General features: G+C 37.1%; 6 protein-coding genes, 1 long non-coding RNA gene and 2 pseudogenes across 9 annotated transcripts; 6 read left to right on the top strand and 3 right to left on the bottom strand.

Annotated features, from left to right (window-relative positions):
• Nucleotides 1-6,361: 6,361 nt before the first annotated feature.
• On the top strand, nucleotides 6,362-7,027 carry LOC149946600 (very long chain fatty acid elongase 6 pseudogene; annotated as a pseudogene).
• A 4,758-nt stretch (nucleotides 7,028-11,785) lies between these two features.
• Nucleotides 11,786-12,700, top strand: LOC149946599 (uncharacterized). The gene has a single exon (XM_090170828.1). The coding sequence runs from the start codon at nucleotides 11,786-11,788 to the stop codon at nucleotides 12,698-12,700; it is 915 nt and encodes a 304-aa protein (XP_090026954.1).
• Nucleotides 12,701-12,793: 93 nt separating this feature from the next.
• Nucleotides 12,794-15,045, top strand: LOC149946598 (uncharacterized). Its single transcript, XM_090170827.1, has 3 exons — nucleotides 12,794-12,902; nucleotides 12,963-13,585; nucleotides 13,633-15,045. Exons 1-3 carry the CDS (start codon nucleotides 12,794-12,796, stop codon nucleotides 15,043-15,045), a joined length of 2,145 nt encoding a protein of 714 aa, XP_090026953.1.
• A 5,050-nt stretch (nucleotides 15,046-20,095) lies between these two features.
• LOC149946597 (uncharacterized) lies at nucleotides 20,096-21,414 on the top strand. The gene is made up of 2 exons (XM_090170826.1): nucleotides 20,096-20,507; nucleotides 20,575-21,414. The coding sequence occupies exons 1-2, from the start codon at nucleotides 20,316-20,318 to the stop codon at nucleotides 21,412-21,414; spliced, it is 1,032 nt and encodes a 343-aa protein (XP_090026952.1). The 5' UTR covers nucleotides 20,096-20,315.
• A 10,716-nt stretch (nucleotides 21,415-32,130) lies between these two features.
• On the top strand, nucleotides 32,131-50,764 carry LOC149946596 (calcium-independent protein kinase C-like). The gene is made up of 9 exons (XM_090170596.1): nucleotides 32,131-32,658; nucleotides 36,353-36,407; nucleotides 36,484-36,616; nucleotides 36,679-36,710; nucleotides 45,458-45,540; nucleotides 45,796-45,952; nucleotides 46,727-46,851; nucleotides 48,008-48,083; nucleotides 49,642-50,764. Exons 1-9 carry the CDS (start codon nucleotides 32,335-32,337, stop codon nucleotides 49,734-49,736), a joined length of 1,080 nt encoding a protein of 359 aa, XP_090026722.1. The 5' UTR covers nucleotides 32,131-32,334; the 3' UTR covers nucleotides 49,737-50,764.
• An 8,750-nt stretch (nucleotides 50,765-59,514) lies between these two features.
• LOC149946595 (uncharacterized) lies at nucleotides 59,515-63,023 on the bottom strand. The gene is made up of 3 exons (XR_016480306.1): nucleotides 62,785-63,023; nucleotides 59,891-60,094; nucleotides 59,515-59,646 (listed from the first exon to the last, which is right to left on the bottom strand). It is a non-coding gene; the product is annotated as an uncharacterized LOC149946595 (long non-coding RNA).
• A 250-nt stretch (nucleotides 63,024-63,273) lies between these two features.
• LOC149946594 (sulfotransferase 1B1-like) lies at nucleotides 63,274-65,983 on the bottom strand. 2 transcript variants are annotated; one of them, XM_090171697.1, is made up of 3 exons: nucleotides 65,899-65,972; nucleotides 64,482-64,670; nucleotides 63,274-64,305 (listed from the first exon to the last, which is right to left on the bottom strand). In XM_090171697.1, exon 3 carries the CDS (start codon nucleotides 64,269-64,271, stop codon nucleotides 63,303-63,305), a length of 969 nt encoding a protein of 322 aa, XP_090027823.1. In that variant the 5' UTR covers nucleotides 64,272-64,305; nucleotides 64,482-64,670; nucleotides 65,899-65,972; the 3' UTR covers nucleotides 63,274-63,302. The 2 variants fall into 2 exon arrangements, with proteins under 2 accessions (XP_090027823.1, XP_090027824.1); XM_090171698.1 differs by lacking the exon at nucleotides 64,482-64,670 and having other exon boundaries at nucleotides 65,899-65,983.
• A 40,660-nt stretch (nucleotides 65,984-106,643) lies between these two features.
• Nucleotides 106,644-107,623, bottom strand: LOC149946593 (death-associated inhibitor of apoptosis 2-like). 2 transcript variants are annotated; one of them, XM_090173192.1, is made up of 2 exons: nucleotides 107,293-107,623; nucleotides 106,644-107,093 (listed from the first exon to the last, which is right to left on the bottom strand). In XM_090173192.1, the coding sequence occupies exon 2, from the start codon at nucleotides 107,084-107,086 to the stop codon at nucleotides 106,700-106,702; it is 387 nt and encodes a 128-aa protein (XP_090029318.1). In that variant the 5' UTR covers nucleotides 107,087-107,093; nucleotides 107,293-107,623; the 3' UTR covers nucleotides 106,644-106,699. The 2 variants fall into 2 exon arrangements, with proteins under 2 accessions (XP_090029318.1, XP_090029319.1); XM_090173193.1 differs by having other exon boundaries at nucleotides 106,644-107,088.
• A 12,971-nt stretch (nucleotides 107,624-120,594) lies between these two features.
• The window catches only part of LOC149946592 (uncharacterized), a 1,350-nt pseudogene continuing 48 nt past the window's right edge, over nucleotides 120,595-121,896 (top strand).

Raw genomic sequence — 121,896 nt, 5'->3', positions numbered from 1 at the left:
ACTGCCCGGGGCGCCGGTTTGAGAGGGGCGCCGAAATTGAGTTGTGAGCCTTTTTGGTTTACCAAGAATCGGATTTGTTTATAAAAATTTTAATGAAAGCATAACATAATTTGAAAAATCTTTAGCTAATTGGAAATACAAGCTGTTTTACCAACCAAATTGTCCAACATCGTCGATGAACGGTTTTTGCGACTATTTTTTTACAATAGTAAATAAACCATAAAATTACGGGGCATAGTTCTGACGGATAAAGCATTTTCCTGGTATTTTCATTATAAACCAGGGTATATAATATGAAGAAGAAAAAGTGGTTGGGCGATAGTACAAGAATAGAAGGGTGTCAGAATTTTTAGCCCGGTGTACCTAGCAACAGGGGCCATACCACCGGAAGCCTATCATCATAGTGCCCTACGCCAGAGTCCCCACACCCGGACAGGTGACAAATCCAGCGAGGGGCTAGCCAGTAAGAATTTGTCTGTACACCAATTACGTAATCAATAATGAGTACAGATGAGTACACATGATTACGATGAGTACAGACCGATTACGTTGAGTACAGAATGATTAGGATGAGAACATAATGATTACGACGAGTAAACAGGCAACCCAAATCTTTAAAATTGTAACAGATGAGTAATTAAGTACGGGGTAATTCCAATGAATACGCGTGATTACAGATGAGTACGAAAATTACAAATGATTACGGGATTACAAATGAGTTCAAAAGATTACCGAAGATTACAGTTAGGGTGAACACCGATTACGGGAAGTGGTTAGCCCCTCGGGTAGTAGTACCCTACTACTGATGGTTGCACCTTTGACGCAAACCACTCAACCCAGCAGAAGGTGCAGCAATGGGTGGACCAATCCTCACTTCGCACACAGCCGTGGGATTAAGAGTGGATGCTATAGCAACTCCAGCCGACACCCTACCTACGTAGGTAAAGAGTCATACCCTTTGAAGAGAGCTCCTAAAGGGGAACGACAGCGGTCCACATAAAACGGGCACAGCTGGCACCGGAGATCCCGGTGCGACTCCAAAAGGCCGAGAAACAGGAACAGAATTATCAAAATTATTTTAAGCACTAGAGGAAGGTTCAGCCTAATAATAAAAATATAATTCAATTATGTAATTGTTAAACGTTGAACGAAAAAGAGGCTTTTACTGTATTCTTCCCCCTTAATCTGTCGTGTGTCCGTGGTTAGCGTTAGTCACTTCTATTTTACGCGCACGCGCAGAAAGCCATTTATTAGTTTCAGTTAAATAGTTTTAGTTAGATAGATATTAATTAGAGACACGTTGAATTGAATTAAGATTATAAAAAAAGGAAATTAAGAGAAGCCGTTGAATCAGAAAAGAAAGCGACAGCTTAAAAAAAGTTCTTAAGTGTAGGCCTTAAAAAATCCCGCCAAATACTGTTTTAATTAAGTTGTTAAAGCAATAAAGCGTTCTATCAAATAGGCCCAAAACCGGCCAAACGTTTCATACAGACTATAGAGCTAGTTCATCAGGACTAACAAAGTTTGTTATTCTTTGGTTTAAGAGAATTTGGCTTATATCCTGTCTTTATATGAATATTTTAGAGACGTACCTTTAAGCATATGTAACATAATTGCTCAGTAGTATGCCACTGTACCTTTATTCCATTCAAAAATCTTCACTAACGGTTTGTTTCACCACGAACCAGTAAAAAGGTGGACTACGTTAGATTTTAACCTTTTTATTCATCCTAGTAATTTTGGGAATCACACTATTGGCTACTAACATATTTATTTAAGCCAATGGAAAACCTTTAAATTGAGAAGGAATTTTTTGCGTCGGAATTTTAGTCAGCCCAATGTAGCTTTATTGAAATTTATAAACTCGCTCGGTTTGTGCGGATGAAGTTAAATACTGAGTAGTTTAGAAAAATAAAAGGAAAATTACCAATACGGTTCGGTTCAGAGATCACTTTCCGAAAATGAAATAAGTAGTCGAAGTGGGATATTCCACCAGCGTTATTAAATCCCATTACTAAGCCTAGAAGAGTTAGGCCTAGGCTCAAAAGAATTTGCAAAGACTCCAACCTTGTAGATGCCCCGGAAAAGATCAACCTGAATTTCAACTATTTTTTCCAATAAACCTGCTTCTTTTATTTGACAATGCAAATTTATTTTAGAACGTGAGTCTCCGAGAACTTAATTAATTGGCAAAATAATTACATTAGCAGAACTTGACACTATATTTTAGCTCCCAAGCCTTGGTTGTTCAAACCGGTTTGTTTACTAAAATAATGGCCGTCGGTTTATCAGACGTAAAGCTATTTGGGCGACGGTATTATCGGCATTTGAGATTCGATGACGTCAAATATGACATAAAATATGATATCAAATATTACGAAGGGTATGTATGACGCAATATCTGTGAAACAAACCGTTAGTGAAGAAATAATGCTAGTGGCATACTTATGAGTAATTATGTTACATATGCTTTTAGGAGTGGTAGCCTGTAGGAGGGACCCTAGGTATTGAAGTACGTTTGGGGTTAAGAATATTTTCATGATCTAAGTTTCTTTTTAAACCCATGGATTTGAGACTAGTATTTTGCTTATTTACACAAAGTATTGAGAAAGTGATTAAAGGGATTATTTATTGTTATGAAAACGGTAAATTTATAACATGGACATGGTTATGTTTTTTACCGGGGGGGGGGGGGTAGTTTAATTTAGTCTCAAAATAAAAGGGGCGCCAAAAATCCCCCTTGCCCGGGTGTATAAAATTTCTTGAGCCGGCCCTGTTTAAACACTAACCCCGAGAGGCGCTTTCTAGAACTGTATATGGTTAATAAAGGACCTATGGGGTGCTGGGTTGAACTGTGGTGTGTTTGAAGAAGAGCCCTTGGACGTGATAGATAAAACCGTATGCGGTTTAAGCTGGAACCACCTTCGGCGCTAGATGGAACCGTGATTGGCGGTCAAATCGAACCCGAGGCGGCGTCAGGTAGAACCGTAGGGGTGTGAAGAGGGACCCCTGATGGCTCTTGATGAAACCATGAAGGGCTTAAAATTGAACCCCTGATGGTGTTAGGTGGAACCGTAAGCGGTTTAAGCTGGAGCCCCCTTCGGTGCTAGATGAAACCGTGATGGTGGTCAAATCGAACCAGAGGCCGCGTCAGGTAGAACTGTAGGGGTGTGAAGAGGGACCCCTGACGGCCCTTGATGAAACCATGAAGGGCTTAAAGTTGAACCCCTGATGGTGTTAGGTGGAACCGTAAGCGGTTTAAGCTGGAGCCCCCTTCGGTGCTAGATGAAACCGTGATGGTGGTCAAATCGAACCAGAGGCCGCGTCAGGTAGAACTGTAGGGGTGTGAAGAGGGACCCCTGACGGCCCTTGATGAAACCATGAAGGGCTTAAAGTTGAACCCCTGATGGTGTTAGGTGGAACCGTAAGCGGTTTAAGCTGGAACCCCCTTCAGCGCTAGATGGAACAGTGATGGCGGTCAAATCGAACCCGAGGCGGCGTCAGGTAAAACCCTTGATAGTGCTACATAAAACCTTTCAAATAGGTTCTAACTAGGCCAAAAAAGGGTTTGAAATAAGGGACATTTTTGTAAACCCTTTTTCCGACCTACATGGAACCTTTTTTTTCTTAGAGTGTAGGCACGCTTTCGCGACCAAACGGAACCTTCTTCACATTCGTTCTTCTAAATTCCAGTACTAGGCTCAGTTAGTTAATGTCATCCCTAGCAACCCTAAGGCCCTATACGCTCACATTGCACGCTCCATTAAGCCTAAAAAACCACTAATAGTGGTTGAGACCTCGGCTGGGACGGTCATCCGTAACCCGTCTGAAATTGTGGAGGCCCTGAACAGTTTCATCCAATCTGTTTTTTCAGTTGAGTCTCATCCTGAAGCGGTCCTGTTGGGAGACTTTTTCTCGTCTATTGACTACAATCCCTCCACGTATGAAGTTTCTTGCCCCACAGACTTTGGTCTTTCTTATGCCACTGTCAAGCGTTATCTTAATTCATTATCCATTAGTAAATCCCCAGGGCCGGATGATCTTCATCCCCGTCTTCTGAAAGAGGGCGCTGCCATTCTTGCATCCCCTCTGTTATCGATATTTACACTCTCTATTGCGTCGGGTCGGCTGCCGTCCATTTGGAAACAGGCAAATGTCCCTGCTATCAAAAAGTCCCCCAATTCCTGCTCGGTAGACAATTTTCGAGCTATTAGTTTGACCTGTCTCCCCAGTAAAGAGCTCGAAACACATGTTAGTGACACTCTTATTTCTTTCCTTTCACAACGGTCGTTCTTTTTTAATGACCAACATGGCTTTCTCCTCCGACGCTCCTGTTTCACGAATCTGCTCTCGACTATGGAGGCTGTCACGCGCTGTCTTGATAATGGGGACGCCGTTGACCTTATCTACTTAGACCTACGGAAAGCATTTGACACAGTCCCCCACTCCCTACTTATTCGCAAATTGGAGCTCTTAGAGGTTCCACCAATCATTGTTAACTGGATTGCTGATTTCCTAAGTAATAGGTCTCAGCGTGTTGTTCTTCATGGCGTCACCTCGTCCTGGTACTCGGTCACTAGTGGTGTTCCACAGGGATCTGTTTTGGGCCCCACACTTTTTGTCATTTTTGTCAATGATCTCCCCCTTGTGGTCAAGGAGTCGTTTTTGAAACTTTTTGCTGATGATAGCAAGGTCGGCCGTGGAATAACCTCTGTGTCTGATGCTCTTTTACTTCAATCAGATGTCAATGCATTAGATTATTGGGTGGGCTCGAACGGTATGAGTTTCAACTCCACCAAATCATTAGTTCTGCATTGTGGGAGTAACAACCCCCTCTTCCAGTATCGTCTTGGTGACAGACTAATCGAATCTCAAAATATCATTCGTGATTTGGGGGTGATGCTCTCGGGCAGAATGTTTAGGGACACTCACAGCAAAGCTGCTTCAGCCCGGGGAATTTATCTATTAAAGCAATCTTTATCTTTTTTTAGTGCTAAATCGTTTAAGATTTTGTATAGTGCTTATGTCCGTCCTTATCTCGACTATTGCTCGAGCATTTGGTCTCCTCACCTTGTTAAAGACGTTGATAGATTGGAACGGGTGCAGAGGAAAGCCACGAAACTTGTCCCGGGTTTGCGTACCCTCCCCTATCCGGTTTTCGGCTTACTATTAGTAACTAGCGAACTTATGAAATTGTCTCTTTTCGTTAGAAGCTATAAGCCCGGAACTCCTTATTTATAAAGTGTTGATCCTCGGGAGTAACGTGATCAGTGCATTTTCGAATGCATTTATTAACATCGTGGCATACTCGAACAACATCACGTTTTCTTTCAAAGCCATTTCGTACTCAACGTTGACCGAAATTAAAATCGAAGGATTTTTAACAACTCCCCAGTGTTCTTTGTGTTTCATTCTTTTCCTTACCTTTCTGTTTTTTTCACCTGCATGGTGTACAACTTCTTCATGCTCAATTTCAAAAAAGCATACTATCACATTGGAAAGAGTTTTCGACATTTTCAAGTATATTATTATCGCCAGAATTCAGATTGCCGTAAGAAAATATTGTGTCTTGTTTAGGGCTGCAGGACTCTTCGTAAGAGGAGACAGCGAAATTATTCTGTACAGGAGAATGTAGGTCTTCATAAAGTGATAGATCTGTCAACAAAAATAAGGTTCATATGCTTTGTTTCAACGATTTAAAACAACTATATTTAGTCACTACTGGTTTCACTAGTTCGATAAAAAAATAAATGTATTTACCTGCAGGCTCGTGAATGATAACATTTTGTAGAATATTAGAACTTTCCGTGCGTTCAGAATGACTATTAAAATAGTCGTGTTTGAGTGGACGACTACTTTCATTCTCTGGTATTTGTCAGACAGCTGGCACAGTGGCACCATCGGTGTTTTATTTTTTTAGTTCGGGATATTTATAAATGTTTTTTTTTAATTAATATGAAAAAATACTTTTAAAAAATATCAAAAAATAATTAATTTTATCGTTAATATTTTACTATAAAATTAAACGGAACTTACGATATTTTTTAAGTTACGTTTTTTTTATTCCGATCTAGCGATACGCGATCCTGAAACGAAATTTTGTAATTGTCGAGAAAGCGTAGTGACAACGAGTTAGCGACCAGTCTTAGGCTCCAAGAGTGTTCATCATAATATTATGGCCTGTTCCACGAATAACCAAACAATCCTAGTGAAATATGCTCCAAACGCATCGTCTTACGAAGGATATCCGTTCTATTCAAACGTATTTCCTTTCGAACGGAACCATGAGTTCGACAAAGTAAGGATATGGATGGAGAAAAACTGGACAGTCCCGCTGTATGTTGTGGTAGTATATCTCACCATGGTGTACTGTATGGCGATGTGCATGAGAAACAGACAACCAGTGGACGTTAAGAAGCACTTCTTTTTGTGGAACACCACTCTCACCGTCTTCAGTATCGGCGGCATGTGTCGAGGCTTACCGGAATTAGCGCACGTCCTTCGCCACTACGGCTTCGAATACTCAGTTTGCGGGAACAAGTTTAATTCGGTCACTGGCTTCTGGATTTCTGCCTTCGTTTTTTCTAAAGTCGCGGAACTGTTGGAAACGGTTTTCTTGATACTCCGCAAGAAACTCAACCAGATTCACGTGGTTCACCACGTTGCCACCTTGGTGGTCTCTTGGTCCTTCGTTATCGAGAAACCGAGTTTGGGAAGGTGGGTCGCCTCGATGAACTTTACCGTGCACGCGTTCATGTATGCCTACTTTTCGCTCAAAGCCTGTAAAATTCACGTTCCGAAATCCGCGTCCATCGTAATAACTTCTTTGCAGATATCTCAATTTGTCATAGGATTTGCGTCATCCTTGTACTGCGCTTACGTCAAAGTTGTTAGTGGACGGAAATGCGACACTTCGTCCAGGGTTGTGGTGTTGTCGGTATTAATTAATGCCTACTTCTTCTACATTTTCGGGCAATACTTTGTACGTAGATATATTAAGTCAAGCAATAAGCTAAAAAATAATTAATAGAATCCAATATCCTTAATATTTTATTTGTGTTTTTATGTATACAGTGTTCTTTTCTGATAAATACAAATTTTTATAACTTCGCAACAAATAAAAAAAAAATTGTGGAAAACGTTTAATTATTTTGAGCATAAAAAAATCAAGGTACACCTTAGGGTGGTCCTGACGTCTAACAATGAGAATAAAATTATGAAAGGTACCCTTTTTAATAAGTGAAAAATTTTTGGAAAATAAAATATTTAATATCTTTTAAAAAAGCGTGTGAATTGAAAATTTATTTCAAAACCTGGATTGAAAATAATTGCGTTGTTTTATAAACACTGCTTAAATTAATCTTAAAAATTTCTAAAAACTTACACCTGATTGTCGAAATATAATTTATAGGCATACTACAAAGAATTAAGTAAATGAAAGAATGGACAAGGTAAATAATACATGATTTAGAATGTGAATACGTAACAGCCAGGATTTAAAATAATTTTAATTATTTTAATTCTGAGATGATTTATTCATATTTTTTAAAACTTAGTTTGTACATATATTACTTACCCTACGAGAACAACTGTAATAAAGAGATAAATCTTAAATTTATATCAAATAAAAACTATAAAAAAGGCCCAGATGACCTTACTGATTATAATTGTGTTTGTTATTATATAATTACACCAGTCAGTTTTCTTTTAAATTTTATTTTAATTAAAATAAACTTAAAACATACACAAACTTCAAAATTACTTCTTATGTTTTAAAATAGGCGCTTAAATAAAAAATACTTCAAGGAAATCCCCCAGAAGTAGTATATTCGAGAGCCAGGACGTTCAAGTGCTGTTTATTTAGTGCTTGTTGAAATAATGGAAACTTTTCACCTGTAAGCAAAACGTCGTGTTTTTGCTAAGCCTTATTATGTCGAAAAAATCTACCTGGTTAAAAGGGAACACTTTTTGCACACCGTATAGGTGCAAAGTTTCCATTATTTTAACAAGCACTGTATAAGCAGTGTCTTGCAGGTCCTGGATCTCTGAAATATTAGTTCTTGGCCATTTCCTTGAACAGGTGGCCACCTGAATTAATGTCTTTAAAAGTCGCTTGATGACTTAGGCCTAAGGTGGTGCCAAGGGTATTAGCCCAGCTGATTATTATTATTATTATTATTTTTATAAAATATTTTATAGAATTTTTTTTGAAGGTTTAACATTGTTATACAGTTAGCTTACCATTTACGTGTTAAACATTTTTCCAACCAAAAACCACTTAACAGAAACAGGTCTGGTTATTTCCAAAAGAGTTTTTATGACTTTCCTAGGTAGCGCAAAATTGTAAATTTATTTTCCTTCAGTTAATTCAGATGGTAATTTTTTGAAATAGTCTTCAACAATAACATTTTTCTAGACAATAAGTTTATTGCATTCTTTAATGAAAACCAGTTAAAGGTAATAATATAATACCTTTTAGCGAGCCAAAGCTAAAAAACTACATACTTTATCCTCCAGACTGCAGACTCAAGTTTATTTTCCCTGTCATAGGCCTTTATTAAAAGGTGGGTAAAAATGTCGACCTTCCCAGCAAAATTGGAATTTATATGAAAGACCAATAAGAAACTGCTATTTCGTGACACGACGTCTGAAACCCAGGCTATTTTAAACCGAAAACGGGAAAACTACGCGAGACAGGAAATTCCTTTTCATATAAATTAAAATTTTGCTGCGAGGATCGACATTTATACCCAATTTTTAATAAAGACCTATAGTTTCAAATTTATGGTTTAACTGAATTAGTTTAACAATCTTTAACGTAAAAATTACATTATATAAACTTGTTTACGCTTCTGTATATTTTTTCTGCTTAATCTTACGCATTGCTATTTTCATGGAAAATATTTTAGTCTGGCTTATTTGCGGTCTTTTGTTTATTTGAGGTGAAACAAAATGGAGGTGATTATGCGGTAATGGTCCAATTGCGCAGTTCTCATTTGCGCAGTTCCCATTAGCGCGTGTTTCAGTTTCGCAGTTACCCATTTCCGCAGTTTTCCATTTGTGCGTTTTTCATTTGCGCATTTTTTATTAGCGCAGTTTTCCACTTGCGCAGATATTTTCCATTTGCGCGCTTTTCCGTTTGCGTGGTTTTTTCATTTGCGCATTTCCCATTAGCGCATATGCATCTGTGCGGTTTTCCATTTGCGCGTTTTCCACTTGGGCAGATATTTTCCATTTGCGCGGTTCCTAATGACTTAAATAATATATATTAAGCCTTTTTTCCTTGAGAAAAGGTATTTCGTGTCTGTTTTTCTTGTCATAACTTTGTATAGCATCCAGCTGAGCTGCTAGTGTATGTTTTATGTTCGGTCGTGTTGCAAGTACCAATAATTTCATGGTTTTTCTACGATTAAATATTGTTTGTTGAACTATTCTCTAGGGTATACAGCGTGTTTTTTATTGCGTGAAAAAGTGAATTTTTTCAAAAACTATGTTTTCTAGAAAGTTGAAATTTGTACTGTAAATTATACGTGCCGGGGGGACACGTTCTACCAAAATTGCATCTAAATCGAAAAATATTTTCACGTTTTTTGAAAATTTAAATTTTAACCGCTAGGTGCTATAAGAAAATTGTCAATGATAAAATTGTAGAGCGTCACCAAAAACGTACAAATAGCGTTAATGCGAAAAAATAGACGTATTTTTCACTGAAAAAATACGACTTGAAAAAGTGACAAGTTGATCAAGCTAAAATAACTTTTTTTGAATTTAATTGGGAGATCAGTGTAACTATATGAAAGTCAGAAATTTGTTAATCTGGTGTTTCATGCAATAAACACCGCTGAAAAATCGAGGAGACAATGGCGAAGAAGGACATTTTATTTATCTACTTACAAACAAAATGTATAGGTACGTTTCGAAAATACCACCTTCGGCTGCGATGCAGGCTTGGGCGCGAACAATCATATTGTCGAAGGTGGTTTGTGTCATGTCCGGGGTTACTTCCCAGCAAGCGCGTACACTTCGTTGACGCAGCTCTTCAAGGGTCTCAACCGGAGTGGCATACACCTTGTCCTTGACGAAGCCCCAAAGAAAGAAATCCAACGGAGTCAGATTGGGTGACCTTGCTGGCCAGTGTACGGAACCGTATCTCCCTATCCATCCTCGATTTTTCAGCGGTGTTTATTGCATTAAACACCAGATTAACAAATTTCTGACTTTCATAAAGTTACACTACTCTCCCAATGGAATTCAAAAAACTTTATTTTAGCTTGCCCAACTTGCCACTTTTTCAAGTCGTATTTTGTCAGTGAAAAAGACGTCTATTTTTTTTCGCACCAACGCTATTTGTACGTTTTCCGTGACGCTCTACAATTTAATCATTGGCAATTTTCTTATAGCACCTATAGCGGTTAAAATTTTAATTTTCAAAAAACGTGAAAATATTTTTCGATTTAGATACAATTTTGGTAGAACGTGTCCCCGGCACGTATAATGTACAGTACAAATTTCTAGAAAACATAGTTTTTGAAATAAATCACTCTTTCGAGCAAAAAAAAACACCCTGTATATGTTTAGTCGAACATCTAATCGTAGTTTCTCGGCCTTCCGGCTAAGATGAAAATGTAATATCTGTTACGCTGTGAATAAGTTTCTCGTTTCGAAGGAATAAATGCAGTTTGTAACAGTTGCATTAGACCTAATTCAGCTGTATTTTGTAGAGGTTAAGCTTACGTTTAGATGGAAAATGCAGTCTAAGCTGGACCAGGGATAAAAATGAGCGCCTAGTTAACTGGGAACATAGTAGAATATTTAAGTATTATAGAGAAGGTAAAAAAACCGACCCTCAAAGAAGCTAAAGTTATCCGAAAATAAGTAATACCGAACTGAAAATTAGTAAATTCGTCGTAATCTGGTTTTATTTCTAATTCAAAAATTCCTTTTTGTTGCTTGTTATTTATGGGGACCAACTAATTTCACAATTCTGTCACCAGGTTAAGCAAAAACTAGGAATAATTAGCGCTAGTCACGTTAGAAAGCAGACAAACTTTTTTCGATTTAAAATATACTCCCTTTTCACGATACGTTAGTTTAATAATAAGTTGGATAATACTTGGTTCGTTATGGCTAGGTCCTGTCCTCTAGGTCGCGTTGCAGACGGCCCATCGTTATAGCAAGAATGGGGCTAGGGTGGCGCCGCGCGCCCCTAGCGCCGTCAGCCGCCAATACATGTTAAATATTTAACAATTATTTCAAAGAAAAGAATAATATATTAATCTACTAAATTTGAAGGCATTGTATAAGCCATGTAAAAAGAAAATAAAACTACTCTCTTTGTAGCGCGTGCGAGAGTATACCACAAAAATGTAAAAATATAAAAAGTTGTCGCGAGCTAATTATAGTTTTTTATAAAGAGGATCGTTAGGCTTGAGTTTTTAATATAAAATCGAATTAAAGGAGTTGACAAAGGAAAGTTGTATGTTTTTTTCAGTCTATATTTTAGCTCTCCCAATTAATTGAAAGTTAATTTTCCTCACTGTTTTGGTGCCGAAACCCGGGAGACTATTTCCGTTGTTATTAAAATGGTCAACTCCTTCGTGCTTGTGTAATTCAACGCCTTGAAAATGGCTGATGACTTGAGAAAATTCGTGAGAAAGAGAGGGGCGCTAAGAGCTTCCGCAACTATCATATTTAGGTCCTTGGATGAAGAACTAGGAAGAAATGAGAAGGACTACGATAATTCGTCGATTTGAAGAGCAAAGTGACAAGGGTACTATCACGCAATATGAGAGTTCACCCTCCTGCAAATCCTGATCTGAACTTCGTCAATGCTGTAAATCCGGCCGCGATAATCATGGAACCCATCGTAAAGCTTCCACGTTTGGAGATTAAAAAATTCAACGGCGATATAGCAGAGTGGCAAAATTTCTGGGCGCAATTTAACAGCGCTATTCACACTAACGCTCAACTACATGCCACCGAGAAATTCAACTATTTGAAGAGCTATATCCGGATTAGCATAAGAAACTACGAGCCCGCTATCCAAATACTTCAAAACAGGTTCGTAAGAAAAGAACTAATAATTAACGCGCACATGAACCGTTTATTGAGTATGGAACCGGTTACAAGATCGAGTGATATCTGTGCTCTTCGAGCACTCTACGACTCCTGCGCTATTGAAGTCAGAAGTCTTCAGTCCCAAGGCATTGTCGCGGACAGTTACGGATCCCTGTTATGTCCAGTGTTGTTGAAATCGTTACCACAAGATATAGCGTTGCTTTTTAGCAGAGAGCAAGACCCCGAAGCCGAATGGAAAGTTGACGAGTTACTGAGATTTTTAAATAAAGAAATTTCCAGTCGAGAACGAGCATTTGCGGTACAACGAATTGAACCCAATCGATCACACCCGGAAAATTCTACACAAGTTGGGAAACCGTCTCGTTCAACTGGAAATACGCGTCAGAATATCTATCAAAACCGAAGACCCGTTAAACCCACCGCCGCTTCTTTTAGTGCTAACGTCGTGAAGCAGTGCGTCTTTTGCGAAGAGCTCTCGCATAATTTCTACGAGTGCACGAAAAATACCGTTGAAGAACGAAAGGGTATCGCTCTGAAGAAGAAGCTGTGCTTCATATGTCTGAGGGGAAATCACAGAGCTCACGAGTGCCGTTCGAAGTTTAATAAATGTACCAAATGTTGACGCCGACATCATGTAATTTTGTGTGATAAACGGCCTGAAGACACTGCGACTAAAGTTAAAGAATTTAAAACTCAAAACAGTCACGTAGCGGCAATGACGTTGTTTCCTAATACAACGCCTAAAGAAGTAGTACTCCTTCAAACAGCGAGAGCATTAGTGAGTAATCAAGAAGGGAATGTTGAAACGGTTCGTTGTTTGTTGGGTAGCGGGAGCCACTTGTCTTATATAAAATAAGACGTGTCGAGAAGATTAAACCTTGAAGTTTTGAGTGAAGAACCACTGAACATAATCACATTCGGAAATACTGAGTCAGTCAGAGGTTTCAGAAAAAGAGTGCGTTTGGAATTAAGAAATGTTAAAAATCCCAGTCAAGTTGTAACTATTGAGGCGTATGAAACCCCAAAGCTGTGTGGGGCGGTCTTTGCATTACCCGATACAAATGTAATGAGCGAGATACAGAAACGAGGTCTAGTGCTTTCCGATGGGCTAAATACTGAAAACGATGGTCGACCAAATACCTCTGTGGACGTTTTAATTGGATCGGACGTCTATTGGAAAGTAGCGCCTGGAAAAGTTGAAAGGTTGGGCAACGCTCTCGTCGCTCTTAACACCGTTTTGGGATGGACCTCACAAGGACCAACGTCAGTTAACGTTGCTACCGTCGGAAGAAATCCTGTGGCTTGTTTGAGAATTGCAGCTGAAGAAGAGGACATTTCCAGACAAATACGTGCTTTCTGGGAACTAGATTCTATTGGAATTAATCAGATATCGGACAACGAAACGACAACACAAAATAAGGTTTTGCAAGAGTTCGAAAACACTATTGAGTGCGAAAACGGTCGATACCTTGTGTCTCTTCCTTGGAAGAAGAATAAAGAGCAATTGGCGACAACTACGAAGTGGCTAAAAAACGAACTATCAACCTAATACAGAAGCTGAAACCTAATGTAGAGCTGTTAACCGAGTATCATGATATAATAACGGAACAAATAAAATTGGGCATAGTAGAAGAAGTTTTACAAACAGAGGAAGCAAGCAACGAAAATGTAGTTTGTTATTACGTACCACATAGAGCAGTCATCCGAGAAGCTAGTCAAACTACGAAAGTGCGCATAGTTTTCGACGCTTCGTCTCACGCGAAAGGAGAACTGTCCCTGAATGACTGTCTCGAGACTGGACCGAGTTTGATTCCAGAGTTGTTTGACGTACTAATAAGATTTAGAGGTCACAAAATTGCCATTAGTGCCGACGTGGAACGCGCTTTTCACCAAATTTCACTAAAAGAAAACGACAGGAACGCTGTCAGATTTTTGTGGGTACAAGATCTAAAAGACCCCTTTAGAGAACCATTGAAGGTCTACCGTCTAGCGCGAGTTCCGTTTGGGGTAACAACAAGCCCATTCTTGCTATCAGCTACCATAAAATACCAAGCGAAGAAATACACAGAAGAATATCCAAGAGCAAGTGAAGTATTATTGAATGATTTATATGTCGATGATATGCTTTTTGGTGCTTTAGATACGGACGAAGCTAGAAAACTAGCATCTGAAACTTCAAAAATAATGGAAGAAGCTGGAAATCCTGGAATGAAACTACATAAGTGGCGTTGTAACGCAAAAGGGGTGATCAATATCGATGAAACTTCTGAAAAGCAAATGAGCACTAGTCTCCCAAGTTCTGCACCCGCTAAAGTTCTTGGACTTGCCTGGAATGAATACGAAGATGTAATGAGATTTGAACTAGGCACGCTATTTCAGTTTATAGCTAACCGAAGAAATACGAAAAGATGGGTATTGAAATCAGTGGCGAGACTTTTCGATCCATTAGGAATATTGGCCCCATTTTCTATTCGAGCGAAGATATTGTTTCAAGAGATATGGAACCTTGGCTTAACATGGGACGATGAACATTCACCAGAGTTGGCTACTCGATTTGATACATGGTGCTATGACTTAAGAGAATTACAAGAATTATGTTTCGCGAGGTATTACTGGAAAGACGCTACCGAAGATTTAGAAACCGATCTGGAAATTCACTGTTTTGTCGACGCCAGTGAAAGAGCGTACGTGGCAGTGGTGTACTTACGATCAAAATATGTTACGGGAAGATATTTAACGGCTCTAGTATGCTCGAAAACTCGAGTAGCACCCATCAAAAAACTAACTCTTCCGAAGTTAGAGTTAATGGGCGCGATACTCGGTGCAAGACTCGTGAAGCGAGTGGTCAATGCTATGTCGGTTGAAATACGTAAGGTTCAATTTTGGACGGATTCAACGGTGGCTCTACATTGGATAAGAGGCCAGGCAGACAAATGGAAACCGTTTGTCGAAAATAGAGTGAGATAAATGCAAGAACTTTCTGATCCGGTCTTGTGGGGACACTGCCCTGATCATTTAAATCCCGCTGACTTACCTACCCGGGGTAAGACTCTTTCTGAGTTATCAACTTGCGATCTTTGGTGGAAAGGACCAGAATTTTTTATGTCAGAAGTAACAACCGAATCCTATATCGATAAAGTTAAAAAAGAGAACGTAGAAAACGAGCTAAGACAATCTTATAGAGCCAATCAAGTTGCAGTTTTGACTGTGAAAGGAGCGACGGAGCCAATACTGAAATTGAACAATTACAGCTCTTTGAGTAAAGTTTATCGAATTACCGCGTTGGTTATGAGATTTATTAAGATACTGCGAAGCAAACAAAAAATTAAGGAACCGTTAACTGCCGAAGAAATAGCACAGGCTGAGTTATATTGGATATTAAATGCGCAAAGAGAATCATATGGAAAAGAAATCGATCATCTCAAATCCGGAAAACCGATACCTCGCGTCTCGAAAATCCTCGCATTACACCCCGTGTTTGATCAGAATGGTGTTCTTTGCGTAGGTAGTCGCTTATTTGGACAACATTTCACAGACCGTGAGAAGAATCCATGGATTTTAGATCCCAAACATTATTTAACGTTTGATGCATGCCGGAGTTAATGAAACGATGACCGAACTAAGGGAAAGCTTCTGGGTACCAAGAGCTCGTCAACTAGTGAAATCGGTTATTCATAGATGTACAAGGTGCAAAAGATTCAACGCGAAACCAGCCACGGCTATAAGCGCACCGTTACCAGCAGCGAGAACTAAACCGGCGCCGCCGTTTGACGTCACCGGTGTGGATTTTTGTGGAATTTTATACGTAAAATCTGGAAGCAAGTGCTACATCGCACTTTTTACTCGCGCAGTGACTCGTGCAGTTCATTTGGAGTTGGTATCGGACCTGACAACCGAAACGTTTTTACTAGCGTTCAGAAGATTTATATCGAGACGTGGAATACCAAGTTTGATCTATAGTGACAACGCTAAGACATTTAAAAGGGCCGAAGAAGAGTTAAAACAGTTGTGGAATAAGATCAAATGGCAATACATAGCCGACAAAGCGCCATGGTGGGGTGGTTTTTACGAGAGAATGGTGCGAAGTGTCAAAGTATCACTACGGAAAGTGCTTAAACTTTCGAGATTAAGCTACGAAGAATTAGAGACGATCTTGACGGAGACCGAGGCGATTATAAATTCACGTCCTTTAACCTATTTATCCGAAGAAGCTACGGAGCTGGCACCTTTGACGCCCGCCCATTTTTAATAGGTCAAAGGCTAACCGTGTTACCATGTGGACCGCTACCAACTACCAAAGCTAAAACATCCTCGAGGGATCAATTAACTCGTCGCCTAAGATATCGTGAAACATTAATTGACCATCTATCGAAACGTTGGCGTAAGAACTATTTATTAGAGCTGAGATCCATCCATCATCGCGATAATACAAAAACGTCGGAAACGCTAAAAGTAGGAGACGTGGTTTTGGTCGAAGAAGCGAAACTTCCCCGTTTAATTTGGAAGATGGCCGTAGTTGATGAAGTAAAGCCAGGACGAGATGATATCGTAAGATTTATTGTGTTGCGACTTCCGAGTGGAACGAAGATAACGAGGCCCATTCAACGTTTGTATAAACTTGAATGTTAAAATTTGCTTGAACTATATTCAAGGGTGGGGTGAAGTGTTAAATATTTAACAAGTATTTCAAAGAGAGAATAATATATTAATCTACTAAATTTGAAGGCATTGTATAAGCCGTGTAAAAAGAAAATAAAACTCCTCTCTTTGTAGCGCGTGCGAGAGTATACCACAAAAATGTAAAAATATAAAAAGTTGTCGCGAGCTAATTATTGTTTTTTAAAAAGAGGATCGTTAGGCTTGAGTTTTTAATATAAAATCGAATTAAAGGAGTTGACAAAGGAAAGTTGTATGTTTTTTTCAGTCTATATTTTAGCTCTCCCAATTAATTTAAAGTTAATTTTCCTCAATACATAGCGTATGATTCTTAAGATTATTTCACATTTCCAGCGTAGTACAGGCTATAGTTGCGGTTGAGCTAAGGTTATGTTTAGTGGCCGCCGCAAGCTTAGGCTAGAGTAACCCACTCGCATAGAGGTGAAGGCTATCAGCGAAACTTGTTAACATTTTTTTGTACGCAACGTCTTGTTTTCGAGTTGGTCTAAAGATAATGTACAATATCTGATTAAAAAAGTAAGTTCATACTCTAATTAATGTAAAAACAACAGCATCGCTCTTCGGACTATATTTATTCACACCTCGAAAACAAGTTGGCTCGTTAGGATTTTTGTTTCAAGCTCTTTCATAGGGCCTTCCACTCTATGTGAGTAGGTTACTCTATGGGTAAGAATAAGATGACTGCCGCAGGCCTAAACTAGGAAGATACCATTATTTCATCTTAGTCGAACGGCCGGGAAGCTACGATTCACTGTTCGACTGTAAATTTATTCCCAAGATAGTTATTCGACGAACGATATTTCACCTGAGGAAAACATTAAAATCATTGGTATTTACAGCGCTACAGGATCTTAATCGTACGCTTCAACCCTTCAAGGAAAAATTGCTTAATCATGAGAAGCCGCGCATATGGAAACCCGCGCTAATGGGGAAAAACTGCGCTAATGGTAATCTGCGCAACTGGTGAACTGCGCAAATGAAAAACTGCGGAAACGGAAAACTGCGCAAATGAGAAACTGTGGAAACGGAAAACTGCGCAAATGAGAAAACAGCGAACATGGGGTAAAACTGCGCTAATGGTAATCTGGGCAAACGGTGAACTGCGCAAATGAAAAACTGCGGAAACGCAAAAACTGCGTAAATAGGAAAAGCGCAAATGGGAACTGCGCATAGAAAAAAGAAGAGGAATAGCAACTTTATGTTTGACAAGGCTTAAAATGTATCCTGAGGTTACAAGGCTATAAAGGTTTGCGTGGGGTACTTCTGCTTAATAAATATTTAAATAAATATGCAGGGTGTTTCAAAAGGTTATGCAAAAATTTTAAGGAGTTGTAGGGGGTGAGTTGAGAAGTATGCCTGTTTTTCCCCTATTTTCCTACGATGAGTTAAAAGAGCGTTAGAGAGCTTCAAAGTGTGGCCTACTAGCCCGTGCAACAAGCGCAAAACCAAGCAGCAGGGAAATGCGAACATTAAGGTTTGGGTTCGTTTGATAGGTAAAAAATGACTAAGTAAGCCAATCGAGGTAACCAGCGTAAAAAAGTAAACTTAAACAGTATTTAAAGTCCCTGCTGCTTGGTTTTACGCTGGTTGCAGTCTACTTCCAGGGGCTAGTAGGCCACATTTTGAAGCTCTCTGGCGCGCTTTTAACTCATCGTATGAAAATGGGAAAAACAGGCATACTTCTCAACTCACCCCCCCCCCCCAACAACTTCTTAAAATTCTTGCATAACCTTTTGAAACACCCTGTATCAATTATTGTATTACAGTTTTCCTATAGGTTTTGTTTGGAAACAATATATATATTAGTGTGCAAACGATTCTGGATGATTGGTGGCAGGACCAAAAACTATTATATTTCTTTAAAGTTACTACGTCACAAATGCTATACAATTATAAAATAAAATATAATTTCGTTCACTTCAGCTTGTGATGTAAGAGGATTGAAAAAAAAATATTCGTAGGTAGGAAACCCAGTAAAATATTCTCCAGCATTTTCTCGAAACAGATGTTTTGTCTTTCCCTTTTCTAAGGAAGTGACGTCACGACCAATACTTATTATATCTTTTACCTATTGCTCAATTGACATAAACACGGCTATAAAGAAGTTTTAAGCTTCAAAGCTTTGTAGATTGCGGATTTACCATGACATGTTGGTTTTTCAGAAATTTTTCATGAAGTAACACACTATCATTTCACGGAAATATTATTTTAGAGATATTTGTTGCAATTTTATTTTAGCTTTCATTATTTACAAATTATTATATCGTACTCGTAACGGTTTTCAGCATACTCAAGCATTTTTTCATCGGTACTCGAGATACATTTATACCAATTAACTGATGAATACAAGGTCAGTGTTCGAATTTCATAACTGTAGTATGTGCAAAGGATGAAATAACTAAAATCAGGAAACTATAGTGGTATACACTTGGAATGTGTAAGGTTCCATTGGGACGGTGATACGAACTCACGTTGAGAAAAAGGCGGGGCTTAGCTACGTCAAGTGTAAGACGTAACACGACATTTAAAGAAAAGAAAAGAATGCGTCGTCATGGTAACAAATAGGCGATCTTCCCGCGCAAAAAAGGCTTATAAAACAATGGATTTAAAAACCTCAATTTGTTATCGTACTTAATATTTTGAAGTAATTGTAATGTTCTTCGCGAAAGAAGTGTAGTAAGACCTAATTTCAGGTATTTGTATGGTTATAAAAGAGATAATCAGGTAAGCTAATAAGATAATAACCGTGACTAGGCTTAATGACGAGTTTTCGTCGAATGAGGGTAGCGAGGCGCCAGAGTTTTTCTCGTGAGTTTTCCCGCTTTAAGACACGCCCGTTTCTACGAGCTTCATCACGGCCGTAAAAATCTTCCTTAGACATTCCAAGTGTATACCTATACAGGGTGTTACGGATAAGAGTACCGAAACTTTCTATATGCATTCTATGGGTCTCTATGAGTAAAAAAAGTCAAATAAACATTGGTCCTAAAGTGCTTCGTTTCAGAGATATGGGCTCCCAAAAAACTACCCCAAAAAGCCGGACACAGCCTTAAATCTGGCAAACAATATTCTCCCTGAACCAAATTGTTTTCATTAAACTATCAATCGTTTTTTATCTGTGAGGCGAGAAACTTTAATAACAAGTCGCAAAAGTTCATTAATGTCCTTTTAGAAGTAAAATGAGACAAAGCCATTTTAATTTTATTGACACGGTTCCAAATAAAATAAAAACATATTTTCGTTACGAACGATTTTAATTATCAAAATTAAAGATACAAATGTCCTAAGATTTCTAAAAGAATGCTTTTAAGTTTGTCTAATTCGTTCTGTGGTTAATATGGCACGTGCAAGAACGCTTATTGGGTTAGAAGTTCAAAGATTCAATCGTTCGTCTATTTGGTAAAACCAGTCGAAATATTATTTGTATCTCTCTCAACAACGTTTAAACTTTGTATTTTTAACTTTTTTTCAAAAAAATCAGTACAAAATATCTGGTTATTTGGGAAACTTATTTACTTTGTAACCATTTGGCACATTTTTCTATCGCTGAATACGCGGATATGCACTTGATGTACGGACGAGCCGAAGGAAGAGGAGATGTGGCCCGGAGGTTGTATCAAGAACACTACCCACTAAGAAGGGTACCGAATAGGCGAACATTTGAAGCTGTAGACCGGCGCCTACGAGAGAGCGGGCAACTTCAACCGTCTCGGGAGAGAGTGCAGAACATTCCACTTGACGTGGAAGAGAAGGTAACTACCTCGGTTTATAACTACTTTTTAGTTATGAATTTTTAAAATTTTTCTGTTAAAATGTTAGGTACTTACAATTTTCGATGATTATCCGGGAACAAGTACCCCCCAAAATGGAAGACAGTTAGGTGTCAATCATGTTATGGTCTGGAGAATTCTACGTGGTCACCGTTTTCACCCTTTCCATCTTCAAAAAGTCCAAGACTTGAACGACGCGGACTATCCTAGACGTACCAACTTCTGTCAGTGGTTTGGGGACAGAGTACTGAATGACCCACAGTTCGCGAGTATTATCCTAACAGCCGATGAGGCCAATTTTTCCCGGAACGGCATAGTCCATTTGCACAATAATCATCAATGGAGCCAAAATAACCCACATGGAACTATAGTCGCAATTCCCCAAGAGCGCTTTAGCCTCAACGTTTGGTGTGGCATTGTTGGAGACTATCTAGTTGGACCATATTTTCTTCCGCCTAGGTTAAATGGAGAGTCATACCTACGATTTCTTCAGGAATCGTTACCAGAGCTATTGGAAGACGTCCCGTTGGAAACTAGAGTGCGAATGTGGCTCTTGCACGATGGAGCGCCACCACATTTCAGCCGCGCAGTGCGAGATCACCTTGATGCAACATTTCCTTTAAGGTGGATAGGACGAGGAGGAACTATTTCGTGGCCGCCTCGATCTCCCGATTTAAACCCATGCGATTTTTTGCTTTGGGGATATCTGAAGGACCTTGTTTATAAAACTGATGTCCCTGACATTAATGACCTTCGTCAACGCATTATTGATGGACGTGAGACTATTCGGAACAAGCCTGAAATCTTCGAAAAGATTCGTCAATCATTTGTACGGCGGAGTCATTTTTGTATAGCAACCCAAGGTGGGTATTTTGAGAAGTTATTGTGATGTTTTACAATTTATTAAAAGACAATAATTATTTGTAACTTTTTGCGTATCACTTCCGAATAAATTTTAGCTGGCGTTATCATTTATCTAAACGAATTACGGATTATTTACACTTTTAGGTTTTAAGTTTATTCTACATAAACACCAATTCCCCCATACCACCTACAACAAGTACAAGTTTCAACAAGGCTGACTATCCTCGTAGAATTGACGTTTGTCAGTGCCCCAGCAAACCCAACCTCATCCCTCCGGCGTCCTATGGACAGTACGCCGGTATATTGCATTTGTCCCTATGATGTCCCGAAAACCGGATGGAGATAGAGATATTGACGTTACTCGGAGGTTAATAGACGAGCAAATGTCTGATTTTCTCAGAGTCAAAGTACGTCCCGAGGACAAGTACTAAGACGTCCGTCGGGTTTTTAGTGAACATCCCGAGGATGAGTGTACGTTAATCCTAAAGACGTTCGAGAGTATTTAGTATGCTTAAATATCAGCTTAATCGGGACGTATCCAGGACGTTCATTTGATGTCTTGTATTTCTCTTAGCCATCTATCTACAGACTCAAACGCCAGTCGATCTGACTCCAGTCTTTTAGGAATCTACTGCTGGTTGAATCTTTAAGCTTCTAACCCATTTTTCTTGAGCTAATCCGTGCAATAAGCGTTCCTAGACCAATGTACCATATTAGCTACAGAACGAATTAGACAATTTGAAAACCATTCCTTTAGAATTTTTATGACATTTGTATCCTTAAATTTAAAAATTAAAATCGTATCATTAAATTAAAATGGCTTTGTCTTCAAACTCATTTTACTTCTAAAAGGACGTTAATGAACTTTTGCCACTTGTTATTAAAGTTTCTCGCCTCACGGATAAAAAACAATTGATAGTTTAATGAAAACAATTTGGTTCAAGGAAGAATATTGTTTGCCAGATTTAAGGCTGTGTCTGGTTTTTTTGTTAGTTTTTTGGGAGCCCATATCTCTGAAACGAAGCACTTTAGGACCCATGTTTATTAGACATTTTTACTCATAGAAACCCATAGAATAAATATAGAAAGTTTCGGTACTCTTATCCGTAACACCCTGTATATTTTCCTGCTAAAATTAATTATGCCAATATATCAAGACTAAATTTGGTTGACGAAAAATTTCCTTAAATAAACAGCTAATCGACAACCAAAACTTCTTTCAAGTCTATTATAATCAAATAGAAACCCAGTGCTCTATTAAGTTCCTTTGTAGCCCTAGGCGCAATTTTATTATAAGACCCTTTATGTAAAAGTATTCTTTATTTTTTGTTTTATTTTTCTATGTAATTTTTGAGGCACCTCAAGAAGAAGTGGCCATAGGCGGGCACCTATTTGGTAATCAACTACTGATTAAAAGTGTCACTATGGTGGATTACCCAATAGGCGCGCACCTAGAGCCTCGTCGTGTCCTACGCCTTGTAACCCGGCCACCTGATTTAATGGCATTCAAAGCCGCTTGATGACTTAATTAGGCCTAAGGTGGTGCCTTGGGTATTAGCCTAGCCTAGCTAGCTGATTAGGTGCCTCCAAAATTAAATAGTAAAAATAAATAAAAAATTGATTTAGTGAGCTTTCTAACAAATTTGCATCTAGGCCTCGAAGAAGAAGAATCCTCCACTGGGTATATATTTAAATTTTGCGTCCTAAACGGAAGCGGCTTTTGTATTTCTGACCTTATAGTCAGGAGAAAGTTGTTAGCTTCCTTGCATTTCTTGGAAAAATTAGCCAAGATCGATTTTTTTTGTGGAATAGCCTAAAAACATACTATACTATCGAATTAGGCTCAAAATTTCTTACGTGTAATTCCATTATTTTTCGCAAATTGAATGAAGCGAAATTTTTTGTTTTTTTTGTATCTGAAATCATGTAAAGCTTAGAGTAGTTGGCTTATCTTCCCTAAGGAAATCTAAACGTTTATTATGCTACCACTAAGAAACGTACGTTCCACACAGTTTTAACAACCATGTAAAATATTTGAAATATTTTTAATCTCAAAATGTTTATACAAATAAGCAAATTTAGTATTTTCATGAAATATTTTTGGTTAATAAAGGTAATAACAAAACCAAAATTTTGCTAGTAAGCTTATAAAAAACAGGATTTTTAACCTAATAATTAAATATCGCTTTAATTGCGTCCACATACGTCATAAAACAAATATAATTAATTTAATCTTTAACCTTAATAATAGTTAATTATTCTATTTCATTAAAATAGTATAATTTTGAAGAAATGACGCTAATATTTGTATTCTACAACGGCAATAAAAATATTGACCAAATAGGTTTTGGAGGCTTACATTTTTGTCACAAAACACCTGCATTTACTAGAATTTACTGTTGCGAAATATGGGGTTAAACCCGTTCTATGTATACTGTCCGCGCAGAGCCGCAGACCACCGATTATTCGGATTTCCCGAACAATACCCCATCGCGTGCTTAAAGCAAAGATACTTGTGGGCTGGTCAATTCAAAGGTTTATCGTGGACTTTAAAGATTTAAACGTGAATTTTTAAAATTGCTAATTTAATCTTAATAATGAGGGAAACTAAAGTAAAAACGCGTAATCTTATAACAATATGTATAATCTGTAATGAGAAACGTCGAGATACATTTTTAAAAGCACCACCAAACTCACTGGCTTCCATTAAGAGTTTTTCATCGCGCTGGTATGGACTTGGGAAACGTTTGGATTAATTCAACCGAATTCAGGAACTCTTGGAAAGTAACTCCAATTTTTATCATCGAAAATGCTACAAATCGTTTTGCAACCAAAGGAACATTGTGAATTACGAAACTCTACAGGAAAATGTATTGAATACTTTAAGTTCCAAGAAAAGAGAAAGACCAAGATACAGAGATGAAATCAATCTTTCAGAAACAACGAGAGAAAAGAAAAGATGCAGAATTTCATATAACGAGAAGCTGTGCGTTTTTTGTCAAAAAGAAGATAGCACCGAAAGGTTTAAAGTCAGTACACCCGATATGGGTAAAAAATTTATTTTAATTAAGATGTACACCAAAAAAGAAGTGGCACGAGCCAGATTAGCTTACTTAGTGGAGGATAAAGACGCATTTGCCCAAAATATGCGCTATCACAGAGACTGCCTTCGCTGTGAAACTAAAAATTTTGAACTAGTCACTAAAGTGTCTGAGACTATATGTGGTATGCTTCTTGAAAGAGCTATATGTTATTTGGAAATAATTAATATTGTTAAACACTGCCTCACGCCCACTGACACTTGCCAAAGACCCGAAACAGACATGAGCATTTTGAATGACAAATACAAAACGTTATATTCACCGGGAGATACCTTTAAGAAACATTTAAAATCACTGCTGGAGAATAGTATCTCAGACATAGAATTTTTAAATCGAGGTCGAAAACCTCAAAATGTGTTTCGGACAAAAACCAGAGATTTGATTTTAAAAGAATATTTGGGAAATGAAAATATTACGGACGAGATGGAGTGCTTTTTGAAAACCGCTATTTCATGTAGACGCGAAATTTGTGAAATGGCGGAATGGAAATTCAAAGGATCCTTCAACGACTTTCAAAATCCTAAAAAACTTCAACAGCTCTTAGAATGGATAATCGTTGGGCCCCAAGATACTCTGACCGCTAAGAGAAACGACGAAGCCATTGTAGCCGCCAAAGTTTTAACTCAACGTGTGGTTTCTTGTTTTAAATCGAAACGGCAAGTTTCGTATCAAGGCAAGTTTGGCTTTCGTCAAAACCAGGAAACCCCATTAACAGTTCGAAACGCTTTAATGCTGTACCAAAGAAATCGATCAAAGCAAGATCTAGAAATATTTCACGACCTTAATCTTTCGGTTAACTAGAAGAAGGTGGAAAGAATTACAAAACAATGTAGCCGATTATCCTATCAAGGAGACGCTGACTGAAAACGGAATTAGGAAACTACTGCCACCTTTCGTTAAAGAAGGAGTTAGACCCTTTTTTGCCACAGATAACATAGACTTTGGCAGCGACGCTGGCTCTTTTTATGGTGCAGACTTGTTAATTGCACAAAAACGAAACGGAGAAGCACCAGTTTTGGGTAAAATGTGCAAATTTTCAAATGTTTTCGAAAGCTCAATTTCAATGCAAAACCTTATCAATATTAATTACTTACCCTGCAATAAACCTCTGAATCCAGAAGTACATTACTCAACATCTGTTTTCTTGGGAAACCTGACCGAATCTTCCGAAATTAGTTTTGCAACAGAAATGACGATAATGTGGTTACTACTTTCGTCAAAGTCAGAGATGTCAAGAATTCTGACAATGAATCTACACACTCTTTTCATGAAGGCCACGACCCGAGTGAACCTACAGATAGTTTAGCTAATAAATCTGAATTGGAGATTACAGCATCCATCAAAAAAATTCCTACATGGGCGGCATTTCAGTCATGAATAGTGAAAGCCGTAGAAGAAAGCGACGTCGGTATCGTAGCTCCGTTGTACAGTCGTAGTCCAACTGAATGGCCGGTTTTTAGAACCATTTTAGCTCACGCTGAAGAAATGAACAACACCATAACTGGAGGTGGATGTAGGCCAATAATTACCCTTGATGGTGATTTGTACGATCGCGTCGTAAAAATGAAAGACAATAAAAGACAACGGATATTTCGTCTAGGGTCGTTACATACAATTATGGCTTCTTTAAACTGTTTAGGAAAGTACATCGATGAAAGTGGTCTGGATGTGGCCTGGGAAGTGGCTGGATTGTATGGAGCAGCAACAGTTAGACAAATTTTAGGGGTCTTGAAGCACATGTTATCACACTTCTTGCCATTTATCCCCTATTTGTGGAACATACACTCTCTGATAACGACAAATATCATGCCTCAAGAGTACTTACTAAGCTACAAAGCCTTTTTGAAGATAATAGAGGGCCAATTTAATTTAAATCCGAAGTATTAGCAGCCAAAAACGCTTTAGACGGTAAAGACATTTTCAAAAAGCTACAAAGTCAACCCATTAAAGGTAACGGAGCTTTTCTTCAAAACTACATGAAACAAATGCTTAACTTACTTTCTTTCATCCATGCCACTCGCTACGCTAACTGGAGGCTTCATTTAGAAACCCTAGAAGAAATGTGCATATACTTTCATGCACACGATCAGCAAAATTATTGTCGATGGGCACCTTTATACATTGCTGACATGAAAGAGCTAGAAACTCAAGACCTTGAAACTTGGAACTTTTTAAACAATGGCACCTTTTTTATTACAAAAAATAAAGTTCCATTCACCGCGTTAGATCCAGACCACGTAATTGAGCAGGAGCGCAAGAAAATGAAGATTAGAGGTGGAGTTGTTGGGATAACAGGAAACGCGTTTGCTCTCCAGACGTATTTTGCAATTGCACCGATTTTAAGTTTAATGGTCGAAGATTTCAAGAAGCAAGCGGGCATTTGTAATAGAGAATCATTATCCCTTCACCATGAAAGCTTTGGTAGTAAAGGGTGTAGAATTGTTAAAGAAGCTACAAGTATAGCATCGGCAATTTCTAAAGAAGGCAACCCTTTTTTTGACGAAGATCTTCACAATTTGATGACATTTGCTGTACCGTCGTCAGGGTCGTCTTTACATATTGTGAGGCCCTGGCACTTTTTATTTTGGGGGCCCCCTATGGTGGCGTACGAATTGGGGGCACCAAAGTGGCGACGAGATAGCAAGTATGGGCTGTAGCCGAGTACTCTTCAAGGTAGGGTGGGGCGAGTAGAAAATTATCATTTATTTTTGGTATCATGTGGGAGTAATTGCCGCTCCCCCCATTCAATGAGCTATGCCCCGTTGCCCCTTCTTGGGTCTAGGTTTTCCCGAATTTATTTTCGATTAAATATCGGAGACTAGGCTAATACCGAAAAATGAACCGCGGCCCGTCCGCACCAACGTATTACTTGAACTGTCGTTCTTCGTTTTGGGGAAAACACTGCAGTATTTACTTCAAATGTGTCTTATATCACTTACGGAAAGCTCGTTCATTATCATTTATCAAACCGTTCTGTGTGACCGCCGGGCGAGCGAAGCGAGTGAGGTTTCTATATCATGGCACTCCCATAGAATGTCTGCTGGCGCCCATGTTGGCTATTTGTCAAAAACAAAATATTTCGGTTTTTAGAAATAATTTGTCAAATTTGATTTCGAAAATAACTGAAGTATTCGAACAAATACCGCCAGGTTTGAAAATTTTAAGTAAAGGGAACTTTTTATCATATACCAAATATCAACGTTTTAGCTTGAGTAAATTTCCATCGACTATGAAAGCGTGGTATTTAACAGATGGTAAATAACTTGATATAAAATGGGAAAAGTTGTTAAATAAAGGTAAATAACACTACAGCAACAAATGGGAAAAGATAGCGTTATGGGATAGCTTTAACTTCTTGGCCACATCAATCGTAGGATGATATTAAAACAATTCCTCAGTGACTTTCTCGCCTCCAACTTTCTAAACGTGCTACTAGCATTGCTGATATCATTTTCTTTTGCCTTTTCCATTGGCTTATGCTCTGGGTTACTAAATACCTAAAGGCATAAGTAACAAAATATTATATTTCCTATCACCCAATGCAAAATTTTTTATGATATTCTGTTTCGCCAATGACAACCTAAATCATTATGTTGCTAAAAACTGACACCGGTCTTAGAATTACTTAGTCTTTGTAAGTTCCAGGTAACAACGCGCGGGAAATCGTTGCTGTTAGCCATTTTCAACTTTTGATGAACGAGGCCAGACCCTTTGAAAATTAAAACACTTTCACAAGTATCAGAAGAAAATTAACTTCTGCAAATATAAATAACGCTTGCTTTGGGAAAATAATGATGTCTTATTGAATCGGAAGTGAAATATCAGAATTATGAACACTCGCTTCATTCTTTAAGGGAATATAACCTCTGGTATTTTGGTCGCCCTCCAACGGTTTCGCTGTTGGCCGCTTCCTCCTATGGCTTTCGAGGCATCGGAGCTGCTTAGTGGTTTACTTGAGAGTTAATCCTTAAAATTGTGGGGTCTTCCATACATATCGCGTTGCAGGTTATATTCCCTTTAGAGTACTTCTTTTTTAATTTGAAACTTAAATGCGTTTACGATAGTTACTATCGCCATCAAACTAACCTGGCATTTAGCGGCGAAGAGTTTAGGAAGGGAAGAGTCTCCCCGTCCAAAACTTTCGATTACACAATCACTGTCACAGATTTTCCTTCGCAGAAATCGTTCAGTGTCATACTTATTCGTACTATGTGATTTATGCTATAAATAATATGATGAGCTAAGGAAATTTCACACAAAACAAAGGCAAAGATACAGAAGCTTAAAGTTTTTTTGTTAGGATACAGTATATTTTCTTTTTGCTATAATTATTTCATACACATTCCTTAAAGAGGGAAACACTTCAAGATAATGCGTCATGAAACATTTTAGCGCCTTCTCTCAAACACTGCAAACGTTTCCGGGCTTACGGGCGAAATTTCATGGGAATGTCAAAGAATTTTGTAAATTTTACAAAATCAAATAGTAAAAATGTTTAAATAAAATACTCGGTTTTCTGAAATTCATTATTTACTATTTCAGAAAATTAATAACAAAACTTGGATCCGCCGCGCCGGTGGGAATAGTAAACCCGAAATTTAACGTCATAATTTAGTCGTATCAAATAGTGGCAATATCTTACCCGGACCTACTTCAAGCTGGTTTGACGTCAACTTCGCACTCTAAACATAGTCAACCTAAACATTTGGCTGTATCCGGAAAACTGTTGGTGAGAGACAAAGCCGGTATTAGGGCAAAGCGAACGAGGCAACCGCCTCGGGTCCCACGGTAAGCGCTACCTTCAGGGGACCTGAGACGATTCAATGATTCGAATTTGATTCCGGGTAAGCTTTTATGATTCGAATTCGATTCCAGATTCGAAGATTATTCTTTGGCTCCGAAAAAAAATAAGATTCTCGGTCAGATTCCTGTGATTTGATTTATGGGAATCAGGTGTATAGCCATTTTATGAATTTGCTCACCGAGCGAGCGAACCCTATTTGTTGAGGACATTTCCTCGGCAAATTTGTTATGGGGGGTAAGGAGCCCCGCAGCCCTAACGCCGGCCCTGGTGAGAGAAAACAATTTATCGAAGGTAGAAATCAGTTCCGACTAAATATGCCCGCCGATTTCAATAAAATGTCTCCGTTAAATAAAAAAAGTGGGGCCAAGATAAACCTTTCCTTCGCTTAGCCATTATTGCAAATATGAAATTTTAATGTTGAATGGTTTTGTTTTGAGCCTGAGGGGGCCCTTTTCGAACTCGGGGCCCTGGGCCCTGGCCCAACGGGCCCAATGGGAAAGACGGCACTGACCGTCGTTGGAAATTGCCAATAACGTTTTGAATAGAGATAATTTAGGAAAAGCAGCGTTTACCAAATTTGTACAAGAAAGACTTATTGACCGCTCCGTTGGTTTTTGGGATTCCCAAAAGCGAAACGAATATACGTTTTTCAAGGACTCTGGATCTCAAACTATCATTAAAATTAAAGGGAATCTAGAAAATCTTAAACAAGAAATAAGCTTAATCTCAAAGCTACTGGTTATTGCCAAAGCGCGACCAGATCTGGCTGCAAAAGATGCCATTGGCGAGTACCAGTTCCATGTATCACCACCTCCAAATTTTAATTCCGACGGAACTATGCACATGCTCACTAACAAGCACGAATTTACAACGGAATGCCTGAAACTGCCACTACCAGACGTTTCAAAATATCTTGACACACTAACAGAATGATCTGTCGTTATCATTGATGCCACGTGTGTTGTCCAGTCCTTCCAATGTTCCAACGACATTACCTCGGCACAGGAGCTATCGCATAAATTTGTGCAGAAAATTGACAGAATGACTTCGAGTTACAATGAAGTAAGGGTCTTATTTAATCAATATGTTGTAGGCTCTTTGAAAACTTCAACACGTGTTAAAAGAATTGGGAAAAATAAAGCCATACATTACCATGTAAATGACAACACGAAATTTCAGAACGTGAAACATTTTCTTCTTCATTCTGAAACAAAGTCTGAACTGACTACGTACCTTGCAAATAAATTATTGGAGTGTTTCAAAGATAGTGACCAGATCATAGTAGTTTCCCATCAAGGCATTTTTTCAGCAAATCGCCCATTGGATACCGAAGAGATGAGACACGGCCGGCACTCTTTGGAAGAAGCGGATCAGCAAATTATTCTTCATGCCCAAGACGTTGCCAGAAAAGGTCCCAAAGACACTCAACTTGATGTGTATTCTCTAGACACCGATGTTTTTAACTGGATTCTACACTAAAATACCTCCCAGTACACTAATGATCCAAAACAAGAACCGCTATAAAATTCAGGACTTTTATAACAGATTAGGACCAAAGAAATCGTCGGCTTTAATAGGATGGTACGGTTTTAAAGGTTCTGACAGCACTGGATGCTTTGTAAGCAAGGGCCTCAAATCAAATTTCAAAACTTTTATGGCATGTGATGAAAACATATTAGATGCTTTTACCCTCTTTGGAACCACAATAAATATGTGTGATAACATCTTGGTGCAAATGGAAAGATACGCCTGTCTTCTTTACAAAACGAACGCAGATTATTCCTTTGGCTCGTTGGAGTATGTTTGCCAAATCAGGGAAGGAAGGTAGGCAACTTCCTCCAACGTTGGCTACCTTGGTTCCTCACACCAAAATGGCTTATTTCCAATCTCAAATTATCAAGAAATCCGACAACCCTGTGCCAAATTATCCCAGCATAACGGAGTTTGGTTGGAATGAAGCTAAAGGTGTTTTTCACCCACAGCGATGTACTCTATCACCAGCACCAGAAGCCCTTTTAGCTCTACGGAAATGTACTTGTAAGAAGGCTTGTAAAAGCCGATGTGGTTGCTCCAAGAACAATTTTAGTTGTACGGATCTTAGTGCTTGTGACGAATCATGTCAAAATCGAAAAGATGATCGAGATATGGAAGGTGATAATTTTTTCAATTTGAACATTTTGTAATTCATATTTGTTAAAACTTAAAACTTAAAAATTATTTTTCGATTTATGGTATAAGTAAATATTTTTAAATACTGTATTAGTCGATGTATTTAAAACGATGTTTAATTAAGTTAAAAATCTAAACATTCAAAATTTTTGTTATTTTCTTTAATAATAAAATCTAAATAATGAAAATGATAATTTTCTAAATTTGTATAACAATTTTGGAATTTAAAATAAAATAATTAAATGGTTTTCATTCGGTTGTTTAAATAATGTGGAACATAGCTTTTAAGTACTTGTGTGGATATCTGTATAGAAGTTAAAGCAAGCGCTCTACGACACCCAAAATGTCAGCTACAAAAAGTAAATTATTTCCTAAATTCTTTTAGCGAAATATACTTAAATTATACTTAACAGTTTTTGAAGACCAGTCAAAATCGTTAGTTTAAGATGTTGTTAAGCTATTTCACCGAAAAAATAAAACTTGGCTAAATCTGCCAAGTAAAAAACAATTTTCTCCTGACTATTAGGCATATCGTAATTCCACGCCATCCCTCTTCGCTATATCGTTGCGCAATAATTTCGAGATCGCCGCCAGAGAAATTGGTCGAGGCGGGAGGCTGTTTGCCAGGGTAGGTGTAAAGGGGAGGGGGTAGGCCGACAGAAAATTCTTGCTCGCTCTTCAGAAACGCGGATACGGATAGAGATAGCGTGTTTATAAACGCGGATACGGCGATAAAACGAAAACATTTCATTAAAACGATTTCTACGAAGAACGGCATTTTTGAAAATCCGCCTGTTGATCGCCAGTTACTGACGGTGAATTATTGTCATTCGGTTTTCATTTCAAATCGTGACATCGGTGGAAGTACGCGATGCCGACGTTTACGGGAACGCTGAAAGTTAAAATTTGCGAAGCCATTAATCTTCTGGCGTCCGATGAGGAGACGACGCCCGCCCTAGTAGACGCGTACGCTGCAATTGACGTGGATGATATTCGCGTTGATCGTACGTCTACGAAACAAAACTCAGCCAAACCCGTGTGGAACGAACCTTTCACGGCTGAAGTTGCCCAAGGTCGCAATTTAAGATTCACCATCTTCGACGACGCTGGCGATTTCATTGCCAATTGCACCGTGTCCTTTGACGAACTCGCAAAGTTAGCCAAAGAATCTGGTGCCACGGATAATGACGTTTGGGTGAGATAAATTGTCCCCTGCTTTTTTTCCAGATAAAATGTTTAAAAGCCTAGTGTTTTGAGACGGCTATCTTTGGAACTATATGATTGCGAACAGCTGGAGAAGTGTTAGGCTTACGCAAGTAGCATTTGTTTGGACGAAGATACTCGAAACTTGGACTAATTAGGTATAGGTAGACAACATTACGTTTGCGTACTTAAAAAATGCCATACGTTACCAAAAAACACTGAAGGATTTTTTTAATTTATTTTGATTCGCTAATCACCATTCCCTTAAAACGCTCAAGGTCAAAACTCTACCAGAGACCTAATATCTAGACTCTACCGACGAAAAATGCACTTGCGAACAGGCTCGGAAATACGGAATTTTTAAGCGGTCTTTGAGACCACAGTCTTCATTATTTTTCTCGTGGTCCCATGTTTAAATGTTTATTTTTGTATTTATGGCTAGATTAATTATTGAATTGATTGTAGTTTTTTTCTGGGAATAGCTCGGGAAATAGTAAGTAGCTGCGTCTATCGATTAGGGCTAGAAACATGAATTTTTAAAGTGGTTTCATTTAAATTTTTTAGTAGTCCATGTTTTGGAATAAAGAAAGTGGTCCCAAGTAATTCGCGACCGAAAGCTATCGCTACGCCCCACAGTTGGACGAAACGGGGGAAAAAGTGGGCATTTGAGGAAAATTTTAAATCGATGAAAATTTTTTTCTTGGGTATTTTATGATGACTTTATATCGATAGCATACTGTAATACCTGAGATTTCGGTTTGCAAGTCATATTTTATTCTGTGGAGGCCATAGAACCTGTTAAAGTGACTAAACTCGTTAAAAAAACTTGTATATGTTTTGTCATCCTAACTAATTCTTTTATACAAAAACCATAAATTAAAATCAATTACTTCTAGGTTATCTATGTATATTTTTAGTCTCTGTTACTTGACGCATTGATCTAATATTTTCCAATTTCAAAAAAAAAAATTTGCTCTGTCTATGGACATCTAAAATCTTAGTTGCTCTTAAAAAGTGTAAAGATACGAATAATTCTTAGATTTAAAAAAATTATTAAATAATATTATACAAGTAGTCATATTTCTCGATTCTAGTAGTATTCTAGTTTATAAATATCAATAACCCATATCCACCCGGGTCCCTCTGTAGTACAAATAAAATTCTAAAGATAAAGCACTAAATCACAATGTCTGTCAGAAACATTATGAAAAACGTCCAAATACGATTTTCCTTTATCGCGTATCCTGCTTCACCCAACTATAGAAGATTTTGAACTCGATAGAGACTACAAGCGACATTTCTAGAGGCCAGCAAAATATGTAGAAAGATTCAGCGCGTGATTTAATATTTTATTTATCGAAAAACTTAAGCCTAACAACTTCCCTAAAAATAAAATATTTTTTGAAAAATAAGCTTTTAAAGTTCATAATGAATCTTTTCAAGACAAATAGAGATAGATTTATGTTTCTAAGGAGAGAGAACCGTTTGCCGTTGGATTCCAACCTCATAATGGAAGAAATCACAGAGCCATATGGATGACTTGACGGACAAACAAACGTGCGAACTTTAAACCAAGTTACGGGTTTTCTGTAGTAATTTGAAAAGTCGTTGGGTGGCATTATGATTAGATTCTTGGAAAAATCCAAGGAATGGTTAGATAGTGAGTACAACTGGCCAAATTTTATTATACCGGAAAATCTGAAAAGCGCAAGCAACTCAACCGAGAAAAGGAAAGAGTTTCGGGATTGTTCTCTACGCACAAAAAAGAGACGAACTGAAACGTTGAGAGAAGACCATTCAGTTGAAGAACTAACATTAGCAACGCAAATGAAGCTAAGAGCACAGGGTAATTCAAACATCACCAAAATTTTAGAATATTTGCTACATAACCCTTAAATGGGCGTTAGAGGTTCAGTTATTTTGCAATAATTCACACTTGAAGCCCTCTGAAATTTCGAAACAAAAAGCCTTGGCAATGTACATTGCAACAAATTTATCTAAAGCGCAGTACAACTTGATCAGGAAAACTGGTATACAAGAATGCAATAATATTTATCCCTCTTACTATAAAATCAAAAATGCAAAAGAAGAATGTTATCCGTCTAAAAGTAGTATTACTGTTACGGAACGAATTGCCAAAAAATAATTACAGGCTCTACTAGATCACACAATCTCGCGAATTTTACAAGTTGTTAAAGATGATAAGACTGTGGAATTGTCGAATGTAAACTTAAAACTATACTCTAAATGGGGTTGTGATGGGGCTTCTAGTCAATCTCAATATAAACAAGTGGAGTGCGCCATCTAATGAATCGAAACACTTATTGAATGAGCGGAAAAAAAAGATTCAAATGGACTTTAAAACCAAAATGGGATTGACTGTGGATGTTGTTAGACAAGGGTATGGTACATCTAACGCCGTTACACCACCTAGACTCGTTTCGGTCGCGAGTAGCTAAATAGGCCAAGCTTGAAATTCTTAACACCCAAATAACTAGTAAAACCATCCAGCAAGAGAAAACACTAGCTTAATGTTAATTTCCTTTGGCTCAATATTATCCCACTAACACCCCCCCTATACGGAATTTCACAATCGCACATTACAGCTGATTACAGGGTCAGTCATATCAAGAAAATAAATTGTTTGCCTCTGTTAAGTAATATATCGGCCTACAAACCCTCGTTACAACCCCTTAACCGTTTCAGGAAATTAACCCGTGTGCTGAACAAACTATCGGAAATTTTAGATCCGGTGTTACGACATCGTCAGCAACACAAGGCTAATTTTATCTCTTTGCGTTCACTGAATGAGTGAATAAGCCGTGTCCAAACTTCATATGCCTTTTGTAATCTTTTCAATTTATCAACCACTTCTCATCAGGCCAAGTTAATCAAACCGCTTTTTAAAAAATCCATACGTCATAAGCACTTTGATTAACGATTCAATTAATGATACAATTTTTCCAACAGAAAACTTCCTTCTGCAAAAACTGTTCAAATTTATTTAAAGATCCCAAGTTTGGAAACAGCTATTCCTTCGGAACGTTGGATCTTTAAATAACTTTTATTGCGAATTTAAACCGTTTTTTACGTTTCATTATTAACTATTATTGGCCTACTTAAGAAATATTTGATGAGTTAGGTAATACATCTATTTCCAAGAACTAATTTATGTTACAGATAACATTTATTCTTGTAAAACTCCATCTATTGAACGATATCGAAAGTAATGACAATTTTTACAAATACTTAATTTTCCTAATTTCAAACTTAAAGAGAATGTTAAATCTAAAAGAAGTACTTTTTATATTATTTATTGTTATTAATTATAATTACATTGTAATAAAATGAATGAATTGTAAGTAATATGATATATATTAATATTACAAAATGTAACGTATTTTTAAAAATAATATACTTATTATAATGAATTAATACATTTCGCGACCGAAACGAGTCTAGGTGGCGTAACGTCGTGAGCTTCTCCGAGGTAGCACCTATGATATGTTTCAAAATAGTAATTATTCCCTCGATTATTCCTTACTATAAATAAATAAATTATTGTTTATTTGCTAGTAAAGTCATTAGATGACTTGGGCCTAGGGTCGTGCCTAGCTGATTATTATTCATATTATTATTTTTATTATTGGCTTATTTGTTTTTAAATTTTACACCTTGGATTATAGATTGATCTCGAACCAATTGGAAAGATTCATGTAATCATTGAACTTCGTGCGCAAGGTACAGTGAAGTTTTTCTGCTTTATATCCATGTTCATTTACCAGCTTTATTCTGAAGAGCTGTCTACTTTTGGCAGAAAACGCAGACCCGAAGAACAACAGACGGCGAGATAGCACACGCCGAAAAGTTCACCAAATAAACGGCCACAAGTTCATAGCTACTCTCCTACGACAGCCAACATTTTGCTCCCATTGCAGAGGATTCATATGGTAAGGTAAACTCTTTTTTTTGCGACAAATTATGTTTAAAATCATGGTTTACTGGATTTTAGGGGCTTTGGAAAGCAAGGATACCAGTGCCAAGGTAAAGTCAATAATGTATTTATTTATACTTAGGAGTATTGATGACGATGAGCAAAGGTAGCATACCGCAATTAAAATATAAATTGCAGATTTGGGATGTTTAGAATGTAACCTCTTCATTTAATACAGTAGTTCATTAATTTGGAACTCGAAAATTCCTGCTGGCTTTCTATACATAGTTTTCACTAAAGGGGAAAGGCACGTTTTACCCCGCATTTCATCCCCTATTCCCTCCCCCATCTGCAACCTAGCAGATGAACTTTCACTCTAGGCTGGTTTTCTTATGGAAAGCTAATAATAATAATCAGCTAGGCTAATACCCAAGGCACCACCTTAGGCCGAAGTCATTAAGCGACTTTTAAAGCCATTAATTCAGGTGGCCAGCAGGGACCCCAGAGGTCCTATAATTCCTATAAAATCCTATATTTTCAAAAATGTCCTATATTTTTAGCAAAAACCCCCAAAAGTTCTATAAATTCCTATAATTTTTATATTTTGCCCATTTCAAATCCAGCCACTCACAAGTCAGTTAAATTGCTAGATTTAGCTATATTATAAATTCCTATACCAAGTCATTCTAGTTTGTACTTTTGTTATTGTTAACATGATTAGCTACTTGTATATTTTTGTGATAAAATGGTTAAATAGTTTCTTTTTTTTAAGTGAAAATCAAAGATTTATTTCTCTAAACATAGATTTTGTTTTTAAATGCATAAAGTTAGTAAATGAAATAGCATATATAGTCCTATAAAATCCTATAATTTTGTAAAAATAGTCCTATAAAGTTCTATATTTTTAGAAATATAATCCTATTTTTCCTGTAAATAAATTAACATTTCAGTGGGGGTCCTGCGGGGTTACTATGCGTAGGAGGGTGGTGGCAAACCCTTCAAGCCACACGAGCCAACAGCGCCCTACACTCACTATTACCGTTAACCTCAACAAGTTTTTATGGAAGGAAAAACCCAAGAGCTCTGGGGAAAACTCCTTTATCCAATGTGGAGAGAACTTGCAAACTCGTTAGGGTCAATAGTTTTTAAGTTTAATTTTATTATTAACGAAACAATGAAGTCGTGTTCGGTTCTCAAGTGTAAAAATCGGTTCGAACAAGGTTCGGGAGTATCATTTTATTCTTAAAGGAGAAGAAAGTCTTGGATGCAATCTTTACGCCAAAATAGATTATCAAATTCGACTCTCGAAATTCCAAAGTGGGATCGAATTTGTAGCCATAATTTTATATCAGGTAATAAAATTGTACTATTAACGATATTTAAATAAATAATTGAGGCGTTTTGCCTCGTTAAAGCAAACTTAAAATAATTTATTTTAGAAGGTTATTCATAACCCTTGGTGTGTTATAATTACAGGCAAACTTTATCCTTTGGAAGATGAATTTCACACTGATTGGGTTCCTTCCCTGAACTTAGGATACCAATCTGTACAAACTTTAACAACCGATCTATAGAGCGTGCCAAACGAAAGAGAGAATCCGATTGTAATAAATCTATTTCATCTTAAGCGGGAAATAAAAGTGCGTACTTGACGCTAGATGAAGATGATATAAAAGAATGACAGAGAACTTGCCGAAGCTATGGTTATAGGAAAAGGTGATAGAGAATTTGAGCAAGCTTCGGGTATGGAAAATGAAATTGAGAATGAAGTTTCAGTAATTAGAGAAGTAGCCTGTCAGTCAGACGCATCCAGTCAAACTGATTATGTACCAGTTCCGAAGATGTTGGATAATTCTAGCCAAACTAACACAGACAACCATCTTGCCACCTAGGAGCAGCAAACACAAGCAGAACGCATCTAACCTTAAAACGAGCGTTGTCAGACGTCCTATAATTATAGGAAAAATCTATAATTTAAACAGTGTACTATATAGGGCGTTTTTTCTGATTTTTCGATATTGATGACCTATAAATCCTATAATGTGAAAATCTCTTACTGTAAGCTTTAACCGTCGAAGAATTTCTCTGATCGCAAATGCGATGAATAAATGTGTTTTTATTATTTTTATTTTTTTATATAAAAGGTTTTATTTTACCATACGTCAATGGGTTTATTTGAAAGTTAAATTTTACCAAACATCAGTGGTATATCCGATGCAAAATTTAAATTTCCGCCAAATACAATGTGTCCTATAATTTGAACATTAAGTCTATAATTTTTAGTCCTTGGGCCTATAATTTGAATTTGGCTATCTGGCAACGCTGCTTAAAACACGCTAACGCAGTGTTGTGTACAAATTTCATTGGACGAGCCTTTACGATGAGCGTTTTACGGAAAAGGGAAAGACAATTTCCGAATATCCCCGTCCGACAGCAGCAGGCGCTAAAGCGTCTAACCAATGAAAAATGTACGCAAGAAAATGCACGACTTTGGACGGGTTGCGTTCTCCTTGTGTGGGCAGTGCTGTGTTTGTTGCTCCTAGTTGCCATCCTCCACCTGACCACAGTAGCAGTAAGTTTTCGGAACATTATTTTGAGACTTTCCGTTTACAAGGTTTATCAGTTTTTTGGCAATTCCAATGATGGCTGCATAGTTCGGGAATACAGGCGTGTAAGAATTCAGTCGCTTTACGTAACCGCTCTACAAAAGTCCACATTTGAGAATATTCTTTCTATTTGTACACGTCTCGTTGTCCATATGACAAAATCGGAGTATTGAGCTTCACATACGAACATTTGTAGTTAGTAATAGGCGCGATTTGTATCGAGTTTGAATTCACTTGTGACTTAGTTAAATTTCCATGGCGAATATTGTGTTTCAGCAAACTCTTGAATTGTTAGGTCACTTCCGGAACTTCTAATATTCCTGTGCCACAACCCCACAACATTAACAAGACAATAAAGGGTCTGGGGACGCTCCGATAAATGGGTAAGATGGATTAATAATAAATCCACATTGGCGGACAGTAAGATCTTCTTGTTGCTTTTGATTTTCTGCAATGAACGCAGCAACAGCCGCATCTTCATGTTTTTTACCCCAATCTATAGCTTTGGGGAAAAAGCTGATTGATCATTGATTTCGGCAGATTAGTGTGACAAACTGACTTAGCATTGGATGAACTGACTCTTCCAGCTTTCTGGGCGTACCAAATTTTACTCGCACCTTGTGCCCTGGTTAATAATTCAATATTGTCGGATTGGTTTTTTTTTGTGATTTTGATCTTTCAATGTTTCGCAAATCTTAAGGACTTCATTTAACGGCAAATCACTTGCTTCGTTTTGGCACATAATCCTTATTATAGGGGCTAATAAGTGATAAAATAACTGGCTTCGATTTTGACGTAGACAAACAGTTTAAATGTTCGGTAAATTCGTCATTTGTAACTTTCGGTACCATTTTTTTTTCTTCACTGGTTGTCGTAGTTTCAGGATCAACGAGTAAACGTTCTAAATTCTTCTTTCGTTGTTTAGCTGATGAAAAGTTTATCTCTCCAGCTCTTTTAAATGGTGCTTGTTTAAGATGGGGAACTAGCCATTCGTTTAACTTTTCAGTTGACGATTGATTTTTTAAATTCGTTACCCAGCATCAATTATAAACAAAATTTCCCCCACGTGAGATCATGACTCTCCGAACATCGCCGCTTTCTCTAGAAATAATACAGTTGCGTAAGTAATCATTGGCTGGCACGGCTTGCCACAACCCCCCTACGCATTGTAACCCGGCCACCTGAATTAAAGGCTTTAAAAGTCGCTCGATGACTTAGGCCGAAGGTGGTGCCTTGGGTATTAGCCTGGCTGATTATTATTATCATTGTTAGATTTTTAAGAAAGTTTTACCTGTTACAAAAATATTAATGCATTAGCACAAATGACACTATATGCTTTAGATTTTTATGGTACCGTACATTCCTTTCCCAAAACAAGTTTTAAATCATTCTCCAAATTCTTGACTAGAATACCACTTATATTCCCACTTGTCAGAAATGTGTGGGATTCCAGACTTTTATGGTTTTTCATTTCTTCTAACGTGACTGAGTTTGTTGTGTGTAAAATATACATTGTTATATCTGGGAACAGAACCCTTGGCCATTCCGAGGCATCACTTTTGAAATCGTCTATACTTTCCTCATAAGGGTCGAATCCCACAAATTTTCAGATCATTTTTTATAAATACACTTTGTTTCTCTGCTATCAAGCAGATAATCAAAATATAATTTGAAAAATTTCCTTCAAGTTTTCTCACTCATTTTAAATTTAATTAAAGTTTAGCCCTCGGCAACTCCATTAGAAAGCCGTCTTCGAGTGAAAGTTCGTCTGCTATGTTGCAACCAACAAGTACCCGGCAGTACTGTACGGGGGAGTGAAAACTATGTAATACATAGTTTTTACTACAGCATTTGAAAACAAAACAGAAGCTTAGATGCTGTTTCTATTTTCAATCTATTTCGTAATTTACAATACATGAATGACAAATTAGAAAACATTCTTTCAATTGAAGCTGAGCTGGCTGGACAATTTAAAATATGGCTAATTAATTTGGTGAATTCCTTGGGTATAGAACTCCTTTTTGAAACTGCCTCTCACCAAACATTTGGTCTCATATTTTGAATGACATTTGGGGAAAAATAGGAAGGAACAAATGGTTTACTCTTATAGCTTAATATGCAAGAAACTCATTTAAGCTGTTGATCCCACTTAGGGCCTCTTTCTTTTGATTATCATTTCATAGTTCACCATTATACTTGGGATGCATATAAGATAGGCTAATTTATCAGGGTTCATACAAACCTGGAGAACCTCGAAATATCAGTGAAACAGATTCTTTCCAAAAAAATCAGGGAGATATCAGGGAAATTTTAAATATTTTACCAAAACCTGGATAAATCAGGGAAATTCGTTTGAGTCTGGAAGCGCCTCAATAATTATATATAAATTTTTTTGATTAAATGAAAACATACGCTGCTTTAGCACCTGGAAATATCAGGGAAATTAATTTTCCAAATGTTGTATGAACCCTGTTTATGCTGCGGTTTGATTGCATTATTAAATCTCTACGGCACATCCTCTTTCCCATGGACAAGATTGTCATCTTGCCAAGAAGAAAAGGGCATGTATCAGCGATGGTTCCTTCATATCCTTGTAAATTGTCTAATGCTACTGCTACGGGTTTAAGCTGATTCAAAAGGTCTTTCAGTTACCTCTGCAAATTGAAATCTCCAATTTTTCTAACAACGGATGTAATTGAAAGAAAGGTTTTAGCGCTTAGTTGCTACACGATCTGCGTGTACTCTTCCCACAACTTAATGAGTGATTCGTAGAAACGGGCATCTTTGCTCCCCTGTGTTACTTCTTTTTTGATAGCCATTCCAAGAATCCATTCAGACTTCGCGATATTCAAGGGCTGCTCCTTCGAATTTCACGTCAGCCGTTACAATGCCGAATTTAATCCTTTAACAGGGCGAGGGAAAAGGTTCAGAGAGCGAGATGAGCAGCCACTATCATGAGACCCCCCAGAGGGGAAACTAAAAAGAGGGTTTTACCCTTTTTCGATGAAGAGGGCAGCGGGCTGATCCCTAGGCTTTTAGCAGGTTGAAGAAACCCATAGATTTCAAAGTGATGACCAAATTGAACACTTCTCACAATTATTTTTTAAATTTTACTTCAAAAATTAAAATAAAAAAATGAAGTGAAAAAAACCGTAGAAAAAATATTTTTGCTGCCCAGTTTTAAAGGCCTAGGTTTTCTTCTGCCTGTCACCCTGGATATTTACTTGCCCTCAACGCTCCCCTTGCATATACGCTTACCGCAGCACACCTTTTTGGAGAAGGTCCGGCGGCGAAATGCGCCTTTCGAACGCGTCGTTTTCTGCCTGCCAGTTGGTGCCCCGTGGAGATAAAAAAAAAGTCCGCGAGCTAGCCCCTTCTTTTGACCCCCATCTTTTGTCATCGGCCGCTATCGTGTAGATTAGGTAAATTCCCGGAAAATCAACCTTCTCGGGACGAAAAGATAATCCCAAAATTGGCTGAGCGCGTACCAACGCTCACTATATAGTTAAACGTCCAAGGCATTACCTTTACATTCAGGTGAGGGTCGTCCCTCCTTTGCGCGTAAAAAAGAGAACTAGATTTGGGCTATCGCTGTATTATTTCGGTTTTCTAAATATTTGAACTAAAACTAATCAGATGAAATACATAAATTAATAATAAACTTAAAAATATTTTCAATGTTTATCGAATCTATTCAAAACTATTCTTATATCCATTTAGGCGTTAGAAGCCATTATATTTCTCCAAATCTTATCAACATATTCAAATTTTTTATTCATCTACTTTCACACTGGCCGCGTGACTGTTCCAGTCTAAAACTGACAAATTGGTCCTCATCTAAGCGACTCTTGGCGAGAACACCGGCCCGTGACCTTCCCAACGAAAGGCATAATCGAGGGGTGGAAAACTCGAAAATCCCAAAAAGGGATTATCTCGCCTTCCACCTTCGTCTAGTTTATCAGAGAGGGTTTCTAAAAGCTGACCTACCGAGAGGGAGCTCTCAAGCAATATTTAATGAGTCCTAAATTTATTCACAGAATATTTACTTTATAACAACATTTGGTAAGCCGAATAATGCACCGATAAACTTAATTATCGCGTCAGTCCTTATTTCTAAAATATTATTCATCTGACAGTTAAATGGAAGCGTAGTTTCTAATTAAACTAATAAAATTTCAAAATTTTACTTGTCTATGCTATCCCATTTACGCCGAATCCGATTTTGAAAATTTCAAACCGTTTATTCTGTATACCAATATTCCATATCTTGGCTTTATTTATTCTTACAAATCTGGTTCTCTTTTTTACGCGCGAAGGAGGGACGACCCTCACCTGAATGTAAAGGTAACGCCTTGGACGTTTAACTATATAGTGAGCGTTGGTACGCGCTCAGCCAATTTTGGGATTATCTTTTCGTCCCGAGAAGTTTGATTTTCCGGGAATTTACCTAATCTACACGATAGCGGCCGATGACAAAAGATGGGGGTCAAAAGAAGGGGCTAACTCGCGGACTTTTTTTTTCTCTCCACGGGGCACCAATTGGCAGGCAGAAAACGACGCGTTCGAAAGGCGCATTTCGCCGCCGGACCTTCTCCAAAAAGGTGTGCTGCGGTAAGCGTATATGGAAGGGGAGCGTTGAGGGCAAGTAAATATCCAGGGTGACAGGCAGAAGAAAACCTAGGCCTTTAACCAGGAAAAAAATTGCCGACCCTGGGGTAGAGTGGTTAGCGCGGTCGCCTCGAGGCCTTTCGCAGCAAGAGCAAGTTCAAGTTCGTTTATTGTTTATCATTTGATTTTACATTGTTAGGAGTTGCAAGGGCCAAGTCAACAGTGACTTATAGCAGCCGGGTTCGATCCCAACTTGTGGCACTGGGTGAAAACTCAGAACTACTACTCATGCGTTGAGTTTGCAAGCTCTCTCCGCACTGGTTTAAGGGGTTTCCCCCGAGCTCTTCGGTTTCACCTTCCATAAAAACTGGTTGAGGTTAACTGTAATAGTGAGTGTAGGGAGCTGTTGGCTTGCGTGGCATGAAGGGCTTTCCACCACCCTCCTATGCACCCGGCCACCCGTTTAAAAGGCATTATAAGTCGCTAGATGACTTGGGCCAAAGGTGGTGCCTTGGGTATTAGTAGCTGGTTAGCTGATTATAATCAAACCATTCCGGTATGTCATTGGCTGCCTAAAACTGACGTCTTCCGACGCTATTGAAGCTCACACCGGTGACCAGTGGCGTAACTAGGAACTGCGCCCCCCCCGCGAAAAACGACTCGGAGCCCTTTTAAATAGCATCGAGTTTAATCATAAACGTTTGGGGGCCCCCTAGTTCTCGCCCCCCCCCCGGGATCTGCGCGGGTGCTATTTACGCCAATGCCGGTGACATATTTCCTTGTCAGGAGTAAATTCGACCATGATCGTCTCAACATGGTAATTCTCCTTAAAGGGGAACGGTCAAGCTTTAACCAGTTAGATAGCCCTATAGCCCGTTTAAAACTAAAATGTATGGCGAAAACCGCATAAAAAAATATTAAGTGGTTAATTTTTAATAAAATAAAGAAATTTCGGAAATTAAAAAGAGCGCGTGTCCGCAGCGATACCTGGACCTGGTGAGGAATCGGTGAGACAGAAAGACATCATAAAAGCGCGCGCTGCTGAAGGCGCTAAAAATTTGTTTTGCACGCGCGGCGCCTAAATTGCGCGATTTTAAAAGTTAGGATAGTTCGCAAATCGCTCACTAAGGTGCTGTGGCGCTGGCGAGACACCTTAAGATGGCGGCAAAAATTCAAACCTAAATACTTGGCTTTATTTTGCGTTTCAACTTTTTAGGCCAAAAACAATTTTTTCAAGACAAAATAAAGTACGTGTAAGCATATTGAACGTCTTGTTGATCTTTTGATATGCAAATAAGGCAATATTTGGAAAAGCTTGGCCGTTCCCCTTTAAGTATAGATAAAAACATTCTTGGTATAGTCCAGAAGCAAAAATGTATTTATTTGTACTAAGAATGAATTTGTTGGTACGATCCGCTGGCATCATGATCTAGTTTTCCCAGTCAGGAACCGGCGTGTGTTTAAAATTTTGGGAGCCATTGCGATACGTACAGGGCTGATTCCATTAGCTTTAACAGGAAGGAGCATACTGGCAAACCGTGAGTTGGATTGCTAAGAACGCTAAAAACAACGTCATTCTTGCCAGTGCTATAAGTTTCAGTTTTTCTGAATTTGTTTTTAATCCATCTTAATTTTATTTTCAGACTGCTCGTGCGTGGTTCACAAAAGGTGTCACGAGTTTGTCGTCACAAAATGCGCTCGCATGAAGGATGGTACTGAGCAGGAGGTACTTATTATCAAGCATGAATTAACATTAACTGAGAATATAAGTACCGCACCACGCTTATCAGTCCCATTGCTCGCCTTGTTGTTGGAGCCTATCGTCCGGAAATCACGAAAGCAGAGGCTATAATTGCGTCTGCATATTCTTAGCTAACGTTAATTCATTATTGTTTTATATTATTATACATACATGTATATTATAGTTTAATATGCTTATTATTATCAATATAAATGTGTTAATGTCTTTATTTATTCGCAGGTACCGCCTTATTGCGCTGTTTTGCCGCTGACAGCGGGCAGGTTCAACATCAATGTTCCGCATCGGTTGGAGGCTCACCACTACACGAGGCCTACTTTCTGCGACCATTGCGGTACTATGCTCTATGGTCTTTACCGCCAAGGTCTACAATGTGATGGTTCGTTACTTAACAAGTTTCGTCATATGTTTCCTAGGGAAGGAATTATTTTAAAGTGTCATTAAATCATATAAATCACGGTTTCATTGTTTAGTCAAGACTTAATCATTTCAATAGTTGTTTAATCATTTTGAAAGAACGGTTTAGTCCCACTTTAAGCCTTTCAATCGCGGCTTAAGTCTTTCAGTTACAGCTTAAGCCTTTCAGTTACAGCTTAAGCCTTTAGGTCGCAACTTAAGCGTTTCACTCGCGCTTTAAGCGTTTCTGTCCCTATTTTATCCTGCATAAATCGCAATAGGCCTTTCTATAAAGTAACATTGGCCTTCTGGTTTAGATGTATCGGGCGCGTCACTCGTGACGTAGAAGTTACGTTTCACTATGATAGCCAATAGACGCTAGCATAATCCATATTTATGTCTTATTCAACTTGTTAAAAAGTTCCACGCGCGTCTTGATATTTTAGCGTAAATGGGCTAGAGCTATTTCGCGCGTGCTCCCTGAAATGAAAAAAAAATGCGCGAGCCTTTTACGCTCAAATATTAAAGCGCGCGTGGAACATTTTAACAAGTTGAACAAGACATGAATTAAAATTCGACGAGTCGCCCTTCAAAACGTATTTCGCGACGAAGGCGATATATTAAAACATGTTCGGCAAGCGTAGGGACTTTATTGAAAGGTATATTAATATTTTTCAATGTTTTGAGATTGTCCATGCTGTCTCTTTACTCGATTTTTACAATTTTCCGTTAACCCGAATTCATTTTTTTTTTTCAGCGTGCAACATGAATGCGCACAAAAGATGCAAAAACAACGTCGCCAATAGCTGCGGCATTAATTCTAAGCAAATGGCGGAAATTCTCAGTGATATGACCGGAAATACACTTTCTGCCAGAAAAAAGGTAGTAATTTCTCTTGTAAATGATACAAAGTACGGCAAAATTTAACTACAGCGGCCTCATGTTTTTTTTTGTTGACGCGTAGATTACGAAGTTATTTTTTTTGGGCCGCTAGTGATAATTTTTTTAATTAACTTAATTTTAAAAAAGTAGTAATTTTTGGGGATTAGTAACGTTTTTCTGAAAAATAGTTGCGTCGTGTATCCGCCGACATCACATTTTTGGCGGTCCCCAGCCCCATTCTGATAATTCACGGTGGGTCATCTGGAATCGTACCTAGTGGAATCGTAATTTGTTAAATCGTATCAACTGAAATAGTAATAAAAATGAAAACACTGTTGAAGCATTTAATATACAGGAATTTACAAAAATTTAAAATTCCCCGTATTGGCGCCTGATGAACTTTAAAATTCCCCGTATTGGCGTCTGACGGCGCCGTGCACTCACTTCGCTCGAGTGCCGGGGGCGCGCGACGCCTTTCAACCCCATACTAAAAAAAAGCTATGGGCCATCTATAACGCGACTTAGAGGACAGTACCAAGCCTTACGCATCAAGTATATAATTTTAAATTATCTAATGAATAACCACAAAAAACGTTAAAAGGCCAAAAAAGTGCAAAATTTTAAATTAAATTAAAAACTGAAATAAGCGTTTGCGGCCAAAAAATACAAAACACCTAAAAAATTCCCAAAATTAACAAAACTTTTAATTTATTTTATAAACTACCGGAATATCACGTGGAAATTATTAGGACTGAAAAACACGTGGTGTCGGAAACCGAAACTGTGGTGTCGGCGAACACACGACGAAAATAAGTACAACAAAAAACGTGAAAATTACCAAAAATGAGCAATTGTTTTAATTAAATTAAAAATTAAATAAGTATTTGCGGCCAAAATAAAAAATACCCTCGCTATCTACGTGACAAGGTCTATCAGGCGCATGCAAAATAAATATAAAAAATCAATGAGGCCGCTGTAGTTAACTTCACCGGCCTGGTTGTTGTTTTGTGGGCCGCTGTAGTGCTTAAGGCGGAGCAGCGGGGTACAAATACATAGACTTATGTAGTTAACTTCACCCCAAAGGACTTGTTGGGTAGTCCTCCCTGGCTTGACCACTCTTTCTCTTTTTTAATATATTTTTTTATTAAAACTTCAGACTTCGTTTGGCGAATCTCCCAACAAAATTAGTCAGCCAGCATCTGCCACTGCACGCACAGATAACGACAATGCAGGCAAGTTGTTTTTGCGTTTCTTGAAGTCACTTTGGCCATGGACGAATTACTGAAGGACACTTCTCGGCCGCTTTTCATTTCCCGCTTACGTTACGTAGCAACTAGAGATGGGGTTAATTCGCGATTCTCTCAGAAGGGCGCGCTGACTTCGACTTCAGGAGCAAATAAAACGTCACGTGACCACCGAATCTCCACTTGTATTTGAAACAAGCCAGCGTGCGATTTTTATTAATTTAAATTAGGTTTGATTTAGGTTAATGTTTGGTAAAATTTATATTAAGGTTTGGTTTTGGTTATGGCTAATTTTATTTTAAGTTTCACTTTAGGCGAAGTTTCACTTTAGGCGAAGGTTCACTTTTAGGCGAAGGTTCACTTTTAGGCGAAGGTTCACTTTTAGGCGAAGGTTCACTTTTAGGCGAAGGTTCACTTTTAGGCGAAGGTTCACTTTTAGGCGAAGGTTCACTTTTAGGCGAAGGTTCACTTTTAGGCGAAGGTTCACTTTTAGGCGAAGGTTCACTTTTAGGCGAAGGTTCACTTTTAGGCGAAGGTTCACTTTTAGGCGAAGGTTCACTTTTAGGCGAAGGTTCACTTTTAGGCGAAGGTTCACTTTTAGGCGAAGGTTCACTTTTAGGCGAAGGTTCACTTTTAGGCGAAGGTTCACTTTTAGGCGAAGGTTCACTTTTAGGCGAAGGTTCACTTTTAGGCGAAGGTTCACTTTTAGGCGAAGGTTCACTTTTAGGCGAAGGTTCACTTTTAGGCGAAGGTTCACTTTTAGGCGAAGGTTCACTTTTAGGCGAAGTTTCACTTTTAGGCGAAGGTTCACTTTTAGGCGAAGGTTCACTTTTAGGCGAAGGTTCACTTTTAGGCGAAGGTTCACTTTTAGGCGAAGGTTAGGTTACTTTATGTATTCCAAGATCTTTCGTTTGAAAATTACTTTGGGTTGCTAGACAATTTTTGACCAATGAAAATTGTTAACCGTTGAAACGTTTAGTCACACTCTTTAAGGGATCTAACAATTTTATCTCTGTTTACATTCTATTCTCGTACGAGTCTAAAAGAAATTAGGTAGATGGATGGTAAGATTTTATTGAATTGGAATTATATATTTTAGTCATTTTCTAATTTTTTACATTATAAAAATATTTATCTTTTTGTTAAAAGTTGAAAGTTCTCTTAAGTTTTTTTTTTTTATAAGCGGAGGTTTTTGATGAATTGGTCTGGTGATTGTTGGTGGTTTACGAAACCTTATTTCAAAAGAGCGCGTAACTTTAATATTTTGAAAGTATGTTATTGTTTTGCGTATGTCGAACATTCCGTTCCAAAAATAATGAATTGAGTTAATTTATAATGATTATTTAAAATTTTCTGACATTAAACTCTGAAGTTTAAACTGTACAAAATTATATTTGTCTTTTTTAGGCATGTATTATTTATTTTGTATGTTTCGTTTATCGTGTTTAGAGACATCTGATAAAGGTTGTTGATGGTGGCATGTGATTGTTTTTACCGCTTCCTGTTTTAAATTTTATTTAACCAGAAGCTTAATTTTTAATATCAGGTCAATTGCCAGTTGAAACCACTGCTGATGAACTGGGACAGCTCTCTCTGTGCGTTTCTTCGGGAGGTACTGATTCTGGACTGAGACGTGACTGAACTGGAGAACTCGTGACCACGCTTACGTTTTAGAAGCCGAAAATTAATCAATTTTAAAGAGAAATTCAAAAAAATCTGTAAAAATGAAAGCAAAAGTTGGAAAAATCGACGTGGGTTTGACCAAAAACTGGATTTATACTTCGGGAGAATGACTATGTTGAAATAATTTTTAGCGTTGCTCTCAATCCCCCTCAGACTCTACCATTAAGCTCGTTTTTCCCAATAATAGTAAAATCAGTCATTGGTCAGTGGCGTAGCTAGTATTAGTCACACCCGGGGTGGATATCATGGTGTGCTAGTTTTTATTTTTTCACGGTCGGGTATCACCCCCAAATCACGCCCAAACGTGTGGCACCCGGGGCGGACCGCCACCACCGCCCCCCTTAGCTACGCCACTGCATTGGTTCCCTAAAGCTGATTTGTCTCGACGCCATTGAAGCACAACTCTGTGCTGGAGGGAATTAAGCCATGATGGCCCTGGATCGCCTTCCAATAGTCATGATCCTCCCCAAGTATAAATAAATACATTCTTGGTCTGACTAAAAATAATAATTTAGAGCAAATAGAGTAAATGATACACAACTACAATAGGCAACATTTATTCTATTCCTTCTAGATGTTTAAGTGTTTGTTACTACATTTGGCCATTGCCGAAATATAAGGCGTACATCTTTTATCTATAGGAAAAGGTTTGGGGGACGTTCTGTGACTTCACAGTGTCATTACTCAATAGTTAATTTTGAAAGTTTAAAATTTTTTAAGTTTATATTAACTCGAAATACTATGAATTAATATTTAACTACAAAATGGTCTAAAATTGATCTGATTAATGCTGTTGTTACAGTGTACGCAATGTAGGAATTTTGTATTCCATTTTTTGTTCCAGTGGTTCGTGTGTTGCTTTTGTATTTACTTCATTCTACACTTTAAATATTACCATTATGAAAACTTTAATTTTTATTTCGATACGAAATATAATTGTTAAAATGTATTAAACAAATAAACAATTAAAACGTAATGCCATATAATTAATTGGCCTTTTTTCGGTTTATTCTAACGATTTTCATTATAATTTCTATATTTTCCATTATTATATAATTTTGGATCCGTTTGACTTTTAAATTTCGATTCTTTTTATTACTTCTGTCCCATTGTGTGAAAGTTTAAGCTCTGTCAGTTAAATAGGGGGCGCTACATCCCCCCTTTCCGATTGTGGGCGTTGATTTACGCACTCTAATTGTTAGCGTTAGTCACTTCTATTTTACGCGCACGCGCAGAAAGCCATTTATTAGTTTCAGTTAAATAGTTTTAGTTAGATAGATATTAATTAGAGACACGTTGAATTGAATTAAGATTATAAAAAAAGGAAATTAAGAGAAGCCGTTGAAGCAGAAAAGAAAGCGACAACTTAAAAAAAGTTCTTAAGTGTAGGCCTTAAAAAATCCCGCCAAATACTGTTTTAATTAAGTTGTTAAAGCAATAAAGCGTTCTATCAAATAGGCCCAAAACCGGCCAAACGTTTCATACAGACTATAGAGCTAGTTCATCAGGACTAACAAAGTTTGTTATTCTTTGGTTTAAGAGAATTTGGCTTATATCCTGTCTTTATATGAATATTTTAGAGACGTAACATAATTGCTCAGTAGTATGCCACTGTACCTTTATTCCATTCAAAAATCTTCACTAACGGTTTGTTTCACCACGAACCAGTAAAAAGGTGGACTACGTTAGATTTTAACCTTTTTATTCATCCTAGTAATTTTGGGAGTCACACTATTGGATAGTAACATATTTATTTAAGCCAATGGAAAACCTCTAAATTGAGAAGGAATTTTTTGCGTCGGAATTTTAGTCAGCCCAATGTAGCTTTATTGAAATTTATAAACTCGCTCGGTTTGTGCGGATGAAGTTAAATACTGAGTAGTTTAGAAAAATAAAAGGAAAATTACCAATACGGTTCGGTTCAGAGATCACTTTCCGAAAATGAAATAAGTAGTCGAAGTGGGATATTCCACCAGCGTTATTAAATCCCATACCAAGCCTAGAAGAGTTAGGCCTAGGCTCAAAAGAATCTGCAAAGACTCCAATCTTGTAGATGCCCCGGAAAAGCTCAACCTGAATTTCAACTATTTTTTCCAATAAACCTGCTTCTTTTATTTGACAATGCAAATTTATTTTAGAACGTGAGTCTCCGAGAACTTAATTAATTGGCAAAATAATTACATTAGCAGAACTTGACACTATATTTTAGCTCCCAAGCCTTGGTTGTTCAAACCGGTTTGTTTACTAAAATAATGGCCGTCGGTTTATCAGACGTAAAGCTATTTGGGCGACGGTATTATCGGCATTTGAGATTCGATGACGTCAAATATGACATAAAATATGATATCAAATATTACGAAGGGTATGTATGACGCAATATCTGTGAAACAAACCGTTAGTGAAGAAATAATGCTAGTGGCATACTTATGAGTAATTATGTTACATATGCTTTTAGGAGTGGTAGCCTGTAGGAGGGACCCTAGGTATTGAAGTACGTTTGGGGTTAAGAATATTTTCATGATCTAAGTTTCTTTTTAAACCCATGGATTTGAGACTAGTATTTTGCTTATTTACACAAAGTATTGAGAAAGTGATTAAAGGGATTATTTATTGTTATGAAAACGGTAAATTTATAACATGGACATGGTTATGTTTTTTACCGGGGGGGGGGGGGGTAGTTTAATTTAGTCTCAAAATAAAAGGGGCGCCAAAAATCCCCCTTGCCCGGGTGTATAAAATTTCTTGAGCCGGCCCTGGTGGTGGAAATCTTGGTTGTTCAAAATGCATTTTGATTTTGAAAAAGTATTTTGCATTTTACATTTTGAGTTTCTAGGATACTAATTTGCATTTTGAGTTTCTATGAAACTATTTTGCATTTTGAGTTTCTAGGAAACTATTTTGCATTTCGTGGGTTTGATATGTGGAAAAACATTTTCAAAATGTTTTTACTCTGGTACCATCATCGTGGCTCTTGTAGAGAAACTTCGACCGCTATTTACTCCCAAGTAATCTTATAGGGTTTTCCCTTTGATTGCCCAAGATTCACTCCAAATCTGTCTCTGACGTCATAGATCTCGCTCGAATCGACTAGATAAAAACCGCAAATGTTTTTCGTCTGCTAGTAATTGGAATTTTCGCGTTGATCTAACGAAATCAGCCGATCGATTTCGGAGCACCCGAGAGCGCGAAATGGAACACCCGAAACTTGTTCGGAGCAGATCCGAGCACGCTAATAGATGGCGATACTCACTTACTCAGAAGCAGACGAACATTTGTACAGTGCCACCACATTATTTCCCACACTGGCTACGAGGATGGTTTTTAAATTTTTATTATTAATTACTAATTAATAATAAAAATTAATTACAAATTAACTGTACATCTGTAAAAACATTTTGCGTTTTAAAAACCATTTTCAAAATGCATTTCGTATTTTTATTTTGAGCTGCAAAAACCATTTTACATTATGCATTTAGAAAAAGCACTTTTCAAAATGAGTTTTGTATTTTGCATTTTGAGTTATGGAGAAAGTATATACACCTTTTTGGTTTTAATAACGCGCATGCGCTTACGGCCCAATGTTTCTTAGAAGCAGACGACGCCATCTCTCCGTATGTTAACCATGGATAACGAATGTTCAGTGAAACTTATAATAAAACGTTGAAAGTTTTATAACAAATTTAGGAATTAAATTTAAATGAAAAAAAGTGATTATATTACTGAATTTAAGAAAAAAAGAGCGAACACGAGAAAATATTACATGTAAGTGGTAACAGGTACGGTTTGCCGGACTTAGATCATGATGAAAATCTAGGCCTTGACGAAAACGTGGATGTTGCTCGGCCTTCTATTTCTACAGAAGTTGGAAAGCAGTAGCACATTAAACTATTTAGTATTTTGTTAAAATTTGAGGAAGCTCTACAATTTTTGTGTGGTGAGTTGATAGTGATATCGATTAATTTATTCCTGCTTTAATTCGTGACTAATTTTTCAATCTAAATAAATAAATTAATGGGCAGTTTCTTTACATCAAATCAAGATGTTACCCATCTATGAGATCCGTCAGTTACCTTGTGGTTATGGTACTTGACCCAGAGGCGTACTGTGGGTAAATGGTGACCGGTTCTAGACAAAACAAATTATAATTAGCTTTGATATTCTAAAGATAGGAGTGTTTTTGGCGCACGGTTCAAAATGTACTCCTGAACCCAGGCTGGTACGCCTCGGACTTGTCAATTTTTTTAGAACTATTTGTGGTGGGGCTCGCGATTTGGTTATTGGGTATAATTGTGTCTTATATTTTCTGTAACTTATTAGCAAGTTCTAAAATTTTTCTAATGGTTAATATATTTTTTGTATATTATAACATCAGAGTCATGCAGGTTCGCTACTCTTTTACATGGAAAGGTACACCGGAGTGGAAAAATAACTGATATGGTTTACTCTAACCACTTCATTAGGATTACTAAGGATTTAAGTTTGAAGAGATTGAAAATTCTAAACTCCTGTATCTTTATTTTTATAGGAAATTTAAAAATAATTTCAATGTGGTATAAAATTATACAGCTAATTAAAACAAAGTTCCTTTCTAAGCTCTTTTAGGTTTTTTTATACATTAATATTTGACTCAGATTAGAATTGTGAGATTTCTAACATTGATTTTGTGAAATGGAAATGTAAAATATATTCTATTTTTCTATGGTATATTGTTGACCTGAGTGTTAATATTAAACAACTCCTGTTGTAAGTTAGAAACCAACAAATCTAGAAATTTAAAAAACATTTTTAAAGAAAATTAGTTAATTACTTCGTAATATTTAAAAATGTTTAACTACATTGGTACTAATTTTAAATTTTAATTACTGATTTAATTTTTGGAATGAATCTGACTAATATAAGGCTCAGATTGGGCTCAACTGCCAATTGTAGACTCGGAATAAATTTAAGACTCGAATTGGACTTTCAGTCTCATCATGACAGTGATAAATTGATCCACAATAGAGTAATATCGCTCTGTAGCTTTGGGCTATGGCCGCCATTTTTAGGGCAATTTTTTATCTATAGGAAAAAGCATGGGTGATGTTTCCTCTTTCAGTGCTCTAATGCTCTCATAAAGTTCGGTTCTCAAATTCAGGTTGAATCATCTGTAGTCTGTCTGGGTTCCTTTATAACAAAACTTTAATCGAAAAGCCTCGGGTAATAGGTTAACTTCCGTAGGCACATTTCCATTCATTTCTGGATAAAATTTTCATGCAAATTATCTATTGGTGATATGGTTGTCTTTTTAATACTATCTTGTGGTGGTGTACGGTGGGACGAGTTTTCAACTTCTTTAGAATAGTTTTCCATATTATCTTCTATGGTTATATCTCTACAAGTGACATGTAATTATTATGAAAATTTAGTGATATACCAAATCTTTGCTGCTGAACCAATTCGTTCATTAAAACTTTATACTCTTCCTAGAAAGAAGGCATAATCGAATTATCTCTAGAAATTTAAGTTACTAAAAACTTAAAAAGGCTTAAGTTAAGGAACCAATTTCATTTAATATTTCGTAACTATCCAATTTCATATTTATTTATTCTTATCTAGCTGACTTTCTTCCCCACTAATTCACGTTTTGATTGGAGTATTATTATACTAGATGGTAAATTTAGCGTTGGAATCCAGTCCTGGGGCTCCGAAAATGTCTCCTACAAACCCTCAAACTCGGCGTTGGGCTCCAATTTTTTCTGTGTTTTTTTCTTGCCTAAAGGCGAGTTATCTTCTTTGGAAAGCGATTAAATATAATTAATTGAGCTCCATAAATACTTTTACAACCAAAGATACTGCATCAAACCATATTTAATTTAATAACTTGTGTTTCGAAGTTACCCCTGAATTTTTCCCATACAAAATAGCTGGCGCGATTTCAAATATGGCGTCTAAAAGAAACAAGAATATGTTTGGCGCATGCTCACGTCCCTTTTCCGCCCCATTTTCTGGCCAAAAAGGAGTATTGCATTTTACATTTTGCATTTTGAGTTACGGAGAAAGTATTTTGCATTATGCAAAAAAGAGCATTTTGAACAACCCTGGTGGCAAGCCAAGCGAGCCGACAGCTCCCTAGACTCACAATTACTGTTAAACTCAACAAGCTAGTGTTTATGGAAAAGGGTAACCGAAGAACTCTGGGAAACCCCTTTAACCATTGGGGAGACAACTTGATAAGAAGTCGTTCGCTGTTTTCATACGCCGAGATACTTTAACGTCTCCTTCACAGGGACGTCATTACCAGATTTTTCAGGAGGGGGCAGAACTTGAATGTCCAGGAGGGGGGGACAGGTTTTTTTTAAAGGGCAATACGCATCTAATTTAATATTTTTTGGATTTTTAATCGATATGTTTATTCCATTAATGCAAAAATAACATTCAGGCGAAAACATAAATACATGGAATTAAACAGGGCTTTATAAGGTAGTTACATGCAAATTTATTCGTTAACTTTCTTAGCCCGTATAATTTCACGGGGGGGGGGGGCTGATACCCCCTCTCGCCCCACCCCAAATGACGTAACTGCTTCTGCAAGCAACAGTTTATATTACACATTTATTTATTTATCCCACATATTGGTGCTTCATGGATTAACAAGAGTTCTTTTTAATACATGGGGGACTCCGGCCACCGGTCTACAATACTTTCTGTGGAGACTGGAAATAATTATTAGCTATTAGTAATAATAATTTGTGGGAAAATAACCCTCGGCACCATACTAGGCCCAATTAGTCATCTAGGGACTTTTATTACCGGGTTAAATTGCGTAAGAGGGTGGTGGAAAACCCTTCATGCCACGCGAGCCAACAGCTCCCTAAATTTACTATTACCGTTAACCTCTACAAATGTTTATGGAAAGGGGAAACCAGTGGATGTTGGAGGAATGAAAACCAGAGACCAAATGTGGCCAGAACTTTAAAAGGAGTAAAAAAGAGGTTTAGTAAAATTCAATGATTAACATAATTATATATATATGGCCACTAGGTGGTGTTCTAGGCTTAAGAGGTAGGTGGCTCTCACTCACTCTCTAACTTCAGCCCCAAAAACAGAGGCCTGTAAAACCTGTCTCGAAATATTTTTTTAACTGAAATAAACCTTTATGATGTTTCAATTTGCATAGTCTTTATTACTTAAACCAACTTCTACAATTGTCATTCACCAGTAGGAACTATACACGTATAAAGTCATCGGTAGCCCAGGCCCGTTTTTGGACTATGTCGTTAAATAAACTAGATCAGCGGTTCCCAAAAGGTGTTCCGCTGAACCCTAGGGTTCCGTGGAAGGATCACAGGGGTTCCGAGAATTCGCAGCGTGGCCATCTTTGTTTGTGTCAAGAGTCTTTTAAGATAAGTAAAAAAATTAGTTGGGGTTCCACCAGAATTATGTGGATAATTTAGGGTTCCATAGCAAAATAAATTTGGGAACCGCTGAACTAGATGGTGGACAGCGGATGGACTATGTTTAGGCCAGCCTTGGAAATAATGTTTTTTTAACTGGTCCTTATGACCAGTAACCCTCTAGCTTATGAATTATTAAACTAGTCTCATATAAAATATTCTAATGTCATTTTATAAGCATAAAAACATTAATTTTACACGCATTCAAAATAGTTAACTTTATTTTATGAGTATCACAAGAATAGTCACAATTTCACTCCCAGGACCAGACATTTCCTTTTAAGTTTTAATTAAAAAAAACAATAATTAATATTTATTAAAAAATTAACTAATAGTGACCTTATGGGTAGTAACATGGTTCTAAGAAAGACTTATTTAATTTGTCCATTCGCTAACGGGTTCGAGTAAATATTTTTATACTTAGATCTTTTGAACGTTTTATGTTTGGCCGTTGTATAAGTTCAACGGGGGGGGGGGGGGGGGGAAGTAAGGTTTCACTAAACTATTATAGTAAAACTTTAAAATGAAAATTTTTGTGTTCATTAGTTACTAATAAAATAATTTATACGGAAGTATGCTTAAGGATAATTAAAAATAAAACCCAGGATTCCATCACCAAAAGTTAGAAGGAACGAAGAAGAACGAAAATTCTGTTTTCTGCTCGATCCTCACAATAGAAGTAGATTCTATTTCTTAGCATTCAGTGCACGGTGAACGTACGCTGGCGTTAAGGAATCCCAGTCGGTTAGCCGATATTAAGCCCGGTGTAACTTAATTCCTTACCAAATAGACAGGTGAAACGAAATGAAATCCGACGACGTCACACTTGGAAAAGATTTTATACTCGGTACGACTTGTTGACTGTCATCCAGTGACGCATTTTTAGATGGGGAAAGCCGATATCGTGCCCCATTTTTTTTTAACGGGAATGTTTGGTTTTTCCAGTTTGAAAAGAGCCCGTTTGCGTAAATTGGAACAATAGCCCCGCCACCCCCTTTGTTCCCCTTTCTCGACCCCCCTTAAAGTACTTTTTATGGAGATTCGAATGGTGTGAAAATTATTCCCCGCAAAGCATTATTTAAAAAGTTAATTAAAAATTGCCCAAAGACTATACCTTGGCGGCTGAAGGCACTCGTGTTGGATGAGGTAGGACTGATGACGTGGACGATTCTTTAAATTCCTAGATTAATACTTGTTGGATAACGTAGGACTGATCACGAAAAAGAAAAAGGCTGAAATGCAAAACAGTACTAACTTTTAAGGGTTGGGAATTTTTCCCGTATTTCAACGCATTTTAGGCTTTTTTAACCATACTATGTCATATTATACGTCTTCTGTGTGATGTTGACTTATACAACGTCGAATGTATTCTAAGTATTGGCTCGAGCGCTGGGGGCGCGCGGCGCCTCCCCAACCCCATACTAAAAAAAGCTATGGGCCATCTATAACGCAACCTAGAGGACAGCACCAAGCCTGACGCATCAAGTATCGTCAACCCGATATTAATCCAACTAACCTAATAATATAAATAACCTAACCTATTTCCCCGCCAAAACCCCTAAAATGCGTTGAAATACGGCGAAAATACCTAAAGTAAGTTAGTAATGTTTTGCATGTCCACATTTTTCTTTTTCGTCATCAGCCCCACGTTATCCAAAACGCATTAAAATCTAGGAATTTAAAGAATCGTCCTAGGGAAAATTCACGGCAAAAGGCAAATGTTTAAAAACTCATATCTTTGTAAATATTTATTTCCGGCAAAAAATTATTTAACATTAAAATAATCCACATCTTGCCCTCTATCCAAAAAAATATATATATATATAAAAATATCGGGTGGGGGCAGCTATTCTACACTTTACCCAAAATTTCTGGCAAGTAACAATTTTATATTTATCATATCTTTCTAAATAATAAATTGCGGTTAAAACTTTTTGCATTATTGTAATCCTTGACAAATAATAAACCAAAAATCATAAACAAAACCAAAAAAAACAAAACCTATTTTTAAAAATAGCCAAAATATTTTGATTTACTGTAATCCTTGACAAATAATACATCTTAAAAAATAAACAAAAACCAATCGTACCTATTCTTTGTTAATAAAAATTCAAACATTTTGCTGAAATTTACAAATAACAACGATCTTCCCCGATAGTGTACATCCTGAAAATTTTACATTTCTAGGTAATAAAGTTTTTGAGCCAAATGTTTGGGCTCATCAAATTAAAACACCCTGAAAAATAATATTATCGATTGAAGAATTTAGGGGAAATAATCCCCTACCGCAAGTAGGCCGGAATTTTAGTAGATATACATGTAGTAGCACTTACTGCTTATTTCAATAGTGATCTATACCGTGGCGTAGAAGTCATCTACAAGACGAACTGAACAAACGATTTTGGCAACCGGGTGCCGGCCAGACCTTTTTCTTCCTATAATTAAAGATAAGGTAGTTGTTTAAATATCACAACAGAAGTCTATAATATGAATGAGTATGAAAGCCTAGCGAAATCGAGTAACTATTAAGTTCCGCCGTGGAACTATATTGGTACAGCGACCGAGTACAGTTTTTTAAACACTGAATCTTTGGTGACGGTCTATTCGTAGCGTACTCTTCTGTCGATCTGAAGAGTGCCGGGATTGGAACCCTTGCCAATTTGTCAGAATATCACTTACGCTGCGACCACAACGCGCTGCAGTAGATCTCGCCAATCCCCGAAAAAAGGGTACTGCCTTTACAAGTATTGCGTTGCTAAGCCGAGCTCCGGTAATAGTTTATGACGAAACTCTGCTATTCGTCATGTTAACTTGACGGGCTTAGCACTTTAGGATTTTTCATACTTTCCACCGAAGGGGTTTTGATCAACTTCTGATCACACTCTGTTCGGAGAAAAATAAAATTTGGTCTTAGTTTAAAAATAAATACTATCTATAATGAGATGAAATATTTTCAAGGTTACTTAAGGAGAGTATCGTAAACCTAACATAAAAGCAAAGTAATTTAATAATACTTAGTATGACACCGAATGATTTCGGTTAAAAATATTTATTATCATAGCGGTTGCGATGTATGAAGTTTCGGAAAGGGACAGTGGTGTTACGACAGTTGTTTGTCCCCTAGCAAGCGTTCGAATTGAAATGAATTAATCTTCAAGAACCCCCACCCCGCAGTCGCGTGGTCTGCTGTACCACTGCTACACCACTGAATTGGAAACTCGTCAAACCTTACTTTGAAAGAAGTGTAACGATATAGTTTTGTCAAAAGGTTTTGGTACGCTTAAACAAGTTACGCTAGTGTTTAAAAATTTGTAGCCGAAACTTCTAAGAGTGTAGGCTTAGTTTTGTGGTGTACAGCCTGCACCTCCTGGTTTTTGTGAGAACTCTGTAGAACTCCTTTCAGCATGTAACACTAGACATTTATCTGTTTTAGTTTAGAAAAACAACTAAACGTATAGAGGAAATTTGTAGGACTACATACAGAAGAAACTTTGTTTTTTAAAGCTTCCCCCTCCTACAAGTTTCTCGTACACGCTCACTGGCGATGGCTTCACTTATGTACTATTAAGATAAAATTTCCATAGCTTACTGAAATTGATTTATTTTAGTAGTCGTAAAATTGAACGGCAAAAATTAAAACGTCTAAAAACACATTACATTAAATTTTCGAGGTTACAGTTGAGACTTTCATCTAGGCAAATATTTTGTTTAATATTTTACTTTGCGTGTGCTCAAAACATTTTAAAGAAACCGACTTTGGAGAACTGACTCCCAATGGTAAACGTTATTTAAAGAAAAATGTGATTCCGTCCTAATTTCAGTGGAAATTTGCAAATGTTATATCAAATAGCGAAGATGATATTCTCAACCGACTTCCAATCCCACAAGAAGATAAACCTGTAGATCCCAGTGTAGCGAAAGACGTAGAAGATATTAACCCACAGAAACTTTAACTGTGGATGTTGCTAATGGTAAAGTAACAGAACTTGAAAATGACACCACAAATCATGAAAGTGAAGTGAGGATTGAAAACATTTTACCTAAAAATGAGATTTCTAATTTGAAAAGAAAAGTGAGTGAGCTAAAGTTAGCATATCACATTAAAAGCGTCAAAATTGCAACAAGCAGAGAAGCGTTTGGACGAAGAATTAGAAATAAGGAAGAAACTTGAAAGTTAAATCAAAAGGTTGACCCCCAGTATAGGAAATATAAAAACGGATGATGAATCTGTAGCGTTCTACACTGGACTGCACAGCTAGAAAAAAGGGTTTGATTATAAACCCCCAAGGTTCTTAAAAAAAATTCCACAAATTCAAACCGTCCAAAACCCTTTAACGGAAATTTTCAAACCCACAAGGCTTAAAAATGAGCACTTTTATGATTATAAATTGAACCATTAGAAACCCTTTAAATACTTCCTAGGGTTTGCAACAAAACCCCGTAAATACAGACAATCGACACAACACGGTTTATATTTAAACTCTTTTCAAACCCTTTAAACACTTCCTATGGTTTGTATTTATAGGTTAAATTAAAATTAATTAATTTAATTTACGACTTTATAACAAATTTTGGCGATTGCAACGGGTGCGTTTCGAACCCAAGCCCTCTAACACGACAGGCGGGCGTTTTACCACAGAACCACCGAAAGATGTATGGTTGCAGCGATGTTTAGAGAAACCATTTTGGGGAAAGTCCGCCTTCCTTTACGTTTTATGAAATTATTATACGGCTTGATATCAAATTTTGGCGTAGATGGCGTGAGATAGTTTAAAACATGCAGGGTTTGAAAAGGGTTTTAAAAAGTGATAAATTATTATTTTTTTCTATAGGTTCTTAAATTGGAATCCTAAGGGTTTCCCATTGACCTATAGGGGTTTCCTTTAAACATTTAAACCCTTTTCAAACCATGCAATTTGCCAAAACAAACCTTAAGGGTTTATAATTTTTTCCTAAACCTTTTTAAACCCAAAGCAAACCCTAATAAAACCCATGGAAACCCTTTTTTCTAACTGTGTGCCAAACTATAAGAGAGTAATACAATTGTACGAGTTTCATGATCCAGGGATTGATGGAAATAATATTATATATTGGAAAGCATCATCAAGTGCTAACAATACCAATGCATCTCCAGGGCTCCGCAGTTAAAAAATTAGCACAATTGATCAGTTCTTCATGGTGCTAATGAGATTGAGGCTTGGTCTTTTTGTCCATGATTTGGCCAATAGGTTTGGTATCTCAAGAGCTACAGTTAGCAACATATGTAAGAAGTGGTTAAACTAAGCCAAATAAGTATCTGGCCAACGCAGAAACAAGTTGATAACCATATGCCCGAAGAATTAATACCACATACCCTACAGCAGGCGTCATATTGGACGCAAATGAGATCAAGTGTGACGTACCAAGTTCGTTAGTTTTACAATCGGTTACATATTCCAATTACAAATCACGTAATACTTACAAAGCCCTAATTGGAATCAGTCCAAATGGATTTGTAACGCTTGTGTCAAACTTATACACTGGCCGATAAAGGGTTTTTAATAGATGATATGCTAAAGGGGAAAAATGTTCACCTGAATATTCCACTGTTCCTTTGGAACGAGACCAGTTTGAAAAGCATGAACTTGAAGAAACACAGAAAATTGCAGCTCTTCGTATATAATATTCTTATCTCGCCCATTCAGAGCTTACCAGGTGACCCTCGGTCGGTTCTCATTCCATAGAGTGTCTATAGGAGGTAAACGGCTTTTACAATCAATCTATCTCATTATATTAAATACTACTAAAAGTTGGTAATATAATAATAATTAAATAAAAGTATTATTTTATTATTAATTTAATATATTTTATAAATAAAATTCACGAATTCTGTAATTCAACATTTTTTAAATTTAAGTTTAACTGATTTGTAGATGGCGTAGTAAGATTGGAACACCCGCGAAAGGTGCAACGGGAAGCTCCGTCTGCTGATTTACTTTGGTACTACTAGTTCAAAATGCTTCCCCTTAAGCCTGGTTAATCCACCATTAACAAACTTTGTTTCACCAGATAACGAAATGACGTGATTAATAATTATAATTTTATTTATGTACTATATACAACCAATACTCTTCCAGAAAGTGTACATTTCGGTGCCTTTTAACTTCCGTTCGATTTTTTCATTCATTTTATTGTTTTGCTCTTCGGTAAAATGGCCTTTCCAGTCGCCGACAATGCCCTTTCGCACCAGTTGGAAATCGCCAAAAGACGTTTTTCTATCCTTTAAATACTTGATCATGAACTTCATTCCGCTGGGTAAGGGCAAACTATCGATGTCTACGCCCGGTTTGACAAATTGATCCATGCCTCCCGAAGAATCGTCGTTGATATTCTCCTTCATGTATTGGAAACTGGAATAGTGAACCAAGTCGGCCATCTTGTCCGGATCTTCCACCAGAGCTTGATATTTCGGACCCAGGAAGGTGCCTATTTGGGTGATGGCCGTCTTGATGTCTTTCTTCATGTTTTCGTAGTAGAGGAACAGGACGTTGGGGTCGTTTCTCCGTTCGTACCAGGAGAGAGTGTGGTCGAAGAAATCCCCGTAGTCGTTTCCGCCGTTGATGAACAAATCGAAGTAGACGTCGAAGGATCCTTCCGCAAAGTCGTACAAGTTCGTGCGAGAATGATGGAAGAAAGACACGCAACAGTCTTTCGGGTTTCGAACCACGAAGACGTATTTAGCCTCGGGTGACTTGGGTGCCAAGTGATAAGGGAGGTGAATCTTCGCGAGCCTCGGTTCCGATTGGATATCCAAGGCGTCCACGCCCGTCATCTCCAAATAGGGACACTTCATCAGGAAATCTCTGGGGTTGGCCAATGGTTGGCAGTCGTTGAATAGTAGCAATAAAATTTGTTGCGTCCACGTGGTCCCACACTTTGGAAATGTTGCCAGCAGTATGTCGCCCGGTTTTGGCTTGTGGTTAATGGTATCCCTCAAGGCCTGATCCGAGAAAGCGGCCAACAGATTAAATCCATCCACTAGTTTGTAATCCGGAACCAAAACGCCGTCTTTCAAAGGCATATTTACAGCTACTTAATAGATGGAAAACAAAGATCTGAAATATTTAATTTTTATTAGAATTCGTGTTCTATAAACATATTAATTTAAATGACGTTGTACTGGCAATTTAATTAGAACAGTGTTTTAAAACATTTTACTAAAAATGGTTTATCAAAATTTTAATTAAATTAATCTTGTACTGATATTTTAATTAGAGTGGTGTTTATTTACATTGGTGTTGTACAGGATTTCACCCGAAGTGGTGCTGTATCGATACGTTAATTTAAATGTTGTAAAATTGAAGTCTGTCGTAGATAGAAGCTGTCTTAGAAGTCAGTGACGGCGCCAGGAATTTTCGCGACGGTAGGCAAACCAAATAAATGGGCCCCCGACCCGGGACCCCCTTTTCTCAACGAAATTCTGCAATAAAATAAAGTAGTGATGTACATGACGAACAAAAAAGTTCTAACAACAGTAAAACGAGTCCAAATATAACAGAACTGGTTTTATTTACTAGGAGATACCTAAAAAAATTCTAAATACATTATCGACATTTGTTTCATTGTTATTTATAAATAATTTTATCCCTTGTCACAATTTTGAGACCCTTTCTAGATTAATTTGGGGTCCCTTGTAGGGTGATTTGGGGGCCCCTCAAAATTTTAAGGTAGGCAGTGGCCTACCTGGCCTACCCCCTAGCGCCGCCACTGTTAGAAGTTCTTCGTAGTGATGTGTCTATCAGCGTAGTTATATTATTATCTATTCCAGATAAATTTAATCTTTTCTATTCAGAGCTCTTTAGTGCCAACTTCAATTTGAAAAGCAACCATTCGATAAAAGTATAACATTTAAAAATTTGACAAAGCTCATTTCTCTATATATCAAGAAAACATTTAAAATGCAATAGTCTACCTCCTCTGATATCGCTAAGAATTCATGAACTTTTTTACTTTTTCTCAGTGGAATATTTTCTGAAGACGTCTGTGGGCCTGACACTACTCATTTGTTTGTATGATTTGAAACCATACTCTCTCCATTGGCCGAATTATTCTCAGATTCACGTGATTGTGATAAATACGGGTGAAAAATCGTTTACAATAGGTTTCAAATTGGAGAATAATTACCTTCACAAACGAATTAATTAATTTTACGTCCCGATTCAATAATTTAACGGTATTTTACCTTCACTAATCTAAGCGTTTCAGATTTCAATCAGAATTGGATGAGACTAGTAACAGCTCTCGGACAGTATTGGTTTATATGGACTCATTGGCGAAACAGATTATCATCAAGAAAAAATCATCGGGAGAACTTCCTATGTCATACTTAGGCTTTTTACGTTACTTACGCTACGACCAATAGAGCAATGGTAATGAGGTAGTTGCACCCGAAGTTATACACTATAACGCAATTTGTTCTAAGTCAAACTGTAATTTGATTAGATTACAATATAACTGCACCCTATTTTGCGTAATAAAGTACCCATTATTTTCAGAATAATTGCTAAATAACAAACTCTTCCACTAATTATGTAAAACTTATAAATATAATATGTTTACGGAAAATGAATACTTATTTGTTTCCCCTGAAACAAATATTTACAAAGCTTAAGATACCTAAAGAATGACTAAAAAACACGTTCGCTTACCTGAAATGTATTTAACAAACTACTTCTGAAATAATTCCGCCTTCAAGAAATGGGAAAAGTTTTCTCAAGGATATGTTCTATGCAATTATGTAGTGGTACTCTCTAATCTTCGGTTATATAAAAGGAAGAGAAGAATGCGTATATACATATAGTTTGTATTTTTACCAAGGTTGCTAAAGAAGAACAGGAAAAAATATAGGATTGATGGACGATCTAGGTCACACTATTCAAAAAGAGATATTACGGCCTACGATAAACTGAATAAATGAGCGCAAAATGTCTCGAAATAATTTTAGTAATAAATAGTTCGGAATTGTCATACAGCTTTGAAAATTGATACACACCTATTATACTTTTAGGTGCAGGTTACATATTTTCCTAAAATTCTATTTTTATAGATACTTAACCCATAAGTATCGAGATTGTGTACGTATTAGAGTACTTGAGGGGCTGTAAAATCCGATTCCAAGTACACTGTATCCAGCCAACCTTAGGTAAAAATTCGATTCTAAGTACACTGTATCCTGCCAACCTTTAGGTAAAAATTCGATTCTAAGTACACTGTATCCTGCCAACCTTTAGGTAAAAATCCGATTATAAGTACACTGTATCCTGCCAACCTTTAGGTAAAAATCCGATTATAAGTACACTGTATCCTGCCAACCTTTAGGTAAAAATCCGATTCTAAGTACACAGTATCCTGCCAACCTTTAGGTAAAAATCCGATTCTAAGTACACTGTATCCTGGCAACCTTTAGGTAAAAATCCGATTCTAAGTACTCTGTATCCTGGCAACCTTTAGGTAAAAATCCGATTCTAAGTACACTGTATCCTGCCAACCTTTAGGTAAAAATCCGATTCTAAGTACACTGTATACTACCAGCCTTTAAGTAAAAATCCGATTCTAAGTACACTGTATCCTGCCAACCTTAGGTAAAAAATTCGATTCTATGTACACTGTATCCTGCCAACCTTTAGGTAAAAATTCGATTCTAAGTACACTGTATCCTGCCAACCTTTAGGTAAAAATCCAATTATAAGTACACTGTATCCTGCCAACCTTTAGGTGAAAATCCGATTCTAAGTACACTGTATACTGCCAACCTATAGGTAAAAATCCGATTCTAAGTACACTGTATCCTGCCAACCTTTAGGTAAAAATTCGATTATAAGTACACTGTATCCTGCCAACCTTTAGGTAAAAATCCAATTATAAGTACACTGTATCCTGCCAACCTTTAGGTGAAAATCCGATTCTAAGTACACTGTATACTGCCAACCTATAGGTAAAAATCCGATTCTAAGTACACTGTATCCTGCCAACCTTTAGGTAAAAATTCGATTATAAGTACACTGTATCCTGCCAACCTTTAGGTAAAAATTCGATTATAATTACACTGTATCCTGCCAACCTTTAGGTAAAAATCCGATTCTAAGAACACTGTATCCTGCCAACCTTTAGGTAAAAATTCGATTCTAAGTAGACTGTATCATGCCAACCTTTAGGTAAAAATCCTATTCCAAGTACACTGTATCCTGCCAACCTTTAGGTAAAAATCCGATTCTAAGAACACTGTATCCTGCCAACCTTTAGGTAAAAATCCAATTCTAAGTACACTGTATCCTGCCAACCTTTAGGTAAAAATCCGATTCCAAGTACACTGTATCCTGCCAACCTTTAGGTAAAATACGATTGTAAGTACACTGTATCCTGCCAACCTTTAGGTAAAAATCCGATTCTAAGTACACTGTATCCTGCCAACCTTTAGGTAAAAAATCCGATTATAAGTACACTGTATCCTACCAACCTTGAGGTAAAAATATAGAAATTTGGTTGTGACTCCGGTTGTTACGAATTTTTTCGGATGATATTAACGCTGAATATTTCAATCCCAAAAATTCAAATACTTACAGAATCTAGATACCAATTGTTGAAATTTCTTAAAACAAGCCGGCTAAGCCTTAACATTAGTTCCACATTGGCATGGAAATATATTTAATGACCCAAATATTTGGTCCCTATTAGGCCAAATTTAACTTGTGATTGCAAATACATTTCGTTTCCTAACTATTAATGTATCATTTAAATTTTCGACTCAACAGCTTCAGAGATATCTAATACCCCAATTTATGGGCCCGCAAGTGCCCAAACGGTATCGCGATCGACAGAGATTTCTATACCCGATGTATCTACGCCTCGTTCATATTTGCCTTGAGAAATCAAGAGCCCAAACCTATGGGCCCCGATGGTCCAAACGGCTATCGCGATCTAGATAGCTTTTAATTTCCTATTTATGGATGCATCATTAACACTTCTCACTTTGAGACAGGACGGACGGATAGCGGAAGAAAATACTCATACCAATTTCATTCGAGATACTTGGTTTTGTAAGTGAGGTATGTAAACGCCTTGAAATTTAAATTATTTTTTACTCAAACCGAATGTTTTGTGATACCTGCTTTTGGATATAATGTAGCGAAACTCGAATGGCGCCCCATAAAATAAGAACTAACTTGCGAGCCATTTTTGCCAGGCTAATTATCGAAACTAACATACGCCGTTAAAATTATTGTAAGACCCAAAAATTAAAAAGTACGATAGCTACCGTACGTCCGACAACGCTGCAAAAGGTGCAACACCCTCTATAAAGAATAGCAACATTACTGTCGAGATTCTTCCCGCCAGCGCATTGAAAGAGACACAGAGATCAGAGGCGAACCAGCAGATACCAGATGGGATTCCAAAACGAAGTAAGCAATAGCTCTTTAGCGGTGGGCGGATAAGCGTTCTTTCTCGCAAGCAGAGAGGCCTTGGTTTGGATCCGGAACTTATCAATTCATTTTTAAGACTCAGAGTTCATTTTTATGAAATGTTTCCAAAGGTAACGTATTTATGACAACACCTAACTTCGACATCTACTACTTCGACATTTAGTTCATAGCAATAGTTCCTGTCGAAATATATAAGGAGTTGGGAATGAAAACGTCACTCGCATGCGCCTTATAGCGAGTGTCGGGTCGACGTGAAGAAGCTCTTTTTTCAACAGATGTCGCTAGCATCAATATAAAAACAAGGTAAGTAGAAGGAAAGTGAGGGTATGACATCGATCCCAGGTTCAGGTTTAGGTTCGGGATCGAAATCCGGGATTTAAGGGATGAAATGGGGGTAAAATCGTCGAAAAGTCAATGTATTTAGGGTATTTCTCGCGACGATTTGTTTTCCCGTATATCAACATATTGTGTCCAGGCCAACTTGTTCATATATCTCCGCTTATCTCGAAAGATACTTGAACGTATATCTTATCGCGTTTTATCGTACGGAATAAGTTGAAATGATGTAAAAATTGATAAACTAGGCGGCGCGTGCGCAGATTCCCCGGGAGGCACGGTTTTCGCGGCGCGGCTAATTTAAATGGAAACATGGAGTGTTTTGACGTCATGGAATATTTGTTGTTAAAGTAACGTAGAATGGAAATATTTTTAAACTTCATTTTAATTTCATTGTAGTACGCTTGACACTTGAACCTATCTCACGAGTATTTCTTAAAACGTATATCTCAATCGCGTTTTATCGTACGGAATAAGTTGAAATTATGTAAGTTGTATGATACTTGATAACCTAGGCGGGAGATAGCGCGCGTGCGCGGATTTCCTGGGGCGCGGTTAATTTGAATTTAAAACACGGATTTGAGTGTTTTGACGTCATGGAATATTCGAAGTAGTTGTTAAAGTGACGTGGAATGGAAATATTTTTAAACTTCATTTTAATATCATTAGCGCGTAAGTGGTTCATGTACCCAAAATTGGACCGCACGTTTTTTTTCTTTTAGGTGAATCTCTATGGAAGTTTAACATTACAATAAAGCTAATAGGTCCAGTTTAGGGTACTTATGGTCCGAAATAGGGTACATAGGGCCAGTAATGGTGACTTTGGTCGCTTTTAGGGTACTTTCGGTCCGTTTTGGTCCATTTTTGGTTACAAGACGTGTGAGGGGGACTTTAGAGTTGATAAGATTTGAAAATATCATTTGAAACTAATAATTTTCACGCTTTATTTAAGTCAAGCAATTACATTTTTAAAAATGAAAGAAGTTAAACAATATAAAAATTTGTAAATATTGTAAATATTTTTAGGTAATAAAGAAATTAAGAAATGTTTTAATTAAAATATCTTTCATTTTTTACTAAATTTTTAAAAATGAAAGAAGTTTAACAATATAATTATTCTAATATAATTTCAAATTCAGGTATTATTTAAAGTACAAATGCATAATTTAGTGAAGCAATTCTTATTTAAATACTTTTATTTAATTAATTTGTGTATCTGAAATGTATTTATTGAAAAATAAGTGGGTTTTACTATTTATCACGGTTTTTATATATATATATTGGAATTGTTACAAAAGGTTCTTTTAAACGTAACTTGGTACATTAATTTATTTTAGAAGTTCAAAACGTTCAAAACGTATAAACAGTCCTTCAAAGTATTTTAAAAGGATTTTATTTACGAACTAAATCCATATTTTTTTTTCAAACTTAGAAGTTAGTTTGTATGAAATACTTACTAATACCTGAAAAATGGACTTTAGAGTGGATAATTAAGTATTTTTTCAATCCTTATACCTATATTTACATATTTGAATTGTTACAAAAGGTTCTTTTAAACGTAACTTAGTACATTAATTTATTTTGGAAGTTCAAAACGTATTAAGAGCCCTTCAGAGTACTATAAAAGGATTTAATTTACAAACTAAATTAATATTTTCTTCAAACTTTCAATTCGTTATAATTTGAATTTAAATGAAAACATCATGGATTATAGGTGCGTAATCTACTATTAGACCGAGCGGATTAAAAATACTTAAAGTGGTTTTACTGATAAACTCCAAAGGAATTTTGGAATTTTCTAGAATAGCAAAGTAAAACTAAAACGTAAACCAAGTTTAAAACGAAACTAATAACTGGGAGAAAGGTTGAAGTAAGTAACTTTTTTTGATTTTTCGTTTTTTAATTTTTGAGTTCCCTATATTATTATAAACTAAATTAAATATAATTTTTGAAAATTTGTAATAAAAGATCTGCTCCTTCGTGTTTTACATATATTTAAAAACTCGAGATTTTGAATTGTTTTCAAAGCATGAAAAATATAGCAGATCCTTTGATTTTAATTGTAGTTAGTAGTTACTTAACTATTGACTGGTACATCAGCCGCTGATACCAAAGTTAGAAAAGCGTAGACTAACCGTTCAATTCGTTATAATTTGAATAAAATTAAAAACAATAATCTAAGATACCTTTTAAAGTTAAATTCCTTTAGAGTTTATCAGTAAAACCACTTACTTTAAGTATTTTTTCAATCCTTATACCTATATTTACATATTGGAATTGTTACAAAAGGTTCTTTTAAACGTAACTTAGTAAATTAATTCATTTTAGAAGTTCAAAACGTTCAAAACGGATAAACAGTCCTTCAAAGTACTTTAAAAGGATCTTATTTACGAACTAAATCCATATTTTTTTTTCAAACTTAGAAGTTAGTTTGTATGAAATACTTGCTAATACCTGAAAAATGGACTTTAGAGTGGATAATTAAGTATTTTTTCAATCCTTATACCTATATTTACATATTGGAATTGTTACAAAAGGTTCTTTTAAACGTAACTTAGTACATTAATTTATTTTGGAAGTTCAAAACGTATTAAGAGCCCTTCAGAGTACTATAAAAGGATTTCATTTACAAACTAAATTAATATTTTCTTCAAATTTTCAATTCGTTATAATTTGAATTTAAATGAAAACATCATGGATTATAGGTGCGTAATCTACTATTAGACCGAACGGATTAAAAATACCTCAAGTAAGTGGTTTTACTGATAAACTCTAAAGGAATTTAACTTTAAAGGGAATCTTAGATTATTGTTTTTAATTTTATTCAAGTTCAAAACGTATAAAGAGTCCTTCAAAGTACTTTAAAAGGATTTTATTTACGAACTAAATCCATATTTTAGAAGTTAGTTTGTATGAAATACTTACTAATACCTGAAAAACGGACTTTAGAGTTGATAAGATTAGTAAATATCATTTGAAACTAATAATTTTCACGCTTTATTTAAGTCAAGCAATTACATTTTTAAAAATGAAAGAAGTTAAACAATATAAAAATTTGTAAATATTGTAAATATTTTTAGGTAATAAAGAAATTAAGAAATGTTTTAATTAAAATATCTTTCATTTTCTACTACATTTTTAAAAATGAAAGACGTTAAACAATATAATTATTCTAATATAATTTCAAATTCAGGTATTATTTAAAGTACAAATGCATAATTTAGTGAAGCAATTCTTATTTAAATACTTTTTTTAATTAATTTGTGTATCTGAAATGTATTTATTGAAAAATAAGTGGGTTTTACTATTTATCACGGTTATTTATATATATATATATATTGGAATTGTTACAAAAGGTTCTTTTAAACGTAACTTAGTACATTAATTTATTTTAGAAGTTCAAAACGATCAAAACGTATAAAGAGTCCTTCAAAGTACTTTAAAAGGATTTTTTATTCACTATATAATCCATTTTTTTTTCAAACTTAGAAGTTAGTTTGTATGAAATACTTACTAATACCTGAAAAATGGACTTTAGAGTGGATAATTAAGTATTTTTTCAATCCTTTTACCTATATTTACATATTGGAATTGTTACAAAAGGTTCTTTTAAACGTAACTTAGTACATTAATTTATTTTGGAAGTTCAAAACGTATTAAGAGCCCTTCAGAGTACTATAAAAGGATTTCATTTACAAAGTAAATTAATATTTTCTTCAAACTTTCAATTCGTTATAAATGGAATTTAAATGAAAACATCATGGATTATAGGTGCGTAATCTACTATTAGACCGAACGGATTAAAAATACTTAAAAAAAGTGGTTTTACTGATAAACTCCAAAGGAATTTTGGAATTTTCTAGAATAGCAAAGTAAAACTAAAACGTAAACCAAGTTTAAAACGAAACTAATAACTGGGAGAAAGGTTGAAGTAAGTAATATTTTTGATTTTTCGTTTTTTAATTTTTGAGTTCCCTATATTATTATAAACTAAATTAAATATAATGTTTGAAAATTTGTGATAAAAGATCTGCTCCTTCGTGTATTACATATATTTAAAAACTCGAAATTTTAATGAATTGTTTTCAAAGCATGAAAAATATAGCAGATCCTTTGATTGTAATTGTAGTTAGTAGTTACTTAAAAAAAAGTCGCTAGCTGACTTGGAGCTGGTGTAGTTAAATTTTAAAAATGTGTATTTTAAATTTTGTTTGTAAAAGTTTTTTTTGAAAAAGTTTAGTATTATAGTTTAAATTTATTAAATAAAATGAAATATAAATTATACATTTGGTTTAGTATTTTACTATTGCAAGTAAAATTAACAGTAATTTCAATTACTTTTTTAGTTTTTTTTGACAAATATGCAAACTATTTAGTTATTTCAAAAACAAATACGTCGAATTATTTGGTATTCGAAAAACTATTGGTTAGTTTTTATATCTTTAATTTTATTTTCAGAACAATTTCTCTTTGTCTAGCTTCTTCTAACTTTAATTTAGATGGCCTTAAAGCCAAGTATTTAACAAATTTTGTAACCAAGTTGATGGACCTTTAAACAATTTTTCAGTCATGTAGTCAAGGAAATTTTCAAATATACGTGTATTTGGTCATTTTGATGGTCAAATAGCCCAGTATGGAACTGCGAGATGATAGTCAGACATTGAGACGCGGGTGGCGCCCGTGCCCCAGCGTCCACGCCAGCCCCGTCGGTGCCCCATTTCAAATTTCAGACGTCGACGGGGGCTCGGGGCACCATCAGTGCGAGGGCGCGGACGCTGGGCCACGGGCGCCACCTGCGTCTCAATGTCTGACTATCATCTCGCAGTTCCATATTGGGCTATTTGTCCATCAAAAAGACCAAATACACGTATATTTGAACATTTCCTTGACTACATGACTGAAAAATTGTTTAAAGGTCCATCTACTTGGTTACAAAATTTGTTAAATACTTGGCTTTAAGGCCATCTAAATTAAAGTTAGAAGAAGCTAGACAAAGAGAAATTGTTCTGAAAATAAAATTAAAGATATAAAAACTAACCAATAGTTTTTCGAATACCAAATAATTCGACGTATTTGTTTTTGAAATAACTAAATAGTTTGCATATTTGTCAAAAAAAAACTAAAAAAGTAATTGAAATTACTGTTAATTTTACTTGCAATAGTAAAATACTAAACCAAATGTATAATTTATATTTCATTTTATTTAATAAATTTAAACTATAATACTAAACTTTTTCAAAAAAAAACTTTTACAAACAAAATTTAAAATACACATTTTTAAAATTTAACTACACCAGCTCCAAGTCAGCTAGCGACTTTTTTTTAAGTAACTACTAACTACAATTACAATCAAAGGATCTGCTATATTTTTCATGCTTTGAAAACAATTCATTAAAATTTCGAGTTTTTAAATATATGTAAAACACGAAGGAGCAGATCTTTTATCACAAATTTTCAAACATTATATTTAATTTAGTTTATAATAATATAGGGAACTCAAAAATTAAAAAACGAAAAATCAAAAATATTACTTACTTCAACCTTTCTCCCAGTTATTAGTTTCGTTTTAAACTTGGTTTACGTTTTAGTTTTACTTTGCTATTCTAGAAAATTCCAAAATTCCTTTGGAGTTTATCAGTAAAACCACTTACTTTAAGTATTTTTAATCCGTTCGGTCTAATAGTAGATTACGCACCTATAATCCATGATGTTTTCATTTAAATTCCATTTATAACGAATTGAAAGTTTGAAGAAAATATTAATTTACTTTGTAAATGAAATCCTTTTATAGTACTCTGAAGGGCTCTTAATACGTTTTGAACTTCCAAAATAAATTAATGTACTAAGTTACGTTTAAAAGAACCTTTTGTAACAATTCCAATATGTAAATATAGGTAAAAGGATTGAAAAAATACTTAATTATCCACTCTAAAGTCCATTTTTCAGGTATTAGTAAGTATTTCATACAAACTAACTTCTAAGTTTGAAAAAAAAAAGGATTATATAGTGAATAAAAAATCCTTTTAAAGTACTTTGAAGGACTCTTTATACGTTTTGAACGTTTTGAACTTCTAAAATAAATTAATGTACTAAGTAACGTTTAAAAGAACCTTTTGTAACAATTCCAATATATATATATATATAAATAACCGTGATAAATAGTAAAACCCACTTATTTTTCAATAAATACATTTCAGATACACAAATTAATTAAAAAAAGTATTTAAATAAGAATTGCTTCACTAAATTATGCATTTGTACTTTAAATAATACCTGAATTTGAAATTATATTAGAATAATTATATTGTTTAACGTCTTTCATTTTTAAAAATGTAGTAGAAAATGAAAGATATTTTAATTAAAACATTTCTTAATTTCTTTATTACCTAAAAATATTTACAATATTTACAAATTTTTATATTGTTTAACTTCTTTCATTTTTAAAAATGTAATTGCTTGACTTAAATAAAGCGTGAAAATTATTAGTTTCAAATGATATTTACAAATCTTATCAACTCTAAAGTCCATTTTTCAGGTATTAGTAAGTATTTCATACAAACTAACTTCTAAAATATGGATTTAGTTCGTAAATAAAATCCTTTTAAAGTACTTTGAAGGACTCTTTATACGTTTTGAACTTGAATAAAATTAAAAACAATAATCTAAGATTCCCTTTAAAGTTAAATTCCTTTAGAGTTTATCAGTAAAACCACTTACTTGAGGTATTTTTAATCCGTTCGGTCTAATAGTAGATTACGCACCTATAATCCATGATGTTTTCATTTAAATTCAAATTATAACGAATTGAAAGTTTGAAGAAAATATTAATTTAGTTTGTAAATTAAATCCTTTTATAGTACTCTGAAGGGCTCTTAATACGTTTTGAACTTCCAAAATAAATTAATGTACTAAGTTACGTTTAAAAGAACCTTTTGTAACAATTCCAATATGTAAATATAGGTATAAGGATTGAAAAAATACTTAATTATCCACTCTAAAGTCCATTTTTCAGGTATTAGTAAGTATTTCATACAAACTAACTTCTAAGTTTGAAAAAAAAATATGGATTTAGTTCGTAAATAAAATCCTTTTAAAATACTTTGAAGGACTCTTTATACGTTTTGAACGTTTTGAACTTCTAAAATAAATTAATGTACCAAGTTACGTTTAAAAGAACCTTTTGTAACAATTCCAATATATATATAAAAAAACCGTGATAAATAGTAAAACCCACTTATTTTTCAATAAATACATTTCAGATACACAAATTAATTAAATAAAAGTATTTAAATAAGAATTGCTTCACTAAATTATGCATTTGTACTTTAAATAATACCTGAATTTGAAATTATATTAGAATAATTATATTGTTAAACTTCTTTCATTTTTAAAAATTTAGTAAAAAATGAAAGATATTTTAATTAAAACATTTCTTAATTTCTTTATTACCTAAAAATATTTACAATATTTACAAATTTTTATATTGTTTAACTTCTTTCATTTTTAAAAATGTAATTGCTTGACTTAAATAAAGCGTGAAAATTATTAGTTTCAAATGATATTTTCAAATCTTATCAACTCTAAAGTCCCCCTCACACGTCTTGTAACCAAAAATGGACCAAAACGGACCAAAAGTACCCTAAAAGCGACCAAAGTCACCATTACTGGCCCTATGTACCCTATTTCGGACCATAAGTACCCTAAACTGGACCGATTAGCTTTATTGTAATGTTAAACTTCCATAGAGATTCACCTAAAAGAAAAAAAACGTGCGGTCCAATTTTGGGTACATGAACCACTTACGCGCTAATGATATTAAAATGAAGTTTAAAAATATTTCCATTCCACGTCACTTTAACAACTACTTCGAATATTCCATGACGTCAAAACACTCAAATCCGTGTTTTAAATTCAAATTAACCGCGCCCCAGGAAATCCGCGCACGCGCGCTATCTCCCGCCTAGGTTATCAAGTATCATACAACTTACATAATTTCAACTTATTCCGTACGATAAAACGCGATTGAGATATACGTTTTAAGAAATACTCGTGAGATAGGTTCAAGTGTCAAGCGTACTACAATGAAATTAAAATGAAGTTTAAAAATATTTCCATTCTACGTTACTTTAACAACAAATATTCCATGACGTCAAAACACTCCATGTTTCCATTTAAATTAACCGCGCCGCGAAAACCGTGCCTCCCGGGGAATCTGCGCACGCGCCGCCTAGTTTATCAATTTTTACATCATTTCAACTTATTCCGTACGATAAAACGCGATAAGATATACGTTCAAGTATCTTTCGAGATAAGCGGAGATATATGAACAAGTTGGCCTGGACACAATATGTTGATATACGGGAAAACAAATCGTCGCGAGAAATACCCTAAATACATTGACTTTTCGACGATTTTACCCCCATTTCATCCCTTAAATCCCGGATTTCGATCCCGAACCTAAACCTGAACCTGGGATCGATGTCATACCCTCACTTTCCTTCTACTAAGGTAGTTAAGCTGCCTTTTGACCCAAAAGGCGGGTACTTATAGGTACCCCATAATTGGCTCGATTGTAAATTGATCAATAACATAGATTACAGTAATTTTAAACAATATATTTTATATGGGATATAAAATTTAGGTTAAAGTCCAGTAAATAGAGTATAAGAGGTCTAAATATAATACTCTACAATGGCTTACTGACGACGGTATCATTAGGGCATTTTAAACTTTAGCTTCCTTTGCCATAAATAGATGGCACCACGCTCTCTAGTAAAGTCGCTTTTATCGAAGAATCGGATAGATTCATGGCCATCTCTAATAACAAGGGCCTTTTCATAATACAGGTGGCAATGATAGAGCCGACAGTTACTTTAATCAGATCCAAATCCGTAAATTTTAGGGAATTAATGAAATACTGGTCTGATTTTAAAATGCATTTTAGTTTCTTCGCTCTATTAATAGCTTAATAGTATTTGGTGTGTATATAAATATAATTAACCTTTTGAATTGAAAAATAAATTTATCATTGCCATTTTGCATTTTCTTATTTTGGGTTTTTTTAGAAATTGAAATAAGAATACAAATCTTATTAATTTATAGAATACACCTATCTCTATTTTATAAAGCAAAAGAACTTTAAAGATATAGGGAAACATGATCACTTTACTTTCACGTAACCTGATGATATCTGATCTAACCAATGATGATTGGCATTTCCCAGTGCTTTTACCGGAGAAAAGCAAAGGAAACTAGTAAACATTTGACGCTTCTGTGGCATTTAGTTACCTGATTAATTTCGGGTCTTTAGCTCCTTTTCGATTTGGTTTTTAAGTACGGTGTTGACCCCAGGGATAGGCTGAGTACTTGTAAAATAGGCAGTAAAACAAATTCAAATGAGACAAGATGGCACAACCACAATAGTAGCCTCTACCTCCTAGCACTCTTGATTTTACCAATATGATTAAACACCGCGGATCAGCACTGGCATAGGAAGATAGAGAGAACTAATACCAATAGAATGACACCATAAATAAATTTATATCGAGTGCCATTGAAGAGAATTCGTCGATTCCCGGGGACCTATACGGAGCTATAGACTATACGGACGTATAGCTTCCATTGTATTATTCACCTTCACCATCACCACAACCACAACCGCATACATCAGGAGCGAAAATAACAGCCTCTTTCCTCTATAATAGAGGAAGAGACTAAAAAGCGCGGGAATATGTTTAGGGAATATTCCATTTGCGGTTTTACTATAGTCGTTCGGGACGAGATCTATGACGTCAAAGACAGATTCGGAGCGAATCTCGAGCAATCATATGAAAAACGCTATAAGTCTCTATAAAATGGGCCTAGGGTATTTTTTAAATAATTATGGTGGATTAAGGAATTTCAATAATTATAGTGGATCAAGGAATTTAAATAATTATGGTGGATCAAGGAATTTCAATAATTATGGCGGATCAAGGAATTTCAATAGCTATGGCGGATCAAGGAATTTCAATAATTATGGTGGATCAAGGAATTTCAATAATTATAGCGGATCAAGGAATTTCAATAACTATGGTGGATTAACGAATTTCAATAAATATGGTGGATTAAGGAATTTCAATAATTATGGCGGATCAAGGAATTTCAATAATTATGGCGGATCAAGGAATTTCAATAGCTATGGCGGATCAAGGAATTTCAATAATTATGGTGGATCAAGGAATTTCAATAATTATGGCGGATCAAGGAATTTCAATAGCTATGGCGGATCAAGGAATTTCAATAATTATGGTGGATCAAGGAATTTCAATAATTATAGCGGATCAAGGAATTTCAATAACTATGGTGGATTAAGGAATTTCAATAAATATGGTGGATTAAGGAATTTCAATAATTATGGCGGATCAAGGAATTTAAATAATTATGGTGGATCAAGGAATTTCAATAATTATGGCGGATCAAGGAATTTCAATAGCTATGGCGGATCAAGGAATTTCAATAATTATGATGGATTAAGGAATTTCAATAAATATGCTGGATCAAGAAATTTTCAATAATTATGGTGGATCAAGGAATTTAAATAATTATAGTGGATCAAGGAATTTCAATAATTATGGTGGATCAAGGAATTTCAATAATTATGGCGGATCAAGGAATTTCAATAGTTATGGCGGATCAAGGAATTTCAATAATTATGGTGGATCAAGGAATTTCAATAATTATGGCGGATCAAGGAATTTCAATAGTTATGGCGGATCAAGGAATTCCAATAATTACGGTGGAAACGGGGTACAGATATAGCCAATTACGGTACCCAGATAGCAAGGAAACGGGGTACAGATAGCATATTACGGCACCCAGATAGCAAGGAAACGGGGTACAGATAGTTTATTACGGTACCCAGGTAGCAAGGAAACGGGGTACAGATATAGGTAATTACGGCACCCAGATAGCAAGGAAACCGGGTACAGATAGCCTTTTACGGTACCCAGATAGCAAGGAAACCGGGTACAGATAGCCTATTACGGCACCCAGACAACAAGAAAACGGGGTATAGATAGCCTATTACGGCACCCAGATAACAAGGAAACGGGGTACAGATAGCCTATGACGGTCCCCAGATAGCAAGGAAACGGGGTACAGATAGCCTATTACGGCAGCGGGGTACAGATAGGTTAGCCCTAAATACTTTGCTTTTACGAAGTTATAATAATGAACTATGGATTGAACTGTATATCAAAGAGAGCATAGCGATGACTTTGTTTTCTAATATTTATGTTTCAATCTCTAACTGATTCGCACTTTAATCTTTGTCCCGGGTAATTTAATTTTTTTCATGAAGTTTTGTAGATTCCAAATTAATTTGATTTAAAATTAGTATCACAACTTTCTTTAATTTGATTAATTTGGGATCAAACGTTGATAAAAGTTTTATCTAATTTTTAAAAATATATCAAATAAGTCAAAGTAAGTCAAAAGATTTATTGCATAAATTGTTGATTTTCCTTCATTGTCTGCAAAATGTTCTGAATACAAAGTTAATTCTTACTGTTAAGGCCCAGAGAAATAGAAAAATCTAAAACGAATGCTAAAGAAAGAGTAGAATGATTCCGTAGTTCAGTTTAACCATTGATAATATTATTCAAAATTACTAATTTAAAGTTTTATTTTGGAAAAATGACACTGTAGAAAAACCTGAATAACTGCGTTTAAGCACTTTAACTTTAACGGGTTTTTTACATTACGTTTTGATCCAATAGAAAAATTAAGTAAGAGCTAAATACGTGTAGCTTTATTAATATATAAATAAATATTGAGCAGCTTAAGGTTTGAGACAAAAACGGTTTAATTTTCAGAAATAATTAATATTTATTTGAATTAAAATACTTTTGATCAAAAGCTTGTCATATATTAATTAATTTGAATAAATGTTTTCTTACATAATATTTCAAAATTATTTGATCCCTTCTGGGTATGACTTTACCCAATCTTGATATATATTACTGGATACAAGCATATTTGATCCTTTCTGGATATGACTTGATCCAATCTTGATCAAGGTTATTTGATTTAGAATTATTGATACTTTCTGGATATGACTTGTTCCAATCTTGATCAAGATTATTTGATCCTTTCTGTATCTGACTGTATCCAATCTTGATCAAATGATTTTAGTAATGAGTTACCCCGGCCCTTATTCTCTCAGGTACGCAGACAGACTGTTGGCGCTAAGGCTGCGTTAAGCCTCGTCCACCCCACGCGTAGTCTAATGAGTGCGATTTGATTAGTAATCCGGCCTCCGCTGAAATCGCTACCGCGTTATTTCGAGAGAAAAGAAGAAAGATATTTTGGATGAAGTTCCGAAGTGGCGATTGGTGGGATCGAATTGTGAATAGTAATTTTGACGATGACGACTGGGTGGAAAATTTTCACATGTCTAAGGAAGGTTTTGATCAGTTATGCGACTGAGTTAGCGAAGGGATGAAACCATCGGAAATATATGTAAGGAACCCATATTCCAATTATCGCTCCGGAGGAAGGACATAGGTATTATTTGCTATATTATGTTAAAGGATAATGGGATAAAGGGATTTCATAAATAGGAAACAATACGCATCTTATGTTTTGCAAGCTGTAGTCGATAACAAATTACGGTACTTTTTATACATTGCACCAGAAGCGTCAAAGAGTTCTATCGAATAAGACCAACTTGTTTTTTTCGATCACTCTCCCTTTAAAGGGGTTGGTCGGAGGGGGCGGAAATTAGCGGCACTGCGTGCGCGTCAAAGAGTTCTATCGAAAGAGACCAACATGTTTTTTTCGATCACTCTCCCTTTAAGGGGGTTGGTCGGAGGGGGCGGAAATTAGCGGCACTGCGTGCGCGTCAAAGAGTTCTATCGAAAGAGACCAACATGTTTTTTTCGATCACTCTCCCTTTAAAGGGGTTGGTCGGAAGGGGCGGAAATTAGTGGCACTGCGTGCGCGTCAAAGGGTTCTATCGAAAGAGACCAACATGTTTTTTTCGATCACTCTCCCTTTAAAGGGGTTGGTCGGAGAGGGCGGAAATTAGTGGCACTGCGTGCGCGTCAAAGGGTTCTATCGAATGAGACCAACTTGTTTTTTCGATCACTCTCCCTTTAAAGGGGTTGGTCGGAAGGGGCGGAAATTAGTGGCACTGCGTGCGCGTCAAAGGGTTCTATCGAAAGAGACCAACATGTTTTTTTCGATCACTCTCCCTTTAAAGGGGTTGGTCGGAGGGGGCGGAAATTAGCGGCACTGCGTGCGCGTCAAAGAGTTCTATCGAAAGAGACCAACATGTTTTTTTCGATCACTCTCCCTTTAAAGGGGTTGGTCGGAAGGGGCGGAAATTAGTGGCACTGCGTGCGCGTCAAAGGGTTCTATCGAAAGAGACCAACATGTTTTTTTCGATCACTCTCCCTTTAAAGGGGTTGGTCGGAGGGGGCGGAAATTAGCGGCACTGCGTGCGCGTCAAAGAGTTCTATCGAAAGAGACCAACATGTTTTTTTCGATCACTCTCCCTTTAAAGGGGTTGGTCGGAAGGGGCGGAAATTAGTGGCACTGCGTGCGCGTCAAAGGGTTCTATCGAATGAGACCAACTTGTTTTTTCGATCACTCTCCCTTTAAAGGGGTTGGTCGGAAGGGGCGGAAATTAGTGGCACTGCGTGCGCGTCAAAGGGTTCTATCGAATGAGACCAACTTGTTTTTTTCGATCACTCTCCCTTTAAGGGGGTTGGTCGGAGGGGGCGGAAATTAGTGGCACTGCGTGCGCGTCAAAGAGTTCTATCGAAAGAGACCAACATGTTTTTTTCGATCACTCTCCCTTTAAAGGGGTTGGTCGGAAGGGGCGGAAATTAGTGGCACTGCGTGCGCGTCAAAGGGTTCTATCGAATGAGACCAACTTGTTTTTTCGATCACTCTCCCTTTAAAGGGGTTGGTCGGAAGGGGCGGAAATTAGTGGCACTGCGTGCGCGTCAAAGGGTTCTATCGAATGAGACCAACTTGTTTTTTCGATCACTCTCCCTTTAAAGGGGTTGGTCGGAAGGGGCGGAAATTAGTGGCACTGCGTGCGCGTCAAAGGGTTCTATCGAAAGAGACCAACATGTTTTTTTCGATCACTCTCCCTTTAAGGGGGTTGGTCGGAGGGGGCGGAAATTAGCGGCACTGCGTGCGCGTCAAAGAGTTCTATCGAAAGAGACCAACATGTTTTTTTCGATCACTCTCCCTTTAAAGGGGTTGGTCGGAAGGGGCGGAAATTAGTGGCACTGCGTGCGCGTCAAAGGGTTCTATCGAAAGAGACCAACATGTTTTTTTCGATCACTCTCCCTTTAAAGGGGTTGGTCGGAGGGGGCGGAAATTAGCGGCACTGCGTGCGCGTCAAAGAGTTCTATCGAAAGAGACCAACATGTTTTTTTCGATCACTCTCCCTTTAAAGGGGTTGGTCGGAAGGGGCGGAAATTAGTGGCACTGCGTGCGCGTCAAAGGGTTCTATCGAATGAGACCAACTTGTTTTTTCGATCACTCTCCCTTTAAAGGGGTTGGTCGGAAGGGGCGGAAATTAGTGGCACTGCGTGCGCGTCAAAGGGTTCTATCGAATGAGACCAACTTGTTTTTTTCGATCACTCTCCCTTTAAGGGGGTTGGTCGGAGGGGGCGGAAATTAGTGGCACTGCGTGCGCGTCAAAGAGTTCTATCGAAAGAGACCAACATGTTTTTTTCGATCACTCTCCCTTTAAAGGGGTTGGTCGGAAGGGGCGGAAATTAGTGGCACTGCGTGCGCGTCAAAGGGTTCTATCGAATGAGACCAACTTGTTTTTTCGATCACTCTCCCTTTAAAGGGGTTGGTCGGAAGGGGCGGAAATTAGTGGCACTGCGTGCGCGTCAAAGGGTTCTATCGAATGAGACCAACTTGTTTTTTCGATCACTCTCCCTTTAAAGGGGTTGGTCGGAAGGGGCGGAAATTAGTGGCACTGCGTGCGCGTCAAAGGGTTCTATCGAAAGAGACCAACATGTTTTTTTCGATCACTCTCCCTTTAAGGGGGTTGGTCGGAGGGGGCGGAAATTAGCGGCACTGCGTGCGCGTCAAAGAGTTCTATCGAAAGAGACCAACATGTTTTTTTCGATCACTCTCCCTTTAAAGGGGTTGGTCGGAAGGGGCGGAAATTAGTGGCACTGCGTGCGCGTCAAAGGGTTCTATCGAATGAGACCAACTTGTTTTTTCGATCACTCTCCCTTTAAAGGGGTTGGTCGGAAGGGGCGGAAATTAGTGGCACTGCGTGCGCGTCAAAGGGTTCTATCGAATGAGACCAACTTGTTTTTTTCGATCACTCTCCCTTTAAGGGGGTTTGTCGGAGGGGGCGGAAATTAACGGCACTGCGTGCGCTTCAAAGAGTTCTATTAAATGATACCAATTTATTTTTTTCGGTCACTCTCCTTTTAAGGGGGTTGGTCGGAGGGGGCATTTCCCATGCGAGAATTTCCGTGGCACCCTTTACCCCATAGTCGAACCACCGCAGTAAGGCTACTTCCCCTTTTTCCCATGCGATAATTTCCATGGTACCCTTTTCCCCATAGTCGACCTCCCCCCTTTTTCCCGAGCGATAATTTCCATGGCACCCCTTTCCCCAAAGTAGAAGCACCCCAGTAAGGCCCTACCTCCCATTTTTCCCCATGTGATAATTACCGTTCTTCCCCTTTTTCCCATGTGATAATTACCGTGGTACCCTTTTCCCCACAGTAGAACCAACCCAGTAAGGCCCTTCCTCCCCTTTTCCCCATGTGATTATTACCGGGTTACCCATCCCCCTTTTCCCCATGTGATTATTACCGGGTTACCCCTCCCCCTTTTCCCATGTGATAATTACCGTGGTACCCCCTCTCCACTTTTCCCATGTGATAATTACCGTGGTACCCCCTCCCCTTTTCTCCATGCGAGAATTTCCGTAGTACTCCCCTCTTCCTTTCCAATGCGAGAATTTCCGTGGTACCCTTTCCCCGCAAGAATAACTCTACCCTGTACCCCTTTAAACCCCCTGTATCCAATGGCTGACGCATAAAGGCCACTGGACTAACGTACGCCGAGATAAGGTTACGATGGGGGCTGGGTGGAAGTCCGTATCCAAGTTCTCACTTAACTTGGCCAAATATAGTCGGCGTCAAAAGCGCGCGGTATGACAGACGACCTTCGAATTTGATAGCGCGACCGTATGAAGCTAGAGAGAAAGCTAAGCAAAGTATGAGAGAGAGGTGCGATGTATGAATAGCGACAGGGCCGGATTAAGACTTTATGGGGCCCTAGGCCCAAGTTAATTTCGGTGCCCCTTTCAATAGCGAGCGAAGCGAACTAGGCGCTTCCGCAATTTATAATTGAGAAATGGAAGGAAAATTAATTTTGCTGCCAGATTTAGTAAGTCGTCAGGGGCTAGACGGCAGTCCGTCAGAGAATGTGACAATCAAACGTTTTTGGTTCATAGGGGTTGACGCATTTACTAAAATAACTCCGGAAAATATTTTGTGAAAAGCAAATGATTAAAGTTTTGTACTTTTATTTTTTTCGAACCCTCTTGGTGCCCCTGGTAGGCTTGGTGCCCTAGGCCCAGGCCTATTCGGCCTATTGGTTAATCCGGCCCTGAATAGCGAACGACCAAGTTAGAGTAGAGAGAGAGTCGAAGTATGAGAGAGAGGTGCGATTAGAGGCTTGCGCCGCCGCTAAACGCCGCCGCCGCCGATAATTTTTAACGCGTCGATAGCGCCGCCGCCGATTGTTCGAAAATCGGCGCACGCCGCCGCCGCCGATACAAAGAACGGCGCACCGCCGTTTCTTTTTTTTCTTTATACACTTTTTTTTGGTATATTAAGCTTGGTTTTCATTTACGCGAAAATAACTACATTTGAACACGATGTCGAACGTCAAATTTTGGTTTTCGGATTTCATCGACGCAGAGTAATAGTATTTTCACTTAGCGTCAATAGATTTCAGCATTGCTATCTTGGCTATAGAGAGAGTCACTAATATAACCAAGGCTTATCCACATTTTAATTATCTTTAAATTTAAATAAATGTGGCTTGGTTTATCGATATGTTTTCTAAAATTGCATTATAATAATCAGTGGCGGACTGGGTCTAATATTTTTTGGTTGCTAGGAGACTAAGGGTCCCAGCTTTAACAACTATAACGCTACCATGTTTACGGAGGCCCACTTCATGAACGGTCCATGGGATCCACGCCGTCGGGCAGGTTACCTCTATGGCCAATCCGAGACTGATAATAATTTTCTACTTGAAATTCAATAAATTAAGCATTTGATATACTGCATTTTAGCGTTCAATACGTTTATAAAATCACATCATAATACCTTAAATTATATTTAAATGGAAAATAACATATCAAAATAGCAATATGTATGTTCACCGTGCGATGATAACCTTCGGCAGCAAAAATTATATTATTCGTAACTCGGATTTATTTCTGATTGGAAGGCTCAGAGCGTCAGTGGCGTAGCCAGAAATTCGGCAAAGGGGGTCCAAGAATGTTAATATTAAGAGGGGTGTCGAGAAGGGGGGGGGGCAATTTAGTATAGTCAAGGTAGGCCCAGGGGGTTGACACTGAACCCTCCTTGTCTACGCCACTGCAGAGCGTTATCGTGGAGACAATATCGAGCCTTCAACAGAATTTCGACCCGGCATAACTGCGAAAAATTTTGGTTGTCGTTTGACGTCAGGCCAGTGGCCTACCTCGGAAGGACCATGGCCTAATTAATGTACTTTAAAACATTAAAACAAACGTTTTACCAATTGAGCCAGTCCCACATGTTTTTCAGCTGCTGAGCTACATTTGTATTTTCCCTCCCCTCACCCCTTTTCCTTCTTCCCCGGTTATCATTAGTTAGTTAGTTCCTAACTCCGCCGCTAGAGCACACATTTAACAATCGCCCGAAGCAAATATTCGGGAACGGGGCGTCCCTTTGCGAAGTACATTAATTAGTCCATGGAAGGACTAGTACGAGTTGGTATTTGCCCTTGCCCTTCTGGTCGCGTGTTTTTTAAACTGTCGCTACAAGAAATAGCTCTAAAATTTATACAAATGCCGCCGCCGGTCATTTTGGCCACGCCGAAGCCGCCGCTGCCGCCGGTATATTTTGGGTCTAGGTGCGATGTATGAATAGCGAACGACCAAGTTAGAGTAGAGAGAGAGAGAGTCGAAGTATGAGAGAGAGGTGCGATGTATTAATAGCGAACGACCAAGTTAGAGTAGAGAGAGAGTCGAAGTATGAGAGAGAGGTGCGATGTATGAATAGCGAACGACCAAGTTAGAGTAGAGAGAGAGAGAGTCGAAGTATGAGAGACCTCGATGTATGAGAGAGAGAGGCAAAGTATAGATATAACGAGACCAAGTATAAATATAGTAAGACCAAGTATAGATATAACGAGACCAAGTATAAATATAGTAAGACCAAGTATAGATATAGCAAGACCAAGTATGAATATATCACGACCAAGTATGAATATAGCATGACCAAGTATGAATATATCAAGACCAAGTATGAATAAAGCAAGACCAAGTATGGATATAGCACGACCAAGTATGAATATATCAAGACCAAGTATTAATATAGCAGGACCAAGTATTTTGTCCGGTTTGGCGTGCCATGGTTAACAACAACACTAGGCTATTGACCAAATTAATTAAGTAAATATGATGACCAAATTATTTGGGTCAAATTAATAGCACAACCCTTTATTTTGCGCTGTTTTTACCAAAGCCCATAATTTTGGGTTATTTATTTTTACCCAACCATTTGGTCAGTTGTTAATTTACCCAACTTTGGGTAATTATTTTTACTCAAATTGGGTTGTTTTCATTTTCCCCAAATTTATTGGTAGGTGAAATATTGACCCACAATTTGGGTAACAATTGAACCAAAATGGGTACAATTTGACCCAACCTTTTTTAGCGTGTACACGTTGAGCGCCGAATACGAAGAATAAAAGGATGGCACATTTTCGACAGACCAACACAGACAAGATTATCTCCGGTCATAAATCAGTTGTTTACCGTTGCTGCGCTTCTCGCCAATTTTCAGAAAACCATCATAAAATCTCGATTCGACCGATTATTTGGATTAAATCGAGATTAAAATGATTAAATTGTGATTAAAATGATTAAATCTAATTAAAATGTTTAAATCTGATTAAAATGATTAAATCCTGATTACCAAAATTAGATCATGATTAGAATAATTAAATCTCGTTTAAATCGTGATTAGTGATTAAATCGTGATTAGATTTTCTAATCTTGATTATATTTTCTAATCTGGATTATATTTTCTAATCTGGATTATATTTTCTAATCTGGATTATATTTTCTAATCTTGATTAGATTTTCTAATCTTGATTAGATTTTCTAATCTTGATTAGATTTTCTAATCTTGATCAGATTTTCTAATCTTGATTAGATTTTCTAATCTTGATCAGATTTTCTAATCTTGATTAGATTTTTTAATCAAGATTACCCTGATTTAATCATTTTATTATGATTAAGACACACCCAAAATGGAAGTGACCTGCCCCTCGTTTTTAATTCAAGATTATGGCATATAACAATTTCATGGGTTTTGATAAAAATAATTGTAATCATTGTTAAAATCGTTGTCATAATTGGCTCATAATTAAAAATAGTAATATTAAAATACATGTTCAATAATCAACCCAAAATATTTGGCTTCTTTAGAGATCAAATGAAATAATTAATTTTTAATACATAATTCAATGTGATAATTTTGGACGGTATTAACTTCCGTAAAATATTGCACACTAGTAATATTGAACGATGAAGGGCACTTTATTTCGATAGTTCCAAAGGGATAAGCATCTCTTGGATCATATACAGATCCATCAGGTGAGGTGCCAAGCCAGAATTTATTTGGATTTATGATATACCCAGATGGGGATACGGTGACGGCGTGGCCTAGGTTAAGCATTTCTTGAACATACTTGTTTTTCGCTACTGGTTCAAACTTTTCCCCATATTTTATGGCATTTAGATGGCCAATATCTTTATGGTCCACAACATCATTTAGTCCAGATTTATTCCATTCTTCTGTTCGTCTTCTGCAGACAGCTCCAAACGTAGAAGAACTTAGCCTCGTTGACCTCATCTTTTCCATAAACTGGAATCCGATTGACTTTTTGTGTCTTTTTCTATGTCTTTCGAATCTTCATTAGTAATAACATCTTTCTGAAAAAGAAATAACGTTAAAAGAATTATTAAATATTCATCCTGATAACCAGCTATAAAACAAAAACTTAAATTACCGAAAACATATCATTTTCTGAAAATGTTGCGGAAAATTCAAGCCAGTGATTTGTAATATTGTAGAGTTCGTTGAAAAAGAAGGAATTTGAAAATCTATGGCTCTATTAGACAGTTTCACTGCTGGGTACCTCATCAGAATATGAACAACTTCATATCCTATTTTGAAATTTGAGTCCTGTTGTAAAATAAGTTTAAATAAAATCATTAATATCGATCCTTTAGTGGCTTCTTTTTAGATGTGTGTTGTTATCGATATTTTCCCCATAGACAGACAGCCAGACTAACACATAGCATAAAGCATCCTCAATTTTAGCAGTTTTACTTTTCCTCCCGCGAGTGGTAAGGCTGTCGCTCTCTCTTTCTCTCGAGCCGTCGAAGGCTGCAGTCGCTACACGTGAATTATGTATTTTTCTGAACATAAAACTTTTATTTTCTTTTTAAAACGACTTATTCTCTACGACTAAGCAAAATAGAAAATGCAGTTAACAGTGTACATTTAGAGGACACAAGTTAAAGCTTTTCGTTTAGTTTTCATCGTTAATTATCTTGTTATAAAATACGGCTTGTTTTTATAATTTTTAGCTAGACCGTTACCAGGATAATCCAATAACCATTTACTTCAAAGGCGAATCTAACTCATGAGGGATCATTGAAAATAGGGGTGTCTGATGTAAGTAAAGGTCAATATCAGGTAAATTACTTTGGACAAGACCAGTAGATTTGAATGTAGCGAAAGACCAATGGCGGATACATATGGGGGTGCCACTCCTTGACGCTTAAGCTTTACATGTGACTTGATGATTTGTTATTACACCCATAGCTCAAGATGTCTTTTAGCGCCCCCCCCCCCCACCCTTGAGATTTTTCTGTATCCGCCACTGGGGTAAGGAAGTGTTCGCTCAGACTGAGATCCAACTAATAAGCCGCGTTTCCTTTGTAATTTTGTACTCGCATATTTATAATGTACTGTTTGCTTAGTACAGTGCAATGAATCTTAATCCTAGTTTAAGATTGGAAGTTGGAGGCGCTAATATTTTACACTGAATGGTTCCTAGTGATATAGCAAAAAAACTTAAACAATCCACGTATTCCTGACATTTCCACATTCTACTCTCCAAATTTCAAGTTATTTGCGGTTCAGAATAGCCGGAACCGTTCCGCTATTTGTACCACGAAAATAAATATCGTTTTCGTGTAATATTTGGTCGTTTCATATTAAAATGAGTTAATATGGGGTATTTTCCAACGACGTGAGCGTAGTTTTCTTATCAATGTTTCCAACGAGAAAATAGGTGACATGTTCGTAGATAATTAGGACATGTAAGTCACGTTAGTAAAGCTAAAGCAGCGCCCTCTTCTGAATATTTAACGAACATTAAATAGCGTCTGAAATATACCTCGAATTACATTAAGCTATGCAAGTTTGTATTTGCGCCCTCCGCCGGGTAGCTATGCGGGTACGGTATTCGTATTAAAATATAATGGCGCTGATTTTATAGAGCTTTAAATGGAAAATCAAACGCATATTTTGGAGGGTAAATAAACGTATTTGATTGATAAACAAAGGTGTATTTAATCTTAATTAAGGCGTCGCGTCGGTCTATTTGAAAACGAAAATAAGGTGATATTTGTTTCGCCTTTAAATTCAATTGCAATATAAGACTGCGTTGGAAATATACTACTCAACCAATAGATTTATTTGATTTTTAGTCAGAAAAACTAACAAAAGCAAATTAACTTTCGAGGTACCTGGTTTTGTAACAGAGCTAGCGATTCGACTTGAATAAATATTTATCATTTCTTTGGAATAATGTCTTTTCTCGGAAGTGCCTATACAAGTCACGACCTTTTTTTATTAATAGCTCTCATTAATGAGCGAAACAATGATCACTTGTTACCAAAACGTACTGAGTTATACGAAAAGGTTCTTCAAAGCAGGGCCGTCTTTACATACTGTTGGGCCCATGGCACTTTTAATTTTTGGGGCCCCCTCGAGTGGCGTAAAAATGGGGGGTTAATGTACCCCCTTAATTTTTAGGAATAGCACCAGCCCTCCCCGTTGAATAGTAAAAAGTGGTGGGGGGTCGCAAAATTCACCTTCTAAACTGCACCCCCTAAATCTAGAACTTTCCTAAAATATTCGCCTCTAGGAACGTTCGGTGTATACAGTGATTTCAGTATCACGTGGCACAACGTCACCTATGCTTTTTCCCATAGAGAAAAAATCCCGCACAAAATGGGGGCCATAGCCTAAGCTACGAATAAAATATATTCATATATTATATACTCTATAAAATAAAACAACATCTTCTAAAACAACTTATCTATAATTTTTACAATAAAAATATGTTTAGTAATATTTATCTCGGTCACTTTATCTGATTTTACTTCTTTAAAGATGTAACAGAAGTTTTCAAATTAATCAGCCTAAGCTCCAGAGAAGGGGCAAATGTGTTTAAGATATTCCCAATATCTCTTCTAACTTGGTGCCGAATTTTCGTTACAGAAAATTTTCTGTACTCCGAATTTTCCCACCGGCTATCGGCTAATAATTTACAGCAAATTTTCCAACATCGAGCTTACCTATAGCTAGCCCTAGACCCCATTATATGAAATACAGTTTAATTAAACGCAGGCGGCAGACAGCAGAGGTGGGCAAAAATTGTGAGTGAATTCCGAAATGAACGCTCAGACGTTTTTAATTTGAGTGATCAAGGGAGCGAGTCCTCAATACAGGTGACGCTATTTTATCTTTCTTCAACTGAGCCAGCTCAGGCCGAGCGCCAAAAAGTTATCTCAATCACAGATCGTTCACGGAGCTTTGAGCGAGATCGGCCGATCGACGCGCTAGCATGCTCACTTCTGAGCGCCGCGTCGTCTAGCGGCTAAATAGTTCGTTCAATAAAAAGCGCTGCCGTAAAGTCGAGAGAGATCTACCCGAGCGATTGAATTCATTTTTTAAACCTGACGGATCTCAATCACGATGAGAGACCGGATGGTTTTTTCGACCACAACCGCTCACTCGGCGGGAGGTCTACGTGTCCAAATGATTAATTTTTTATCATCATAACTTATTTTTTAATCGTTATAATCAGTGACGGGATTAATATTTTTCTTAAATTTCTCATCGATTTGTGCGTTCTAAAAATTAAATAAAAAGCGGAACAGAGGGTGCCCAAAACTAACCGCAAAAATTAAAAAATATTATAAAGGAATACGAAAAACAATTGGATAAAATAAAACGCAAAGTTTCGTATCTGTATTGCTCTCTATTATTATGAAAATAATCCGTCGAGATATTGAACGACGAAACCCCTTCCAGATTGAATTTTACCACTGTAGGTAACAGGCTCATCAAAATCTCGGGGACTCGATTGCTGCAAACATTTTTCTCTCGCTATTCGTAAATGCTAGTTTACGTCATATGACCCTTTAAGAAACCAAATTTTTGTTAGACTAGTGTTTTATTCAGTGGCGGTGTAAGGGGGGGCGAGGGGGGTGGTCCGCCCTGGGTAGCAGGGTAGCCAGGGGTGCCATCGGATAAGCTCGAGGGGGGGGGGTGCAAATCAGAACGATTACACTTGAAGAATGTTTTTGGGCTCGAGGGGGGGGGGGGGGGTGCAACACGATGGACCAGTGAAAACTTCTGCACGGTCCTGGGGGGCGTCACAAAACATTGCCGCCCCGGGGACCCAGTCTTCTTAAGCCACCACTGGTTTTATCGTCTACGAATGTAATCAGTGGTCGGATTGGGAGGAGAGTAGCGGTTTTCCCTCAGTTTACCGACTATCCAAAACTTTGGGGGGAGCCTCCCACATCCCCTAACGGACGCTGCTGGAAATAACGATTATAATATAATAACTTATTTTGAGGCGTTTACAATTATTTAAAGCCTTCAATATGTTTTACCAATTCTAATACGTTAAGTCCAGCAGGCTGCCCACAAAGTTGAAATGTCTGGTTTCAGCGTTTTATATATTAGCCTATATGAAGAGATGACCCTAAAAAATAGTGAACAATGAAGATGGCGTCAACGGTCACCGTCGAGCTGAGGCAGGGGCGTATTAACCATTAGGCAGAGTAGGCACGTGCCTAGGGCGCCATTTTTCTAGGGGCGCCAAAACTTTGATAAAGCCGCACGGTCGAAGTACTTGGCTTGTCCCGACTTAGCTGACCAACCCGTTAGACAATGCCCAGGGGCGGAAAATTATTCTGTGCCTAAAGGCGCCGAAAGGGTTAATCCGCCCCTGAGCTGAGGATGTGGCGGATGACCACCCACTGGTTAGTCGGAGTACAAACACCTCTCATTTTTTTTTGGGGAAAAGGGGGATATAAAACCCTACGGTTAGCTGAGGTATTTTTAGTAGTGAATTCACTTTTCGGAATGCTAAAAACGCTGTTTATTAACCGTTGATAAGTAGATTTTTAGCAGTGCTTATACTGTAGGCTGCTGTTTTATTATCTAATTTTTGTATGGCACTATCAAACACGAATTTTGACCATAATCGAAAACATCGTGTGTTCCGTCGTCTAACCTTAAGCTTGCTATCATTCAAACCATTACATTTACACTGTTTTGGACGGTGCTATTGGAGTGTAAAATCTATTATAATGGAGCAGGAATACATTATTATTCTCAAGTTCTCAATACCATAGCAGAGCCTAAGTCTTAGCGCCAGTTCCGGATAAAGGCGATGGAAACTGGTCATTCACTCTACGACGTTAAGTAGTAACGATATTATTGAAATTGAAACCTGGTTGGGTTGGTTTTCACTAGCGCAAAACCGTCGTGACGGCGGGCGTGAACGCAAAAATTTTCTATTAGGCCTAACGAGGATTTCAAAAGTTAGCGCCCGCCGTGACGGCGGTTTTGCCTTAGTGTAAACCAACCCAGTTTTCAATTTCAATAATATCGTTACTACTTAACGTCGTAGAGTGAATGGCCAGTCTCTGATTTTCAGCGGAGGTTGTTCGGTCGGCTATTCTTTCGAACGAGTTCTCCCTTTCACCTTCATTTTGGTATTTAGTGAAAACATAAATCTATAATATTGTTGACTAAGTATGTATAGTTAACAAGTTGGCAAGCCAAAATATACCTCTCCTCGGAAGAATTGTCCCTAGTGGTATTAATTTCTCGAGATAACTCTTAAAGATATATCTCCGCAATTTAGAGTTATTTGTTAAAAATATTAACCCATTTCTATCCCGCCCGGTGTAAAATTTTAATTATAATTAAAATAATTGAGACGAAACGACCAATTTTAATTTATTCAGAATATCATAAGTTAAGTAGTTACAACAGTAAGTTAGACGTACTATAACAATGCACAATTGAATTAAACCCTTTTACAGAACAAGTTTATCAGTTAAATATAATACGAAGCAAATTTTAATGAAATATCTACAGAGGCTTTTTGGAATTACTCGCTTACGAAATACTTGCCGCATCTTTAACGCTCATTTTATTTCAACACTCGCCCTTGATGAAGATACCGTAGATATCTGGTAGTGGACGACTCGTTCACTTCCTGTTGACGTTGTGACGCATACCACATGAAAAAGACCAATGCCGTCCAATTTCCAATATCATATAATGACTCGCACACCCAAGAAATCATTGACTGCGTTAGAAATCGTAGATATCCAAATATCCACACCAAATGTATTTACAAGAAGCAAAAACCTTACCATCAACAAAGCACAGAGAGCCACTTGACTAACCGCCAGCTTTTAAAGCAATTAACGTTAAATTATCTCCTTTGAATTAACAGAACTATATATAGGTCGTTAAGAAAGTGGACCACCCACAGGGTCTACCCTTTAACCCTCTAATCTCGGCTGACTGCGCTAAAACAAGATTTAACCTTTAAAAAATACCAGATTAGGCCTTCATAAATTCATTAATAAAAAAAGACTTTATTACCTATTATGCTTACGATGCCTGTCTTAATTTCAGTGAATCTAAGCAGCTATCGGTGGTTCTGTGGTAGAGCGCTCGACTGCCAAGCCGAATGGTCTGGGTTCGAAACCTGGGTGGCGCATTTGTTTTTAATCAATAGAGAAACGCTAAATTAGAATTTCTTCGATGCAATAATTTCAATTTTCAATTAAACCAAAATTTCGTACTCTATTAAATACGCTTCCGATAAAGCTGAAGGTCTAATTTTCAATAAGGCGTAACAAGTGTCGGTGGTTCTGTGGTAGAACGTCCGCCTGTCAATCAGGAGGTCTCGGGTTCAAATCCCGCCCGATGCGATCGCAAATTGATACTAAGACGAATACCGTGTACAACTGGTGGAAACCCTGCCATTGGACGTTGAGAGGTAGCATTACACTCAGCACTCGGTCCGTCCCAAAGTCATTAAGAAGAAGTTGGAGAGTAAACGCCCATATAAACACAACAGACTCAACATGCACATCCATCAGAACACAAACACAACAAATTCAACACTCACAACCTACGCATAAACATTACAAAAACGTAATACACCGAACCGTCACGACGGTGAGCGAAAAAACACCATCCAAACCAAACCGCAAATGCATCCGTTAACGCTCACCGTCACACGGTGGTTTTGCCAACCCTTTGAGAAACTGCGTACGCAGTGATTACACTTTGCACCGAAAATGCGAACGCGTTCGCAGTCCTGACAGACAGACACACCCACAGACCGACCCACAGACAGACACGGTCGTTGTATAACCCCTCCTAGGGGACTTTGTCCCCTCGGAGAGGTAAAAATGGGAATATAAATATACGAATTGTGCAATAACAATACTAACCTAGTATATTGTTTGCTAATGTAGGATGTATAATTAAATTTATTTTTGAGTTTTCAATCGTTTAACTCTCGTTTACATTTATAACTTAACAATGTAGTTTCACTCGTCTTGGAAAAAAGTGTAAAATACATTTCAGAAGAACAAATTAATTGCTCAATATTTCTACCCTATTGCGACAAGTACCTTAGGTAGTACGCGAAAGATTAGGCCCTCCTCAGTTCTAATGTCGAAATGGTCGAAGGGCCGCCTCAAGCCCTCAATGTCTGGAGACCACCTGTGTCGAGATATGCAAAAACCACGAGAAAAGTGGACCACTGAATTGGAATGCATTGGATAGGTGCAAGGTGCGTTAGGGGGTACAAACAATCACCGAGTGAAGCGTCCGGAGGGAAAGCGTTTAATACTGAGGCCGCATTGCCTCTCTGCACCGCCATGGCAATCCGTTGTCATGTTCCTAAAAACTTGAGAATGGTTAGCTCTATAGAGATTTGAAATTTTAACTCAATGTTCAGGGCCTGATTTCCAATTAAACGCGCCTAATTCCAAATAGTAATCAATTACTATTTATTTACTCGACTTTGGACTTTCACCTCTTTGCTTCTCTTATCTATTTTTCCGGCTGGTCTCGGCGGTATTTTCCTGGGGGCGTCCATATTTTGTTTTCCCACTTTCAGCCCCATCCTCCATTACGGACACCCAAAGAGTGGATGCGGCTAGACTCCCCGCTGCTTTCGACTTGCACCTCTTTACTTCCCTTATCCATTTACAGATCTATTTTATTTTGGAAAATCAAATTCATAAAAATTTTATAAAGTTCTTTTTAAGTGGTTACATCCAGGGGTACGTTCAGTAACACGAATCTGGGAAAAATCGGTTTTTACTTGATGTTTGCTTGATGACCGCTCATCGTCATAGTGACGTAGGAAGTTACTGAACGGTGTTATTTTAGTCAGCGCTGTTTTTAAAGAGGGAAGTGGGAATAGGTCCACCCATTGCTGCACCTTCTTCTGGGTTGAGTTTCTTGCGTCACAGTTGCGACCATCAGTAGTAGGGTACTACTACCATGAATGTATTCATTTCAACCATGAATATCGAACTACATCATTATCCTTTCTGCCATCTGGGGCTGGGATGGGCGGTGCCTTTCTGCGTTTTACGCAATCACTTGAGCCAATCAGAAGACAGGCGTTTGTCGTTGAGTTGATCCACAAAACGTTTCCGGAATTACGCGATTTAACTGGCGAAGAAAATGACTCGTGATTCTTAGAAAAATAACTGTACTCTATCCAAATTACTTGATCATCATAAATACACTAAATTCAAATTAATATTCTTACAATTTTTGAGCGGTGGCCCGTGACCACCGTCCTAATAACTAAGCCCCTCCCATCCTAGCGACTGAGGCCAGACTTCTTAATGCAGTTCGATATTCAAGGTTGAAATGAATACATGCATGCTACTACCAATGCTGGATTTGTCACCTGTCCGGTCTGTGGACTCAGGCGTAGGGCAATATGATAAGGACCTTCGGTGGTGTGCACTCACGTCAGTTTTGATACACTACTCCCCAACAATCCGACCCCTTATGTACGCCACTGATTAGATCCGTAAACAATAAAAACCATTCTAACAATAATGTGACGTATCCGGCGGAATGACTAAAAACCCAAATAATTTTCCAGTATGAAACCAGGATTAATTAATATCGAGAGAAAAATGTTTGCACCCCAGATTTTGATGAACCTGTTACTTAAAACGGTAACATTCAATCTAGAAGGGGTTAGTCGGTTATCAGCTAGACTAGGCTAATACCCAGGGCACCACCTTTGGCCTAAGTCATCAAGCGACTTTTGAAGCCATTAATTCAGGTGGCCGGGTCAATATCTTTTATAAAATAGTGCCATATAGATATCGAAGTCTAATTATTTATTTTATCTAATTGTTTTTCGTATTCCTTTATAATAGTTTTTAATTTTTGCGGTTAGTTTTGGGCACCTTCTGTTCCGCTTTTTATTTAATTTTTAGAACGCACAAATCGATGAGAAATTAAAGAAAAATATTCATCCCGTCACTGATTATGACAATTAAAAAATAAGTTATGATGATAAAAAATTAATCATTTGGATCACCGAGTGAGCGGCTGTGGTCGAAAAAACCATCCGGTCTCTCATCGTGATTGAGATCCGTCAGGTTTAAAAAATGAATTCAATCGCTCGGGTAGATCTCTCTCGACTTTACGGCAGCGCTTTTTATTGAGCGAACTATTTGGCCGCTAGACGACGCGGCGCTCAGAAGTGAGCATGCTAGCGCGTCGATCGGCCGATCTCGCTCAAAGTGCCGTGAGCGATCAACGACTGAGATAATATCTCGGCGCTCCTACTGAGCTGGCTCAGTTTTGCCCTAACTCTGAACAAGATTAGCTGACTTCTAATCTACAGTGCTCACTCACTGCAAAGGATTTTCAAATATGAGCGCTCGCAATTTTTGCCCATCTCTGACTTAGAGAAACGTTTTAGTTGAACAGCTAATTCGAATCATTTAGGCCTACTAATATATAAAAATAGGCTGTGTCCGAAAAACTGTTAGTGATGGAAAACAAATTATCGAGGGTAGAAATCAGCATAGACTAAAAATACGACGACGTTGTCCGCCCGTCGTCATAAAACGTCTGAGTGAAATACAAAAATAGGGTGAAGACTTAAGTTTTTACATTCTTTTGGAAGATTATAAAAACTAACTCTTGAAATCCCACGACCACACAAATCGGTTCCATAATGCTATTAAGGGGTTTTCCCCCGAGTTCTTCGGTTTCCCCTTCCATAAAAACCTGTCTAGGTTAACGGTAATAGTTAGTGTAGGGAGCTGTTAACTCGATCTCGTGGCATGCAGGGCTTGCCACCACCCTCCTACGCATTGTAACCCGGCCACCTGAATTAAGGGCTTCAAAAGTCGCATGATGACTTAGGCCTAAGGTGGTGCCTTGGGTATTAGGCTAGCTGATTATTATTATTATTAAAATTACTTAGAGAAACGTTTCAGTTGAACGGCTAATAGGCCCTCCAATAAAACATCTTCAAGGAAATCGCAAAGAAGTAATGTTTCCGAGAGCCAGGACCCGAAAGATATTGTTTATATAGTGCTTGTTGAAATAATGGAAACTTTTCACCTGTATGGTATGCTTTTTATATACATATTAGTTTTCATTATTTCAACAAGCACCAAATAAACAGTAACTTTCAGATCCTGGCTCTCGGATATATTACTTCTTGGCAATTTCCTTGAAGATGTTTTATTGAAGCGCCCATTCAAACCACTATGGCACTTTATCGAGGGTAGAAATCAGCATATATTAAAAATGCGGCGACGTTGTCCGCCCCTCGTAATAAAACGTCTGAGTGAAATATAAAAATAGGGCGAAGATATACCTTCGTTTAGTCATTATTTCAAAGATAAATTTTTAATATTGAATGGTTTTGTATTAGGCCTGAGGGGGCCCCCTCTTGAACTCGGGGCCCTGGGCCAGGGCCCAACGGGCCCAATGGGAAAGACGGCACTGCTTCAAAGAGTATAGGACATTTCTAATTCAACTTTATATTGTACGTTGAATCCGTTGGGAAAAATTATCCACTGAAATTCCAAAAAAGTGATCGATCCCAGTTAGTGGCAGCGTGTGAAAACTCTGAACAACTCCTTCCGCGTTAAATTTGTAAGCAATATAATCTTCCCAATGATTTTAAACACATTTTATCGTGAATTTATTTCACCCATTAATATTTAGGGTGAAGTCCATTAAAACGTAAAACAGTGTGATTGAATGCTCAGGGATTACGAAAAGCGTACGGATCCTATTTCTATCAATTTCTTATTTTAAAATAAACAAGTTGGCAAGCCAAAATATACCTCTCCTCGGAAGAATTGTCCCTAGTGGTATTAATTACTCGAGATAACCCTTAAAGATATATCTCCGCAATTTAGAGTTATTTGTTAAAAATATTAACCCATTTCTATCCCGCCCGGTATAAAATTTTAATTATAATTAAAATAATTGAGACGAAACGACCAATTTTAATTTATTCAGAATATCATAAGTTAAGTAGTTACAACAGTAAGTTAGACGTACTATAACAATGCACAATTGAATTAAACCCTTTTACAGAACAAGTTTATCAGTTAAATATAATACGAAGCAAATTTTAATGAAAGAAATATCTACAGAGGCTTTTTGGAATTACTCGCTTACGAAATACTTGCCGCATCTTTAACGCTCATTTTATTTCAACACTCGCCCTTGATGAAGATACCGTAGATATCTGGTAGTGGACGACTCGTTCACTCCCTGTTGACGTTGTGACGCATACCACATGAAAAAGACCAATGCCGTCCAATTTCCAATATCATATAATGACTCGCACACCCAAGAAATCATTGACTGCGTTAGAAATCGTAGATATCCAAATATCCACACCAAATGTATTTACAAGAAGCAAAAACCTTACCATCAACAAAGCACAGAGAGTCACTTGACTAACCGCCAGCTCTTAGAGCAATTAACGTTAAATTATCTCCTTTGAATTAACAGAACTATATATAGGTCGTTAAGAAAGTGGACCACCCACAGGGTCTACCCTTTAACCCTCTAATCTCGGCTGACTGCGCTAAAACAAGATTTAACCTTTAAAAAATACCAGATTAGGCCTTCATAAATTCATTAATAAAAAAAGACTTTATTACCTATTATGCTTACGATGCCTGTCTTAATTTCAGTGAATCTAAGCAGCTATCGGTGGTTCTGTGGTAGAGCGCTCGACTGCCAAGCCGAATGGTCTGGGTTCGAAACCTGGGTGGCGCATTTGTTTTTAATCAATAGAGAAACGCTAAATTAGAATTTCTTCGATGCAATAATTTCAATTTCAATTCTATTTCAATTAAACCAAAATTTCCTACTCTATTAAATACGCTTCCGATAAAGCTGAAGGTCTAATTTTCAATAAGGCGTAACAAGTGTCGGTGGTTCTGTGGTAGAACGTCCGCCTGTCAATCAGGAGGTCTCGGGTTCAAATCCCGCCCGATGCGATCGCAAATTGATACTAAGACGAATACCGTGTACAACTGGTGGAAACCCTGCCATTGGACGTTGAGAGGTAGCATTACACTCAGCACTCGGTCCGTCCCAAAGTCATTAAGAAGAAGTTGGAGAGAAAACGCCCATATAAACACAACAGACTCAACATGCACAACCATCAGAACACAAACACAACAAATTCAACACTCACAACCTACGCATAAACATTACAAAAACGTAATACACCAAACCGTCACGACGGTGAGCGAAAAAACACCATCCAAACCAAACCGCAAATGCATCCGTTAACGCTCACCGTCACACGGTGGTTTTGCCAACCCTTTGAGAAACTGCGTACGCAGTGATTACACTTTGCACCGAAAATGCGAACGCGTTCGCAGTCCTGACAGACAGACAGACCCACCCACAGACCCACCCACAGACCCACAGACAGACACGGTCGTTGTATAACCCCTCCTAGGGGACTTTGTCCCCTCGGAGAGGTAAAAACGATACTCACATTTTTTTATCAATTAAATACAAATCAAATTAAATAACATTTCCGAGTAAAACAGGACTTGGCAATTTTGGTCGCTCTCAAGTTGATTTAAACTATATTTTTACCTCTCCGAGGGATCATAGTATGTTCCCTCGGAGAGGTTTTACAATCACCGTGTCTGTTTGTGTGGGGGTGTGTGGGTGTGTGGGTGTGTTGTTCACTGCGAACGCGTTCGCAGTACCGGGGCAAAGTGTAATTTTGGAAAAGGGTTTATGGTTTTTAAAACGCCTGAATTAAAATTCATGTTTGTATTGTGCGTGTTGTGTATGTACGGGGTTTCTACTCACCAACTTCTATTTATTGACTTTTGGGACGGACCGAGCGCTAAGGGTTACGTTAAACGTCTTAGCAACCAAATGGCAGAGTTTCCACCAAATGTTCACGGTATACGTCTTTTTGTCACTTGCGATATTATCAAGAACATTTTCATATTATAGTCACTTTTTGGAAAACTTTATTATTTGTATTTTAAAATGTGTATGGTGGCATAACTAGGCACCGAATTTTAAAAAGGTTATACAGGGTGTCTTCATTTGATCGGCCCCGTCATTTTTCTCAAACACTATGCCTTCTAGAAATGTGAAATTTTCAGTATGTACTCTCTCGGTGGAGATCGTAGTTATTGGTGAATTTCAGAAAAATCGTAAAATTTTTCACGGTTTTAGAATTTGTAGTTTTTGAACGCTAGGTGGTAGATGAAAAGTTTCTATGAGTAAGTTGTAGAGCATACTCTAAAACCTTTAATGGAGTTGGTATGGTCAAAATCGTACATTTTGTCACTGAAATAATATTTCATGAAAAATAACAAGTTGGTACTACCCAAATGTTTTTACGCCTCATGTTATTGTAATGATTGTCTGTGAAAAATGAACATGTTTTGGGCCAAAACATTGTTTTACTTTTACAAATTAAGTGTTAGAACAAGTGCAATTATTATAATAAGGAATTGCAGAAAGTTTTTAACAAATACGATTCAATAATGCCACCGTCCGCGATGAAGCATATTCTGGAACGAACCACGGACCATATCTGGAGTAACGAGTTGGAACGCTGCCATGGTTTTCTGGCGCAAGTCGTCTTCGCTAGTGACTGGCGTCTTGTATACTTCCTCTTTGACGAATCCCTACAGATAAAAGTCCAGCGGTGTCAAATCTGGGGACCTAGGAGGCCATCGCACTGGACCATTCTTCCCAATCCAACGCTCAGGTATTGCACCACATGTCGTTCCTGGTGAGGAGGTGCACCTTCATGCAAGAACCAAAGGTGTGGCAGATCGACTAAAGGGACATCTTCCAATGCTTCTGCTACTTCATTTCGTAGAAACGCCAAGTAGCTCACCCCATTAAGCCGATTCGGAAGAAAAAATGGCCCAATGACGCGATCTCCTAGTAGACCTGCCCAGACGTTTAAACGGCATTGTACTTGATTGTGATGTGGAAATCCCCAGTGTGGATTTACATCGCTCCACATATGGTTATTCTGGCAGTTAAATGGGCAGTCCCTTCCAAAGGAACACTGGTCGGACGCCAGGATCAAACGGAGGAAATCTTCATTAGCATCCGCCATGGTACTGAACCAGTTACCGAAATCCAACCTAAGGCGCTGATCACCATCGTGAAGTGCTTGGTGGAGCGTGGCACGAAATGGGTGAAATTAATGGTGGTTAAGGACACTCCAGACATAATATTTTGACAAGTCCAAATCAGAGCATGCCATTCTTATACTTGCTCGAGGGTAAGCGACAAAGTAGGCGATGACTGTGTCTTTCATATTAGTGCTATGACGTCCAGGTCCGCGGAATATGGGGTTCACATTGCCGTCTCATTCGAACAGCTTGGAGAATAGTGTGGTGATTTGGTTGACTGAATATTTATTTATTTAACATATTACAAACCACTAAGCTTTAGAGCTTATAGGCAGCCTTGCAGGAGTTTGACAAATGATATAATATATAAGGATAATACAAAATGTAGAAGACTGGGTTGGCAAGTTTAGAGTCATCAGCAAACAGGTAGATGCGACTGTGCTGAACGGTCTGTGGCATAGAGTTTATGAAAATTGAAAATAGGATTGGCCCAAGCACACAACCTTGAGGAACACCAGCAGTAGGACTGAGCGGGGCTAATATATGGCCTTGAAGTACAACTGAATGTTTGCGATTCGATATGAAATCGGTAAGCCAGGCAAGCGCAGTGCCCGTCACAATAGCCTCGTGTAAGGCGTCGATGAGTCCCGGGGTGAGGGATAGTATCGAAAGCCTTACTAAGATCAAGGTAGATGACGTCCACGGGTTTGCCGTCATCCAGCCATGAAGTCCAATCATTGGTTGCTTGAAGAAGGTTGGTGGTACAAGAATGTTTAGGCCGAAATCCATGCTGAGATGGATGTAGGAAGTCAGTGTCGGTTAGAAACGTTCTCAGTGAGTCATCAGCCAGCCTCTCACAAACTCTAGAAACTTGACAGGTATTAGCTATAGGTCTATAATTGGAAGGAGTGTTACGAAGAACAGTTTTATGAATAGGGGTAATGATAGCATGTTTCCAGTCGCTGGGTACCTCACCAGACGTAAAACTTAGGTTAATGATCATTGATAACGGAAGTGCAATTGATGGAGCGAATTTTTCAGAAGGTACGGATGCAATCCATCTGGTCCAGCGGCTTGTATAGGGTGAATTCTAATTTGCTCGGTGAGGTGGTTTTCAAATTTCCTTTTAAAATTACGAGAGGCGTTCGCTGTAGCATTTCTAGCATTTTTATAATTGGAGTACGCCTTTTCAACCTGAGAGTCAGAATAGTGTCTTGTTTTAGATCGCACATATTTCCGCCAAGCCACAGTTTTGAACTGACGGGATTTAGAGAAGCGGCTTGAAAAATGTATACTGGATAAGGTTTATATGGGCGACGAAAAGGAACGTAAAGATCTATTCCACAAGTTAGTATATTTAAAAAGGCGGTCCAGCAGGTATTGACGTTAAGATCATTCAATTCAGTTGACCATGTGAATTGTGAAAGATAAGTGCTAAATCTGTCGTAGTCTCCATGGAAAAAGTCTCTACATAGTCGTGTTGGAGCTGTTTCCGAATGTTGATTAGGACATGACAGTTTAAAAGTGAGAACGTTATGGTCACTACTACCAAAAGGTGGATAGTGTATTAGGTCGTAGACCATGCGATCCTCAAGCGAGAAGATTAAGTCCAGTATGCTAGGGCACTGGAAAAGGTAACCAAAGCGAGTAAAATCGGAGACATGTTGGAAAAAGTTATGGTTTAAAATCGTTTCAAGAAAACATTTGGTAGCCTGATCCGCTTCAGGAAATGGTAGTATTGATTTCCAGAGAATATGAGGATCGTTAAAATCACCCATTAGCAATGGTTCCATCCGCTCACTTTCACAATATTGGACAAGACAGTCAATTACACTCAAGACTTCACAATGATTTTTGTAGGAAGGTGAGCGATACGCCAGGCAGAACAGAATAACCACGGAAGACAGAACACACTTAACAGCTAGATAGTCAAGTCCATTTAATTCGGAAAAACGGTCTGAAACGTCCTTGGGTATCAGCGATATTTGGCTTGCGTTAAAAGTAGTTGGAAAAAGCAGTGCCACACCGCCACCCTTCTTAGATCCACAACGGTCCTGCTGAAAAATATTAAAGTTGGGAAGCCTCAGTTCACCGTTAAGAATTTCAGGTTTTAGCAGAGAGGGGTATGACCTTCTGGTGATTGAGAATTTCATTCTCAATCACCAGAAGGACACAAAGCTGTAGCTCCCTCCGTTCACCCGTTCCTCCCGCCGTTCACCCGCGCCTCTCCCCCTCAATCACCAGAAGGACACAAAGCTGTAGCTTGGCTCCCTCCGTTCACCCGCGCCTCTCCCCCATCTCAATCACCAGAATTTCTAATCACCAGAATTTCTAATCACCAGAATTTCTAATCACCAGAATTTCTAATCACCAGATTCTCCCGTTCCTCCCTTAATCACCAGAATTTCTAATCACCAGATTCTCCCGTTCCTCCTTTAATCACCAGAATTTCTAATCACCAGATTCTCGTTCACCCGCTCCTTTCTCCCAACCCCCATTCACTGGATACTTTATCTCTCTCGTTCACCAGCTGCTTTCCCCCATCTCTAGGCAATAAAAACAACCATAATTGTTATCTCTCATACTATCGCTCCCAATCGCTAGAAATTGGCTTTTTCCCCATTCGCTATAAATCGCAGCAGTTTGCCAGAATTAGTTTTATCTCTCCGAAATAATTAATGTACCCAAAATTGGACCGCCAGTTTATTATTCTTTTTAGGGGAATCTCTATGGGAGTTTAACATTACAATAAAGCTAAAAGGTCCAGTTTGGGGTACATTTGGTCCGAAATGGGGTACATAGGGCCGAAAATGGTGACTTTGGTCGTTTTTGGGGTACATTTGGTCCATTTTGGTCCATTTTTGGGTACATCCCTGCTTTCCCCCATCCCCATTCACTGGATACTTTATCTCTCGTTCACCAGCTCCTTTTCTCCATTGCTATCCCCATTCACTGGATACTTTATCTCTCTCTCTCTCTCTCTCGTTCACCCGCTCCTTTCCCCCATTGCGTTCCTCCCTTAATCACCAGAATTTCTAATCACTAGATTATCTCTCCCGTTCACCAGCTGCTTTCCCCCATCCCCATTCTCCAAAATTAGTTTTGCTCGCGCAGATATCTGGAGATTAGATTTTTACCCGTTTGCTTATCGCTTCCGAACACCTTAATTTCTAATCTCTAGGTAATAAAAACAAGTTATTTACATTTAATTTTTATTTTAGAACTTTGTTTTACATGTTAGTAGGTACTATCAGATATTCCATTAGATGGTTATCTTGTACATTACACAATTAAAACAAATTAAAGTAGTTAAGTTTACAGGCATTTAAATAGGGTGAAACGATCTCCTGCAACTTAATTTAATTAAAAGTTCTAACTCACGTATTTGTAGTGTTTAGCAGCAGTATCGTCTGACATACAGTCACAAACGTCATCTTCTTCTTCTTCAGGTACAGGTGAGAAGCTTTTGTCAGAGACCGTAGTTGCTTTTGGCGTCGGGGGAATGTCCCATTCTAGCGAAAGGTACTTTTTTTCCGATGGTGAATTATCCCTAGCCGGACAGTTTGGAAAGCATCTGGCGTGTTCAAGTTCTGGTACGTCACCTGATTTCCATCCTTCTAAGATTCCATGGCATTTGTAACATCGTACTTCATCGCCCCGCTGAATATAGTAGAATCCAGCCTTCGCTAGTTGCTCCTTAGTGACGTGCGGATTTTTCCAGTGACGAAACGTTTCAAGTCGATACACTTCAATGTCCATAGCTGATCTAGACCAAATACGTTCTATAGTTTCAAATGATACATTCTCTAAGCCTACATTTACCCCTAAGCCTACTAAACCTAATTTTATCAATATGGTTAAATTTCTACGCTAAAATTCTCAATATAAACGCTTTTTTCAATATGCAAATTGTTTTAAATATGTCTAAAAATATAGTCTATTACAAAGAAAAAATAGTTACTTACTTTACGGGTAGAAATCCTTTGTCAAGCTGTAGAAAAGACTGAGCGATCCGTCAGCAGGTCTTTACTCGTCAATGTGCCGTAGAGAAATGACGCACGGAAGATTAATTTATTCCTATCTTGTTGAGAATAATTCATCACGTGATCTAAACTTCAAATAACCCTCAAATTCTATTGGCTGTCTCTCTCTGACAGTTTAAACTGCCTCTAATGATTGACGGCACATATTAACCCACTTGAGTATTTGGAAAAAACCCTTTGCTACTCGAAGGATAGTTTTGGAAATACCACGTTGACGATATCAAAATCGAGCTCTCACTTGAAAATGTTTACGGAAAACAATCCTCTTGGAAAATTGAGTTACGTAGAAGATTGCTAAAAAATGGCTAAGTGTTAAGTTTTTTTCAATAATGAGTCTTATTTTTTACATTTTAAAGTATTTATTAAGAGTGAAAAATCCTATGACTACACTGACGGCATATCTTAAGTACCGGTGGAAAAAATCCAGTGCTCAAAGTTCAGTTATCTTATTAAACGTGCGCGTGCACAGAAAAATGAACGAGTCACGTGATAGTAACTTAATTTCTACGCTAATCTTACCCCTACTAGACCTAATTTCTGTCTAATACATTTCCAATATATATATATATATATAAAAGAATGCCTAAAAATTTCATTTTAAATATAATAAAATAGCCTAGCTGATTATTATTATTATTATAACTTACTTTTCAGCGTGACCTTCAATGACTATTCCCAATGCTAAGACTCTTTATTGAGATAACTAAGAATTGATTCCCATGACTACCCTGACGGCATATCTTAAGTACCAGTGGAAAAAAAAATCCATTGCTCAAAGTTCAGTTATCTTATTAATCGGGTGCGCGCGCACAGAAAATGAAAGTCACGTGAGAATCGGTACGTCACTGAAAATAGGGGGGAAGTGTCATCACTAGAGTTCTTTTTATCAATATATTTAATTAAGGATTATTTCAAAGTTTAGATGGCGCCATGGTTCTCAAAGCAGTGATATTAAAAGATCTCAACGGGTGGAATTGGAGAAACGCTAAAAATATTCTCGACATATTCATTCTCCCTGAGTATAAATAAATAAATAAATAAATAAATAAATACATTCTTGGCGTAGTAGTAGGATTTTAAGAAAAAAATTAAATACGGAAAATCAATTATTTTATTTTAAAGGTTTTGTGATTTCCCACCAAACAATTTCAACATCTTCAATGTAGGCTGAAGATGCTTCGTTTTATTCAGCGTTGGGTAAATCGCCGTGTAAAAAAGCATCTAGCATTGCATTAACTTTTTCCTCCTCCTCGTCCGAGACCCCTACAATACGTCTCTCGATCTATAAAGTAAAGAAATCAAAATAAGCTAAACGATAATCCATACCTTCTATTCACTAGTTCAATTTATCACTGTCTCATATATCTACTATCGTACATACATACATACATACACTAACTTACTAACGCTTTAAAGTGAATCGAATAATAATAATAATTAGATCAAAACAAATTTCAAGCTTACGTTAATGTATTCCCTCGAGTGAGGGCCCTATCTTTGAAAAATCTTCTCAATGACGACATGGGTAGCTAGATGGGCGTCGATGTAACCTTCGTCCTCTTGCAGGTTCAATTCACGTAAATACCAGTTTTTATATTTTCTTAACATTATTTCTAACGTTCTAAACGAAAATTGTTTTTCGGTTGGCATATCCGGCTTAAAAGAAAACCTAAGAACAGCTTTAGTTAAACGCATATCCACGTTATTTTCCATAGCTAATATTTAGCCCTTAAACTTGCTCGTAATTACGAAGAATGTAAAAATATAGAATGTTCGCTCCTATATTTATACCAAATCAGAAATCACTTGAAATAATAACTTCATTTGGTACTTAAAAACGGTGAGATGAAGGGAGAGGTAGGAGGAGGGGTTTGGTAATTTATAAATTTTTATAATCAAATGTACCATAGCAAAAGTATATAAATAATACAAGAAGTGTACTAATTAGAATTTTCGCTCGCCAGGTAATTTCGTTTGATTTCCGTTTCGCACGGACGCAGATAACATGGTAACGCGACTACAGCGAACCGATAAAGCTAATTAATAAAATATTGTCAACCATTTGAAATTAGAAATGTTAAAATAAAACTTTTACAGATAAATCTAATTTATAAAATATTGCCAATTGAGGGTTTGCAAGTTAGTTTGATTATAGGTTTTGAGTGTTAGAAAAACTGCGTTTCGCTACATTACACGGTGCGTTTAAGAGGTTAGAGGGAGAGCAAAGACTATTTATACGCTTCGCTTCGCTTAGATACGCATATGCTTTGTTGACCTCTACAAGAGTTACAGACCTAGACCAATCAACATTTTCTGTAGACTTTCGGTTAAAAGCTGAAAATAAGATAGAAGACTTAATCAATATGTTTGGTGAAATATATTTTTCTCTGGAAGTTTGTGTAAATATGACTCAATTTTCATGATGACTATCAATTAGTTTCAACTTCCACATTAACAACCAAGGCTTCAACTTCTTTATAGATATTACTTAGAAATAACGCTAAATACAGGGTTAAATTCAATTCAAAATAAAAGACCATGACAATAAAAAAAATATAAATCGCGAAGAAAATGAAGTAACGCGACTTTTAAAATTAGTATAAAATGTTTAAACCCTCTGAAAACGTGAAAATTCATATAGGACAAAACCCAAATACATGTTTACTGAGCTTAGCACTCTACTTTTTCAATCCTCTATTCTCAATGGTGACCTCTATTTTTACCATCGTCTGCTTCGTAAACTTTATGGATGCATTGGGAGGGCTCAAATTAAGCTAAGGGGATACACTTCTTGTTTAATTTATATACTTCTAACCATATTAAAAAGTATCAATTTTAATTAAAGGAATTCAACTTAAGTGTTGTTTTGCTATCTGAAATTCGAAAACAAAGAAGCTAGTACAGGGGTACTTAAGTTGATTTTAATATTTTTTTAGAAATAACTTAAGTATACAGCGAAATAATCATTAGTGGTATCTAATTTTTTTTAAGTGCCCCACATACTTCTCATCTCGTATAAAAGGGGGTCATATATATATATATTTATTTAACGAATACCATGTTTTATTTTTATTTATTTATTTCTAGCCCCTCGTTCGGGTCTTTCCGTAAAACATGGTATTGATGTTTTAGCAGGTGTGATAGATAAAGATTACACTGGTACAATAGGGGTTGTCTTGATTAATCACGGGAAAAACGCATTTAAAATCTTCAGAGGCGATCGAATAGCTCAACTTATCTGCGAATGTATTTCGATGCCAGTTCCTATGGAATGCCTTGTGAGTTAAATTGATATGTTCCACCCTCCAAAATTATTATTATTATTATTATTATTTCAATTTTCCTGTTTTGGTTTGTATTAGCAAATTGAAGAAGATACAGAAAGAGGTTCGAGAGGCTTCGGTTCTACAGATATTTGAAATAAATATTTAATGTGTGTTTTTTTTTCATCCATATTCCTAATAATAATAAAACATGAAAATGGTTCGTATTTTTGTTTATTGTTTAGAAAATTACAGTATGTCTCCCAACAGTAATTGTAAATGTTTTATATCGTTCAAACAATAATTCATTAGAGAATATATTTCAAAGGGGCAATTCCCACAGAATTTTTCTAAAAAGAGGTTTTCCAAAGGCTTAGAATAGTCGTTTGAGAGACGGAATCCACGGGAGGCTTAGGGTAATGACAGCATCCCATGAAATCGAACGCTGAGCACTCCTCCCGTCGACGGCTTCTCTTCGACCCTCTTCTTCCACAGTACGTACAACGGAGATGGGGGCGGGAACTCCTTTATAAGATGCCCGGGGAACTTTAAGTATTTTTTTTTAATCCGTTCAGTCTAATAGTAGATTACGCACCTATAATCCATGATGTTTTCATTTAAATTCAAATTATAACGAATTGAAAGTTTGAAGAAAATATGAATTTAGTTTGTAAATAAAAGGGACAAAGAGAGCAGCCAGTTCGTCATATTGCGAAGTAACTGGTGGATGTTGTGTATTTCCAAAAATTAGACTATCGAAGCTATGTAAAAATATTATTAAAATGTTTAATTAATCGATAGTTTTTTTAAATCAATATACCTACTTTCTAATGTTGTCCTACCACCATATGTATCAACGCTATTCTAAAATAAATCATTTAACATATAGTTATTCTAAAATAAACCATTAACTTAATATTTAAACTTCTAAATAAAACAATACTTTACCTGGACGTATACTATTTTGCTATTAGATCCACCTATAATCTATAATATAAATTAATCATTTATAAAACCTTTAATTATTTTCATATAAAATATATTATAAGTAAATTACCGCATTGTTGATGTTTAATGATTCACCTTTTTTCGAAGATATACAAATATTATATCTTGATGCACCGTAATCAGTCGGTTTTTGTTTATGATTTTTAATTAACTGAATACTGCTTACTGGTGAATCATCTTTTGGATTTTCCAAGTTAATATCTTGATGCATTTTCTTTACATTGGATTCAATAGATTCATTATTACTTCCGATTATCTAAATATAAATAAATTATAATTACTTATGTAACTATATAATATAAATACAAAACTATTTTATTTATATAGATTACCGAATTTGTAATAGATATTGATGAAGGTGTATCAATTTCTCCTTAAAACATCAATGCAATTAAGTTAAAAATATAAACACAATACATCTAATATAATTATTTTTAACTGAATTGAAAACCTTGATATATTTTTTTTTAAAACTGTGTTTTAATGTTATACAATTTCAAATGCAGGTATTGTGTACAGTACAGTACAAATGCATAATTTAATGAAGCAATTCTAATTTTAATACTTATATTTAATGACTTTTTTCGAAGATATACAAATATTATATCTTGATGCACCGTAATCAGTCGGTTTTTGTTTATGATTTTTAATTAACTGAATACTGCTTACTGATGAATCATCTTTTGGATTTTCCAAGTTAATATCTTGATGCATTTTCTTTACATTGGATTCAATAGATTCATTATTACTTCCGATTATCTAAATATAAACAAATTATAATTACTTATGTAACTATATAATATAAATACAAAACTATTTTATTTATATAGATTACCGAATATTTTCTAACACTCAAAACCTATAATCAAACTAACTTGCAAACCCTCAATTGGCAATATTTTATAAATTAGATTTATCTGTAAAAGTTTTATTTTAACATTTCTAATTTCAAATGGTTGACAATATTTTATTAATTAGCTTTATCGGTTCGCTGTAGTCGCGTTACCATGTTATCTGCGTCCGTGCGAAACGGAAATCAAACGAAATTACCTGGCGAGCGAAAATTCTAATTAGTACACTTCTTGTATTATTTATATACTTTTGCTATGGTACATTTGATTATAAAAATTTTTAAATTACCAAACCCCTCCTCCTACATTTCCCTTCATCTCACCGTTTTTAAGTACCAAATGAAGTTATTATTTCAAGTGATTTCTGATTTGGTATAAATATAGGAGCGAACATTCTATATTTTTACATTCTTCGTAATTACGAGCAAGTTTAAGGGCTAAATAAGCCATTTTTTAGCAATCTTCTACGTAACTCAATTTTCCAAGAGGATTGTTTTCCGTAAACATTTTCAAGTGAGAGCTCGATTTTGATATCGTCAACGTGGTATTTCCAAAACTATCCTTCGAGTAGCAAAGGGTTTTTTCCAAATACTCAAGTGGGTTAATATGTGCCGTCAATCATTAGAGGCAGTTTAAACTGTCAGAGAGAGACAGCCAATAGAATTTGAGGGTTATTTGAAGTTTAGATCACGTGATGAATTATTCTCAACAAGATAGGAATAAATTAATCTTCCGTGCGTCATTTCTCTACGGCACATTGACGAGTAAAGACCTGCTGACGGATCGCTCAGTCTTTTCTACAGCTTGACAAAGGATTTCTACCCGTAAAGTAAGTAACTATTTTTTCTTTGTAATAGACTATATTTTTAGACATATTTAAAACAATTTGCATATTGAAAAAAGCGTTTATATTGAGAATTTTAGCGTAGAAATTTAACCATATTGATAAAATTAGGTTTAGTAGACTTAGGGGTAAATGTAGGCTTAGAGAATGTATCATTTGAAACTATAGAACGTATTTGGTCTAGATCAGCTATGGACATTGAAGTGTATCGACTTTAAACGTTTCGTCACTGGAAAAATCCGCACGTCACTAAGGAGCAACTAGCGAAGGCTGGATTCTACTATATTCAGCGGGGCGATGAAGTACGATGTTACAAATGCCATGGAATCTTAGAAGGATGGAAATCAGGTGACGTACCAGAACTTGAACACGCCAGATGCTTTCCAAACTGTCCGGCTAGGGATAATTCACCATCGGAAAAAAAGTACCTTTCGCTAGAATGGGACATTCCCCCGACGCCAAAAGCAACTACGGTCTCTGACAAAAGCTTATCACCTGTACCTGAAGAAGAAGATGACGTTTGTGACTGTATGTCAGACGATACTGCTGCTAAACACTACAAATACGTGAGTTAGAACTTTTAATTAAATTAAGTTGCAGGAGATCGTTTCACCCTATTTAAATGCCTGTAAACTTAACTACTTTAATTTGTTTTAATTGTGTAATGTACAAGATAACCATCTAATGGAATATCTGATAGTACCTACTAACATGTAAAACAAAGTTCTAAAATAAAAATTAAATGTAAATAACTTGTTTTTATTACCTAGAGATTAGAAATTAAGGAGTTCGGAAGCGATAAGCAAACGGGTAAAAATCTAATCTCCAGATATCTGCGCGAGCAAAACTAATTTTGGAGAATGGGGATGGGGGAAAGCAGCTGGTGAACGGGAGAGATAATCTAGTGATTAGAAATTCTGGTGATTAAGGGAGGAACGCAATGGGGGAAAGGAGCGGGTGAACGAGAGAGAGAGAGAGAGATAAAGTATCCAGTGAATGGGGATAGCAATGGGGAAAAGGAGCTGGTGAACGAGAGATAAAGTATCCAGTGAATGGGGAAGGGGGAAAGCAGGGATGTACCCAAAAATGGACCAAAATGGACCAAATGTACCCCAAAAACGACCAAAGTCACCATTTTCGGCCCTATGTACCCCATTTCGGACCAAATGTACCCCAAACTGGACCTTTTAGCTTTATTGTAATGTTAAACTCCCATAGAGATTCCCCTAAAAAGAATAATAAACTGGCGGTCCAATTTTGGGTACATTAATTATTTCGGAGAGATAAAACTAATTCTGGCAAACTGCTGCGATTTATAGCGAATGGGGAAAAAGCCAATTTCTAGCGATTGGGAGCGATAGTATGAGAGATAACAATTATGGTTGTTTTTATTGCCTAGAGATGGGGGGAAAGCAGCTGGTGAACGAGAGAGATAAAGTATCCAGTGAATGGGGGTTGGGGGAAAGGAGCGGGTGAACGAGAATCTGGTGATTAGAAATTCTGGTGATTAAAGGAGGAACGGGAGAATCTGGTGATTAGAAATACTGGTGATTAGAAATTCTGGTGATTGAGATGGGGGAGAGGCGCGGGTGAACGGAGGGAGCTAAGCTACAGCTTTGTGTCCTTCTGGTGATTGAGGGGGAGAGGCGCGGGTGAACGGCGGGAGCTACAGCTTTGTGTCCTTCTGGTGATTGAGAATGAAATTCTCAATCACCAGAAGAACATACCCCTCTCTTTTAGCCCTGTTTCAGTGATAGCCACTATATTTGTATTATTGGTATTAATTATGGACGTCAGCTCAGAAAGTTTGTACGACGTTAGCGTGCAAGCATTGGTATAGATAATATTGAGTTCGTTGAATTTTGTTCGTACTAAGGAAGCCGAGAAAGTTGGTGTTGTAAGGTTGTGCTTGAATTTAGATAGAATCGTGGCGTTGAATGGTTGAATATAGTGTTGTGAAGAAGAGGGGAAGGTGTTGACAAAGAATTACAGTTAAATTGGCAGAAGAACCAGAAAGTGATACTTTCTGGGGCTCGATCAGTTTTTTGAACCGGCAGATTCAGGTTGTTTGGGAGGTTTGGGTGGTCTTAGTTGTGATCGCGTTAACACCTTTCCACTGCGAATACAAAGATCCCTTTCTCCCTTAACAAGACGTTGTTTCAACTCTGCAACAGCAATACGATGGCTAGTCGTTGGGTTGGCGAACGATCAATTGAACAGGAAAAACTTACAGTTTTATCTCTAAGTTTCAGAGACTTGACTCCACCCAGAAAATGGTGTTTAAGATCCAATGATGGAAATTCGAGCTTTACTGGACGACAGTAGTTGGCGGCCGAAGGTTGAAATGGTCGAGATCGCAGGCGATAAATTTTAACAGAACTGATTTGATCAGGCTCTATACCGATATCGCGTAATAGTTGTTGGATAGCTGGTGTATCAGTAGCAGGATCTTCATTGTCAGGGAAGTTATACAACATGGCATTAAATAGCCGATTGGAATTCTCATGGTCATGTGAAATACCGACCACCAATTCTTGAACTTTCATTGCTATTTGTTGGTCAATGTTACGGTCTATAGAGGCAACGGTATTTCGTATGTGCTCATCTAAGTTAGCAGGTAGAACCGAATTTTTAACTTCTGTACGTATATCGTCCATCGTTTCTTCTAGATATTGAAAATTATTGTTAATACCAACATGGGAGGTAGTCATTGCTTGTGAGAGGCGAGCACATCCGGTATCTATATCTTTGAGACTTTGAAGCAGGGAACTATGATTAGACTGAACAGTACTTTTCAGGTTGAGTAATTCACTGCCTTGACTGTTGAGGTTTTCATTTAGTGAAAACAACTGGTCTTTCTGGTCCTCAAGATCAACACCATACATTTCTACCTCAGCGAAGTATTTGTTGACGTCATCTCGTTGCTGAGTAAACGAAGACGTGAGAGCTGTCACAGAGTCATTCAGAGTAGAGCTGGTGACATCTCTGGATTTCACATCCATTTGTAACTGTTTAACATGTACATTGAGGGTGTCATGCGAAGTCGAAAGGGCGTGAAATTGAGATTGGAGTACATTGAGCGCAGTCTCCAGGTCCATAACAGGTTTAGTAGTAGAGGTGTCAATGGGATGAAATGAGTCATCGACAGTTGCATAATAATACGTCGGGTTACTAACCATTGTTGCCAGTTCTTCCTCATTTCCATTCGTGTCCATTCCACGATCGCCGGCGACAACACTAGATAAGTTAATAGCCGTCACATTTTTTGCAGATCTCAACTTGAGCAACATTTCTGAATGTTCTTGAATGATATTTTCCGATCTTTCCTTTACACGAGATCGCAAAAACGAGATAACGAGCGTTTGAGACATGTCGCGCTTCACGGAAAAACAATAAGTCGAAACTATAAAATAAATTGAATTGAACTAAGGCCATATAATAACTTTACTGAGGAAGGATATAACATTTGAAACAACCGACTTGTTAAACGTGCGTTTCGATGACCATCACCGTAGTATAACTCAACAGTCCAGGGGCGTGATTCTACTCTTATCGTTAGGAGTTAACGAAAGAAAATTTTCGTTGGCTCCATTGAAATTATATTAGCTAACGAATAATTATTTTCGTTAAGTAGCTAACGATAAGAGTAGAATCACGCCCCTGGACCGCTGTTCACGAGTCTAACGATTCATACTTTTTTACCGGACTACGTAGAGATAATGATTTTCAAACAAAGCGGTGGTACTTTAAATACTAAAACGGATCCATATTTTAAACGAATCAGAAGTGCTAATAAAAGCCTTCGGAAATTCAGTTGGCATAAATTAGACATTTTATAGACCATAAAACCTACTTTTTCTTGTTTAATAAAAACACCAACTTTTTGTCCCTAGAAAACGTGTGCGGGGTCCTACTGTAATTCCTTATAAAATTGCACTTGCTCTAACACTTAATTTGTAAAGGTAAAACAATGATTTGGCCCAAAACATGTTCATTTTTCACAGACAATCATTACAATAACATGAGGCGTAAAAACATTTGGGTAGTACCAACTTGTTATTTTTCATGACCTATTATTTCAGTGACAAAATGTACGATTTTGACCATACCAATTGCATTAGAGGTTTGCGAGTATGCTCTACAACTTACTCATTGAAACTTTTCGTCTACCACCTAGCGTTCAGAAACTACAAATGCTAAAACCGTGAAAAATTTCACGATTTTTCTGAAATTCACAAATAACAGCGGTCTCCACCGAAAGAGTACATTCTGAAAATTTCACATTTCTAGAAGGTATAGTGTTTGAGAAAAATGCCTGGGCCTTTCAAATGGACACCCGGTATAATAAATTGTTAAAGCTGGTTAAGGTTTTCTATAAAAAAAATGCAGAAATGAATATTTTAACTGTAGACACCCCGTCTCCTACGCGAGAGGCGAGCGTGCTACCATCAAGCCACTCAAAAGTATGTGCAGAAATGGGGACCAAGTCAACTAACGACGTAAGTTGAACATCACTTTTTAAACGCAATTTTTCATTTTTGCTGGTTTTTATATTTAAAGTTTCAAAAACGGCGCGATGAAGTGAGCGTTGACTCTTGATTTGGCCGATGATATTTTTCGCGGCGATGCGCTGGTTTCACACTCGACGGAAAATTAGCAGCGTAAAGTTGAAGGTTAGCGCACTGCCTTCTATAATACTAGGCCTAGAAATGGTAGCTACGTCGATTTTTTAAGTGACATTTTCAAACTGACATGATTTTCGCGCTAGATGTCGCTCTCTTGGGTTTTTTTGGGCTGGGGTAAAAAAGGTTAAACGGCTGCGGCCAATCAGCAGTCTCCTGTTACTGGTGGCTTCAAAACAATAAATGTATTTTTTTTAATGGATTAAAAAACCTGTAGAAGATCCAAGCTTATTTTTAAATGTTTTTTACTAAATCTATTCCATTATTTGTCCTATAAATTGAATGTTGACATTATTAAAGTGTATTTTCGCTATTAATATTCAAATATTTCGCGTACGTTAGAATTTCCCGCACTTTCCCTACCCAAAAAAGCGACCTCTATCGGATATTTCAAAATCGTTACCGCCACCCCATTTTTATTCTTATTTCTAGGCCTAGTATTATAGAAGGCAGTGCTATGACCATCTATAATCTTAATCTATTTGAAAATGGACTTTCGGAAAGCTCGACTTCTCGTAATCTATTTAATGGATGCTATTGCATGTGATAGAGACCTCCAGTGGCGGAATTTGGAATCACCGAGTGAGAGGTACAGTCGTGGTGAGAAAAATCTTTTCCCATAGCGTTACGCGATTTTCGAGGCGTCTTAAAATGGTTCTTAACCTAATTAAATATAGTTAATAAATTATAAATATTAGCGAAATGGCTTCAGAAAGGCTTGAAACATAATCTATCATCGTTTTGAGGTACACCGGAACCTTTTTTTTAAGTAAAAAAGGGGGAAAATTTGACATTGTTTTTTAAGCCTCGGCGAGTCGGCGAATATATTTTTCGCGTCCTGCATCAGCTGGTACCAAGGAGGATTAAGGATTAATCCTCCTTGCTGGTACTTATCTGATGGCTATGGCTGGTAGCTTACAGCTGTGTGTAAAAGCATCATATTGGTAAAATTAAACAAAATATATTTTACGAAATGGACAACTCTCAAGCTTTGGCTAGTTTATCGGAAGATAATTCCAATGTTTCAGAGTAAGTACATTAAATATTATTCGTATTTTACTTGTAAAATATTTAGTAATATTTATTATATCTTTTCAGTGTTATTTCAGTTGTGTCTTCTTCAGTTTCCAATAAAAATCCCAACATGTCAAAGTAAGTTTATCAAAAAATATATTAGGATGACTAGATGTTGGTATTTATTATATTAATCTTCTTTATATAAGATCTGAAAGAAAGTTGAAATTACGTGGTGGATATTCTTGTTGCGTCCCTGGTTGCACTAATAATTCAAAGCAAAACCGAAACATTAGCTTTCATATATTCCCGAAAAACAAGAAAATGTGTAAATTATGGGTGGCTCGAATTTATCGTCAAGGTCCGAAGAAGAAGTACAGCTTATGGACTCCATCTACTTATAGCAAAATTTGTGGAGCACACTTTAATAGAACCAAGTCTGACAACATTCCCAAATACTTTCCCTAGCAAATTTACGCGGATGAAACACCAGTAGCTTCAACAGTCTCAACCAAAAGAAAATCTAATCATAAGACTGGAGATAAAAGTATGGATTTTTTGGTACATAACTTGCTTAGTTGTATTTACCCTAAATATACTTTTTATTACGAAAATTATTCAAAACATATCCAAATCTAACTGTGAGAAAATTGTATCCAGTTAATTTAGATTTTTCATTGGGAGCTGAAGTTATTGTTGAAAGCGCTCCTAAGAAGTTAATGATCAAAAAAAGACCAAATTCATAACGGGGCCTCTTCGCCAACAGTCGTTTTCAAATCATTTTGAAGGTAAACATTTTGCATCATTTATGATATTCTATTATATTATATTAATCTTATATTTAATTAAATATTTATAAATTATATTAATCTTATATTTAATTAAATATTTATAAATTATATTAATCTTTTATTTAATGAAATATTTATAAATTATATTAATCTTATATTTAATGAAATATTTATAAATTATATTAATCTTTTATTTAATGAAATATTTATAAATTATATTAATCTTATATTTAATTAAATATTTATAAATTATATTAATCATAGTGCAGGGCTACCAGCCAGGTGGGTTACCGCCAAAATAATTTCGCAGATCGCAGTCTGTCAAAGGCCTATTGTGTGTTGATAAGTAATTTGAATATTCGTATGATTTTGATTTCAGTCTAAGTTTAATTACATTAAATTACGTTCGGAATGCCTAAAAATATTAATTGGTCGAGGGGTAATACCTGTTGTGTTCCTAATTGCCTTAGCAATACAATGTCATCTCATGGTATAAGTTTCATCGCTTTCCGAAAGAAGAAGTAATAAGAGATGAGTGGGTGAGAAGAATAAGATTTGTCTCGTATAAACTTATCGATAGTAAATCACCAATAACCAAACGTAGGTTAAGTGGTAATACACCATTAAAAGATACCATTACTTGGATGCCTTCTAAAAGACAGTTAGTTTGCGGCCTTCATTTTCGAAAAAACGGTGTTAAACAAAAACAAGACAAGTTTCCGGTATTCATTGGGAACTACACCTTTCCAGAGCACCATAAGGAAACGTGAAATGTTTATTCCTGAAGTTGGGGCAAACGTAACAGTTGGCTTTGATAAACCCAAAGAAGATATTTTGAATAACGTGTGTTCATATTCTTGGGTATCTGATGTCATTGACTGTAATGACCATACGTATCACTTAACAAACTGCTCGATACAGGGAAAACATCGACATCTTTTATCTAATAACAGCAGAAGCAGTGAAGGCCAAATAGCTCTCTTAGAGGAACAGTTGTCCGAATGCCAACAAGAAGTAATTGAACTTCGTGAAAGAATATCTACTTTTGAAAGCTTATTGCGTGATAAGGATGCTGTTATTGAAAAAAATGCTGTGCGTGATAAGTTTTCTTTTGGAAATATTGCCAAAAATAAACAACAATTAAAGTTCTACACTGGCTTTCATACTGAAGAAGATTTAAATGCTTTCTATGACTATCTGAAAGATGATTTCCCAAAATTACATTTTTACAATAGTGCTAAAGGTTATGTGCGTAAGCGACCAAGAGACGAGTCTAGCCAAGGTAGAGCGCCCTTATTGGATTTCAAGAATCAGCTGTTTTTAGTTTTGTGTCGTATAAGAGTAGGGTTATTAGAAGAAGACTTAGGCTATCGTTTCGAGATAAGTACACAAACGGTTTGTAATATTTGGGTAACGTGGGTAGATTTTTTGTACAGAAGATTAACACGAATACCGATATGGCCATCTCGCAAGATTGTGGACGAATTTATGCCAGACGCATTTCAAGAGTTATACCCTTCAACTCGGGTTATTATTGACTGTTCAGAACTATTCATAGAGAAACCAAACCACTACACAACCCAAAGTGATACGTACTCGCAGTACAAAAAACACAACACGGCTAAAGGCCTACTAGGCATCGCACCTCTTGGATTTGTGACGTTTGTTTCCGATTTGGCACCCGGTAGGATTTCCGATAAAGAAATTACAATGGACAGTGGATTGATGGATAAGTTAGATAAAGGAGATAGTTTAATGGCTGACCGAGGTTTCATCATAGAAGAGGAACTGGAACGTCGGGGCGTTAAATTAAATATACCACCATTTCTAGGGAAAAAAAAACAACTCTCGAAAGAAGAAATTGAGAAAACTTGAAAAATTGCTAATTTGCGTATCCACATTGAACGAGTAATAGGAGAAATAAATAATTATCGAATTCTTAAATACGTTTTCCCCAACACTATGCACGACCAACTTAACAAAATTTGGATGATATGTAGTTATTTAACTAACATCATGAACGAACCGCTGCTTGATAGAAAAGAGAAGAAAACACCTGAAAATGATACATCA

This window comes from Leiobunum rupestre, chromosome 4, assembly GCF_980474605.1.
Source record: "Leiobunum rupestre chromosome 4, qqLeiRupe1.1.hap1, whole genome shotgun sequence".
Classification (NCBI taxonomy): domain Eukaryota; kingdom Metazoa; phylum Arthropoda; class Arachnida; order Opiliones; family Sclerosomatidae; genus Leiobunum; species Leiobunum rupestre.
This window is presented reverse-complemented; position numbering and strand designations above follow the sequence as displayed.

Bases quoted from the DNA above. Each gene is read 5' to 3' on its own strand.
- LOC149946599 (XM_090170828.1), top strand. From the start codon at position 11,786: ATGAGAGTTCACCCTCCTGCAAATCCTGATCTGAACTTCGTCAATGCT.
- LOC149946598 (XM_090170827.1), top strand. From the start codon at position 12,794: ATGACGTTGTTTCCTAATACAACGCCTAAAGAAGTAGTACTCCTTCAA. The intron at 12,903-12,962 runs GTAGCGGGAGCC...TAAACCTTGAAG, and splicing joins AACGGTTCGTTGTTTGTTGG to TTTTGAGTGAAGAACCACTG. The intron at 13,586-13,632 runs GCGACAACTACG...AACCTAATACAG, and splicing joins AGAAGAATAAAGAGCAATTG to AAGCTGAAACCTAATGTAGA.
- LOC149946597 (XM_090170826.1), top strand. From the start codon at position 20,316: ATGCACTTGATGTACGGACGAGCCGAAGGAAGAGGAGATGTGGCCCGG. The intron at 20,508-20,574 runs GTAACTACCTCG...TTAAAATGTTAG, and splicing joins CACTTGACGTGGAAGAGAAG to GTACTTACAATTTTCGATGA.
- LOC149946596 (XM_090170596.1), top strand. From the start codon at position 32,335: ATGCCGACGTTTACGGGAACGCTGAAAGTTAAAATTTGCGAAGCCATT. The intron at 32,659-36,352 runs GTGAGATAAATT...CTTGGATTATAG, and splicing joins CCACGGATAATGACGTTTGG to ATTGATCTCGAACCAATTGG. The intron at 45,541-45,795 runs GTACTTATTATC...ATTTATTCGCAG, and splicing joins AGGATGGTACTGAGCAGGAG to GTACCGCCTTATTGCGCTGT.
- LOC149946594 (XM_090171698.1), bottom strand. From the start codon at position 64,271: ATGCCTTTGAAAGACGGCGTTTTGGTTCCGGATTACAAACTAGTGGAT.
- LOC149946593 (XM_090173192.1), bottom strand. From the start codon at position 107,086: ATGGACATTGAAGTGTATCGACTTGAAACGTTTCGTCACTGGAAAAAT.